The 138923-nt window shown below is 49.8% G+C and overlaps 7 protein-coding genes across 13 annotated transcripts; 5 read left to right on the forward strand and 2 right to left on the reverse strand.

Annotated features, from left to right (window-relative positions):
• Window positions 1-847: 847 nt before the first annotated feature.
• Window positions 848-14430, forward strand: RSPO1 (R-spondin 1). Of its 2 annotated transcripts, XM_079325601.1 has the most exons (8): window positions 848-900; window positions 1027-1102; window positions 1233-1350; window positions 8176-8564; window positions 10224-10415; window positions 11151-11300; window positions 12539-12727; window positions 13239-14430. In XM_079325601.1, the coding sequence occupies exons 4-8, from the start codon at window positions 8471-8473 to the stop codon at window positions 13388-13390; spliced, it is 777 nt and encodes a 258-aa protein (XP_079181727.1). In that variant the 5' UTR covers window positions 848-900; window positions 1027-1102; window positions 1233-1350; window positions 8176-8470; the 3' UTR covers window positions 13391-14430. The 2 variants fall into 2 exon arrangements, with proteins under 2 accessions (XP_079181727.1, XP_079181728.1); XM_079325602.1 differs by lacking the exons at window positions 848-900; window positions 1027-1102; window positions 1233-1350 and adding an exon at window positions 2255-2299 and having other exon boundaries at window positions 8176-8274.
• A 5563-nt stretch (window positions 14431-19993) lies between these two features.
• On the forward strand, window positions 19994-30195 carry GNL2 (G protein nucleolar 2). The gene is made up of 16 exons (XM_079325594.1): window positions 19994-20136; window positions 20213-20297; window positions 21757-21851; window positions 22762-22901; window positions 23768-23952; window positions 24214-24280; window positions 25358-25516; window positions 26046-26159; window positions 26305-26433; window positions 26771-26875; window positions 26972-27130; window positions 27276-27383; window positions 27692-28131; window positions 28757-28836; window positions 29508-29611; window positions 30015-30195. The coding sequence occupies exons 1-16, from the start codon at window positions 20073-20075 to the stop codon at window positions 30162-30164; spliced, it is 2184 nt and encodes a 727-aa protein (XP_079181720.1). The 5' UTR covers window positions 19994-20072; the 3' UTR covers window positions 30165-30195.
• A 644-nt stretch (window positions 30196-30839) lies between these two features.
• Window positions 30840-35558, reverse strand: DNALI1 (dynein axonemal light intermediate chain 1). Its single transcript, XM_079325605.1, has 6 exons — window positions 35410-35558; window positions 35232-35326; window positions 34983-35152; window positions 33544-33722; window positions 32097-32261; window positions 30840-31182 (listed from the first exon to the last, which is right to left on the reverse strand). Exons 1-6 carry the CDS (start codon window positions 35488-35490, stop codon window positions 31147-31149), a joined length of 726 nt encoding a protein of 241 aa, XP_079181731.1. The 5' UTR covers window positions 35491-35558; the 3' UTR covers window positions 30840-31146.
• A 20-nt stretch (window positions 35559-35578) lies between these two features.
• Window positions 35579-38181, forward strand: SNIP1 (Smad nuclear interacting protein 1). The gene is made up of 4 exons (XM_079325613.1): window positions 35579-35773; window positions 35846-35948; window positions 36374-36972; window positions 37575-38181. The coding sequence occupies exons 1-4, from the start codon at window positions 35628-35630 to the stop codon at window positions 37837-37839; spliced, it is 1113 nt and encodes a 370-aa protein (XP_079181739.1). The 5' UTR covers window positions 35579-35627; the 3' UTR covers window positions 37840-38181.
• Window positions 38182-41308: 3127 nt separating this feature from the next.
• Window positions 41309-47888, forward strand: MEAF6 (MYST/Esa1 associated factor 6). Of its 6 annotated transcripts, XR_013776711.1 has the most exons (9): window positions 41309-41428; window positions 41542-41657; window positions 41742-41829; window positions 42419-42464; window positions 42980-43172; window positions 45848-45877; window positions 45981-46038; window positions 46635-46668; window positions 47129-47888. XR_013776711.1 is itself a non-coding variant. In XM_079325607.1 (8 exons), exons 1-8 carry the CDS (start codon window positions 41333-41335, stop codon window positions 47135-47137), a joined length of 612 nt encoding a protein of 203 aa, XP_079181733.1. In that variant the 5' UTR covers window positions 41309-41332; the 3' UTR covers window positions 47138-47888. The 6 variants fall into 6 exon arrangements, 3 of the variants coding, with proteins under 3 accessions (XP_079181733.1, XP_079181734.1, XP_079181735.1); XR_013776710.1 differs by lacking the exon at window positions 45981-46038 and having other exon boundaries at window positions 44179-45877; XR_013776712.1 differs by lacking the exon at window positions 45848-45877.
• A 909-nt stretch (window positions 47889-48797) lies between these two features.
• LOC306811681 (uncharacterized protein) lies at window positions 48798-51409 on the forward strand. The gene is made up of 7 exons (XM_079325611.1): window positions 48798-49514; window positions 50057-50187; window positions 50369-50425; window positions 50566-50653; window positions 50730-50887; window positions 50951-51050; window positions 51259-51409. Exons 2-7 carry the CDS (start codon window positions 50062-50064, stop codon window positions 51327-51329), a joined length of 600 nt encoding a protein of 199 aa, XP_079181737.1. The 5' UTR covers window positions 48798-49514; window positions 50057-50061; the 3' UTR covers window positions 51330-51409.
• A 3600-nt stretch (window positions 51410-55009) lies between these two features.
• On the reverse strand, window positions 55010-63501 carry ZC3H12A (zinc finger CCCH-type containing 12A). Its single transcript, XM_079325595.1, has 6 exons — window positions 63432-63501; window positions 62890-63324; window positions 59973-60112; window positions 59276-59510; window positions 57879-57985; window positions 55010-57774 (listed from the first exon to the last, which is right to left on the reverse strand). Exons 2-6 carry the CDS (start codon window positions 63279-63281, stop codon window positions 56801-56803), a joined length of 1848 nt encoding a protein of 615 aa, XP_079181721.1. The 5' UTR covers window positions 63282-63324; window positions 63432-63501; the 3' UTR covers window positions 55010-56800.
• Window positions 63502-138923: the final 75422 nt, after the last annotated feature.

Here is a 138923-nt window from a genome sequence, read left to right on the forward strand (position 1 = left end):
ACTGCTAGGGTCATGCTGGCAGCTTGTCACACACCTCTGGGACAGCTCAGCAGAGCACCAGGGCTCTGGGCAGAGCCCCATGGCCCTGAGCATCACATCAGCCCTGCAAGAACCAGAGATGAGGGTCACTCATGGCAGGGCCATGCTCGGGAGGCTGGTGGCCACCAACTCCTCTGTGTGGCTTGTACAGGAGCACTGGGCCAGGGTCCAGCGTGGCTCCTGGGAGCACCTGGCTGCCACCTGAGCCCTGGTGCAGCATCTGCTCCTCCCACCAGGCATGGTGGGCTCAGGGAAGGTGCTGAACACTGATGTTCACCAGGGTCTGTCATGTGCCAACCCTGGAGTGCAGGTGGAGGAGGGAAAGGGAGCTGCCAGCACAGGGAGGAGAGCTCCCATGCTGCTCAGATGGGCTGGAGGGCAGGTGTCCCAGGCAGTGCCACCACAGCCACGCTGTTCTCCTGAGCAGGAGTGTTTCCTCCTGCTGCACAGCCAGCAATGGAAAAACAACCAGGCTCTGAGCTCCTCGCCTTCATGCCTTCCCCCCTCCAGAGGATAATAAGCTGCTTTTAATATCTGACATGTTTATTAACAGATGCAGTTGTGACAGCTGATGACTTCATATGCCACTTACCACTAAAATGTTAGTAATAACTCGGAATTAACTGTCATAAATAAAAAAGACTACAAAGACAACTCGATGGTGTGTCACTCTGCAGTAATTTACTGAGACCCTGCTGGCTCTGGATGCGAGGCTGGAAGGTCCTTTGTGGAGCTCCAGTCCGGGTTTTGCAACCGTCACAATATTTTGGCTGGATATTGTCTTAGGAGGTGGTACTAGTGGGGTGGAATTCCCTCATGCAGGAGTTTGCACTGGATGCCTTTACAAAGCTGGATACTCTGGTAATAATAATAATAAAAAGCCCCTACAGCCGGTGGATGGGGACGGAGCCTACGGATCCAGAGCAGGATTTATTAATGTGCAAATAGCTCTGATATGATCACATACTTTCTGCTTTGCATACGCAGGGAGCAGCGTGGGCTGATGGAGTAGGAATTAGCCCGGGCGATCTTTACGAGCTGAGATCCTGCACATCGCAGAAGGGTTTGTCTCTCTGTGCAAATCCTGGGACCCCGTTAGAAACCTGCTTTAAAAAACGAGCCACCAAACTATCCAAATGCACCAGACTTCTCCATGAACTCGCCATGAATATATTTTTCATTTTTTTTGACAGAAACCTGTGTGTACCTTTCTCTGGAGCAACTGAGGAATTTTGTAGTTGTTCTTATAGTATTTTAAATCTGAGAACCCACTAGTCTTTTCTGCAGTGATGAGGGAGTGACAAGTTGAAGGTAAGGGCTTCAGCATGCTTGTTTTGTGTCAATGGAGCTTTTGCAATGCGGGCTGGTAATGAAGAACGCGAGCCGTGTCAGCATCTGACTGCGGGTTCGCCTTGTGCAACGTGGATAATGAGTTCAGACAATGAGAGCCGGGCGAAATCACAGCACCATCTGTGGGATCCCCTTTCTCCCCCCCTCCCCAAGGTGCGTGGGGCTTGCAGGGAAGCTGGGCTGCTGCGTGTGTCCCCTGCCACCGTGTTTACCTTTCTTTTTTGGGAAGGGGACACAGGGAGCTGGTGGGGATATTGATCAGCTCGTAACTGATTCTGCACTAGCTGCGGGGTCCCGCCGTGCCCTACTGCCCTCCCCTGATCCCAGGGACAGGAGCAAAGGGAGGACAGCACAGTAAACTTGCTGCTGGCTCAGTTCTGCTGCGCCCAAGCCAAGCTCCTGCCCGTGGGGACACGGCAGGCGCTGGGAGAGCGCGGGGTGAGTACGGGCTCCGTGCAGTTCTGAGTGGGGGATCAGCGGAGAAATGGTTAATTGGGATTATGGCAGTAATTAGACGTGGTGTGAGCAGCTGGTGGGGATGTGCAGGAGAAGTGCTGCTGGATCCAGCGCTGGTTGGGTCAGCGAGGCTCCCGCAGCCAGGCTGGGACACGGATCCAGCGAGGGCACAGGTCAAGGTGATTTCAGCCTCGGTGCCCTGTGCTGATGAAGCCAAGTGCTGCGAGACGTGTGTGGGGGTGACCGGGGCTTGGTCACCTCTGGGCTGCTGGAGTGTTCTGTAGGCTCAGGTGTGTGTGTCCCTGGGTACAGAGGAGGGGTGTTCAGGTGTTGCTGTTTGGTTTAAAGAGGCACCTTACAGTAAAAGGCATTAAAATAGGGTGATGCCGGCAGAAGAAAATGCTGCACGGCAAGGCACGCGTGGAGCCTCCACCCTGTGCACAGGGGTCAGCAGGTATCCACCCAAAAAAATCCTGTCACCTGAAGGTCTGTGAACTTGGGGCAGAGCTTACAGCGCTGATTGGGGTGGCCAGGTCTGCGCTGAGATCCCACAGGGACTGGGCACTTGCAGTGAGACATCTGCCCGGAGGGTTCTCCCTTTGCAGTGGTTTTGTCTGAAGCCCATGGGTGACCCTGGAGCGGGTGAATGAACTCCTGATCCATCCCCTCTCCCCGCTGTGGGGCCGGGGCTGTGGGGCTGGCAGGGGGGATGGCAGCAGCACCGCGGGCCTGGCAATGCCAGCGCTGCAGCACGCCTGGAAACCACGCTGGAAAAAAAAGGCTGAATTGAGCTGGATCCGCTCCCCGTCCCTGCGCGGCCGCTGCGAGAGCAGCAGCACTACCCTGAGGGACGCGGCGGGGAGGAGCCGGGGCGCCCGATCCGGGGAGCCCGGGATCCCCCGGGCACGGCCAGGACACCGTGTGCGGGCAAAACCCCCGCATCTCCATCGGCCCAGCCAGATGTGAGCTGGATTGTGAGGCTGGGACTGCCTCCTGTCCTCTGGGGATAGCCCTGGAGTGGGACAGAGGGGACCGTGCAGCTGAGAGGTGGCACCGGCAGCAGAGACCCTTCCCCTGCCCTTCCTCTGTAATCCTGGCAAGGATGGGAGTGCATGTTTGCCTAAGACCCGGCAAATACAGGCAGGTTTCCTGTCAATCCCACCACCAATGTGCCCCCAGGATGCCCCTGTGGGACTGCAGCTGCCTCAGCTCTCGGGCAGTGGGGCAGTGTGGGCTGGCTGCAGGATGTCCTGCACTGCAAACCACCCTGAGCACTGAGCCTGCAGGGCTCAGAACTTGCCCTCCCTGTCCTAGAGGTACAGGGGGCTGCCATCCCACAGAAAGGCAGAGTTTGGATGGGCTCAGCCCAGGCTGGCAGCAGCAGCTGGTCTGGAGGACACCCTGGCTGCCTGCTCACTCCCTCCTGCTGTCCTGCCAGCCCAGAGCTGAGGCTGTGCGTTATTTTTCCCAGTTTGTTTTCCTCTGCTGCTGGAGTTGGTGCTACTCCTGGCTCTGCAGGGCTCAGGTTTCCCAGGCAGTGATGTCTGGGAGAGCCAGAGCACCAGGAATCCCTTCAGGAAGCTCTGCTTGGCAGATGGTTCCTATGCACATGGCCAAGCAGAAAGCCCCAGGTGCTGCTCAGGGCTTTGCCCTGTGCTTGAGGCTTTGGCTCTGCCTTTGCAGCTCATGGCTCACCAGGCCCCTGTGAGCCTGGAAATTTGTGTTTACCAAGCTGGCAGGCAGGGTCTGTGGTGGAAGGAGCTGTAAGCCCTTGTTTGCAGGCATTTCCACAGAAATAAGAAGGGAGCTGTGTATTGAACTGAATGTGTGCACTTGTAGGATGAGCCTCAGCACCCCTGACTGTGCTATCCAGTGTGGGTCAGACCCCTGCTCCCCACCCCCAGGGCTATACCCACTGTCTGTCCACCCACACATCCTGGGGCACCTGCTGACATGTCCCTGCTCAGCAATGGGCCTTTAGGGAGCCTTTTTGGGGGAAGAGTTAGATTTGCAGTGCCCTGATCTGTGCTACCCTGAACTGGTTGTTGTGTTTCCTGGTCTGAAATTTGGTTGTGCTGATCTGTAGGAGGCTCAAACCCACCCGAGTTGCCCTTAACAGACACAGGTCTGCTGCAGTCAGACCCCAGGCACAGAGCTGTGCCTGCCAGGAGGATTCCAGGGCAGCTCCAGATGCTGCTCTTGTTCTGTGGAGAAGCAGCAGGCATGGATCCTGCAGCCTGCCTCAGGGCTCTGCCTCCTCCTCCTTCTCCAGAGCAGTGTGCAGCCTCTGCGTTGGCATGAGGGCCATGGGAATCCCCCAGTAAAACATTTCCTGATGTTTTACAGTGCTGAAGCACAAGCACTCCTGGAGGGAGGCCTGTGGCACTGTGGATCAGCTGGAGCAGCTACTGTGGGACACTGTGCAGCAGCCAGGGCTGGAGCTGCAGGAGCTGAGGTGCTGCTGAACCCCAAAACAGCTCCCACTGCCAGGGCAGGGCAGAGGGGTGGCTGTGAGCAGCAGCCTCTCCTCAGAGCATCCCCATCACAGCACAGCTCTGCAGATCCAGGGAATGCAGTGCAGGAGCTGGTGGCAGAAGTCAGAGCTCAACAATGCTGTGGATGGCTCTGCTGCCAGATTGCGCTTTATTATTTTATTTTTTCAGTGAAGTTTATGGGTTGGGGATTTTGCAGAATTTGGCGCTGGGATTTAATATCAAATGAAGACCTTCTGGTTCGGAAATTGGACTTAATGCAGCCGTCTTTTATTGCTTCAAGGATTAAGCAGAACAAAGTGGCTCTGCCTGTGCATGTGCAGAAATGTTTGCCAGAGGCACGTGAGACACCCTGTGGCAGCTGTGATGGCCGAGCCAGGCGTGGTGGGACCTTCCACAGTGCTGCTCCACGTGCTGACAGGAAAACAGCCCTCGGGAGCACAGCAGAACAGAGGGACTTTCCCAAAGAGAACAAGGGCCCAAACCTGCTCCCTCAGCCCTTCTCTCCCATGGGAGAAGGCAGGGAGCTCTGCCATGGGGTCAGCAGCTCATGGAAGTGGGGCTCAGGCAGAGCAGGCAGTGGCTCAGGGACAGCAGCAGTGTGGGCACATCCCTGTGTGCAGTGGAACAGGGACAATGCACGACCAGGTGCCATCACTGGTGATGAGGGGCCTGTTGAAAGCTCCACCAAAGCTCTGGGGAATGAGCTGAGAGTGTGGAGCTGCTGCTGCCACCCACAACCTTCTGGAGCTGGACTCTGCCCTGGGGCTGGGAGTGGTGTCCTGGGTGCTGTGCCCTGGGGCAGGGCTGGGAGATGTGGGACCCTGAAACTATGACTCCTCCTGCAGGAAACCAGTTTGTGCATATTTACACCCCTCACTGACTACCAAGAGGAAATTCAAATTCTCTATCCAGCTCCAGGACCTGGAAACCCAAATTCTCCCCCCTCCCAGCTGGTGCCCAGCTGGCTGTTGGCAGTGACCTGGCAGCTCCCAGGGGTTCATTCTGCTGCTGCTATAACCAGGTTTGTCCTGCCTCTAGCATCTGGTCCTTCTCTCCAAGGCTCAGTAAACCTTTGGAGAGCCTGTTTACATTTCAGATCCCTGGTACATTCAGCAAGAGGCAATATATCAGCAATTTAGTTATTGTGGATTAGGTCTCAAATATCCTTGGGATATAATGTTGGTCTTTCTCACCTTGTGTGTAGGAGGACTAATGGCAAATTATCTGGATGGTTTACATTTTCTGGTTTGTATTGGAGCTCCCAAGGACCAATTTATCCTGATTGAATTGCAAACAAGGCTTAGTGCCATCTCAGATTCAGGGGCCAGGTCTCTCCATAAATGAATTCAGAGCAATTCAGGTTACCCCAAATTCTTCCTGTAGATGGGATAATGGCATAAATCCTGCTAATGTTTAGACTGGAAATTGTTTGTAGCAACCTGAGCTTGACTGATGGCTGCAGTAACAGAAAGAAGCATAACTCGTGTCCTGCAGTGAGGGTGGGAAGAGCTGGGAGTCCAGCCAGCCAGCTCACCACAGACCCCCAGGTGCTCCTGGGGGGGATTTGGAGACCTGTGGATGGTGTGTGACCTGACCCTTCAGCACCAAAATACCAGTGGCCTTTCTGTGCTGAGGCAGCAGCTGTGCCAAGCCCGGGCTCTCTTTTAGAAAGCAAGGAGGGAAAAGTGTGTGCTGGCTTGGTTTGTGCTGCTGTCTCAAGGTTTTCCACGGCACTTCCCTGCCCTCGGAAATGGGGTACGTGGGGTGGCACGGGCTTCACGCTGGCTCTTGGCACACGGGTGCTGTGTTTGCTCCCTCCGGACATCCATCCCTGCTGCTGTCCCCACGCCGGGGGACTGTGCCCAATCTGCGAGTATTGTGTAAACACGGCGGGTGCTTCCTGTGAACGCGTTTCACCCGCAAAGCCGCCGTAATTAAAAACCGGGGGCCGGCAGCGCGTCCCGCCGCCGCCGCTCGTTCGGGGACAGTTTGGGGTGTGCTGAGCCGCTGGCATCCCCAGGGCTCTGTGGCCGTGCTGGGCATGACCGGACTGTCCCCCAGCACCTGGAGGGACCCCCTGACCCGACCCGCTGCCCCCGGGAGCCGTGCCCGGCTCCCTGCACAAGTGCGGAGGAGCTGCGGGATCCCCGCTCCGCACAGCTCCGTAAACACTCCCGCTGCCCGGCTTAAGCACTTGACAGTGTTTATAAAGCAGCTCGCAGCAAACAGGCTTGGAAGTGCAGAACAAGTTGGTGTTTACACAAGTGACTAATTATTTATTTGAAAATCCTGTGGACGACCCGTGGGCTGTAACGACAAGCACATGGGGAGCGCTGGGCTCCTGCCCCGGCAGTCGCAGCAGGGACACGGTGAAAAGTTCAGAGCCACCAGGGCGGGGGGACAGCGGGTCAGGTCAGGGGGTCCCAGTTTGTGCACAGGGTACCAGCACAGCTCGGTGCTGGTGCCGTGGGCTGTGCAAGGCTCTGCGGTACCGGACACGTCTCCCTGCTGGGGCAGCCCCCTCCCTCCAGGTGTGGCTATAGCTGCCTCAGGTGGGCTGGGGCAGGGGGCTGCTTGGGCCAGTGGCCCTTCAGCAGGTCCCCACCCAGGGTGGGCCAGGGAGGGGTCTGGCCCATCCCAGGCTGAGGCCGGGCTCACTTCCAGCACTGTCGCCACCAGTTGTTTGGGGCATTGGTGATTGCGCAGTTATTATAAAGGGATTAAAACAATTTTCTGTTTCATTTGATTTCACAGAACAAATGTTGTCGCCTTTATTCCAGCACAATGTCCGCCGTTGGCAGGGCTTTGCTCTGCCAGCTGCAGAGAGGAGTGGGGCCTGGCTTGGCAGTGCCAGGTCTCTGGGTGCAGCGTGGAACTTGCCCTCCTTTCACACCGGGCACAGGGAAAAGCACTTGAAAACGACAGGGAAAATGCCCTGTCAGCACCAGCTGCAGCAAGGGCTTGGGCATCTCAGGAAAGGATGGTACATGTGGAGTCCTGGGTGCTGGCTGGCTGTCAGGCAACTGGGCTTTCCTTCTCTCTCCTGTAGTTCATGCAGAGTCATTGGTTTGCTGCCCAGCCTGTCTGGCTGGTGTTGCAATGTCATGGCTCTGTCCTGCCATGCACGTTGGGCCACTCTGTGCCACAGCTGGGCTCACTGACCCGGGCTCAGTGTCCCGCTCTGGGCTCGCTGCCCCAGTTCAGCCGGGCTCAGTGTCCCACCCTGGGCTCAGTGTCCCACCCTGGGCTCGCAGCCCCACCCTGGGCTGTCCCTGCCGGTGCGCCTGGGGCACAGACAGCCCGGCAGCTCCGCGCTCAGCCCTGTGCAGACAGCGCTGACCCTGCCCCGTGCTCCGGGGAACGGGAGATGGGAGGTTTGGAAATTCCCTCAGAGCAGCGTTTTGGGCAGCTCATGGAGGATCCCACCCGGTCCCCAGACAGCCCCAGCCCTGGCTGGGCACTGCAGGCTCGCTCTGCTACCAGCCCCAGAGGTGCCCACTCAATGGGAAACATCTTGTGTGCCTGGCACCCTCAGCAGCCATCTGCCACTTGGGGAGGGCGCCCCAGGGGTCTGGCTCTATTTTAAACAAATTCCAGCTATAACTACTGTTTGCAGCACTGGCAGATGGCAGAGATGCTCTGAGCATTTTGACGGGTGCTGAGTTTTTAGCAACAAGGACTTATGGATGAGGCTGGAACACAGTTGTCCCCACATTGCTCTGGATGCCACTATCTGCCAGCACCCCCAGTGCACCCCACACCCTCCATGCTCACCCCCAGCCATTGTGGGAGGGATGCCGTGTGTCAAGTTAACCCGTTCTCTTTTCCTTTGCAGTTCCTGCCAGCATATGTGGAAACTGCGAGCAGCTAACGCCCACAGCCGAGCCCCCGATGGGACTAGGGCCGAGCTCCTGCACTCCTGACAGGGATGAAGGTAGAGCCATGTTACCTGCTACCTAATCCCACTGGTGCTGATGTAGTTTGTGGATATGGTCCCAGACCTGGCTCTGTGCACAGACTCTCAGCTCTGATCCCACCCGAGACGATTTAGCAGCAGCAGAGACCCCAGCTGTGGAGCAGGCGCCCCCAACCACCCCAGGACGGAGGGGCTGCAGCGCTGGAGAGTTACTATGCAGCTTGGACTGCTTGTGGTGGTGGTTTTTCTAAGCTCGATGGATCTAACAGGCAGCAGCAAAGTGGTGAAGGGCAAGAGGCAAAGACGAAGTATGTATGAAATGCTTTTCTTCTCTCCTTCCTCTCGTGATGCCATGAAGGTCATGCTGGTGTGAATGTGTTTGCAACACAGGGAGTTGAGCCTGTGGTGCCCCAAAAACCCACAGAGATCCCCCAGTCCCACTCCCCATGCCCCCTGACCCGAGCTGCAGGTCACAGGGGGGGTCAGTTATGCCTCCAGCCCAGGGGGTCCCTGGTGGGGCTTGTGCAGGGCAGCCAGGCAGAATTGGCACAAGAGCAGCCACAGCTCGCCCTCCTTTATGTAAGCGCATGTTAGAACTGTTTTACATTAAAACTGTTTCAAATTAAATTATATAAAATTGATTTTATATTGAAACTGGGACTGCTGAGCCCTGGGAGAACAAGGAAAACCTGACGTCATGGCTAATGCTATAAAGGCAATTTCCAGTGAGGGCCCAGTTTATACCTTTGTCATGGATGCAGAGCTTGGCACCAGGGCCCAGTGCTGTGGGAGGGATGGGGCTGGATTCCTGGGGGTGTCTGTGCAGAGGGGCCAGGACCCACAGTGCCAGAGAGGTCCCAGTCCAAACCAGTGAACCCTCCTGGCAGCTGGGGGCTGAGGAACCCCCCTGCCTTCAGTGTCTCTTCCCAAGGCTGAGGCAGCATCTGTGCCCACAGACCTGGTGATGGCAATGGGGCTGGGCAGGCAGCAGGGGCTGCCAGGCTCTTGGGTCAAGGCAGGGGGACAGAGCAGCTCTTGGGTCACAGCAGGGGGACAGGGCAGATCTTGGGTCATGCTGGGTGGACAGGGAAGCTCTTGGGTCATGGCAGGGTGACAGAGCAGCTTTCTCACCTCTAGTCCTGACATGTGAGCACTATGCTGCTCTACACTTGCTTTTGAAGTGTAGTAAACACGGTATTTAAAAGAATGCATCTTTTAAATACACAGCTTTTCTATAAACAAGGACATGGCTTGCATAATAAACTAATAAAAATAACCTGCATTCTAGTCTGCAAAGAATGCTATTGGTTTCAAAACAAGCAGCATTTTATATGATAATTAAAAGCAGAAAACTCTCAAGACATGGGATTGAGTATTTTTCTTGGACTGAATGTAGGGGCTGAGAACACATCCCTATTTTGGGGGCAGTGACATCTCCTGACTGCCAGAGAGAATTTAACATAGGCAGAGTCAGAGTGAGATCCAGCCTGGCATGCAGCATGGATGGAATTAGTGGAACAGTTCCACTCCAGGGCCATGTGCTGTGGTCCTGGGCATGGAGGCACTGCCAGCTGCAAGCAGGGAGGCAGCAGGAGGTGCTGGGAACCTGCCCATTGTTAGTGCCTGCCCCACATGAGCACCAGGGCTGGCAGGCAGTGGGCTGGGGTGCACAGTGCACAGTGCTGGGGCTCTGGGCACACTTGGTGGCTGCTTCTGGGTGCTGCTCCTCAGCATGGCCATGTTGTGACTCTTGTGCCTGTGCTTGGCACAGCTCTGGCTCCTGTGGCCTTTGGGGACAGGGTCATGGTCTGGCCAGAGCTGTGCTGCGAGTGTGTCAGTGCTGCAGGACCCTGGCCCTTGCTCTGGTCCCAGTTCCTGTCCTTTTCCCAGTGGTGCCAGTGCTTTGGGGTCACAGCTGGTGCCTGCAGAGCCCAGCACTAACCAGTGCCTCTATCCTGCTCTTCCAGTCAGCACCGAGCTGAGTCAGGGCTGTGCCAGAGGCTGTGACCTGTGCTCTGAGTTCAATGGGTGCCTGAGGTGCTCCCCCAAACTCTTCATCCTTCTGGAGCGGAACGACATCCGACAGATTGGGATTTGCCTGCCTTCCTGCCCACTGGGATACTTTGGCCTTCGCAATACGGACATGAACAAGTGCATCAGTGAGTGTGGGGCTGGGAGGGAAGGGGCTGGGGCAGTGCCAGTGGCTGTATGGAAGAGGTGAGGCAGAGCTGAGCATGGCAAAGGAAAGAGCCCTGCTCTTTCTGCATGGTTGCTCAGCACTGAAGGATCTTGCAGGACCTCTGAGTTTTGTTATGTGGGTTGCCAGACTGGCAGCCTTTGGGTCAAGGGAAATCCTTTCAGGCATTTAATGTCTCTTTTCCTGCTCTACTGCTCTCCAGACTCAGGCAGCTCTGAGTGAAATTCTTGGCTTGCATTTGTAGCCAGAGCACCAGAGCTGGATGTGGAAACACACGATCACTCCCCTGGCAGGTCCGTGCACAGCACCCTCGTGGCCAGGTTTCCATCTCACTCCCTTTCCATGCAGTCCTGGAGCTGCAGCTGGAGCTGGGACTGTATCCTTTGCACTGTCCCCTCTGGCTGGCTGACCGATGCTCAGCTGAGCACCAGCCCAAAACTTTCCCACCCCACCTGATTCAGTCCTGGCAGTGGCTGTAGCTGGCTGTGAGAGCTGCAGCACAGGGAATGGTGCAAAGAAATGTCACTTGTGAGTGGCACAGCCAGGCCTGGCAGGATGCTCAGAGACATGTCCTGGCTGCTGCATGCCCTGGGAGCCAGGGCTGGGCTCTGGTTGGCAGTGTGGAGCTTCTTGAGTCTTTTGTTCATATCGGACTACATGATGGCTTTGGTGTTTGGTCTGTTTTTTTCCCTCCCAGAATGCAAAATTGAGAACTGTGAGTCCTGTTTCAGTCGAAACTTTTGCACAAAATGTAAGGAAGGTTTGTATTTGCACAAAGGGAGATGTTACGTCACATGCCCCGAAGGCTTCACTGCTGCCAACGGCACCATGGAGTGCAGCAGTCCTGGTAAGGGTGCACTGCATGTCTGCAGGGGTAGTGCTGCAGGGGGATGCCCTGGTTTGAAGGACAGGTGTCTGCCAATAAAGGCAGAAGATTCTCTTTGGAAGGGAGAATGTAAACCCCTCCCTCTAAATTATTATCATTTTGAAATTAAGGGGCTCTCAGGCAAAGATATGGGAATTAGGAATAACAGTTCTTTACTAGGAAAATTAAAATAGAAATGCAGTATTACAAAGAACAATCCCAAAACACTGCCAGAGTCAGAATCCAAGCTGACACCTATCAGTCAGTCAGGGTGGTGGCACAGTCCCATTCAATGGTGGCTGCATCCTCCTGCAGTGGCAGATGTGGTTCAGCTGGAGCAGTGCTCCTGGGGAAGGTGCAGTTTCCTCTGAAGGTGCAGGGATGATGTGGAAAGGTCTTGCTTTCCTCTGGAATCCAGTGGAAAGAAGGTCCCTTGGTGTTCAAAATCTCAGTTTTTATCTGGGTAGGAAAGGCTTGGCTCCTCCCCTGGGTGGAGCATCTCCCAGTGGGATGATGGAATTTTATCAGTCATGCACTGGGACTCAATGGCCATGAACAGGAGATATCTCCTGGAGGGAGGATGGGCTGTGGGAAAGATAAAGATGGTTGCCCCAGCTGGTTTAAAGATGGCCCATTAGCAGATAATGTGTGCCAGGAGATCAGGGTTACTGCCCCACCCAGTTTTAAACAATGGCCCATTAACAGGAGATAATTTACACAGAGATAAGAATCACTGCCACACCCAGTTTTAAACAATGGCCCACTAACAGGAGATATCTCCTGGAGGGAGGATGGGCTGTGGAAAGATAAGGATGATTGCCCCCAGCTGGTTTAAAGATGGCCCATTAGCTGATAATGTGTGCCAGGAGATAAAGGTCACTGCCACACCCAGCTGCAGCAGATGGTGACAGAATATACATTGCTGGTCACATCAACCCAACACAGTGGGTTAGGTGATGAACCCCTCATTGTACCCATGACGAGGGGGTGACAGCCCAGCCCTTCATGGGGCAGAGCCCTCTGGGAACCTCTGAATGGGGAGCAACCCCTGGTGTTTGTGAGCTGTGATCCAGAGTAGTGATGTGGCAAGGAAGGGGGTGCTTGGGGATTTAGGAACCTGCTGGGAAACACACCCTCCCTTGCAGCCTCAGGTGGGGGGAGATGCAGTGCTAGGCTCCCAGGAGCTGCAGTTACAGCTGGACTCTCTTTTTTTCTGGCAGCACAATGTGAAATGAGCGAGTGGGGGCCCTGGGGGCCCTGCTCCAAGAAAAGGAAGCTCTGTGGCTTCAAGAAGGGCAACGAGGACCGGACACGGCGGATTCTGCAGGCTCCCTCTGGGGACGTGTCTCTGTGCCCTCCCACCACAGAGGTGCGGCGCTGCACGGTGCAGAAGAGCCAGTGCCCCGAAGGTGAGCGAGGGGGGGTCCCACCATGGCTCCCCACACCCTGGAGAGGTCATCCAGCCAATTGTCCAGGGTCACAAATGTGCTGTGCAGCTCCTGCCTCCTCTGACTGCAGGGGATATGGATGTGATGGCACTTGGAAGAGTTGCAGGTGGAAGGGGCACAGCCTCCAGGGGAGTGAACCTTGGCACAGCTTGCCATGTGTGCCATGGATTTAGTTTATCCCCTGGCCAGGAAACAGCCAAGGGTGCATGCTTGTGTGCTGCTGTGATGGGAATCCTCTCCTCTCCTTGATCTGTTTTTCCCAGGAATTAGAGAGTGCCCTCAGGATGAAGGGTGGTTTGGTTATTTTGCTACAGAATGGACAAGGATTGCAGTTTTGCTGAGTGTTGTGAAGGGAAAGGGCTCTGAGCAGTGACTAAAGGCACAGGAATTGCCCAGCAGGGCAGTGGTTGACAGGGCCATCTGCTCCCCAATGCCTTCTTCCACCTCACGCTGCCCCTTTGCTTTACTGCAGGGAAAAGGAAGAAAAAGGAAGAGCAAGGAAAGCAAGATAATGGGAATAGAAATCGGAAAGACACCAAAGACACAAAGTCTGGCACCAAGAAGAGGAAGAACAAACAGAGAGGGGCCACCATGGCTGCGACGGCCGCCAGCCCTGCCCAGTAGCTGGCCCTGTGTGTCACCTGATGGCAAGACTCCATTGCTGCTATGTATATGAAAGCTTTATTGAACAGAGCACTGCTACACCATGTACACGTGTCCAGAGACAGACATATACTCCAGGCTGAACCATGAACTGACAGAGGCCACGCACACGATGCTTGTGGAGGCAAAGCCCACAGCCCCAGGGCTGGCTGGGGACACTGCAGGGAGGAGAGGTGGAGCATAAGCCAGTGAAGGACCCAAACATGGGATTGATTTCATGATCAGAGGCCTCAACTGGAGCCCAAGCACGTGGCCCCAGCACAGCCCCACTCTGCCAGGGGATGAGACTGAACCCACATGGCCACTCTCCCTGACCTGGCACCCAGACACACACAGCAGTGGCCTCTTTCTCTTCCCTCACCCCTTATTTTGTGTTTTAAGCTGTATGACTTTATCACTGCGAATACATGTTAAAAGTTTGTGGTAAGAGGTCAGTGGTATCAGCCCTGAATCTGCTTCAAAGAATTATTTCAAATTAAAAAAAAAACCAACCAAAATCAAAATGACAACCAGCTTCCTGAGTGTGTGGTTCATACCTTGGCCCCTATGGAGGCTGGTGTCCCACAGGGCAGAGACTCACTTGTGGAGGGGAAACTCACCAAAGCTTTAAGAAAATCCCAGAAAATGCTGCCAGCCCTCCTGTGTGAGGGACCCCACTGAGCCCCGAGGAATTCCCCACTGAAGGATCCATTTAACTCACAGCAAATTGAGGAAATCAGAGGTTAAAACAAACCACAGGTTGCTGAAATATTGTGACTCAGCTGTGGGACAATCCCGGGCTGGGGACAGCCAGTCCTGCTGCTGGCCACCACCCTGGAGAATGGCAGGAGGGAGGCAGGTGGGAGAGGGAAGGCACAGCTCAGGTCCTCCAGAAGAGAAAGAAATTTTTAAATTGGGTAGAAACTACTTGTCTACATCCCACTGGCTGGAATTTGCTGGATTCTCCTGCTCTGTGAGAGCTGACAGCTGAGCAGAGGAACTGTGACAAGGACTGTGCAGGATGGAGCTGCGTGGGATGTGCAGGTTTCTGACTGCTCTGCTCAGGGAGCTCTTCCTTCAGCAGTGTCACAGGGTGTCTCACCACTCACTGCCCTGGGATGGTCAAATGTGCTTTCTCTGTATAAATATGTTTAGAGACACATTGCATTTCTTGAGACCTCAGCAGAAGCTCTCTGGTCCCAAGGGATGGTGATGGTCACTCTGTGAATTCTGTGATATATCACAGAGATGTGCCCAGGGTGGATCAGGGATGTGCTGCTGGAGCTCCAACTCCCCTGGTGGGGCAAAGGGCAGGGGAAAGCTCACCCCAGACTAACCCTGGTGAATCCAATCTTTGCTGTACTCGCCTCCATGCCACCCTCTGCTCTGTGGTTTTGGGGGGCAGAGTGAGCCAACAGGTGTGGAGAGCTCCCTGTCCATCCCAGGGGTCACCTGCCCACACCCACAGCCCTGTTCTCTCCTGTCCCTTACGGTGCCCACTGAAGACTCAGCTCTGGCACAGGACACCCTGACTCCCTCCACCCTGCAGGACGTGGAGGCTGCACAGTTGTTTTGGCTCCTGAGCTGCACCAAACTCTCCATGACTGCTCTGCTGGCAGAAAAACCTTTCAGCCTATCGTCCACTTTGTGTTTAAGTAAACAAGAAGCTGTTCCATCTTTGAAAGGGGATTCCATTTCAGCACAATGATAAATGACCAGCATACCAAGCAGGGGGAGAAAGAGGTTCTTAAAAGTCACCCTTTAAGTTGTTTAGGGATCATGTTCATATGATTCCTGAAAGCTTCCCCACAGAATGATCCAATCTTGCTCTATTTTCTAGCCTGTGAGAGAAGCATTTTCTTTGTGCCATGGCATTGTACACAAGCAGAACCATTTTCCCTTCCACTTTTAGCAGCAGCCACCAGTGAGCCATTGGTGAAGCTCAGCTCTGTCACTGGCTGTGCCTCCCTCCTGGTGTTGTGTCCCCACCGAGTTCTCTGTGAAGATTAAGAGAATGCATTAGCAAACTTTGCTACATGAGGCTCTGGTAATGACTCGATTCCCTCCAGTAACTCCTGGCACTATTAGCACAACTATTTCAAAACTAAGCTGCATGTAATAAATCAAAAGAACCTATTTTAGAGAACTCTAGGGATTATTAGAAAAACTGACAAACTTCTTTCTGTTGTAGCCTTTCCCCTACTTTCTTCCTTTTTTCAGAGCAAAATGGGAAGAAAAAGGGACAAAGGCAACAGGAAGTTTAAGATGCATATTAAGAATATCCAAGATTTTTCAGTAGGGGTGATTTTAAAATTAAATTGTTTTAGAGCAATTAGGAGAAAAAGTATAAAAAAATAAATCCAATTTCTTTTCTTTTTTTTTTTTTTTTTTTGAGTCAGCTCAAGAATTGTGCTTACTTCCACTCCTAGAGAGCTGGTTCAGTTATGAATTTAGGAACATTTTGCCTTTGACCAACATAAACTGCACACTGAGCTCTCCAGTCCAAGCTGAGATGTCCTTAGCTGGGTGATGTCACCTCAACTCACATATGTGAATGCTCTCTTTCCATGCACTAAATAACCATGTTGTGGTGTTGTCTCCATGGCATCACTGTAAAATACATGTCTTTAAACAAATAAATCAATAAATGAGTTTGCTGAACCAGCTTCATTTGTTTATTCACCAAAACTGGAATCAAACCCAACTAATCAAAAATACCCACAGACATAGTGAGCCTCTCCTTAGAGCCTTCTGCCTCCCTCTGAGAGCCAAAGGAGCCAATGGACCATGGATGGGAACATCACTGCTCTGACTCCTGCTGAATTCCTATGCTGTGCTTTTATCAGCTTGATGCTGAACTGGAGAAGCAACTGCTGGATGCACAGACAGAGAGATCCTTTGTCAGAACTCCACTGCACAGGAAACAGCTTCATTTTCTCTGCTGAACAACCTGTGTTATTCACTGGATGGAGTTCTATTAACTCAGAATCTGCAGGATGGTTTCCAGTCTGTTTCCTCATTTTACAATACATCCCATGCCATGGGGAGAACAAAGGGCCAGGAACAAAGGACAGCTTGCAGTTGTGGGCTTGGAACTGTTTGATTTCTCTCTTATTTGCTGAGATTTGGAACTTAAAGCACATGAATGTCACCAAAACCACGTTGGTTCTGTCACATTCTCAACCCTCTCTCTATATATAAATCTGTATTTTTCATCATCTACAGCCAATGAACTGTGTGCACACACAGTCCTCAGACAGTAATTCACTGACTTCCCACCCCCAGAGAGGTGGAGGTAATGTATATACTCCCTAGCCCATGTTTATGTTTAAATGATTTCTCTCTCAGGAGAAATCTCAGCTTTGATTAAAGGAAACAAAGTAGGATAGTGAAACAGGTTATCTCCAAAACTGTTGTTTGGATTACATTGTGTGAGAACACTAAAAGGGATAATTCAGATATGTATTTACAGATTTTATATAGTCAGTAGACTTCACAGAGAGAGATGATAGGCATCACATTTAAAACACCTATATTAAAATTACAGAAATACCAGTGTATTTAATCAGTCACCATAAATAAATCACCCTGATGGCATTAATGCACACAGTAATACATCACACCCAACTGAATGCCAAACCATAGTTTGGATGGAGCTGCTTGCTGGAATTTCCAGATTTTTGAAGACCATGAAAAGAGGCAGCCAGGTAGGTTGTGTATTGTTATTTACAGCCTGAGGTAAAGCACTGCTTTAGAGGCACTGACAGGGCCTCAGCAGCCACAGCCCCTCCTGTGCCACAGAGGAGCCCAGCCCCTAAGAGCAGAAGTCACTTTCCATGACTGTTCCAATCAAACCACAGCAGAACATTCCTATTTAACTGCTTTAGCTTCCAGTGTGCTGCAGAGTGCCAGGTCCATGGAGCTGGCAGAGGCTCCCAGAGTGAAGCCCAGGGCTCTGCAGCCTGCACAGCCCCAAGGGCTCAATCCCACTGGCACAGCTCAGCCTCAAACTCCTCTCACACCTTTTTGCCTTTTTTCTTGACTTCAGTTTTCTCCTCCCTCCCAAATTCCTCTCTTGCTTTCAGTCACCATTTTGGGAGCTCCATATCCAAGGCAACAATCTAGGATCACTTTGTTTTTCCTATTCAAGAGCTGTCACACCTGGAGCCTTTTGCCAAGGAGCCCAAGCTCCTTCTCCTGCCAGCTGAATCCCTGGGAAGCCATGCCTGAGGAACTGGGAAAGCTGCTGTGGTGATAAACAGCCTACAATATCTTCTGTGATATTGAAGATGAGCTACAAAATCCATTTGCACCCTTGTGCTCTGCAGGGAACTGCTGCAATAGAGAGAGGTGGCTGATGCTGCTTTATCCTGTTAAATAAAACAGAGGAGCTCAAACACCACACTGAAAAAGAGCTCTGAGTGCAAGTCTGGTCTTGTTCTGAACTCTTGGAAATCTACTTTTCCTTCATTTAATTGACAAAATCTGTAGATCATACGAGGAAGACAGTCCCTGCCAAAAATCCAACATCACTAGTTTTTAATAATACAATGGGAATGACCCCTCAGAACATATGTAATTATGGGAATGAGTCATTCCAATGGCATCATGTAACCACATTCACTGGGATTTCACAAAGATGAGGCCACATAAAACTCAAAATTGTTTCATTTCTGCCCTGGTCGGGGCAGTGGTGCTGAGGAGCTGAGGCTACATAGCAGAGACAATGGACAATGATCTCTGCTCCTGTTGTCCTGGCTGCTTGTGGCACACCCAGTGTCCTGCTGCAGCCAATGGTAACAGCATGAGAAGAAGTCAAAAATTGAAATGGGGGGGATGCATTAATAGCAAAGGAAAGGCTGTGAGTCATAGAGCAAGAAAAACATCAGTTTAGTGGAGCAAAATGTCTGACTTGCACGTTATCAGATACACAATAAGCAGCTGCAGCCTCAGGGATGCTGCAAGTTCAACACCAACCTCTGGCCCCAGTGATGGAATTCGGGTCAGGGAATATGTGAGGGTGAGGAAAGTGCTGCAGGAAGGTGCCAGTCTGAATGCATGTCCCACATTATCAGTAGGATCTTTTCTTATGACAGAAAATCCCACCCCAAAGGGGGGTGAGACATGGCTGGGTAAAGGACCTGAGCCCTCCCACCAATGTTTCCAACTGGGAATTCAGCACCCAACTCTGGGGCATCCCCAAGACAAGTTCTCCCTGTCACAATCTCCTGCCCAAAGCTGCCTGGGGCTGTGACTTTCTGGCTGCACCCCAAGATCTCTTGCTAACAATAAAGAGGGAGTTTTCTTAAAGAAAAGGAAGAAAGACTTGGGGAGAGCAGAGCAAAAGTATTACTCAACTATTTAGTCTACAATTTTGAAAATCAAAAGGCTCTTCTGACAGATTGATATCGACTCTAATAGAAAACACACTTGTCCCGGGAAAACTCTTCTGCATGAGCCTCGAGTCTGATAGCTTAAACAATTATCTACAATTTGGAATTGATTTTTTTTTTCATGCCCACATCAATGTGTACTTTTTCAATGCCCAAGGCACAGATAATTCTATTAAGAGAAAAACCAGAACGTGTAGGCTTAAGCCAAACAGCCTCCAACTCCAGACTCAGTCTTACAAAACATGTCCCAAGGCCTGACTCATCATGGCTCCCTTTGTGCAGCAGGGGCTCTACACCTCACAGCAAAACGCTGAAAATCATTAAAAGAACAAAATTCCAGCAGCTCTGTTATTGTTCTGGGTTTAGAGGAGCATTAGCAGCAGCAGAAAGGCATCGCACTGGCTGGGAAGGCTCTGCTGCTAATGAGTGTTTAGAAGGATGGGCCAGAGCTGTGTTTTAGGCAAGTATTCCCCAAGGTGCTGCGCTTGGCCCGAGCCCAAGCTCTGCTATCAATTGACGCGGTTCCAGCTCAGCTTTGCTCATTTCCCCAAGGTGAGGAGTTTTCAAATCGCTGTTACAATCTGGCACTGAGTGAATGTGGGCTTGCGCTTTGGACACAGGGCTCGCACAGATTTGATTTGTTAGCGCGCCATCCGTGCAATTCTTTACACGCACATAAAAACACTCAGTGCTGTTATTGATAAGTTTTTAAAATTCTTTGCCAGTAAGGCAGAAAGAACAGCTCCGTACGGCTGTAAACACCCAGCACTGCCCTGTGCTCGAGTCTCTGCTGCCCCAGTGCCCCCATCCATCAGCGAGACGCTCTCCCGAACCATTTCCGTGATGTGTCTGCGAACAAACACCATTTCCCAAACAATGGGGGCACCCGTGCCAGCGCCCCCGCCGGGCTCCGAACCACCCCCGGCCCGGGGCCGGCCAGACCGCAGCGCTCCGGGGCGGGCAGCGCCAGCGCGGGACGGGCATTGAACGGGGCACGGGGCACACGGGGGGACACGGGGGGACACGGGGGACACGGGGCACACGGGGGGACACGGGGGGACACGGGGGGACACGGGGGGACACCGAGGGACTCCCGGGGCCGGGCCGGGCCGAGCCCACGCGTTGCCACGGCAACCGCGCCCGGAGATGCCGCCTGCGCCTGCGCCGCCGCGCGGTGGTTCCCGGAAGTGCGTCAGACCCCGCCGCGCGCCGGAAGTGCCGCACGCGTGTTCCGAGCGCTGCGGGCCTGTCCCGCCGCACGCACCGGCACCATGGTGAAACCGCGCTACAAGGGCCGCTGCTCCATCAACCCCTCCCGCGCCAGCACCAACCCCGGTACGGCGGCACCGCGGCCGCGGCGGATCACACCGGAGCCGAGCGGAGCGAGGCTGATGTTGTCTTGTCTCCGCAGATCGCATCGGGGGCGAGGGAGGGAACAACATGAGGGACCGAGCGACCATCCGGCGCCTCAACATGTACCGGCAAAAGGAGCGCAGGTGAGCGCGGCCCGGCCCGGGGGAGCTGGGGCATGGCCTGGCCGCGCCGGGGTCAGGCGGCAGAACGCCCCGGTGCTGGCACGGGGGAGCTCCGGCGTGTCTGCGACCCGTGAGATGGGGAGCCTGCGCCCGAGCCTGATCCTGAGCCTGGGCCCGAGCCTGATCCTGAGCCTGCGCCCGAGCCTGATCCTGAGCCTGCGCCCGAGCCTGATCCTGAGCCTGCGCCCGAGCCTGATCCTGAGCCTGCGCCCGAGCCTGATCCTGAGCCTGGGCCCGAGCCTGATTCCAAACCTGATCCCAAACCTGGTCCCAAACCTGGTCCCGGACCTGATCCCGAGCCTGGTCCCAAACCTGGTCCCAGACCTGGTCCCAGACCTGATCCCAAACCTGATCCCAAACCTGATCCCAGACCTGATCCCAAACCTGATTCCAAACCTGATCCCGAGCCTGGTCCCAAACCTGGTCCCGGACCTGATCCCGAGCCTGGTCCCAGACTTGATCCCAAACCTGATCCCAAACATGATCCTGATCCTGGGTCTGATCCCAAACCTATCCCGAGCCTGATTCCAAACCTGATCCCAAACCTGGTCCCAGACCTGATCCTGAGCCTGGTCCCAAACCTGGTCCCGAACCTGATCCCAAACCAGATCCCAAACCTGATCCCGAACCTGATCCCAGACCTGATCCCGAGCCTGGTCCCAGAACTGATCCCAAACCTGATCCCAAACGTATCCCGAGCCTGATCCCAAACCTGATCCCAACCCTCATCCCAAACCTATCCCGAGCTCTCAGCAGCCCAGCATGTACTGGGATACAGCTGGGAAACACCTGGTACATCTGCATGGAGTGCCATGAGAGCCAAGACACACAGAATTCCCGAGTTTCCCCAGCAGCACAGCTCAGAACTGCCCCCAAAGAGCCTCAGCCCCCCTCAGCATCCCGACAGATCCCTGTTCCCTCTGTGCCACAATCAGGGATTGCTGGCAGGGGAGCAGCACCCACCGTGTCTGGGCCATGGCAGTTATGAGAATCCTGTTTCACATCAGCATTTTTGGTTTCTTTTGCCAAATTTCCAACTGTTTGGAGAGCAGATGGGGAGGAGGGATTTTGAAATATTGCTGAGTTTGAACCAGGTCTCATCTTATGAATCCTGTGTGGGTGAGTCCTGCAGAACTGGTTAAAGGGCTTTATGAGAGAACACAGTGGGATGTGCTGGAAAATGGTGCTTGATGCCTTCTGCAGCCCCCTGGGCTGACACCAGCAGCTGCAGGGAGGGTCTGGCCAGGCTGGAGTGAGACCAAGGGCTGTGGCTGCTGCTCAGGGTTGGATTAACTCACCCTCATGGGATGTGCAGCAGCACCAGCTGCAGGTGAAGGGTCTCTCTGCATTTTCTGGCCTGGTACACAGCAAGGCTGGAGGGGTCAGTGCTGCCCCTGACACATCTTCATTTGTCCTTTAGGAACAAACATGGCAAAGTGATCAAACCTCTGCAGTATCAGTCAACTGTGGCACCAGGCACTGTTGCAAGAGTGGAACCAAATATTAAATGGTTTGGTGAGTTTTGCCCAACTTCCAGACTCAGCAAGCTTCAAAACTATTGAACTTTGTGTGTTGGAAGGTGTTTGTTTCACAATGGTGAGCAGAGCTGTGTGGGACAGGTGCTGAAAGGGAAGGTGTGGGGCTGCCTAAAAACAGAGACCAGACAAGACTCAGGGAATAAAAACTGAGGGAATAAAAACTAAGGGAATAAAAATGAAGTATATTTATTGAAAGGCCTTCAAGTACATTTTGGGCAGACAGAGCCCCCCCAGGGGCTACACCCAAAATGAACAGTGGGTCATGGGTTTTCTTATTTTTATAAGTTTGGGGCGTTTGCATATTGGGGGTTAATCTTTCAATTACAGCTTCAGGTAATGAAGTCATTTACCCCAAGTTTGCTCCCCCAACTCACTTTTGTTTCCATCTCTCAGGGCCTGAGGCAGTGAGGTGTCCTTGATTCCAGCCTGGAGAGGAATTGTTGTGTCTGCCCAAAATGGGAGAGCAGCAGCTCCCACTGGATATGGAGTTTAGAGTTATACACTAAAGAATTGCAGGATTAAAATATATATGAAAAATATAAAAGCTAAAATCCTAAGGCATCAGTGTCACCCCTTGCCTGTGCCAGTGTTTGGGGGGTTTGCTTTCCACACACTCCCCTAAGGATGTTTATTTTGGTTCCTGTGGCCTTTCCTCATGGTTTGCCCATGTGCAAGTTAAGTTTCCTAGAGATACTTTTAAAATTTCCTATAAATAGTGGGAAAGAAAGGGATTGGCTGCCTCTTTGGGCTTGGTCTCAAGTAAAACCCTTTGGATTTGTCACTGGTATTTTTATTCCTAGACAGGAAATTCATGTTTTATTAGTGTCCCCAGCTGAAGCAGTTAAGATAAGGAATGGGCAGGTGTGATGTTTGTTTTTTACACTCAGGAAATACTCGTGTGATCAAGCAATCATCTCTCCAGAAATTCCAGGAGGAGATGGAGACTGTGATGAAGGATCCTTACAGAGTGATCATGAAGCAGAAGAAGCTGCCCATGTCCCTTTTCCATGACAGGATCAAACCACATGTGGGTATCTCACTCTGTGCAGGTGTGTGCACACTGGGATTTACCTGTGAACAGTTGTGCTGTCTCTGCTCAGTCTGGGGAAATTATGGATTCTGGAAGCCTTGGGAGGGGCAGCTGTAGTGGATTCCTTGGGGAAGGATGATTCTGATTGACACTGTGGGTGTCAAGTGTGGAGACAAAGAAAGATACATTATTTAATAAAATTTTCCAAGAGGATATTATCCCAAAAATTCTTTTCTGTGAGGGTGGGGAGGCTCAGAGAAGTTTTAGTTATTGCCATTTTTTTTCCATGTGTTTAAATCATTGTTTTGGACTATTGGTAGCTATTTTGTCATATGGAAAGTTTCTAAGTTCATATCATAAGGACATTATTTAAATTAAGGAAAAAATTATGTTAAAACATGCATTACAAAAACAAATTGCTGCTCTCAGCAGTGGATTGTTTGCTGTTCCAAGACAAGCTGGCTTTCACTGCAAGCTTTAAAATCTACAGTTTTGATTTTAATTATCCCTGACAAAAATCTGAGAATTTGGCGAGATTTGTGTTCATGTTAGAAAAACAAGAAATGATCAAAGATAGCAGCTGAATTTTCATCACAGTGCTTATAATTGCATTTGACACCATTTATGGTGGAAGAACTGAAGCATGGTTTGTTGGTGAGTGCAGAATGTTTTGTTGCTTGTGAAGTATCCACTCTTGTGTTTCTCAAAAACTCAAACATCATTAGGGAAGTGCCTGTCACTTGTTACAGGCTGCCAGGGCTGTGTTGAGCTTGGGGCTCCTTTCTTATGTGTCAGGAGAAATGGGAAAAAAACCAACCCAGTGCTTGGGATTTGTTGTTTTAAACCAACCTGTTTTTCCTCAGACTTCCAGAGTTCACATTCTTGACACAGAAACATTTGAAACCACATTTGGCCCCAAATCACAAAGGAAAAGACCAACTCTGTCTGCAAGTGATGTGCAGTCTCTAGTGGAGAATGCTGAGGCCTCATCTGAGTCTTATGACCAGGGCAAGGACCGAGACCTGGTGACAGAGGACACTGGTGTAAGGTGACTGGAAAGCAAAAATGATTCATTGTTTACATGTATAAAAAGCCAGCCTTGTTTTTGAAGAAGTATCTGGTACCTCCATCAATGCTGTTGCTGTGTGAGGAGGAAGGAAATAGAGATTAGCTGAATTTGGGATTTTGTTTAAATACCAGTTGTAACTTGGGCTTTGTCCCCTCTTTTCTCTGTAAATGGCTTAAAAGAAGAGAAGAAGATCCTGACCCTGTATCTGTGGTTGCTGATGTTTCTGGTGATGTCTTCTAGGGATGAAGCACAAGAGGAAATCTTTAAGAAAGGACAGTCCAAAAGAATCTGGGGTGAGCTCTACAAGGTAAATTACACTTGGAATTTGCAGCAGTCACATCTGTCAGCCTTTACACAGTTAGGGGCCTCAGCACAGCATTGAAATCCTGTACAGCAACAATGAGAAAAACTCAAAAAGAGCAGATTTTAATTTCCAAATCTTTGCCTGACTGAGGTTGATTCTTGAGCTCTTGTCCTAGAAGAAAAAAAAAATTCTTAAAATACTTGATGTAGAAGAAGACTGGCAGAGTGAAGGTGTAAATTTCTCTTGGATTCCTGGATCTTCACCACAAGTAAAAGAGTCATGTTCCCTTAAGTTTCTTTAGGCTAAAAACATCTGGCATGTTGATGGGGTCATCTTGTGAGAGCTCTGCCTCTCAGTTCTCCATGAGTCACCATCACTGCCAGAGAAATGGAGACTTGAGTGGATTGGGGTGGCATGAACAGTATTTGTGCTCTCAGTGACTCTTAGGTGTGAAATTGCTTGACTTTTTCCTCTGAATTTCTGAATGTTTCTTAAAACCTTTTCATTTGGATCTAAAAGCATTGGGAATGGTTGAGCAAAACAGATTTCAGTAAGAGGCTGCCAAAGCTTTTGGAAAAAACTGAAACAAATTCACTTGGCTTGAAACAAGTCATAAAATGACAGCTCCCTGCTGTAGCTGCTTCATGGACTAACAGCAGGTTCCTGCTTGGTTGTGTGTTTCATATTGGTCCAGAAAACATCCTTTATGCCCTGATCCATTATGAAATGGTAGAAAGGAGCTGTTGCTGAATGGATGATGAACAGTGGGGGTTTGTGTGCTGCAGCACTTTATTTTCCCATTTGGATGTAGTGTTTTCTTTTTCTGGTGCATAAGAACAGGTAAAAGTTGTTCAGCTGTCCTGGCTGAATTTGGAGGGGATTTAGGAGAGGAGAGAGTAGAGCATCAATGAATGTTAGTCTGAACTTCACTAGTCTGTGGGGAAGCAGCACTTTGTGAAAGATACAAGGTTTTTAAATGAAAGGTGTAGTTTCAAATATGACTAGTTTTCATTTGAGAGGTACAGATACCTTGCTTTCTGCAAAATCTTTCACTTCTGTGTGGATTTTTTTCTTTTTCAGGTGATTGACTCATCAGATGTTGTTGTTCAAGTTCTCGATGCCCGGGATCCCATAGGCACTCGCTCCCCTCATGTGGAATCCTACCTTAAAAAGGAGAAACACTGGAAACATCTCATTTTTGTCCTGAACAAATGTGATCTCGTTCCTACCTGGGCCACTGTAAGCACAATCCTGCCTGTTACTCTTCTTTGTTCCTGTGCTGAAGCTCTGTGCCAGTCCCCATGCTGCTCTGGAAGGGTGTTCTGCAGCTGGGGCTCTGGGAGTTCTCTGCTTGCCTGCAGTAAAAGTAACAATTACCATGTAAATCTGTCCAAGTTGAGCAACACACGCCAGCCACAAATTCCCTACTTCCTCTGTCTGGATTTAACAGTTCAGCTGTTGTCTCCAGAGTGTGCTAAATGTTAGTCTGCCTAGGATCCATATCCACCCCAGCTGGTTTGCTTTATGTCATTAAACTAATGAGTTTTAGCTAGCAGTGAAGGCGTTTTTGGGAAATTGTTTGTCTTTTATACAAACAATACTCAGAGCTTTTAGCTGTTGGGTTGGGGAAGTGCATCAAAGGTTCTTCTCTAGCAGTGTTCATGGCTGGTTGCAGTTGTGAGCCCAGTGCAGATGTTGTGTCCTCCTCTCTGAGCACAGTGTCACTGTCCACCCTGGCTCTCTAACCCAGTCCCTTTTGCCTCTCCAGAAGCGCTGGGTTGCTGTCCTGTCCCAGGAGTATCCAACACTGGCTTTCCATGCCAGCCTCACAAATCCATTTGGCAAAGGTGCATTCATACAGCTCCTAAGGCAGTTTGGAAAGGTACAAAACAATTTTGGGGTTCTGTGGTTGGTTTGGGGGGTTACTGTGTTTAGTCTTGTGCTCTGTTAGCATTTGGGGTTCAGGACTGCAGTGGTAATTCTGTCCCTCACTGCAAGATGTAAAAGGATGTGTTATTTCTCACCAGCTGCACTCTGACAAGAAGCAGATCAGTGTGGGGTTCATTGGTTACCCCAATGTTGGCAAGAGCTCAGTGATCAATACCCTACGGTCCAAGAAGGTCTGCAGCGTGGCCCCCATTGCAGGGGAAACAAAGGTAGGAACATCCCTGTTAAAGATACAAGTGAGTTCATGGGAAATCAGCCTAATGACCTAGTCAGGTTCTGCACTGACCTGCACAGGTTGGGTGACACTCAGGAGGGGCTCATGGCCAGCCCTGCTCTGAGGCACTGCTCTGGCAGCATTCCCAAATTCCCACTCTGCCGTACTGCAGGGCTGGGCTGGGAATGCTCAGCTGTCCTCACTCCCTTTCTGTGCTCTCCTCACCCAAATGCTGGGTCAGGCTCTATTTCCCTGACTCTGGTCTTCAAATATTCAGCAAGGGCTGTGTGGAAGGTGCTGATGGGGCACTACATCACCTTGATCTCTTCCAGGTGTGGCAGTACATCACCTTGATGCGGCGCATTTTCCTCATCGACTGCCCTGGGGTGGTTTATCCATCAGGAGACTCAGAGACAGACATTGTGCTGAAGGGAGTGGTATGTGTCTGCACTGGATGCTGGAAAGCTTTGCTTGTTGTCACTGATGGTCTCAGAGGGTTGATCCTCTACTGATCCTCTGCTGTGCTTTTTCAGGTTCAGGTTGAAAAGATTAAGAGCCCCCAAGACCATATTGGTGCTGTGCTGGAGAGAGCCAAGGCAGAGTACATCAGGAAGACATACAAAATTGATTCCTGGACAGATGCAGAAGACTTCCTGGAGAAACTTGCTGCTAGGACTGGAAAACTGCTAAAGGTGCAACAGCCTCCTGCATTTGTGGGCTGCAGAAGCATGTGGCCTGTTGTGAACATGGGAAATGGCAATGTTTCTGTTGCTCACAGGGCATAGGAGGGCTGTGTGCCCTGCAAACATGGACATAAACTGTTCCTGTTTTTCTCAGGGTGGTGAACCTGACTTGCAGACTGTGAGCAAGATGGTTCTCAATGACTGGCAGAGGGGCAGAATCCCTTTCTTTGTGAAGCCACCAAATGCAGAACCTGGTCCCCAGGTAAGAATGTGATGCTTGTGCCTCCTCTTCCCACATACTTGATTTTCTTTATGCTATTCACTGCTGCTTTTCCCAGAGTGCCATGAGACTTGGGCAGTGCATGTCCTGGGCTCTGCCCAAGCATGGTCCTTCAGGTGACACCGGAATTTGGTAAGAACTAAGTAGAGATGTCTGAGTCATTACTGACTACCAGAAATGTCAGCAATCATATTGTCATCTTAGGCTTTTTCCAATGAGAGAAAATGGAAGTTGTTGCTGGAGATGGTGGAACAGACTGTGGGATTAATATATCCTGCTCTTCCTTGCAGCCTCCTGTGTTGGAAGAATCTGTGACATCCAGCCAGAATAATACTGAGGAGAAAGTCTCTGAGTTGGTGGCATCAGGTGTGGAGCCAGCAGAAGAGGGGAACAGCACAAACACTGAAATCAGGCAGCTCATGTCCCACGTTCGGCAGAACTTTGGCAGGATTAATGTGGCACCTCAGTTCTCAGAAGAAGACCTGGTTCCTGTGGATGTGCCAGGTTTTGATGACACAGACAATGATTCCTCTGGAGAGGAGGAGCAGGAGGAGGAGGAGGAAAAAGAAGAGAATGAGCAACATCAGGATCCGGGAGAGGAGGAATTGCAGGTGGCTGCACCAGGTGCCCAGGAGAGCTCTAAAGCAGTTCTTAAGGCTTTGGAGGACAAGATTGCAAAATACAAAAAATTTTTGGATAAAGCCAAGGCCAAGAGATTCTCAGCAATAAGGTGCCTGAATCTGTCCAATACATTGCAGGGGGGAGAGGGTTGATGAGGCTCTGCTGTAGTTTGACTCCATTTCTGACTTGATTGACAAGTTCCCCCATGCTCCCACACAAAAGTTACCACAACTTATCTGGCTTAGCTATAAGGATTGGAAATTGGGTGAAGTTTTTGAAAGATTATTTCAAGAACTGCTATTTACCAAATTAAAAATGTTCTCACTTTTGGAAAGCTGCCTCTTAAACTATGGATTAGAGTTCCCATTATCTTGGTTTTCTGGGCAGCAATACTGCATCCTTGGATCACTCCTTGATGTTGGGTAATGCCAAGGCTGGATGTGCCTGGGTTTTTGTGCATGTGCAGAATCCTGGCCCACACAGCAGGCCCAGTTTTAGCAAAGCTCACCCACCAGCCTTGGGAGGACTGAGATTTCAAGGTTTAAGTGCTACATTTTCTCTCATATAGCACACAAGCACAGTAACTCCAGCAGAAAGGGTATTGCAATATTCTGGTGCAAAGACTGGCTTTGATGCTGACAGGGGATTGGGATCTGCTGGAGTCTGATGACTTCTCAGAGGTGGTCACTGTTTGTGTAACAACAGTATTTTATTGTTGGTTTTATCTTCTGTAGAATCCCCAAGGGACTGAGTGACAAAGTGTTTGCAAAATCCATGCAGAAGGCTGAAGAACCCAAAGAAACTGAAGACAGAGGTAAAACAAGATTAGTAGATGTTCTCAATCTACATTTGGAAATCCTATGAGCCAGAGGAAAAAATAGTGTTAAGGGGAGAAGCATCCACCTGATCCTGTGTGCAAGTTCTTTTCCCCTAAAACTACTTAAATCTCCCTTTAGCTGACCCAAGGGCTGCTGCTCACCTGGTGTAGCCTTGCTGTAGAACAGCTGTGTGATGGGAGATGTCCCTCTTATGTGTGAGAAAAGATACTTTGAAGGCAAATTTTGAGTTCCAACAGGCTGGGCTCTGGGCAGGCTGCAGCCAGAGCAGCTCCCTTCCCTGGGGTGTTACAGGAAGGAGTGGATGGGTTTGGGATGTTATAAAAGCAGAGATGCTTCAGGCTGTTGTTTTTTACTGCAGCTTCAGTTGTTGTAGTCAGTTTGAGTAAAGGCACAATCAGGTAGGAGAGCCCTGTCCTGACAGGACTGTGGAATTCTCCTGGAGTGAAGCAACCTGCTTCTTGAGAGCAGTTTTCACAGTAATAGCTGTGATTCTCTTGTGAGCAACATTCATGTTGTTTTGGTAGAAGCTCTTAAATACAGCCAAGGGAATGTGTTGCTCAAGGAGTTGAGATGGTAACAGCCTGAAGTTCTTCAAACAAATGAGTGTTCTGGAAGATACCAAGTGCATGATTTCTGCTGTTCACAGGCAGCACAGAGAAGAAAAGGAAGAGGAAAGACGAGGAAGGTGATGATGATGATGATGATGACCAGTTGGATAAACAGCCTTGTAAGAAACTCACATCCAAAGAAGTAAGTGTGCTTTCCTGTAGTACAACTGAACAGGAAAATAAGCTGGCTTTTTTATCCTTGGTGATATCACTAAAGAGCCTGTTGTCACTAAAGAGCTTTGAGACTTTGGGCATGGACAGAAGGGGAATGAAAATTCAGAATTCTGTTATGAATGTTCTGTGACAACTTCTGTCATCCCCCTTTTACCTCACTATGCACACCAGATTGCATCTTGAACCTTTCTGTAAAGTGAAGCTTACTCTCATAAGAGCAGGGGGGTGGGTTCTGTATAGAGTCAGTAGATTTTGTTTGAAATGATTTCTTTTACTTAAGGCCTGTGGAATGCAGAGTGAAGCCCATTGGAGAGTTGCAGACACTGAGGCTCTGGATGCTGGGGCTTTGCTAATGTGTTTTGTGTTTGCAGAGGAGACGAGCCGAGAGGCAGCAGCGCTCCAAGAAAGTCGGAGTCCGGTATTATGAAACTCACAACGTGAAAAATAAGAATAAGAACAAGAAAAAAACTGGCTTGGAGGGACAAAGATCAAAGCACAAAAAATACAAACATAAGCAATAGCTGCTTATTCTATTAAATTTTACATAAAACAGCTCTAGTATGTGGCGGCTTGTTTTACTATAAAACTTGCGGTTCCTGATCAAAGGCCAGTGTGACCGGTCTGTCCTGGCCCCAGGAGCAGCATCTCTCCCTTTGTTTCTGCATCATCTGAAAGTTCTTTGTGCAGTTGGAGCTGATGGTATTTCCACATCACTGTCCCAGGCCAGCAAACACTGCAGTAGCCAAACAGCTATTCCAGAGTGGCTCAGTGGTGGGGTTTGGGTGGGTTTTTTTCTCAAAACTGGCTTTATGGGGTTTTTCACATGACTACAGGGAATTCTCTTTCCCATGTTCACTTGCTGTGTAACCAGCTGCTCACAGAGGTGCCTCAAGCAGGGATTTATTTCCTTGGCTTCCATTGAGAAGTGAATCTGTCTGCCATTGTGCCCTCATTTCACTAGAAACAATCACACCCAGAGTTTGGTGTGAGTGCTCAGTCACAGCTGATGGTTCTGACAAGGGATTTGTGTGTACAGCTGACACCAGCTTGCAGGTACTCAAGGAAATATCCCCAAGACACCTGTCCAAGAGTGCATGTCCATTTCTTGGTGCATGTGACTTACTTTTCTTGTAGGCACTTTTATATTGTTTCTGAATCTTCTGCAACATTTTCATATTAATAATGTCAGAGAGATGTTTGCATTTAAAAATGTTTATTAGTGACTGCTTTGAAGGTCATTAGCACATTACCAACAGACAAGTCCCAGACAAGTTCACTGTTCAAAGAGCTGACTGCTGAGATGGCTTTGAAGGAGGGAGCAGTAATTAATTAAGCTCTTGAATTTCAACTCTTCAAGAGAGAAAGAAAGAACACAGTTACACTGCCTGCTGTTACTGGTAAGTGAAAACTCAAGATTGTTTTAGGAAGACAAATCTTTGTCACTAATTGCAAGCTTCTTGCTCTGACAGCTCTTCTGAGCTTGCCTTGAGGACAACAAAACAATTAATTCTTTGCTGCAATGAGGCATTCAAGTTGGGCCTGAAAAACAAATGAGACAGTGAGACAAATTAGATTCCCTAACCTAAAACATAAACCTTCAATGTTGGGAAGGGCTAAATTTTCTGTTGGATGTTCACAGCAAGGAGCTGAGGGACACTGTGCTGCTGCCAGGAGAGCCAGGCCAGGTTTGTTCCCCAGCAATTGCATTTCTACATATTTTATAAATTAGTTTGTCATTCCTGGCATGCACACTTGTTGCATTCTGAGGAGAACAGAGCTGGCCTTGGCTCTGTACGATGAGACTCGGTTCAGAATCTGAAGCATTGAGGGGGAAATTAAATAAAAGCTGTTGAAACAGTGGCCTGAATTCTCTTATTTCAGGCTGGACTGTGTGAGCTAAATTAAGTATTTGGCTCTCCAGCATTTGGAACATGAACTGACTCTGGGAGAAAAGTACCTGGGAACAGCAAGTTTTGTCATTACTGAGAAAACTTGATGCCAGTTATTGGATAGATGGGAGCAGCTACTACAGTAACCCACAGCAGGGCACACAGCTGGTCAAGTACAGGTACTTCAAGGATTCAGGGGCAACACACATATCTGATAAAAGATTTGGTGTCCTAAAACATTCCAGGGCCTGAAAATGTGAGTTAGAAAGTAGGATCTGCAGGAAAATCATCTTGATCTAAGAGAAGTGGTTTTAGCTGTAGCCAGAAATATTTGATGTTGTTCTGGGTGACATTCTTTCCTTACTCAAAAGATCTGAGATTTTTTTCCTTTTAAAAACAAAGTACAGAACAGAAGTTCTGTTCTCCCCAAAGCCACATGCACAAAGAATTATCCAGTTGTTCTTGGGTAATATTTAATGTTAAATGGTGTGTTGTGTTACTAAGGCTTTAATGAGAATTTTACCACTGGATTGAGAATTTTACCATTTCTGGGTTTTTACTGACCTTCAGCTGCTGGTTGGTCCTTTTGAGGAACAGAACCTCTTCACTGTGTTTCCTCTCTTCTATTTCTCTCCGTTCAGTTTCTTGCTTTTCAATGGCCTCACATTTTGCTTTCTCTTCTCTCACTTGTTTTTCCAGTTCCTTCTTTTCTTTTTCCAGCTCTGCAATCTTGGAAAACAGTACAGATGTCTCGTTTTGTTGGCAAATAGTCAATTTTAAGTTAAGATGGGACTGATGAATTGAGAGGCCACCTAGAACAGAGGCTAGACAGAGTGAAAGGAATAGAGTAGGTATTTATTAAAAAAGCTGCACCTTGGGCAGTACAAATGCCTGGCTGAGGCTGCACCCAATATTCACTACAGGTGATGAGTTTTTAACACTTTTATAAATTGGTCCATTTACATATTGGGATTAATTAACACCTTCAGGTGATGCAGTCCCATCCTCCCAGATTGGTCTCCTCAATTCACTGCTGTTTACACTTTTTGGGCCTGAAGCTGCAACAGTGTCCTTGTTTCTTAGGCTGGAAAAGGATTGTTTTGTCTGACTAACCTGTGAAGAGAAATTGTTAGCACTTTATATGAAGTTCAGAGTTATGTACTAATGCAGTACAGAATCTGAAAAATATGAAAGCTAAAACTTTAAGGCATCAGGACCAATTAATGTGTGGTTAAAGCTGTAGAAGAAGCTTCAGAAGTGCAGCTAAGCCCGAGGACAGTGAGCTGAGTATTTAATGGTCTCTGCTGCCATCCTGTGGAAATGGAAACAATGGATTTAAGGATATAAAAATTGCTATTCTCACATGCAGAAAGCTCCAGCACAGGTTGTGGGAGTCCAGGGTGTTCCCCTGGCTTCCCTGGATGCCTCTAGCCCCCCCTGGCAGGGGTCTCAGAGGCCCTGGCATGGTGCCCAGGACCCCTGGGGACTGGATTTAAACCCCTGGGAAAAATTACCATCATTGCAGGAAGAATTAAAAGTCACAAAAAATAAGTAGAATATAAATTAGACTGTTAGAAGATAGAAAAGTGAATTTTTAGAAATGTTTATATTAGGGGGTTTGAAGCTAATATGGAGGATTTTGGGCGTGGTTTGTCTTTTCTTTCTGCTTCTTCATGCCATCCATGTTAAGTGCCAGGCTGGCACTTAACAGAGTTGGACAGTGTAATACAATTGTCATTTATTGGAAAGTAATTGTAAATATTAGGTACATAATTTATAGTATAAAAGATAAGTCCTGCCCCAAGGACAGGCAGCGTGCCTCGGATCTCAAGCTGAACAGACCACTGTTAGCTAGAGAAAGAACTTACATAAGAAACAATAAACAATCTTGAAAACGTCAGAAAACAGCCTGCTGAATCTTCTTCAGCGACCAGCTGGGAAAACCTGAACTGTAAACCACGTGTATGTCCTGCAGTGAGGATGTGTGTGACCCCAGGTGACAGTGACTCACCCTGCTCTCCAGCTGAGCCTTGCCCCGCTCCGCCTGCAGCGCTTTGCGCACGCCGAAGGCAACGCTGCTCTCGTAGAGCGCCTGGTAGGCGGAGAGGGTGAGCTGCAGCTCGTCCCGAACGCGCAGCAGCAGCAGCCCCCGCTCCGCACAGCTCACCGTGCTCTGCCTGATCAGCTCGTCTGCAAGGGAACGGGACAGAGACTGCACAGCCTGGGGACAGGCACAGAGACTGCCTGGGAACGGGACAGAGACTGCCTGGGGACAGGACAGAGGCTGCCTGGGGACAGGTACAGAGACTGCACTGCCTGGGGACAGGCACAGTGACAGCCTGGGGACAGGCACAGAGACTGCACAGCCTGGGGACAGGACAGAGGCTGCCTGGGGACAGGCACAGTGACAGCCTGGGGACAGGCACAGAGACTGCACTGCCTGGGGACAGGCACAGAGACTGCACTGCCTGGGGACAGGCACAGAGACTGCACAGCCTGGGGACGGGCACAGAGACTGCACTGCCTGGGGACAGGCACAGAGACAGCCTGGGGACAGGCACAGAGACTGCACTGCCTGGGGACAGGACAGAGGCTGCCTGGGGACAGGCACAGAGACAGCCTGGGGACAGGCACAGAGACTGCACTGCCTGGGGACAGGCACAGAGACTGCATTGCCTGGGGACGGGCACAGAGACTGCACTGCCTGGGGACAGGAACAGTGACAGCCTGGGGACGGGCACAGAGACTGCACTGCCTGGGGACAGGCACAGAGACTGCACAGCCTGGGGACAGGCACAGAGACTGCAGTGACTGCCTGGGGACAGGTACAGAGTCTGCACAGCCTGGGGACAGGCACAGAGACTGCAGTGCCTGCATGTGGGACAGGCACAGAGCCATGGCTGCTCCTCACCCATCCCCTGCACCACACGGCCAAAACCAGATAATCATTCTGTCCTATGACATGGTATAAAATAGGGTCCTGGAAAGGTAAATGTGGCCATAAAGGGTCAGTGGAGTCCTGAGGTGTAAATAGAGTCCTGGAAGAGTAAAGAGGGTCATTAGAGAATAAATGGGGTCCTGGAAGGGTAAATGGGGCCCTGAGGGGAAAATGAAGTTCTGGAAGTGATGCTTTAGCTTTTATGTAGAAGAATAAAGAGGGTTCTGAGGGAATAAAGAGGGTCCTAGAAAGGTGTATGGGCCCACATTTAGGACATGACATGTACTAGAAATAGTAATGATTGATATGTTTTGTTACAGTTAGGGGGAGCTTTCAGAGGATCCTGTTCTCCAACCCAGGGCCACCCTCACCTTTGGGAGACCTGCACTGTGTCATTAGAGCGTGTAAGGCATACACGGCTCTAAGTTCCTTTAAATAAACGTGGTTTAAGTGCAGCTAAGGGGATTTAGAGCTGTTTTTGGTGCGCCAGCCTGTCCCGGGGCGGCACTGACCGAAGCACTGCGTGTAGAGCTCCCTGCGCACGGGGCACAGCCCGGTCTCCCGCGCCTGCCGCTGCTGCAGCTGCCGGTCCAGCTGCTCCTGCAGCATCAGCACATCGCGGCGGGTGCTGGGCGCGGTGGACACCTCCTGCACCCACAGCTTGTGCGCCTCCTCCCACTCCCTGCCGGACAAGCACCGGCCGTTACCGGCGGCCCCGGGCGCCCCCCGGGCGCTGCCGGCCCCGGCCCGGCCCCGCTCACCGCGGCGGCAGGATGGCGTTCAGGAGCTCCTGCGGCTGCTGCGTGGCGGAGAAGCTGCCGGGGGTTCCCGGGGGGATTCCCTTCAGCGGGCGACTCTGCGGGAACAGGAGAGCACAGCGCCGTAGGAGGGGGCGGGGAACCGCGGTACCCCGCTGCGTTCCCCCCGTTCTCCGCTCACCCCCGGGGAGGCCCTGTCTCCTCGCCGGGACACCAGCACGGGCGGGCAGTACCGCAGCAGCGACTCCGGCGGCGCCGCCATGGCGGCCGCGGTCCCGGCGCCCCCGTCACCATGGCGATGGCGGCCCCGCGCAGGCGCAGCAACGCCCGGGCGGAAGAGCAGCGGGCGGAAGTGCTCGCGGGCCGGAAGTGGCGGAACTTCCTGTCGGGACGGGCGCCATGGAGGCGGCGGCGGAGGAGCGGCGACGTGAGCGGCGGCGGCGGCGGGAGGCGGCGGTGAAAACCGAGCGGCGAAGCCCCCGGCGCAGCGCGTCGCCTCCAGGCGAGGAGCGGCGGGGACCGCGCGCGGGCAGCCGCGGCAGCAGGTAGGGAGGCCCAGCCGCTCGGCCCCACGCTCGGCCGGGCCCCGCCGCTCAACCCCTCCCGTTGTTTCCCAGGTCGCCGCGGCGGAGGAGCCGGTCCGGGCGGAGGAGCCGCTCCCCGCGAGGCAGGAGGAGCCGCAGCCACAGCCCGCACCACGGCGCCGTGAGGGTAAAGCAGGTGAGTGGCGCTGGCGGTGCAGCGGACGCGGTTCCCCGAGACTCGGCTGTGCCGCATACAGAAGGCGCCTCTTCACTTGTCAGTTCAGACTGGGCTCTGCATCGTGTCCCAAGAGCAGAGGGAGAATCTGGGCGAGTCAGGAGCTCCCGCTGCCTCGCTCAGGCTGTGACTGGAGCTCCTAGTCGAGCCCAGCCTGTGCCACAGCACAGGCGCCCTTGGGAGCTGTGTCCTTTGCCCAGAACAGGTTTCTGGTGCTTTATTCAATGCAAATTGTGGGAACCCAAGCAGTTTGGCAAGGAAATCTATTCCATGTCGTGTCAGAGCGGCACAGATGTCCTGCTATGTGTTTTCTCAGCGCGTAGCATTGGAATTTTCTGAAATGCCGAGGTAATGTGCTGCTGTCTGATCCTGATTGTCCCTCCCAGGAGCGAGACGATCACTGCCGCAGGGAGGAGCGGAAGCAGAGGCACCCGCCAGAGCAGGAGCAGCGCCGGGACAGGAGCGGGGACAGGGACAGGAGCGGGGACAGGGACAGGAGCGGGGACAGGGACAGGCACAAGGAGCACTCAGACAGAAGGAAGAACCCCAGCGAGAGGCCGGGAGCTCGGGGGCACGAGCGGGACGCGCAGAACCTGCGGGAGCAGCAGGCGGAGAGGGAGCTGTACAACGAGAGGCGGCGGGAGCAGCGGCAGGGCGGCGGCCAGCAGAACGCAGAGCCCTGGCAGCCGGAGAGCAAAGCCAAAGACAAAGCTGGCAGCAAGGAGAAACCCAGCTTTGAGCTGTCGGGGGCGCTGCTGGAGGACACCAACACCTTCCGGGGGGTGGTGATCAAGTACAGCGAGCCCCCCGAGGCGCGCATCCCCAAGACGCGCTGGCGCCTCTACCCCTTCAAGAACGACGAGTTCCTGCCCGTCATGTACATCCACAGGCAGAGCGCCTACCTGCTGGGCCGGCACCGCCGCATCGCCGACATCCCCATCGACCACCCCTCCTGCTCCAAGCAGCACGCCGTGTTCCAGTACCGGTGAGCACCGGGGAGGGGCAGGGGGCTGGCAGCACGGGGGGAGTGGGATGAATGTGTGGCTGCTGCACATCATCCCAGTGTGGATAAATGTATCTGAGATTGCTGTGACTGAGCCATAGAGAAATCACATAGCGGGGTTAGACACAGAGTGGAGTGTGAATTCAGGCTGGAATGGCCCACCATGCTGGAATGGCCCACCATGCTGGAATGGCCCACCAGGCTGGAATAGCCCACCAGGCTGGAAAAACCCACCAGGTGTGATTGACAGTAAAAGCATTTCAAAGAGAGGTTTGTTGGTTTGGTCTCTTGCAGTGAGGGTAGCTGTGCTCTGCTGCTGCCAGCAGTGCTCTCTTGGAGAACATCTGTCCCAATGCAGGAGTTGCTGTGTTGTATCACCAGAAGTTTAGGGAATGATGCAGCCTGTCTCAGAGTCTGCTCTGTCTCAGAGTTTCTTGTTGCTATCATTGGGCTGTTCCGATCTTGGGACAGATAAAAGTTCACTGCACAAACCCACCTGCTCGTGGAGCACAGTTTCTGTCTCACCTGCTCTCGGAGCACGTTTGCTGTCGCTCTGATGGTTCAGTGGTGCTGTTGTCTTGCAGGCTGGTGGAGTACACCCGAGCTGATGGCAGCGTGGGCCGCAGGGTGAGGCCCTACATCATCGACCTGGGCTCGGGGAACGGCACCTTCCTCAACAACCAGCGCATCGAGCCCCAGCGCTACTACGAACTCAAGGAGAAGGACGTGCTCAAGTTTGGCTTCAGCAGCAGGGAGTATGTCCTGCTCCACGAATCCTCAGATAAATCTGAGGCCAATGCAAAGGATGATGATGAGGATGAGGAGAAGGAGGAAGAGTCTGACAGTTAACGGATGAGGAAGAAGCTGGGGAGAGGCAGAGGAGAGAAACTCCTTGCAGTTGAATTGGACTGGGATGTGAACACAGAGCATTGCAGCACTGATGCCTCTTGTTGCCTTAAAGTCCTTTCTCTGTTGCTGGTCTGTTCCCATGGTTTGTTTTGGGGGGCTTTGCTCGTTATTCATTTTTGATAGTTTTGCATATCAGGAAATACAGCTTTACTTTTATTTTATTTTATTTTTCTCCCAAGAAGCTGAAGAGCACCTGGACGTGAAAGCTCTGATGCTGGAAACCCTGCACAGATGTTGCCAGACTCTTCCAGCAAACCATGTCAAACACAGCATCTGGAAAATGATTTTTATGACTTGTTTTGTTTGTCCTTTGAAAATGCTACAGACTGAAAGGTTAGTTAGAGAATACCTGATGCACGTCCTGTTCTGTAGTTTGCCAAATTCCTCTGCCTGGGAGTTCTGACAGAACAGAATTTATGTGGATCACTGCTAAAATGGCAGAAATGTGGCAAAGACCCTCATGTGTTTGTGTGTTCTGGGTGTTTCACTTGCCTCATGCTGACTGAGGGACAGGCATTTCACTGGAATTCCCCCTCGAAATCACAAGAGAATGTGAAACAGAAGTTGAACAGTTCCTGGAATTTCAGATGGTGAGACTGTGACCTAAGTTTCCTATTCCCACACATGATGCTGAAACTGTCCTGGATGTGGAGTGTCTGCTATGAAAGCTGGAGCCATTATTCCTGACTCCACCCCAGGATTTGTTTGTGTCACACAGAAACACCTTTGACAGGGTGACATGTTTTAACCAGTTTGCACTATTTAAGTTCTCTTTTTATAAAAAACTTACCCAAGTCCCTTGTTTAACAGTAAAGAAAGTGCTTAGGGAGAGAGGCACTGGGAGCTGCAGAGTCTTTGGTGTCTCCTCCACGTTGCTTTATGTTCAATGTGTGTGTCCCACACTTCAGCTGGGTGTTTGTGGTCTCACCTGTTTGTCCCTGCTGTGTATGGACTGTACACAAAGGTGCTTGTTGTACACATTGACAGTGTAAATATGGGGCATTACTGTGGGGTTTCAGATGGGTAGGATGGGGTTTGAGGAGGAGGAGCTCCTTTATATCTACTCCAAGGGTTTTTAAATATACAATTTGTGAATTTAGCCATGATTGCTTTCAGTTGTAATATTTTCCTAGTGTCCTTTTTTTTTTCCCTCGAAAGAAATGAAGTTTCAGTACTTGTTTCTGTAGTAAAGGAACCAAATGAGTTTAAAAATGCACAATTTGTATCCTGGAGAGGTTGTGAGCACAGCAGGTTTGTATTGCCCCCCTTGGCCGTGCCTTTCTCACCTGGGTGTGGCCAGGGTGGCTCATTCTGTGTCCCCTGTCACAGTTCACACAGGAATGTGAAATGACACAATTGCTGTACTGCAAAAGTGCAAACTGGCCCCCCAGTGTCACTGCAGAGAATTGGAGTGACAGTTTAATATATTGGACTGTAGAAAGGTTTGGGTTGGAGTTGTCAGGAAAGTTATTCCACAAACACCAGAGGTTTATGTCACAGAGGAGCCCTGCAATTTTATTGGAATAAGGGAGAGGCCATGGGGTCTCTCCAGCTGCTGGAGAGCACAGACTCCTTTTTATCCCAATTTCCCTCTCTGTCCCCATTGGCTGAGGTGCTTTAGAGGTACAGACTTGCAAACACCTGATACAGACTCCCTTTGAATTTATACTCCTCAACCCCCTTTATCTTTTCCTTGTGTCAATCAGTGGAATTTCTATGGAATTTATAGTTTTTCCCATTGTTTCTTTCATCTCTCAGTATCCAATTTTATTTATCAGCAGACAATACAGTAGATCTGTAAAGATTCTGTTTTTCAATCAGTGGAATCCTTCCCATTGTTTTTTTATTTCTCAGTTCTTGTTTTATCTACTGGCAGACTCACTGTTTCTAAAGACAAATCCCTCATTCATTTCAAAGGGAAATTTCAAAGACCACAGAATCATGGAATATCACAGTTATTAAGGCCAGTAAAATCACAGAATATTTGAATTATTGAGGCTGGTAAAATCACGGAATATTTAAATTATTAAAGCCGGTAAAATCTCGGAATATTTAAATTCCTGAGGCCGGTAAAATCTTGGAATATTTAAATTATTTAAGACGGTAAAGTCACGGAATATTTATATTATTTATGCTGGTAAAATCTCGGAATATTTAATTAAAACCATTAAAATCACGGAATATTTAATTAAAACTGTTAACATCTTGGAATATTTACATTATTTATGCTGGTAAAATCACAGAATATTTAAATAAAGCCGGTAAAATCACAGAATATTTCGATTCCTGAGGCCGGTAAAATCACGGAATATTTAAATTATTAAAGCCGGTAAAGTCACGGAATATTTCAATTCCTGAGGCCGTTAAAATCACGGAATATGTAATTAAAGCCGATAGAATCACGGAATATTTACATTATTTTTGCTGGTAAAATCTCGGAATATTTAATTAAAGCCGTTAAAATCACGGAATATTTAATTAAAGCCGTTAAAATATCGGAATATTTAATTAAAGCCGTTAAAATCTCGGAATATTTAATTAAAACCGGTAAAATCTCGGAATATTTACATTATTTATGCCGGTAAAATCTCGGAATATTTCATTAAAGCCGTTAAAATATCGGAATATTTAATTAAAGCCGTTAAAATCTCGGAATATTTAATTAAAACCGGTAAAATCTCGGAATATTTACATTATTAAAGCCGGTAAAATCTCGGAATATTTCATTAAAGCCGTTAAAATCACGGAATATTCAATTAAAGCCGTTAAAATCTCAGAATATTTCATTAAAGCCGTTAAAATCACGGAATATTTAATTAAAGCCGTTAAAATCACGGAATATTCAATTAAAGCCGTTAAAATCTCGGAATATTTAATTAAAACCGGTAAAATCTTGGAATATTTACATTATTAAAGCCGGTAAAATCTCGGAATATTTCATTAAAGCCGTTAAAATCACGGAATATTCAATTAAAGCCGTTAAAATCTCGGAATATTTCATTAAAGCCGTTAAAATCACGGAATATTTAATTAAAGCCGTTAAAATCACGGAATATTCAATTAAAGCCGTTAAAATCTCGGAATATTTAATTAAAACCGGTAAAATCTCGGAATATTTACATTATTAAAGCCGGTAAAATCTCGGAATATTTCATTAAAGCCGTTAAAATCACGGAATATTCAATTAAAGCCGTTAAAATCTCGGAATATTTCATTAAAGCCGTTAAAATTTTGGAATATTTAATTAAAGCCATAAAATCTGGGAATATTTAATTACAACCATTAAAATGTGTGAATATTTCCGGCCCCGCCCGGTCCCGCCCGCCGCTCTGCAGCGCCCCCAGCGGCCGCTCCCGCCCGGTCCCGCCCGCCGCTCTGCAGCGCCCCCAGCGGCCGCTCCCGCCCGGTCCCGCCCCGCGCAGGCCGCGCCGCCATGGCCGCGCTGCACGCCAAGGCCGGCGGGCCCCCGCAGATCCCCGACACCCGCCGCGAGCTGGCCGAGCTGGTGAAACGCAAACAGGAGCTGGCGGTGAGCGCCGGGGACGGGCCGGGTGCGGGGCGGGGGGCGGCGGAGCGGCTGAGGCAGCGGCTGAGGCGGCGGCGCGGCCCGGCCTGCTCCATGCGCCGCGGTGTTCCCGGCAGGAGACGCTGGCTAACCTGGAGCGGCAGATCTACGCCTTCGAGGGCAGCTACCTGGAGGACACGCAGATGTACGGGAACATCATCCGCGGCTGGGATCGCTATCTCACCAACCAGAAGTGAGTGCTGCGGGCGCTGCCCCCCTGCCCGCGCCCCTCACCCCCGCCCGCCCGGCCCCGCCATCGCGCCTCTCTCTATTTCAGGAACTCCAACAGCAAAAACGACCGCAGGAACCGCAAGTTCAAGGAGGCCGAGAGGCTCTTCAGCAAGTCCTCGGTCACCTCAGCAGCGGTGAGTGCCATGGCACGGCTGGGATGAGCCCTGTCCTCATCCCTGTCTCCATTCCTCTTCCTGTTTTATCCCCATCCCATCCCTGTCTCCATTCCTGTTCCTGTTTTATCCCTATCCCATCCCTGTCTCCATTCCTATTCCTGTTTTATCCCCATTCCATCCCTTCCCTGTCTCCATTCCTGTTCCTGTTTTATCCCCATCCCATCCCTGTCCCTTGCTGCCTCAGTCCTGTTGTGGTCACTTGCAGAATGACTTCCCTATTTGATGCCCTGCCCTGGTTCTCTGTTCTAAGCATCCCCATCCCACCCTGCATCCTCTTCCAGAGCCTCTTTCCCCGGTGCCTGGGGGTGGGTGGATGCCTGTCCCTGCTGTCCCTGCTGTCCCTCCTGTCACTGCTGTCCCTGCTGTCCCTGCTGTCCCTCCTGTCACTGCTGTCCCTGCTGTCCCCTGGCTTTGCCTCTCCCCCAGACCCCCAGTGCCACATGCAGCCACAGACACTTCAGAGTGAGATGTGTGTGTGACCTGCTCCATGCTTTGAGCATTGGGGATTGAATCCCTGCCTCCTGTGACATCCTGTTTGGTTTTCCAGGCTGTCAGTGCATTAGCTGGAGTCCAGGACCAGCTCATTGAGAAGCGTAAGTCTCTTTGTCATTTTTCTCTGAATTTGGGAAGAATTTCACCCTCCCCACCATTCAGCCCTGTCTCAGCCTCTCAGATCTGGGCTGAGAGCTCCCAGTCCCTGTGTCTGCTGCCCTTGGGCTGCTCCTGGCTGTTGGCTTCCCAAGTTCCTTCCACACTCAGCAGGAGTATGTTGTTTGTGGAAGGGATGGAAATTGGTTTGGTGCTCTTTGGAGGAAGAGGCTGGATGAGCTGAAGCACTGCATCACTGTAGATGTGTCACAGGAGATGTGAGGAGGCACCACTCACCTCTAGAATATTGAATATTTTTGTGTTCAGCACCAAATAGGAAGTGGTTCCTCAGTGCTGAGCAGCAGCTTCTTGTCCATCCTGCAGAGTTGTTTCCCAGGTTCTGTGATTCAGCTGCTGGTGCTGCAGGGCTCAGGTGTCTCTGCTGCTGCTCTGGGGTTTTTCTCCCACTCAGGGCTGTGCCAGGGCAGCCAGGAGCTCACCTGGGTTTGTCCTGCTCTAGGGGAGCCAGGCAGTGGCACAGAGAGTGACACTTCTCCAGACTTCCACAACCAGGAGAATGAGCCCAACCAGGAGGATGCTGAAGAGCTGGATGGCTCCATGCAGGGTGTGAAGCCCCAGAAAGCTGCTTCCTCCACCTCCTCTGGGAGCCACCACAGCAGCCACAAAAAGAGAAAGAACAAAAACAGACACAGGTCAGTGGGACCAGCAGCCTGCTCTCCACACCTGGACAGCTGGCTGGGGATGGATTGAATTTACTGCCTGAGGGGAGCCAGTAACACGTTGGAATAATGTAGCTGGGGTCAATTGGGTGGTTTTCCTGGTTTTGGAAGAGGAGGGGAAAGTGGTGAGGAAGTTAAACAAGCAGCACAGGGTGCTCAGTCCAGCTGTGGCACAGCTGTGCTTCTGGGCAGCTTCTCCAGCTCTCCCATCTCTGCAGGATAAAGCTTATTCCTTCCAGCACCTCCTGAGCTTGCTGCTTGGTTTCTGCAGAGCCCAGTAGGACAGGAATGTTAGTGCTTTCTTTGAAGGAGGGTGGAAAACAAATGGGAATGTTTTTGGGGCTTTGGACACTCCCAGTATCTGGATTTCCATTCCAGCCCCTTCCAGCTCTCACATCCCAGCCAAGTCTCAGTGCTGGCATAGGGGAGTTTCTGTGTCACCTTCACCTCAGAGTGTTTGTTATTAAACTGACCTGAAATTCAAGTGAAACAGATTCCTTGAACTCTTTTCTGGTTGGATTTAGCTGTCCAGCTCTGCCCCTAAGGCATAATGAGGGTGATGAGCTGGTCCCTGTGCCCCTCTGGAGCTGGAGCCTAAGGATTTCACAGAAATAATGCAGCTTTTAAAACTCCCCAGTGTCTGCTGGCTCTGAGCTGTTGGCTGTGCCTAGGGACAGGCTCTTCTCTTTAAGGGACCTGCCATGCAATTAGAAAAAGGGTTTAAAGTGTAAAAGTTTACAAGGGGGGGCTGGGGACAGTTGGGGTGGGGACATGAGGTAGGTACAATGGTTGAAAAATGCTTAACTCCTTTTTTTGCCTTTATTAAGTGTTAAGTCATTAGCATGTCTTTAATTCTTGGGTCAGAATTTCCTTCCTACAGCAACCTGAATTGGGCAAATGTCAGAAAGGACTGGATATCCCTTTGGTTCCTCATGAGCTGGGAATCCAAAGAAGTTCAAATCTCTTTTTTTGCCTGTAGATATTTGGAAGAAGTTCAGGAATAACACAAGAAACTACATCCGTGAACAAGTCCAGAGAAACTACCTGTAAAACTGAAGTACAGCTTAAGAAAACTGCCATTTCAAACAAATTATAAAATATCCTCCCTGGACAAACCATGGCCAACAACATGGTGGGGTGCAGGGCAGGTGCTGGAATTGACATAAATCCCTTTGGTCCAGTCCATGACCTGGACTTTAGGGACAGGGCTGGGGGGAAGCTGCCCCCCAACAATTTCTGTGGCTCTGGGTTCCTTCACATCCCCCTCTGCAGCTTTGGCTGCTGCTGCCAGGCTGGGCTGTTGGACAGAGGAGCCCTGCCCTGCTCAGCTGTGGCAGCTTCTGTTCCCAGGGTCAGACACTCCCAGGGGCTCAGTGAGGCAGGAACTGACTGTTTGTAATGCTTAGCAGAGCTGGATAGATCATTAAAAAAAGATCAAAAAATAATTCAATTTGTCTGTAATAAAAGCTCTTTTAAAATTGTGATTGCTGTTACTGACTATCCCCTAAATTTTGACAGACAAGACCAAACAATTCTCAAGTATATTTAGGCTAAAAAACCCCAGCAACAACCCAGTCCCTGATCATGCATGGAGGGTGTTCCAGGCCCCCCAACCCCACAGGTGCTGGGGTCTGTCCCCTGAGGGGTCTGGCATGAAAAAGAGACAAATAAAAAGGAATGTTGGCTTTTCTCTTTCTTCAGCAGCTCCTCCATCTGCCAGCACGACTCTGGGTTTCACTCCCCAGTTCCTGGGGGACTGGGAGGTGCTGGGGAAGGGCCTTGCAGGGGCACTCAGGGGTTCCTGGGGAGCTGGGTCAGCATGGGGAGCTCTGGCTGCAGTGCACACAGAGCCCCAGAGTGGCTGCAGAGCTGAGTGTCCCTCTGCTCCCTCCCTGCCACACCACAGCAAGGCCAGAGTGGGGGTTTTCTGTGTGCTTGCCTGTTGTCACAGCTGACAAGTGTTTGAGGGAGCCCAGTGCTGTTTCCTCTTGGCAGTGCAGTCCTGGATTGGGATTCCATGGTCAGTTATTCCCCACTGGTGTCAGTGTGGGCAGAGCTGTGTCTGGAGGCTGTGCTGGGGGCTTCTAAGAGGGGCTGGGGCAGTCACCAAACTGGTCATCTCTGGCCAGATGTCCCTGGGCCACCACTGCTGGGGACAGCAGTGCTGGGGGTGTGGGGGCACAGCCCAGTGCAGGGTTGGGCACCAAGTTCTGCCTGAACCTGCTTTGCCTTGCCCTGGCAGCCCAGCCCCCTCCCCAGCTCCCTAATCCCACCCTGCTTCCCTACCCCTCACTTGGATTTTCCAACCCTTGGGTTCTCCTCTGCCCCTGAGTGAGCTCTGCCCTCTCTGGGTCTGGGAGCTGCCCCTCTTCCAGCTCCTAAACCATAAACCAAACCCACCTCTGCTGACACCCCCTGTTCCCAAAATCCAGTGGGGAGGGGGACTCTGCATTGCCAACCCACAGTGCTTTTTGTGTCCAGTCCTGGTTAAGATATCTGAAAAACTTGATGGTGTTTGAACACTGGCTTTATTATTTATTTATTTTTACTTTTTAGCAATCTCTGTAGGGTGGCTAATCAATTAATTGATTTAATTCATTAGTATATTAATTTCTATTGCTTTCTTCCTTTCAAATGCTGCCCCTCAGCCCGTCTGGCATGTTTGATTATGACTTTGAGTAAGTTTGACTTGAATTAGTACTTGTGCTGTGTTGTTAGTGTGTAGACACCAATGTGCCTTTTGAGACCTTGCTAACCCCTAGTTTATCTGTTTAATTGTAGGTATGTATATTAGGTTAGGCTGGGAAGTTTTTTTTAAAAACAGAAAAGCGTGATGGAGGTAACATTTTATTTAATAACTTCAGCAAATTGTAAATTAACTTCACTCTTCTTTACCTTTCTGTTTCATATTTAAATAGATAAAACTTTTTAACTTTAAAACTTAGTTTAAAAACTGATTCTTTTGGCTTTGCTGCTTAAGGAGATAAGTATAGACTTGGATATTTCCTTTTGGAAAAATGTACTAAACTCAGTAACTTTGCTCATATAATCCCTGTCATCCTAACTCTTCTCTCTATCCAAGTAAATAACTGTCACACTGTTTGGCTAATTACCTGTGGCATAGTTACACCTCTGGCAGATTAAATTAACATAGAGCATGCCTAGTTCCCCTTGTTCACCTGCCTAAGTGCTCTGTGATTGATTGTGCTCCTTGATTAACTCTGTCTGGGAGTGGATGGAATCTGCTTTTTTGGCAAATAATAACTCCACTCTCCTCTGCTGCTCTCATGCCCAGTAACCCTGGGAGCAGCCCTGGCTCAGCCAGTTGGGAGTGGATGGATTAACCATAGTCTCTGTGTAGCTGTGCCCTGTGCAGTAACTCTGGTGTTGGGTCAGGTATTGACATGGACATTTCTCTTGTCTTTCCAACCACAGGATTGATCTCAAGTTAAACAAAAAGCCAAGAGCTGTAAGTATCCATGCTCTGTGTGTGTTTTCATTGCTCACTGGAGGGGCTGGCTGACTCCCAAGCTTTATAACCCTCCTGCTGCTGCTGTCATTTAAGTTCTTATTGTCCTGGTTGAGGAGTCATGGTGTGAGATCAGCACTGTCCCCTAGCTGTGACAGCAGCTGAGCCCAGGTGGGCTGTTCTGAGCCTGGATCACAGATAACTCCCTGTGCTTCTCATGGAAAAAGCTGCTTTACATCCTGTTACCTTGTCATAACCTGGAGCATCAAAAGCATCTGGTTTGAGTTGATACTCAAGGTTGGAAGGGTCCAGCCTTTTCAGTGTTTAGCTACAAGAAAAAGATCCGTTTTGCCTGCAGCTAGTGGTGTGTGAGATGAGAGAGGACTGAGACTGCCCAGCTCCAGAGATGAATCAGAGGTGGGAAGGTGTTAACCTTGCATGTGCTGTCCTTTCTCTGCAGGACTACTAGAGCCATCAGTGCTGATGCTCCTGGGATTTAGGTCTGTGCCTCCCCACTGAGAAGCCCTGAAGCAGGATGGCAGCTGCAGCAGGAGTGACTCACTCTAAGGGACTTGGATGGGGGGAGGAAATCCTGGACCATGTACTTTGCATCATTTTTAAATCACCTGGGTTGCAGGAAGACAAAGGTGGTGTAGTAGTTGTAGTAGTTCTGAGTTCCTGACTGTTCTGTGCTTCCACCTTGGTCGGGAACTTCCTGAAACAACTGATACTGCTGCCCCTGTCACCTGCAAACCCACAGAGAGGCATTTCCTTTTCCACTGGAACTGGGCTAGGATTCAGTGTGTCCCATCCATGTTGTGAGACTTAGATTACTTTTGTTGCTGGTATTTAGCTTTGCAGGTTTGTTTTTTTCTGTTTTTGTTTTTATTTTGTTGGTTTTGTTGTGCGTTTTTTAAAGCTGAAGTGTATAGTTACAAGTTGACTTCGGGTTTCTTTGTTTAGTTCATGTAGTGAAAGGTTCTTCATTTTGTGGAGCAGCTCTTTTTATTCTTACTCAAGCAGGGAAGAAGGTAGTTTAACCCTTTTCTCTTACTTTCATTTTAAACAACCATCTCCCAATACTCCTCAGTGTGTTAGGTGCAGGAAGGGCAGAGCTCAGAGCCAGCTCTTTGCTGTTGCTGACTTTGGGTGGACTCTCTTTTTAATACAAACTTCTGTCATTTGTACATAAACAATAAAAGTTCCATGTTCGTCTCTTCTCATGGTTTATTCAGTCCAAACTTTGACTCCTGGTGCTTTTTAATGTCCACCTGCTTTATGGGGGCTTTGCTGGAATTCTTCTCCTTTGTCTCTGGAGCTGTTGCTTGTCCCCTGGCCCATGGGAGGTTCACTTGGTGCTTTCTCTCCTCAGGGTGGCTGTAACTATGTTCTGCAGAGTGCCAGGCTCTGATCCCCAGCTGTGTTTGGCTGATCCTGCTGCCAGGCAGGTTTGGGGTGTCCATGGTTCTGCTGCTGAGGGTGTATTGCTTGCAGATCAGGGATGAGCTGCCTGGATTGTCTCTGGAGCAGGACAGAGGAGTGAGGGCCAGTCAGAACCTTGGTGTTGCTGTTGAGCTGAGCTTTGCTTCACTCAGCATGGGGAGCTGCCTTCTTTATCAGTGCAGGGATGTGTTTGTGTAACCCCTGCTGCTGGAGGGAGATGTGGGAAGGGGGCTGTGGGTCAGGGTCCCACTGAGTCCCCAGAGTGTGCACAGCCCTTGGAACAGCACAGAGTTCACGTGTTCTGCTGCACCTCTGCTCCCTGGGCTTTGGGGTTTTCCTCAGCTCTCTGGGCACCAGGAGTGTGCAGGAGCAGAATTCTCCTTTGGGCTGAGCCTGATCTGAGTCTGAAGGGATCAAGGGGATCTGTGTTTGTTCCCGGGGGGAGCTGGCTTATCCTGCAGGGAGCTGTGTCTGCTCGGGGACTGGCGGCTGCTGCTCCACGGGGCTGGGTCAGGATAGAGCAGCTTAAAGGCCAAGCTGCAAAGCTGGCCTACTTCTGTGTTTTAAGTGACAGAGTTTAAGTACAGGGGAGTGGAAGGTCTAGGAAGCAGCATAAAGTACAGGGCCTTGATCCTCCACAGTTCTGGATTAAAGAATTGTCAGCTGATGGTTTTGATTCCCTGTTGCTTCTCCAAGCAGGGATGGCTGTGGATGGATTCCAGAGGCTGAAGTCTCTGCTGCAGTTTGACATCAAGGAAAACTGTCAGACTTTTTTGGGCAGAACATTTTGGAGAAGCAGCAAAGAGCTGCTGTTGCTCAGAGCTGTGTGCAGGCAGGTTGTGTGGCAGGGCTGGCTCTGTGTCCCCTGTGACACACAGGGTGCTGCAGGGACAGTGGGGAAATGCAGCCATTCCTGCCTCGGGCTGTGTCTGTCCCCGAAGGAGGGGACAGCCTGTCCTGCCCAGCTCGGTGTCTGATGGCAGCAGCCTGAGGGGGCACATTGATGGGGCAGAAAGAGAAATGGCAAACACTTGATGCAGTCAAAGGATCAGCTGCTCCCTGCTGACTCCAGCAGTTGTGCTTCTGTTTGAATTCTGAACACTTCTGTTTTACTTCCTAAAGAGCCTGAGTGACTAAAGACCCCCGGATGGCACAGGGGTCTGAGGGAGCTGCACGGGCTTTACCTGAATGCTAATTGAATTTAAAAGTAGTGGTTACAAATACATCCTGAGTCCTTGGCTTGTGAAAGATGAATCCTGAGCAAAGAAAAGTGTAGAAGAGCTTATGGACCCCAAAGGTGGAGCGTTAGGGAAACGCTAATCCCCGCACAGCCTCGTCACCAAGAGGATTAGGCAGGAGTTCATCTGGTCACCGAGGGGCAGGAGCGGCCGGTGCATGGCTGGGTAAGGGGGCGGCGGGGAGGGGCAGCGGGGGTCCCGCACACGCCGCGGTCCCTGCATGGCGAGGGACAGAGCCTGCAGGCTGGGCATCGCTCAGTGCGGAGCGAGGGCGGCCCCGGGCTCTGAGCCCCCTGTCCCCCCGATCCGCAGGTGCCGTGGGGCAGCCCCGGGCTCTGAGCCCCGTGTCCCCCCGATCCGCAGGTGCCATGGGGCAGCCCGGGCTCTCATTCCCGTGTCCCGTTCCGCAGGTGCCATGGGGCAGCCCGGGCTCTCATTCCCGTGTTCCCCGCTCCGCAGGTGCCATGGGGCAGCCCCGGGCTGTGAGCCCCGTGTCCCCCCGATCCGCAGGTGCCATGGGGCATCCCGGGCTCTCATTCCCGTGTTCCCCGCTCCGCAGGTGCCATGGGGCAGCCCGGGCTCTCATTCCCGTGTCCCCCCGATCCGCAGGTGCCATGGGGCAGCCCGGGCTCTCATTCCCGTGTTCCCCGCTCCGCAGGTGCCATGGGGCAGCCCGGGCTCTCATTCCCGTGTTCCCCGCTCCGCAGGTGCCATGGGCCGGCAGCGCGCACCGCCCGAGCGCTGCTGGCAGCGGCTCCTCCGCGCCGGGGGCTGCTGGCTGCTGTGGCTCTGCGGGACGGCGCTTCGGGGGCTGCGGGGGCTCTGGAGCCTGACGTGGGTCGGTACCACAGAACCCCTTCCCCAGGGACCCCCAAAGGCGGCAGAGGCGCTGCTGGGGTTCGTCGCTGTTCTCGGCTCAAGGCGCTGGGTGGTTGTGCCCACCCAGAGCCCCGGGGACGCGGGGACACCGCCGCAGGCTCTGCGCTCCGCGGGGCAGGTGTCACCGTGCCCTCCCGCAGGTGCTGCTGCTGTGCTACAAGAGCTGCTGGGATGGCGCCTTCCAGGCCACCGAGGAGGTAAAGCCTCGGTGGGGCAGACCGGGGACACGGCCGGCCGGGGGGCACGGAGGGCTCCCCACACAGGGCTGATGCCAGGGACCGTCCGGGCTCAGCTGCCCATGGACCTGCGAGTCCCCAGTGTCCGTGTTGGCTTCCAGCTCGGCACAGCCCTGCACCTTAGGCTGGAGAGGAGTGAGGAGGAGGAGGAAGCAGACTCAGATTCTGCATGGCAGCCTGGACAGACAGGTGGGTACCCGGCCCAGGGGTGGCCCCGCGGCGGCAGGTGCCGTGGGGGGTGGCAGGAGCTGAGCTGTGGTGCCAGGGCAGCGGCGTGGCGATGCCAGCGAGGCCGTGCTGGGGAGGCTGGAGGCTCTGGAGGCCGATGTTCGTTTCCTCTGCACCGAGCTGGGGGCTGAGAAGCTCCTGTGGAGCAGCCGGTTCCTGGAGCTGCTGCGGGAGCAGCAAAGCCTGCGCCAGAGGGTGAGTGCCCTGGGGGTGCCAGCCCCACAGCCCCCCACAGCCCCCCCTCACACCCTGCTCCAGCTGCAGGAGCTGCCCTGGCACTGGAGCGGTGACAGCCCCGAGCTGCTGGGGGAGGCAGAGGAGCAAAGTGCCAGTGGGAGTGAGGGAGACAGCCCAGAAGGTAAGGGCTGGGAATTGCTGGGGAGGGGGGACCTGCCGCCAGAGCTGGGGTCAGGGCAGTGTGCTGATCTCTGCTAATGGGTAATCCAGCAGCTCCCACCTGCCCTGGTGCTGGGAAAGGCTCCCAGTTCTCTGCATCTGTTCCCACCAGGAGCCTGGCTGGCTGCTCCCAATGGTGCCCCCCCCCTCTCTCCTTTGCTATTTTTAAGGACACCAGTGGATGGAGGCACCTCGGCAAACACGTGGCTCCATCCAGCCTGATGGCAGAAAAAGTAAGTGAAGGTGTGAGCAAGGCCTCAGCAGCTCAGGAAGGATCCACACATTCCTCCTGCCCAGGCCCTGCAGGACACAGCCAGGCTGCTGCAGTCCCAGCTGGATCCCTCCATCCCTTGGGGCTGCTGGGCCCAGCCCAATCCAGCAGAACTGCAGCCATTTCCCAGGAGCAGGGACAGCTGGAGGCAGGTCAGGACAAGCCACTGGCCCTGGGTCTGCCCCAGGACACGTCACAGCCCTCCCTGCCCCTGGGTTTCTGTGCCCCACAGAGGCTGGCTCTGATGAATCCCACAGAGCTGCATCCTCCTGCTCTGCTGCTTGTTGGGAGGTTCCAGGAACAAGGAGTCTGGTCAGTACTGGCTTATTCACCTTGCACTGGGGCGACAGATTGCAAAACTCACCCACTGACTTCCTGATTGACCACATCCATCCTCTAATGAGCTGCTCCTGCACATGTTGCAACCCTGGGCAGCTCCTTGAGACTGTGGCCAAGGGCAAGCAGCTCCTCAGGCCTGGCTGGCCAGAACAGCTGGGGCTGGGAGCAGCAGCCCCACAGGGAGCTGGGCTGAGGGGCTGCCCCGTGCCCAGCCCTGGCCCAGCACAGGGACTGCACCCTCTCTTAATACAGGCAGCTGCTCTCCATCTCCTGTGTCTGCCTGGTCTTTCCCAGCAGAGCTGGGACAGCTGCACCAGTGCCCTGCAGCAGCCCCCAGCTCCTTGGGGTGGGGGGACAGGATGAGCTCCTGCTGAAGCAGAGCAGGGACCAGGCTCCAGCAGCAGGCAGGATGGGCAGGGATCTGTCCTCCCAACGTGCCCATGCAGCTCCCACATGCAGGGAACTGATGCAACAGGAATAGCAGCAGCCTGACTCACCCTGCACCCACCTGGCCCCGGTGTGGTGGAGGTGGGACAGCCCCGTGCTGCTCAGAAAGAGCAAAGTAAACCAGGTCCTGCAAAGGAGCTGCTCTTACTGCAGGGGCCCTGCTGCAGTGAAACCCCAGCCCCATGCTGCACCCCCTTCCCTGCAGGAACCACAGCAGCATCCCTGCTGAGACCAAGGGAGCACCAGGCAATGATGTCACAAGGTCCTGCTCCTGCTGCAGCCACCATTCTCCTCTCTGTGGCAATCCTTCCTTGGGCTGGAAATCCCCAGCCAGCCCACAGGGAGGTGGAGGGTGACATCAAGCAGCTCTGCACCCCTACTGGAGCAGCCCCTGACCACAGCACCTGCAGCAAGGCAAGAGCCACCACACAGGCCACAGAAACATTTTTCCAGCCATCACCTCAGCCAAAACCTCCTGACCTATTGCTTAACCTGAGGCTGCATTTACTCCAACAAGCTTGTGCAACACTGCTCCCAGTCCTGGCCAGGAGCCCCAGTGGCTTTGTCAGAAGGGCTGAGCAAGTTGCTGCTGCCCCAGACAGGGGCACCCCCTGGCCTTGGGGAGCACTGGGGTATTCAGGGCCCTTAGGAAAGTGTGTGAGGGAACTGAAAAGCATCTGGCTGGAGGGCAAGTGCTGACAGCACCTGCACAGGTAGCACCACCATCACCACCCCATCCCATCCCAGCCTGCCCCTGCTGCTCTGGGGCAGCACCCAGCTCCTCCCTAGCTCCTTTCCCTTCCCTTGTATGGAACAGTGACTGCTTCCTGCAGCCCTGGCTCACAGGGAGGCTGTGCTGCAGCAGCAGTTTGGATACAGGGTGCAGAGCTGCTGCCATGCTCTGTACATCCATTCCTCTTCATGGGGAGAGCAGCAGCCCAGCAGCCTCAGCACTGGGGGAACATGGGGTTGATGCTGAATCTGCCCTACATCACCACACCCCATCCCCTTTCCCACAGCCCCCACAGGAAGCTTTCCCATTCCTGCCTCTGAAAATGCTTTAAAGTGTTAGAACTGAGCTAGCCATATCCTGGAAACCCCCAGTGGGAGGAACCAGCTGAGTTCAAATGAAAGTTCAGGGAGCAAGGGCAGCAGGACCAGGGAGAGCTGAGCAAGCCCTGGAGAGCAGCCTGGCCTGCTTGGAGGAACCAGCCTCTCCTCAAGCTCACCACGAGGCTGCAGTGGCACACAGCTGACAGGATGAGGGCTGGGAAGCCCCTGAGCACAGGAAACCTCCAACAGGCCCATGTGTGACCTCCTTCCCTCCAACAGCACAGTGAGCTGAGACACAGATCTGACCCAGTTTGGCTCAGCCAGGAACACAAAACAAACAGCCAGCAGTCAGAGCAGGCTCTACCCTCAAGCCCCAGGAAATTCTGAGTCAATTGATGCACCCCCAAAACCTCACCTTAACAGCCTCAGCAGGGTAGCCAAGGTGTGCAGGCAGGCAGCCCCACCACTCCTGGCCCTGAAGAGTGTGTAGGGGAGAAAAGTGCAGCAGCAACAGTTCCAACCAGCATTTCCATCTCCCAAACCTCTGGTACCACAGTGAGCTTGGGAAATGGGCACACAGAACTTGGTGTGAATGAAGGAGAACATTCAGAGCACAGCAGTGGGATTGTGGCTGGGCTTGCTGGCTGCCCCAGCAGTTTGGGGGAGTAACTTAACCAGATCTGTGCTAGGGCCTGACCCTCCCACACTGCTCCATGTGCCCCCAGGATTGTCACTGCAGCAGAAACATCACAACCAAAGTCAGGCTGCTCCAGCTCTTCCTCTCCTGGTTGTGGTAATGAACCTCTGCACTGGTTCCTTTAATTGTGTCCCAGTGCAGCTTTGAGAGATGCTAAACCCAACATTTACCCCTTCTACAACAACCTGTAAAACTAGAAATACCTATTGTCTTTTACAGCAACACCTGTAAAATCCTGCAGCGTTTTTCAGCTACAGATCCCATTACAGACAGCAGCAAAGAGCTCACGTGGCTAAAGGTGTGCTCAGATCCCTGACACACCACTCCATCCCCTCCCACCACACACACAGAGCCACATGAGCCCTGTCACTGCTGTGACGTCCTCAGAGGCTTCCTCTCCCACAGTCAATAAAGATTTCAGACTGGGAGGCTGCAGGTTTGTTTTGAAATGCAGCTGGTCTCTGGGAGCACTTGCTTGCCTGGTTTCTGATTAACTAGAGTCATTGCCCTGTGGTAAATGAAGAGCACAAGTTTCAATACAGACCATAAAGTTATTTAACCAGCGAGATAAGAACATGCTGTGCTCAGTGGAGCAGATGGGAGGGGAAGATCCTTACACCACAATGTGAGCAATATTCCTGCTGCAATTCCAGGTCATAACAAATCTTCAGAGCAAAACCTGGACATGTTACCATTCATATATTCCACACAGATGTACTGCAAGTGGGTAAAACTTGTCTTTATTTCCAGGCTGTACTGTGGAATTGCCCTTTAAAGCCAAACAGTCCACACTGATTGCAGAACTGCCAGGAGTGTGCTGTGCTTTAGCTCCTGTGACACCCACACTGCTGAGTGGGAGGCAGCACTGCTGCTCGTCCCACCTGCCCCAGGCACTGAGCAACCCCAGTGAAGCCAAATAAACAGCAGACACTGCCCTTATCTGCCAGGGCACATGGATGTTTTGGTCTCTGTTAACAGCCTGTCAATAACCAGCCCTGACTGCACACAGAGATCAAAGTCAGAGAACCCCAGGGAAGAAGGATAATTTCTCTGACTTCCCTGGAAAGCCAACCAAAATGTTGGCTGTTCCTCCACAAAGACACCAGAGACCAAATATGTTAACTCAGCAGTTTTTATTTATATAACACAGTTCTTCTTTGCCAGGGCTGTCACATGGCTATTCAGTACAAGACTATACTGCATAGTGATACAGAAACTTTAGCAAGTATCAGCTGGGGAGTAAAAAATGTTAATTTTCTCACTGCAAGAGAGGCAGCAGATACCAGCATTTTACCAAAAATCCAAACCCACCTTACCAAGTAACATATGGCTGAGGTGAGAACAGCATCGATTAAAACTGCAAGCAGCAAGGTGCTGAACAATAACATTAAAAACCTTTTTTTTCCCTGTAATTTACAAATATGCAAAGTATATTCAGGTTACTTAAAAGAAGCATTTTGCTTACTAACATGAAACATTACTAATTTGTAATGTATCATTATTAACCAGGTATACAGGTTTCTGTGTCCCTGTGGTCTCATGGCACATGGTGCCAGTCTGGACAGGTCATTCCTTGGACATCAGAGGGAAGAGCAGGAATAGACAACACTGCTCCCAGGAGGGTTTCAGGACCAGCTGCCTTCTACTCTCCCCTTCCCAATTTGCCACTCAATAACCTTGGTTTAACCACAGAAGGGCGTATTGTATTTAGAAAACAACAACACACACAGATACAATGTGTATCAACAAATCAACTGCTTCTGGCCTGCAAGTGCCAGGAACACTTCTGCATCCCTTGCACAGCAAAATTCCATGGCCAGAAGCAATTACTACAGCAATTGGGTTTGCATATTTAAAATCTCTTACAGTACCTAAAATAGAAGGTGTCTTACAGAGTAAGAGGAAGTAGAATAGGAACAGTCTTGCCAAATAAGTCTTATTCTACAATTCTGGATGCTGCTTTAGTTGGGCACAGCCAAAGGACAGGGGAATATTGGTGAGAAAGAAGATGAAGCAACAGCTTTACAGCACAAAATATTAAAGACTCGTCAAGAAGGCCCCTGGCAGCAGTCCAGATGTGACTGCAGCTGTTCTATTGCTGTTTGAAGGCAAAAGGCACAAAATAAACCCTTGTCAGTGCTGCACAGAGCCAGCCTGGGACAGGGACAGCTCCAGAGCAGCACTCACAGATGTTCAGCTCACCCACCTGCTGTGACACTGCAGTTGGCAGCACTTGCCCAACACACAACTCAGATCTGGAGCTGTGTCCAGCTACTCCTCCTGAGCAAGGACTGAGCTCCTGGCAGCTGAGCAGCTCACTGAGCACTTGTGGTCCATGTGGCACGATTACCTCACCTCAGGAAGATAAGCTGATGTGGGAGGGGTGTGGAAAACATCATTCAAGAAGTACACCAGTAAAACCAGTCAGCTAAATCCAGCTTCAGATTACATTAATAACCCAACATTTGCCACAGATCTCAATGGTGGGATTTAGTAAAGAGGCTTAGTCAGGACCTAACAACAGCATTGACAAGGCATTTGGGTCCTCAGAAACTAGCCTTAGGCCACTACAAAGGCAGGACAACTGCAGGAGCTCAGGGTGTGCCAGACTCCCATGAACCCTGAAGGAACAGTGCTCTAGAGCTGCAGCCTCCCTTCCTGCTTAGCAGCCCCTGGGGAAGGTGTGATGCTGGGGTGCTCTCACCTCTCCCACAGGCATGCAGTCATAGCTGGAGCAGAATCTGCTGTAAGCACAGCACATCTGTGCACATCTGGCATCCAGCCTCCAGCTGGAGCTCAGTACTTCCAAAGGAATCAGGAACACTAAGAAGGCATCTGTGGCAGCAGCAGAGGCAAAACCAGCCCCTCAAGCTCTCCCAATGCCTGGCTGCCCTTGGCAGCTGCCTCACATGCCTGGGTTCTGGGCCTTGTAGGTGAGGATCTCTGCTGCCAGCCTCTGGGGGTCCAGCAGCCGGGGGAAGCGGCTCATCACAGCATCCACCAGGTGAGGGTGGAAGATGCCACAGAGCTTGACATGCACGCTGGCCCTCTCCTCAGCAAACTGCTCTGAGCCAGCCCAGGGCCCCGAGTCCCCATAGGCTGGGCCTGGGGCTCTCTGCACACCCTGGGATCTCACCTGTGGCAGCGGGTACGGCTCAGACCAGAACTCCCTGGAGCGGGGCAGGGCAGCACTGAACTCACCAGGCAGGCTGTACTGCCCTGCTGCACCTGCATGCACAGGCACCCCATAGCCTGAGAAAGAGTGGGGTGCTCCTGAGTGAGACATCTCAGGGCTGTACTGCAAGAAGCTAGCACCAGAGGAGGAGGATTTATGGGATGCATGCTTGTAAGAGACCAGACCGTTCTGCTCCAAGCTGGGGGAATGTGGGTAGACAGATCTCTGCCTGCCACAGGTGCAGACAGCCACCTGCTCTGCATGGGCATGGTCACAGTGACTGGCACATCTGTGAGGCCACATGTCAGACAGCTGGTTCTCCAGAGAGCCAATGCCCGAGTCGAGATGCTCCTGAGAGATGTAGGACAGAGAGTCCATGGGAGGCTGCTGGTACCTGTCAGGGGAAACACTGCCTGGCACACAGCCCTTGGCCTGAAGCACATCACTGGCCTTGCCTTTGTGGGCCAAGCTCTTCCTCTCTGCAGAGACCTTCTGTAAAGAGCTTTTGTCACTCTCAGTGGGCACAGAGCACAAGAGCTCTGCCTGGGAGCCTCGTTTCCCCTTTTTCTCCTCCTTGGCACTGCTGCTTCTGGTTGGAGACAGCCTTGCATTGGCACGGAGCTCATCAGCTAACGAGCGCTGGGGCTGGTTGATCCTTTCAGGATGGTAGAACTTACACTTAATTCCATAAGTGCATTTTTTCCCTGTAAGAAAAGCCAGAGCATGGAATGAGCAGCTGGATTTGACTAGATTATGAATGACACTTGCACAGACACCTTGTTCTTCACATAAATAAGGCAGATCTTACCATAAGGGCACTGCTGTTTCTTGTGTTCTGGAACTACAGGTTTCTTCCTGAGGAAGTTATCCAGGCTGGGGCCATGACGCCCTAAGGGATCATCTGGAGGCATAAACCTACAGAAAAAGAAATCTCAGTCAGAAGGAGTTCACTTTGAGTTGAGGTTTGGTTTCCTCTCAAAGCCTCTTATTTCACTGAAGATGAAAGCTATGTGAGCTTTACAAAGCTCTCTCATTTCCTGAGGAGATAACCCTCCTGCTACCTAGTCCATAGCAGCACAAAATGCTTCCCTTCAGGCACAAAAGGGTTGTTGACCAGGATTAACACCTGCTGCTGAGCCTGCTAACAATTGTCCTGTGAGGAAATTGCATCCTGAAGCTCACCTTGGAGCTCCTAACTCCAAATTAGGAGCAACTACTGAGATGCCACCAACCTCTTTTGCCTTTGCATTCTACAGCTTTTCTTTATTTCTTCACTACCATTTTACTCATCTCATGCATCACTTGCTATGGCTTCATTAGAACAAGCCAGTGTGTTCACACACATCTTTCTTAAAAGCCCAGGAAGATATGACCATGATAGCTTGGAGGGGCTACCTAAAACAGAGGCCCAGAGTTAGGAGAATAAAGTGGGTACTGATTAAAGGCCTTCAATAGATACACCTTGGGCAGTCAAAAGCTGGCTTTCCAGAATAAAGTGGGTATTTATTAAAGTTCTTCAATAGATACACCTTGGGCAGTCAAAAGCTGACTTTCCAGAATAAAGTGGGTATTTATTAAAGTTCTTCAATAGATACACCTTGGGCAGTCAAAAGCTGACATTCCAGAATAAAGTGGGTATTTATTAAAGGCCTTCAATAGATACACCTTGGGCAGTCAAAAGCTGACATTCCAGAATAAAGTGGGTATTTATTAAAGGCCTTCAATAGATACACCTTGGGCAGTCAAAAGCTGACTTTCCAGAATAAAGTGGGTATTTATTAAAGGCCTTCAATAGATACACCTTGGGCAGTCAAAAGCTGACTTTCCAGAATAAAGTGGGTATTTATTAAAGTTCTTCAATAGATACACCTTGGGCAGTCAAAAGCTGACTTTCCAGAATAAAGTGGGTATTTATTAAAGTTCTATCTAGAGGCTACACCCAAGATGGGTGGTGGTCACAAGCTTTTCAAACAGATGTAAGTTTGGTCTGTTTGGGGTTAATTGTCCAATTACAACTTCAGGTAATGAAGTCATACTCCCCAGTCTGCTGCACTCCCCTTAATTCACTCTTGTTTATGTTTCTCAGGCTCTGAGGCAGAGGGTGCCCTTGTTTCTCAGGCCCAGAAGAACCACAACAGCTCACTAACATCCTCCACAAAACCCACCATCACACAAAAAAACCTAAAAACTCCCGCAGCGCCATACTTGTCATTAACAAAGGAATACATCAGCAGGCGCTCCTCGATGAACTTCTTCCACTCAGGCCTCTCACTCTGCAGGTCCCTGTAGGTGTCATTGGACACCACCACGCCGTCCGACTCGTGCGCCAGTTTGACGATGAAGCGATCGTCGTAGCACACCACGCGCTTGCCGCCCACGCGCCGCGACGGCGTGAACACCACGATCTTCTTCTTCTCCAGTTCCCTCAGGATGTGCTGGTCTGCAGAAAACACAATGGCAGGGTTACCTGCACAGAAGCCTCAGTGATAACCACAACCTCAGTGTTGGGGTCATTTTGGTTTTCTGTGGGTCACTGCTGCTGATTGCGCTGCTCTGATCTGTAAGCGCCCCGAAGTTTGGATAATTCTGGCTAAATATGCTCCACTTAAATACAAAGTCCCTACAAGAGGAAAAAATTCAAGAAATAAAATTCTACTCTGCTCTCTAACTTTTTGTATTTTATTCCCTTGTTTTCTGAATTATTCCAACTGATCCAGGCAAAAGCTGGCTTAGGGGAGAAGTTAATGACTAATTCTTCCTGGTCAGTTCTGCTCATTGCAGCTCCTACTACTCAGACTTTCCATTCTGAAGTTAATTACTGACTTAGGCAGAACTCTGCAAGCTCACTAAGTGACAGAGCAGTCAGCCTGACAAGCTACTTTCAGTTTTCATATTTTCATACCTGTTATGAGCACATCTGGTCTGGGCTGCTCCTTCCTCCAGGATGGCACAAAGACTGTGATATCCTTGTGTCCTCTGTCCCAGAACCACTGGACAGCCAGAAGGATACCTCTGCAGGAGAACACTTCTTTATTTCCATGGCTGCAAAGGAGAAAATTAAGACTTTAATTCCTTCATGATTCAGTTCATGCCAGTCAGGCAATGCACAGAGCAAAGGGAGCTGGCAACCAGGACAAACTTCAGTGAAGTGTTGAGGAGCACAGGCAGCAAACACAGATGCTTGTCTTGTGTAACAACACCCTCACTCAGACCTGCCCAACACCCCTGTTCATTGCAGCACCTCAAGATACCAGTAAACACCCAAATACTCACTGGGAGGGAGACAGCAGCTGGAACTGTTGCAGCTGCTCTGAAACCACCTCTGCTTCAACCCTGGAACTTCTGATGGTTATTTTTAGCCCAGAGCACAATGTGACCTGAAACCCCTTTGTGCTACTCTGACAGCTAATGCTAAGGCTGTTTCCTGCCAGGGTGCACTGTACCCCCACTGGGGGTTTGCTTGTAAACCTGTTCTGATCAGTTCAGGAAAACAAGATATTTTATATGCACTCTCACCTCAAGGAAAGGTGATTCATTCCATGATGGATCAAAACCTCATCCACTATTTGCACAAAATGGTAACACTTCCTGTGACCAGTGCTGGATGAGGGAACAGCTCATGGCAGTTGGAGAACCAAGTTTGACAACATTGTCAGAAGCCATGTACTGATGAAAAAAGCTTCTTAATTATTCATTAGGTCAAATCGATAACTTTCCAGAACTTCTAGGAGGAAACTACCCCTCCTGTTTTACAAGCACTAGTATTTACAGTGCAATCAGCTCTTCTGATAGTGGTTTTGGCAAGCTTTCAACACTCCTATTCCAGCTCAATATGTCACTGTGGGGATCCAACTGCCCAGGCTCTGTGGCAGCACTCTGGGAAGATGCACTACACCAAAATTCAGGAAGATTTTTTCCCCCTGGGCACCACCTGTCCCAGTCTTACTCCTTCCACCTGCACCTGAATGACATTTCAGCTCCCACCACCCCCCAGCAGCCCCTCACCAGAGCCACTCCTGCAGCACCACTACAGACAAGTTTCACTTCCCCTCCTGGCCTCACCCTTTCTTTGAAACTCCAAACAAAGTTGAAGAGCTATACAAAAGTATTTATTCTAGAAGAACTAAACACCTGGCAATGGAAATAACACCTAAAGAGACCCCTAACATACCTCCAATAAGAATCCTAAATTACAGAAGGCTGGCAATCACCATTAGAAGATGCTTTAAAAGTTTTCTGCAGTATCAGATGGATTTAGTTATAAGTAACCAGGCAGAGGTTACAACAAATTTTTAGAGATAAATGTGAAAACCAAATCCTTTTCTGGTGTTTGTTTTGAGTTGTTGGTTGATCTTTATTTTTTGAGTCCTGCTACCAACCTCAAACCTCCAGAGGGCAACTAATTGGGCTGATCTGATCTGGCAGCAGCCAAAGAAAAATTCCCTTAGAAGGAAGTAAAAGCTAATTTCCACTATGATTTGCATAAGTTTGTCAAGTGCTGTTGAGGGAGGCCGCTGTGCACACGGCAAATGAATCAACAGGGAACATCACACCATCAATACAGGAAGTTTCAGAATGGAATTCCCCTTCTAGCAAATTGCTTAAAAAAAACAGACTGCTTCTCTTGTGTCAGACCCTGTGCTCTGGCCTGCCCTGACTCACAGCTGCTGTGCTTTCCCCTCTGCATTTTGGGGTGGCTTTCACCATAAGAGGCTCCTCATTAACAAACAGCTAGTCCTGCTGTTAGAGTCCAAGCACTGACCAAGGCAAACTTTGCTGCCAGAGTCACTTATCAGCCAGGGCTCACAACAGCCAACAGTGCTCCAGAGAGGGTAGGAACTGGAACAGGCTCTCTTCAGGGACACCAGGCACAGATTTCACTCTCCAGCCCTGTGCCACTGCCACCACCATTCCTCATTTGCCTGTGCCTCATCTTTTTCAGTTCTGTTCTCAGAACTGTCAGCCAGGGCTTGGCAAAAACCACACCTGCAAACAAACCTCCACGCAGCACTTTCACCTCAGACAAACCTACTGCAACTCACAGCAGCTCCACCTGCACCCAGGGTTATTTTTTATAAAATCTGCATAAACAAACATAAACAACAAAGGAGACAGCTTCTGAGCTGCAACATAAAAAAAGCTTTCAAAACTCAGTTCAGAAACTGGCGTGTTAAATTTCAAGAGCCCAGAATCCTTGCTGTGCAGAGGAGGGGAACACATATTGCTGGGGTGAGGGTAAGTAATGCTCACCATCGTGGGAGCAAAAGCCAGGGTGAAAACTGGCACCACACCAATAAATATTCAGCCCTGAGATTCTGGAAGCTTCATGGATATTGGGGGCTCTGGCCACAGTGTCCAACAGGATCTGCTCCAGCAGCACTGGGACACATGAAATGCTGAGGATGAGCCACAGCCCTGCCTTGATGACACCTGTGACATCTCATTGTTCTCTACCTTGTACCGAAATTCACCAAAACACAAGAGGCACAATTTGGAGACAAGTCACCAATATTGCAAAGCCTCCTCTAATTAACCCTATAATTATTTATTGAGCAACTTCCTGCCACGGAAACTTACACAAAGCCACTAGCTGAGAGGACAACGTCTCTCCAGTTATCCCCTCAGCTCTAAAGCACAGGAGGAAATTCCTGTTTGAAAGGAAACACTGCTGCCCTCATCATCGCCCCGTGACCGGTGCCAAGACAGACCCGCACAGGTTGTTGGGGAAAACAACAATTCGAGCAGCCAGCAGCGCTGCTTTCAGCGCTTTTTCCGTGCCGGACTCGCACGGCCACAGCCCCGCGCCCACCCGCACACACCTCATGGCCACGTTGCTGCCATCGATGACGATGGGCTTCAGGTTGTCGCTCTCCGTCTCCTCGGGGCCGGGCGCGGGGGGTTTGTTGGCGGCGCCGCCCCGAGGGACCAGCGGGGCCTCGCCGGGCTCGGGCGGCGCCTCGGGCCCGTCCCGCTCGGCCGGGCCGTGCTTCACCAGCTCCCCCAGCACCGTGTTGGTGTCGGCGCCCAGGCCCAGCTTCTGCAGCACCACGAGGATCTCCTCCGAGGAGTAGCCGAGCTTGCGGAAAAAATCCACCTTGAGCTGCAGCTCGGGGCCGTCGCCGGGCCGCTCGGGGCTCTCGGTGCCGCTCATCCCCGCTGCGGGCCGGGCCAGCGCCTCAGGCCGGCCCGGGGCGACGCTGCCCGCGCTCATGGCTCCCGACGGGGCACCCGCGGCCTCCGCTCGCCGCCGGGACCTGCGGGCGACAGCGGGGTTAGCAGCGCTCCCGCGGCCCGGCCGAGCCCCCCGCGCTCAGCGGGCCGAGCCGAGCCCCCCGCTCCGGGCAGAGCCCCCCGCGCTCACCGGGCCGCTGCCGCCGCCGGGCCGCCGCTGCCTCTCCATGGGGCCGGAGCAGGGCGGGCGGCGGCCGCCCATTTATAGCGAGAGCGGCGCCGGGCGGAAGGGCAGAGCGAGGGGTGGAGCGGCATGTTGGGGTGGAGCGCTGCACGGCCCTAGGTGACACGGGACTGTCCTCCATCGGTGTACGGGCAGGAATGACGCGGGGACAGGCTGACTGACACGCGTCCCTTGTGCCGCCTGGATCCCGGTGCTCCTGTGCTATCCCTGCCACACAGACAGGGCAGGCTGACTGACACGCGTCCCTTGTGCCGCCTGGATCCCGGTGCTCCTATGCTGTCCCCTCCACACGGACAGGGACAGACTGACTGACACCTGTCCCCTGTGCCACCTGGATTCACCTGGATCCTGTCCCGATGTTCCTGTGCTGTCCCTGCCACACAGACAGGGACAGACTGACTGACACGCGTCCCTTGTGCCATTTGGATTCGCCTGGATTCTGCTTCTCCTGTGCTGTCCCTGTCACACAGACAGGGACAGACTGACTGACGCCTGTCCCTTGTTCCACCTGGATTCACCTGGATCCTGGTGCTCCTTTGCTGTCCCCTCCACACAGACAGGGACAGACTGACACCTGTCCCCTGTGCCGCCTGGATCCCGGTGATGCAGGCAGCCGTGGTTCAGCCAGTGGTGGATTATCAACAGTTCAGAGGAGATAGAGGCTGGCAGGGAACAGCTGTCACCCACCCATAACTATGAATCACCTAAACAGCACCTGCGGACTGTGTGGAGCTGCAGGGGTTAAAATCTGCATTGTGAAACGTTCAAAAACTTCACATCTCTGACTTCTGATTAATCATGCCTAAACAATTTAATGAAGGTGGTTGCAAATTTGCTTCCCCGAGGCCATGTACCAGAGCCCAACTCAGGAGCAAGGAACTCTCCCAGTTACAGGAATACATTTGCATTCATCTTCCTTGTGGTTACCCCGAAACAATCATTTTTCCTTGTCTCTGGCCGTGTCTGTAACCACACTGTGTGCTCAACAGTAACACACACACAGTGAGATTCAGATCAGAGATAATCCTTACTCAGTTCTTAAGTAGGTGCTTTCCCAACACTTCTTTCCCTTGGAATCTACTCCAGTCAGCATGAATTTAGCATTGTTTGTGTGCTTTTGCTTCCAGGCTAGAGTCTATTGCACCAGAAAGTATGGCCACATATGTACTTCCTATGGGACATACCCCAAGGAAGAGGCACAAATCTGAATCTCCTGGTTTATGCAAAGCAGTGACAGCAGCCTCATGGCTCTAATTTGGTGAAAGAGAAGCCAGCAGAGAGGGAGGCTGTTGGCTTCTCCACCCGAAAAGTCAGAGGGAGTCACATGTCAACCACACCTCAGAGCTCCTCATGGGTGATTTTGAATTTTTTTTTCTTTTTCACATTTGCAAACTGCTTTGAAGAGTACTTACATAATTTTTTTGATGCTGCAAGGGCTATGGTGGAGGCTGCAGCTTCTGAGGATGTGAAGATTCACAGAACAAAGCCTTTGCTGGGATCATGGATTCTCTGAGAATCTTCACCTCAAGGCAAGAGACTCTGCTTCTTCTGGCCAGTGCCCTGGCTAGGGTAGGGCAGCTGCATCCTCCCCTTTCTGCAGTGGATGGGATGTCAGGGCTGTCAGCTGCCACTGCTGAGCAGGGCCCATTCCTCTGTCCCTCTGTGACACATCTGTGGCCACAGAAAAGAGGTGGAAGTCCCCATCATAGCACAAGAGAGCACTGGGCTGTTCCAAAGAGGAATTTGTGAGACTGAAGGGAGGACAGGGGCTGGCAAGGTCAGATATCACCAGGGTGGTCATCAAGAGCAGCCAGCAGCATCTCACCATGCTGAGTTGGGAATTGTGGTATGCAAAAAAGGAACTAAAGCATCCAGGGGCAGCAGGGACCCCAAAGAGCTCTGTGACAGCAGGAGCCCTGTCCCATGGATGGGCTCAGTCCTTCCCAGTCCTCACCCTCCATCCCTTTCTCTGCTGACTCAGTGGAAGATTTCCTTCAGCCTAGTTACAAGCAAGTCTCATGAAATCCTGATGTCACATTTTTCTAGGCATTCCCACCCCCATGTCCCAGATTTTAAAGGAAGAGCTCATCCCCTGGCATCTCCCACTCATGCATTTAACACAGTCAAAACAGGTGATATTCAAGGCTCCCATTATCTGCTGCTGGGGAAGAAGCTGGCCTTGTGCCATTTCCTTGGGAAGTGATGCCAGCACTTTGCAACTCCTGAAACCAGCCACAACCTGGAGCCCTGTCAGCAAAGTGTCCCTGGACCTGGCTGCCTCCCTGTGGAAGCTCAAGGCAGCTAACTCACTTCTAAAAAAGGCCTAATTAAATCTCATTTATAAAAGCCTATGTGGGACCATTATGTTAATTAAAGACAATTTAAATGGCCTTATTTAGTAGCATTTAGGAGTAAATTAAACTAGATTAAGGCCACTTTAATTCTGAATGAGAATTTTATGCAGAATTTTAATGTTCTACTTTAGACTTAGTTAATTCAATTTAATTTTCTTAAGAGTCCTGTATAGACAAACCCTGAGCAATGAGGTACCTACTAAGGCACCTGCTCCAATCTGACCTCATTCCTGAGCTTCTGTGGGAAGTGACAGGGCTGGGACAGGCTGCCTTGGGATCTAAGTGTTTCCAACAGCTTTGGTGTCCTAAGTGCCTTGCTCATGTGTGGAGTGATGATGGCTCATCTCACTGCACTCACCTCCATGTGCTTCTGATGATGAACTGAATTCTCCCATCACCTGCAACTCAGAGAGTCAAGAGGCTCCCAGAGCTGCCTCTGGATTTCCTTTCACAGCAAGCAGTATAATTTATAACAAAGGACTTAGCACATTCTGGAATTAAAGTAAAAACAAATGATGATTTATGCTCTTTCTTTGGAAGAGGGTCAGCATGCCTCACAAGGAAAGCTGAGCAGTAATGCTGAAAGCAAAGCTAAACATCTCTTTATGGCTGTTTTTACAGTGCAACCACTCAGGTTCATGGAGATGCTACTTGAGAGACTAGATGATGCTCTGATTTGTCTTGATAAAGAGGTTTCAGATGGCAGCACCTCATGGGTTGCTGTAGTGCAAGCCCACCAGCTGAGCAAAGCCCTGTCTGGACACACACCCAGCAAGGGAAGGTTGCTCCCACTTGTATGTTGAGCAAGAGCTCCTGGCCTCCAGACCCCAGTGCTGTGTGCTGTAGTGATTCCAGAGGAGAAAAGAAGCTCAGGTCTTCTCAGAAAAAAAGGAAAATGTAGCAAGGGAGGACTAGAGGAGAAGCTTATCAAGAATGTGCAGAATTCATGTTTGGAGCCTGTACACCTGCAGTCCTTGTCACACTGCTTGTGGTCCTCCCAGTGCTGCCTTCACCCACAAGTATGGGATTCCTATGCAGCTGCAAACAAACAGATGGATTTTCTCTGAAACATTCAATTTTGAGCTTATTCCATGGGCTTTAAGGATATCCTCATAAGCACTCTGCAGAGTAATTACTGTCTGAGTAGCCTGAGGGCTCCTTGCAGAGCAGGCATGTTTCTGAGCACTGGAGGAGAGTGCATGCTCCCAAGGGACCACACCAAAGAAATTTATTTGGCTGTCACTTTGTGCCTGACCAGACATGGCCTTGGGTACTCCTCCAAGTAAGCAGCCTTGATCTCTGCCTTTGGTCTTAGTGATTGATGGCATGAAGTTATAGGATGAGCCTATCTCCTCAATGACAGATGAACTGGGCACACCCTGACAATTCTTTCCTCATGCAGTGTTGTCAAGGAAAAGAGAATCCTTCAAGGGGCTTTTGGGCTGTAAGTCTGTCATTGTGGAGGGCTGAAGTGGCAGAGGCAGCAGAAGCTTCACCATCACCAGGGCTTTTAGCTGGACCTGGGAAAGCAGTCCCTCCACCCCCTGTGCCAAAGCCAGGGGAGAACAGTCCCACTGTCCCTGCCCAGGATGCATCAGGGATCCAATATCTGGTGATACTCCTGTTTTTGATCTCCTCATCCCAGCATTGTGTCTAGCAGCAGCACCAGAGCATCTGCACTCAGCAGCACCAGAACATCTGCACTCCAGAAACACCCAGAACATCTGCACTCAGCAGCACCAGAGCATCTGCACTCCAGAAACACCCAGAACATCTGCACTCAGCAGCACCAGAACATCTGCACTGCAGCAACACCAGAACATCTGCACTCAGCAGCACCAGAGCATCTGCACTGCAGCAACACCAGAACATCTGCACTCCAGCAGCACCAGAGCATCTGCACTCCAGAAACACCCAGAACATCTGCATTGCAGCAGCACCAGAACATCTGCACTCCAGCAGCAGCAGAGCATCTGCACTCCAGCAGCACCCTCTCCATTCGGAAGCAGCACTCCGGCTCAGCAGGCAACCTCGGGTTTCTAGCAGCTGGGTCAAGAGCAGAGAGAAGCAAGAGATTCAAGTAACAAGTAATGCTGGGGAAAACCGAGCAGTTGCGCAAGTGGCTGTGACAGCAGCATTTACTGTTTTGCTCAGCTCTTCCCAGCTGTGGCCTCTCTGCCAGAAAATGGCACTGGTCACCTTATCCTGGAATATCCCTGCCTGCTCAGCCCCAGTTTGGATGCAGTGTCTGCAGCTCTGGATTTGCTGTACACTGACGTGCCTGGGAGCATTTCCTGCTTCAGAACTAAAAGAATAATAAAAGTTGAACAAACACTTTGTGGTATTAACATAAGATGTTTAAATAGACAGTCACAGAACATTTTATCCCGCCCAGACTGATGTGAAGAGCAGAAGATTTATGCCTATTGCTAAGCAAATACCTCCTAAGAAGTCACATCCACCTGGGAAGTGGTTTGTGTTCCAAGGAGCTGCAAGCAGAGCAGCAGTGCCTCCTCTGGGCACCCAGAAGTCAGGGAAGGATGTGGCAGCCCCTCTAAAGTCCCAAGGATTAACTCTTGGACAACTTCGGGACCTTCTCTGCAAAGTGGGCTTGTGAATCTCTGGGGACACAGGCTGGCTTTCCCCAATTTTGTTAGGAATGAGAGGTCCTGGATCTGATCACACATTGCCTGTCAGGAAATTCATTTCCTCCTCTCTGCGGGCCGGGGCAGTGGGGTCAGCGTGGACCCAGGCCATGGGTTTGTGGTCATGAGGATCATGGGGTCACTGGGGCTGTGTGACCATGGGGGCTGTGTGACTATGGGGGCTCTGTGGCTATGGGGCTGTGTGGCCATGGGGCTGTGTGCCCATGGGGGCTGTGTGACTATGGGGGCTGTGTGATCAATGGGGCTGTGTGGTCATGGGGTCTGTGTGGCCATGGGTCTGTGTGGTTAGACACACACAGACACACACTCATACAAAAGCACACACTCACACACACACACACACACACACACACACTCACACTCACACACACACTGACACACTGACACACACACTCACACACACACTCACACACACTCACACTCACACACACACTGACACACTCACACACACACAGACACACACACACTCACACACACACACTCACACACACACACTCACACACACTGACACACACACACACACTCACACACACACTCACACACACTGACACACACACTCACACTCACACACACACACTCACACACACACTCACACACACTGACACACACACTCACACTCACACACACACACTCACACACACACTCACACACACTGACACACACACTCACACTCACACACACACACTCACACACACTCACACACACACTCACACACACACACTCACACACACTCACACACACACTCACACACACTCACACACACACTCACACACACACACACACACACACACTCACACACACACACTCACACACACACTCACACACACACTCACACACACACACACACACACACTCACACACACTCACACACACACACACACACACACACTCACACACACACAGCCGCAGCTCCGCTAGCCGCTCCCGTGATGTCAGCGCCAGCGGCCGCCCCGATGTGACTCAGGAGGTGCCAGCGCGGTGGCAGGCAGGGGCCGGGAGGTGGCTCCCCCCTGCCCAGGCTGCACCTGGAGATGATGCTGGCTGGCCCACGAAGCAGGGGAGAGATCGTTCGCAGTGCCTGGCACGGGCAGACCGCCGGCCAGGGCTGAGCTGCGCGGTCCCGCAGCCCTGGTTGTGCAAGGAGCTCAGAGCGGCGTTCCCCCTGCGCTCTGCTCCGGGAAGAGCGCAGCCGAGTGAGGCAAGACCGTGCTTTCGCTGCCTTGGGCTGGGGATTTCCCGAGCGAGGCGTGCCGGGCTGGGCGCCGGCAGCGGAGCCGGGCGCTGGGGAGCAGCGGGTTTGTGGTGTCCGCAGCTCCCCTGGCACAGCAGGACACTCAGGATGCTGTGCCTGGCACCTTGGGCCACTGCTGCCCCCAGCCCGAGTCCTGGTCCTGCTGCCGTGCCACAGCGGGACAGCCCGGCTCAGCCCCAGCCTGTCTTTCCACTTTTACACAACCCGGTGCAGGAGTGATGCATTTATTGCAAAACAGCTTCTGGAGTGGAGACTCAAGAGACACAATACCCGGTGTGTGGGATCTGAGGTCTGTTTGTCAGACAGTTTCAGTCAAGACGTTGCCAGTCTTAACATCCTCCCAAGCCCACACACCTGATTCACAGCTGACATCAAGGAAAGGGGCAAAGAAGTGATTGCACATTTGTTTTCCTCTTTGGGACAGCTACCCCTTTTCCTAAGGATCAGATTTGCTTTCTCAGCCTCCCACCTAGAGGCCTAAGGGAGGCTTTACAGTTTAGTCTAAATGTTCTGATTTACTGTCCCAGCTTTGTGGAACGAGCATTTGGGATGAGAAGGATGATGAGATACAGAAAGCAGGTTAATAATTGGCCAAGACTTGTTAATGCCACTTCCAGTCCTGCTGATAAATGTGTTCTTTGCTGGACTTGTCTGTTCAATTTGATGTGCAGAAATTGAAGCTTATCCTTTGGTTTACAATTTAAAATTCCTGCAGTAACTACCAGCAAATTCCAATTGCTCAGTGCAGGAGATGGATCTGGTGTACCTCATCCCTGTCCGTTTCCAACCCCGTCTCTTTGCAAACCTGGAAGAGCAGCACATCCTTCTGTTCCTCCTTGTTCCATGCAGGGTTTCTGTGATGGTGTAAAGTTGCCCATTTATCAGCAATAATTGCATTTTAGTAGAAAACATGTTTTCATGAAAATGAGAGGCTGGCTTTTGGTTCTCATTTTGGTTTGCTTTAACAGATACATTAATGTGCTGATGAAATTGAGGGAAAAACCTGTGCATGCAACAGCTCCCTAAGAACCATGAGCAGCAGTGACCCTGCAGTCTGTTCCCACCCCTCAGGAGGTTCTGCCTCACCTGCAGCCTCAGTGTCTGGATTTTGCTTCAGGCTTCTCCTGCACAGCCATGATCCCCACAGTCCTGCAAAGAGAGGAATGCTGTGGGGATTGGGGGTCTGAAATTTCCAACTAAATGTCTTTGGCTGTTCCTGAAGGGAGTAATTGAGCACTTCCCATTGCAGGGCTGGTGGGCTGGCTCAGTGCTCTGAGCATCACCAGGTGACAGTGCAGTGAAAGACTCCTGAGCAGTAAATACTGATCCATTTAACATGACTATAAAAGTTCCATGCCAATAACCTGTTGCAGCTTAAAGCACTTTAAAAATTGTCTATCTTTTTGTAATTCTCTGTAATAATAATTAAATGACCTTTAAAATTGCAGTGGGTGGAAAAATTGTGCAAAGCTGAATAGCAATTCAGCAACTGCTGAAGAACATTGAAAATCAAGTAGAAAAAAACCCTCACTTTGATGTAAAGGGAAGTGAAGCAATCAAGTCTGAAGCTGGAAGTTTGTTCTTCATTTGTGCTGCTTTGGGGCAGAACAAATACGGGATCACTGAGCACCCGTGGGATCCAAGAGGAGCTTCCACTGGCCTCAATGGTTAAATCTGCTCCAGAGCAAGGGACAGCAGAGTGGTGACAAGAAGTTTGTTTTTCCAGCAGCTGTTGGAGAGTGGTTGAAGCTGCTGAGGCTCCTCCACAAGGAGCTGGTTAAATCCCTTGTGTGTGCTCACACAGCAGCTCTAAAAGATGAGGCTGAGGAGGAAGGAGCTGCTTCCTCTGTCCTGTACCCACCTGCCAGGCAGCAAAGAGCCCCTCTGCCCTTGTTGCTTTGTGTGCTGTTAGTTCCACAGTGCAGCCATCAGCAGGGCTGGGGGCACACAGGGCTGGGGGTGCACACAGCTGGAGGGCTGGAGAGCCTCACCACAACACCAGAGCAAGCAGTGGTGTGTGACAGAGGGACAGGAGCACTGGCAGGTGACAGAGGGGACAGAAGCACTAATGGGGACAGAGCCAGGCCAGGCAGAGCCTGCAGCATCCTGGCAGAGGCGCTATTGCTGCGCTGCTGCTGGCGCAGCTCCTTCCCGGTATCGCCGCTTCGCAGCCTCGCACTGCATTTGATCCCCACAATACATGGGATTTATCTCACTCACTTTCATGTGCCTTTAAGGAAACACCACTTTTTTATCTCGTTTCTGCTGCTTTTTATCATCACAAAGAGTTTTTAATGAAATGAGAAAGCGTCTGTTTCTGCGGGCCGACGTGGCGTGGGTAATTTCAATATAAAACAAACAAGGCGGCTTTCAAAATTAAAATTTTATGTGTGGCGTTTTCTCATTTAATGGAATGCACAAAGACGGGCAAAACCAATTAACGGGAGGTTGAGACTCAGCAATTGGCAAAATTAAACAACAGGACTCTGCAAATGGAATGATTTGTTCAAAGAGAGCTGGAGAAGGGGATGGAGAGGAGGGTGGAAGCAAGGCTGTGATCAAAAATCCACCACCTCTTAAAAATAAATGCAGACAACTTGCTTCTTAACTCATGTTGCTCAGACTGGCTCCAGAGCCCCACAGGCCAGGTGAAAACACTGGGGAATGGCATAGTCTGGGAAAGTCAGTTTTTGGGAGAGCTGGGGATGTCCCAAGTCAGGGCTTGGATGCTGTGAGTAGCAGAAGTTGGTCCCAAAATGTACCTGCCCCAGAGCAGCAGGTGCAGGGCTGCTCTAAGGACCCTTCAGGAGAGAGCTGCTCTCATCCCCAGATTTCTCTCTGTTCCCAAATCCTCTCCCATCAAGAAAAAAATCAGTTCCAGGAGGAGTTAAGCTGGAGACAAGAAGGAAACCACGAAGTGGAGGCTGGAGTGTCTGAGCAGCAGCAGAGGCAGCCTCTGCCCCCTGGGCAGGGCTGTGATCAGAGGAACACCATGGGGGCTCCAGATGAACCATCTTAAAAGAGAGGAAGAGTGGAATTAAGGCTAATCACTTGGTATCAACCATCAACTGGGGCTGTGCCGGCAGAGTTCAAAATTTCCAGTCCCTGGGAGCCAACCTGAGCTGGGCTCTGATTGCTGCAATCACTGCAAAACGGGGCTGGGGCTTGTTTGCCTATTTAGCTTGTAATTTGTGGTGTGAAGTGCTGTATTCTTTAAGGTGAGAAGGTGTTAGGATCGTATTTAACTGGGAGTTTAGGCCTGCTGGACCAGAGCAAGGCTGAGTCCTGCCTCATCACACAAGTAAGTCAAGATTTCTCTTCGGTGTGCTGCCCTTTGCTGGAGCCCCAGAGATCACAGTGGGAGAGTCCATCTCCCTGGTGAGTGAAATGTGGGGCAGCATTATTCCCTGTGCTTCCAGCTCTGATTTCCACAGCGTGGCTGATGGAGAAGGCAAAAATCAGTTTGCAATGAGGGGCAGCAGCCATCCAGCCCTTGCAGGTGTCTGCTCAGCATCAAGTCATAAATGACATGTAAAGACATACAATTAAACAATACGAAGATACAATTAAAAACCACAAAGATACAATTAAAACATACAATTCTTGGGGGTAAAAGGTCGGAATGGGATGTGCTGAACTCCTGTAGTAGCCTGGGCAGAAGGAGATCGTGTGCTTTGCACCCACTTATGTAGGAGACAGAGCTGATGTGGCACTATTTCAGCTCTATACTGTTTGTGGCTGACAGTCTGGAGGTGCCAGGTGAAAGGAGAGGGCCCTAGGTCTGTGTCTGGAGGGGACACGAGCCTCCAACCAGGAATCACCCCGTGGCTCTGGCCATGGGAGCACCTGGAGAGTGACACAGAGCTCCCCGCGGCATGGGCATGGAGCAGGAAACTTCTGCGAAATGAAACCTCACCGAGAGGAGACAAGCATGTCTGTGGAAAGAGAGCAGCAAGCTGCCAAACCAGGTAATCCATCTCCGGAGCCTCTGCGTCAAGATGATTCATGCTTTCCAATTTACTCGCGGCTCAAATCTGAAGTAAATCAGCGCGGGCTGCTCCCGCCCCGCGCCGGGACACGGTGTCAGCCAACATCCCAACATCCCAACATCCCATCCCGCCCATCCATCTCGCTTCCAGCTCTAAAGAGTGTCCTTGGCAATTAGAGCCAAACTCTTTGTTTGCTGATAGGTGACAGGAGGAGAGGAGGCGCCCTGGGAAGCAAGATGGGATGTGGAAAGGGATGATGAGAGTGGGTTTTTTTAAAATGTGTTGCTCAGTTGTTTTTCTGCAGCAAATCCTTTCACAGGAGAGTAGCTGAGGAAGAAGGTTATCAGTATTAGTTCCCACCTGTAATAAGAAAGTTGTCCAAAGTCTTAATTACCTTTTGAAACTATTCACAATTCTCCTGCCTACATCTGTGGCCTTTCTGACAGCCCTGATATCACACTGCCTTTGCCAGAGCCACAGAGGGATGTGACCCTGAGGGGAGCTCAGAGCAGCCTCTGCAGAGCCACTGGAGTGGAGTGGGGTGGCCTTGGACAGCCTGTGCTGCAGGAGGAGCTGCAGCAGTGCAGGTTTCCTGTGCAGGGACATGGATTCTGGCTGTGGGAGCAGGCTGTGTCCCCCCAAAACTGCTCCTGCTGCCCATGGATCCTCTGTTGGAGGGACTGGACAAAGCAGATTGTGTCACCATGTAGTGGGTTGAACACTGACCAAACGCCAGTGCACTCACAAAAATAATTTCCTCATCTTCCTCTGCTGTAATTGGAGGAGAGAAGGAGAAAAACTGGTTAAAATAAAGTTCATGGGGTTGAGATAAGGATTAGGAGAAAATGCTTTAGGGGCAAAACAGGCTCAAAACTTTAAAGGGTATAAAGAAAACTTCATTAGCAGAATAAAAAGAATGATAAGAAGTAAAACTTCTGGAACATCTTTCTCCCTCCAGCCCTTCTTTGCTTCCCACTGACAGTGTAAAGAGACAAAACCTGGGATTATCAGTCAGTTTACCCCTCCTGAAAAAGAATCTTCAGTTCACTTCATGTTCTGCAGCCTGGGGGGCTCAGCCATGGGGTCTGGGGGGATGCAGGTCATGAGCAGCTCTGGGAACTGACCTGGGAGCAGTGACACAGCTCTGAGTCTGCTAACGAGCCAGACACATTTTAGGCACTAATTCACTTTATGATGAGAGTGCTGCTGCTGCTACTCACATTAAGTATTTATCTACTTGTTTAATGCAAATCAATAACTGAATAACTGTTTGATGGGGAGGTGGCATTTGTGGAACTCCACAGTCATTTGTAAGAGTGTTTTAATGCCTTTCTAATGAGCAATACCAGCTGCTCACCACTCAGGCCGTGCACTGTGAGCAATGAACCCAAGCACACCATTCTCAGGAGCTTTCCTTGGTGTTCAATACACTCCTGCCTTCCAGTCTGCTCCTTTCCCTCTGTCAGAGCAGCTGAGGGGCTGGGAAGAGCTGGCAGCAAAGCCAAGACCTAGTGGGGTCTCAGCCCAGTGTTGACATGGGCTGGGAACTGCTTTGGCTTGTCCTCCACCAGTTCTGCTCTTTGCAGGGGCTGTAAAAGTTGTCCCTTAGAATCTAATTTTCAATTTGCTTAAATTATTTTGTGCCAATGAGTTTGGAAATTCTTGAACAATGGGACCTGCCTGTCTGGGTAAGGCAGGACTTTGCAGAGCTCAGCTGTGTGTTGCAAGAACAGCAAGGGAAGGACCTCAGGGTGCCATCTCATCCCTCTTCCTGCTCCAGGCCCTGCCCAGCCAGCTCTGATGAGCATTTTTTGGGTAGTTCCTAAAAGGATTGGTGTAGGAGATGTTTTAGCAGCACATCCTACAGACAGTGCTGCCTGAGAGGTTCTGGAGCTGTGCCTCAAAAGTGTCCTAGAAAGGGTCCCCAGAAGAACTAATTTCCAGCTGGGCTGGACTTTGTGTACTCCAGCCATGTTTAATTTGCTGAATATTTCATGTTGCTGTTTTTGGTAGCTCTTCAGACTCCTCAAAAGTGAGAAGAAAAACTTTTGCATCTATTATCTTGGGCCACTTTGCATCTGTTACCCCATGGCTGCAGTCCCAGTGCTGGAGGCACCATATGGCTCACATTGTTATTAGACACAGCACACACAAGGAGCAGCAGGACTGAAAAAATGGTCTGGAATTAAAATTCACCTTGTTGCTAACTGCAGAGTAAATGACTAAGCCAGAGGGACCAGGTATCACTGCAGTGGGCAGAGGGTGTTTGTTTCTTGCTGAAGGAGCCCTGAAGTATTTTGATTTTGTGTCTGATTTAAAATCACAGGAGTTGGTCCACTCGTGGTGCAGCAAAGCACTGCCTCATACAGCTACTGAGAGTGCCACAAATACCAGAGTGGGAAAAAAGGCCCTAAATACTACTTACAATTCCCATGATATGGGAAATAGGAGTGTCCCTGAAGGGAGCTCCTTCTGGCTAGTGCCAACACAGTGAAAATAATCTGCTCTTGCAGCAAACCTGCAATTAGAGAGGTACCTGGGTGAGTTGCCTGTCATCCCCAGCAGAACATGCCAGGTTGAGCTGCTCCTCATCCTCAATGTTCTGTGGTGAGCTGCTCCTCATCCTCAGCAGAACAAACCTCATCCTGGTAGTGGAAATGAAACAGGAGCCTCCCACCTTCCACCTCCGATTCCAGATGCTCTGCAGTGGAGATGGATGGGTGTTTCTCTGTCTCTGCAGTGAGAAGATGGGCAGTGGGCTGTGACACAGCTCAGGAGCAACCTCCAGCCCTCTATGGTCAGAGTTAACAGCTTCAGCCCAGCCCAGCCTGCCCATGCTCCCTTCTGTGCCCAGGACATGTTTTTTTGGGCTGTGGTTAAACCCTGAGCAGGCTGTTTGAAAACCATATGGCAGCAGTTGGAGGATGCTTCCCACTAATGAGATCTCAGAGGGTTTCTGCCTTCACCCTTCTCCTCTCTCCTCCACATTTGCAGTAGCAGCAGGGCTGGCACTGCCACAGCATCTCCTGCTACCAGGCAGCTCCCAGCTGCTCCTGGGGGGAATGTGCTGTGGAACTTGCTCTGGAAACCAAAATTCAGCATTAAAGGGTCTGCCTCCTTGTTTGAAGTTAAGAGCAGGTTTAAAACGTGGCAGTTTGGGTAGAAGCACAGCCAAGGTGTGCTGTCACTCTCTGCACTGGCCAAGTGGATCCCAGGATCACATGGATCCCTTCCTTCTGGTACCAAGTCCCAGAAGTTCCCTATGGAACTGAGGCACCTTCTGTGTCCTTCTCTCTGCACAGGATGGGGCTTCACTTGGATTTCAGCTGTGCTTTTTGCACTCCATTTTATTCTTCCGCATGGAGGTTTTTTGAAGACTCACAGCCTTCTTTGATCTCAGAATATTGATGTAAATATTGCATGATCCTGCCTCAGCCTCCAGGAAACCCAGATGTTCAATTGATCAGATCTTAACATCATGTTCAGGAACCCTGAAAAGCACATGAAATAATAAACTTGTTCCAGCATGACATTTCTCTGTTCAGGATCAGATTCAAGGTTTATTCATTACTCCTGACAGCCATTGCAGGAGGCAGAGCAGATAAATAAAGAAGTTGTGGACTGGATCTGCATGAGCAGAGAGCAACAGGTCACACACAATTAATATTCAAATCAGCCTGAAACAGAGGTGTAAAACCCCCAGCCAGAGGCTCACTGGGTGCAGAGCTGAGTAAGGCTGAGCCCAAGTTTTCCTAGAGTTCCTCATGCTGTTGTTTAGATAAGTTTAAATGAGCTGTGATTAAGCTAATTTCAAGCTAATTAACTCAGAAAGATATTCTCCACTTTTTAAAATTCTAAGTGGTTGTTCATTAGGAGTGAGCCAACGGGTGGAAGCTGCGTCACTGCAGCACAAGGAGCTAACTGCAGCACGAGCAGAGTCACAACTGAAATGTGAATATTTGTCATCTAATTAAATGGTGTAATTAACAGCCTGTTACAGTGCTGATGCCGTGGGGATTGGTGCAGGCAGGTGTGGGGCATTCCTGCCTCCCTGGCACAGGGTCAGTGCTCCAGGCACAGCTGGGCTTGGCCCTGCTGCTGGAGGAACAAGTTTTGGGGGTGAGGTGCCCTTGGAACCCCTGGTCCTGTCCCCAGGACACAGCCCAGGAGCTGCTAGCTTGTGCCCAGGGCTCCTGGTCATGCACTCCCCACACCAATCTGCTCCAAAACCATGATGGAAAACCCACCCCAGCCCTGCTCCTGGGACACCACAGTGCATTGCAGCCCAGCACTGCCAGGGTGATGAAAAATGAATGAAAACAAGCCTGGGAGGAGAAGTGGGTTGGTTCAGGGACACAGCTGAGTGTGGCTGTGAGCATGAGCCTGGCTGTGCTGTTGCTGGATCTAATGGTTTTGCAGTTCAGTTTCTGGCTCACTGGAGCATCACCTGAGTGATGCACAGAGGAAGGGCTGGGCCATCCCCACGCTGCCTCAGCCTTTGGTTCAGGCTGAGTGAGCATTCAGAGTGAGCAGTGGTGAGGCTGCCTGGGGGTCTGCAGCAGCTGCCAGGCTGGCTGCCTGGGAAAACCTTCCAGGGACTGTGGGCTGCAGGCACCAGGGTCCCTCCCCAACCCCCCTGCACCCTCATGGTGCCACTCTGCTGTGGAAGGCTCGTGGGGAACCTAATCTGGTTTTTCCCAGGTTGTTAATTTCTCTCAGGTCCAGCTTGGTCTTTCCCAGGCTGGGGGAATCTTTCTCAGAGACAAAACAAGTGAAGGTAGAAAGAAAACACAGACAGACACCTGGTGTTGACCCCCGAGCTGTGTGAATGTCCTGTAATATTTTGCATAGAGCATGTTTTCAAAGAGGTGTTGCCTTCTTGGACCAATGAGTCTTTTCTACTTTGTTTTTTGTGTTCTCCCTTATATAAATGCCATGGCTTTTCAATAAATCACTCCTTCTTGCTGCTTGGAAGGAGTGGTGTTGCTGTATTCTTTTTCCACTTCCTAGCCCCACAGTGACACTCTGCCACTGCCAAAACTCCTTTGGGTTGGCAAAGGTGCTCTGGCTGTGCCTGGCCAGCCCAGCTCCCTGTGCCATGAGCTGGCAGGAACTTCTCATGAGCAGCAGAAGATGCTCAAGTAGGTGGTGAGCCCTGTTTTAAAACTCCACAGAGCCATAATACAGAGCATCACAAGTGCTGCACAGACATGAGCAGTGTGTCATCATAGCTCATGAGTTTTCCTTTCCTGCCCAGGTCATTCTACATTGAATGGAAACCAGAGAGCTCTTTATCCTTACGTCCTTCTCTCCACAGCTCTTCTTCTGTCAAGTGAAAAGCTGAAAATCCTTGAGCAGGTCATGAAATACAGTTACAATGGAGTGAGAGGCATTAGATTGAAGGATTGATCCCAGCAGCAAAGCCATTTCCCTCCATTGTGCACATAGAAATGAGCCTGGATTGGTGTTGAGCAATGAGCTGCCTCCACAGGTGGCTCAGGGCACAGGGAGGGGACAGGTGCACTCTGCAGCCAGACCTGTCCCCTGCATGCTCCTCTCTCACCCTTGAGAGGGGCCAGGGGGACCATGCTGCTCCTGGCTCAGCTTTGGCTTTCTCACTGCCCAGGTCCTCCCAGTACCCCTCAGTGATTTATTGACATTTCACACTCATCAGTTTCAAAAACTGTTTCAGAAATTTTCACTGCTCTTGGAGCTGCAATAATTTATCCCTAATTTTCCTCCAGGAGCAGAGGAGCAGAGCCACCATCCCCAGCAGCAGCTCCCTCATCTTCTGTCTTCAGATTTTCTTTTTTTGATAGGTTCAAATATCACTAACACCCCCCCAGAACCTGCTGCCCCTTTTCTGTTCCTGCCAGGGATATAGGAGCTCATCCAGCTGGGATTCTTAGGGCAGGATTCTTCATCCCTCACCTCTCACTGCTGCAAGGCACAGCTCCCATGGCCAGGCTCAGATTAAACTCAGACTAAACAGCTCAGATTAAACAGAGCAGTGTAGCAAAGGTGTCTCCAAAGGGGATGATAAATCAATGCTAAAATCTATTGTGCACTAATAATGCAATAATCTTTTCTAGCAGGAGCAAACCCTGTTTGGAGCTCACAGCAGCATGAACTGCTCCTCTCAGCCTTGCTCTCTCTGCTCTGCCTCACCCCCCTGGAGCTGCAGGGTTTGTGCAGCTCAGCTCAGGGCAGGGACTGTGCCATGAGCTCTGCTAACAGGCCTGTGGAGTTTGATGCTAATTTGAGGTAATGAATTAAACTTAAAAGTCATAATTTCCAGTTCTGCAATCTCTCATCTGTGCCTTCGAAGATTTACAGAAGGTTTAGTGCAAACTAATTCCTTGTGAGAGCTTGTTCTTGTGATTAGCAGCAAGGAAGGGAAATGCCACCTGATTATTTCATAACTCTCAGAAATTAAAAGAGGTTTTTTTTTTTTTCCCCCATTTTTATCCCTGCCTGCTTTAAAGGGAAGCTGCAGCAAAATTGGGGGGAGAAGAGCAGGAAAACCATCCCAGTTTTGGCATTGAGCTCCAGCATCCCTTGCCTGAGCTGAGAGTGCTGCCTTGGGCTGAGCTGATGTCTCTGCTGGCACCATCCAGACCCCTGGTGCCACTGGGGACACTCAGTCCCTGCTGAGCCCTGCAAGCCCAGGGCCTCAATTCAAAGGCAATCAACTCAAAAACTTAAAATTAAGCAAATGCCTGGTTGGGCAGAGATGAAGTTTGTTTGTCACTGGCATTTCATGAGGGGCTCTTTGGCATCCTGTGAAGTGCAAAGGTCTGGCTCTACAGACCCAGGAGAAGCTGCTCTTCATCTGAACATAATTCATAATAATCATGGCAACATATGGCAAGTGACATTTCAAAGCATCTAAATCTCACCAAGGCACAGGTAGGCTTCCTAATGTAAATTATTCAGCCTGGTGCCGTAGAAAATGTGAGGGAGACAGAAAACCCAGCACTGACAATGCTGGGAGTTAGAAGAGAGTCACTGGAAAATGACTCAGTTGATGATATCAAAGTTCACAAATTTAAGTGTCTGAGAGTGCACTTCCCTGACAGCTGAACATTTCCTCCAAGTCTCATCATCTTGTAACAAATTAAAGGCAAACAGGAATTCATCAAAGGGAACAGTCTCAATTGTTATAGCAAATTGACTTTAGATTATTGCAGGAGATGGAGTGAGGACAGGGCAGCAGCTCCCTGAGCTGGATGTGAGCAAGGGGACATTCACCTGGCAGGAGGGATGTCTGCAGACACTGATGGCCAAATCAGAGCCACTGCTGTGACACCTCTGGGTGACTTAACAGCTTCCCTCATACCCCTGAGAGAGCTGTGACCCTTCTCTGGTCCCTGGGAGAGCTGTGACCCTTCCATATTCCCTGGGAGAACTGTGACCCTTCCCTATTCCCTGGGAGAGCTGTCACCCTTCCCTGGTCCCTGGGAGAGCTGTCACCTTTCCCTATTCCCTGGGAGAGCTGTCACCCTTCCCTGGTCCCAGGGAGAGCTGTCACCTTTCCCTGGTCCCTGGGAGAACTCTGGGAGAGCTGTGACCCTTTCCTATTCCCTGGGAGAGCTGTCCTTGTCCCAGGACACGTGCCTGGGGCACAGACCTGTGCCAGCACACTCCTCCTCACTGAGGTGTCCCCAGAAAGCATCACCTGTGTGATGTGCCAGCATCTCCAGGGTGGCAGAACTTCTGTGAGCTGTCTGTCTGTCTGTCTGTCTGCCTGTGCAGTTCTCCTCATCTCCACTCCAGCCTCTGTTTGTTAACGTGGCTCAGCAAATAAACAGTGAGTTGTGGGTTTTCACCATTATAAACCAGCCAAGATAAGAGTGGGTGAAAAATGACAGATGAGCGGAAACAAATCCTCCAGAATCATGAAAAGATACCAGAGGCTGGGGAGGGGGGGAAAAAGGCTTTTTACTGTGATTGTGCAGAAAATCAATAAAGCCCCACTACAAGGCAGTGCTGCATATAACAAGCAGATTATATCAGTTTCCATGGAACATATTGTTCAGCAGGCAGAATGCTCTCCCAGGCTGTAATGGTGCATCATAAAGTTTAACTTAGTGTTGGTGAGGAGATTTAAATAAAACCTAAATGCTGACATTTTGATGGTTATTATTTATTCAATAGCCTGAGATGTCAAACCCTGTTGTCTTCAGTTTTCCAAGGAAGAGGAGCTCCAGACAGAGCAGTGATGGATAGCTATTACATCCCACACCTCAGCAGAATCCCAGGTGGATATTCTCTCAGAAACAGGCTTGAGGGCAGCCACAGACACTCTGCCTTTGACAGAGAGAATTCCTGGAGCAGAAATATCTGGGTGTGCCCTCAGACATGCAGCCTGCCTGCTCTGTGCTCCCCTGGAGCATCCCTGGGGTGGGCAGGGGTCCAGCAGTGGGTGCTCCATGCCTGGCCACCAGCCCAGGTTTCCCCAAAAATCCATCCTGTGCCCACCTTGGGAGGCCATGGGCACTGCAGGACAGGCTGATGGCTGCAGGTCTCTGAGGGTCACCCTGCAAAATAAGTGATCAATGCCACTCCAGTGACAGGGGAGAAGAGAAATGAGATGATCCTAAGCAGCCAGCCTGCACCCAACAGCTTGGTCATTGGCTTAATAGGAGAAATATTGGGGTTTAAAGGCAGAAATACTGAGGTTTAAAGTCAGAAATATTGGGGTTTAAAGTCAGAAATATTGGGGTTTAAAGTAAAAAATATTGGGGTTTAAAGTCATAAATATTGGGGTTTAAAGTCAGAAATACTGGGGTTTAAAGTCAGAAATATTGGGGTTTAAAGTCATAAATATTGGGGTTTAAAGGCAGAAATACTGAGGTTTAAAGTCAGAAATATTGGGGTTTAAAGTCAGAAATATTAGGGTTTAAAGTAAAAAATATTGGGGTTTAAAGTCATAAATATTGGGGTTTAAAGTCAGAAATACTGGGGTTTAAAGTCAGAAATATTGGGGTTCAAAGTCAGAAATATTGAGGTTTAAAGTCAGAAATACTGGGGTTCAAAGTCAGAAATATTGGGGTTTAAGGTCAAGAGCAAGTTTGGCTCTGCCCATGGAAATGCTGTTTGCTCTCCATGGATGTTCCTGCCAAGTGCAGCCCGTTGCAGAGTGCTCACTCTTCTGCTAATTGCAAAGCTAATTGTTCTTACTGCAGAACCCATTATAGTGTATCGTTACACTGCAGTTAACGAGATGTTTGGATTAAATGGCTCACTAAAAGTCAATAAAAAGAAATTTGCTTGACTATTCCTTTAATTTTTCAGATGCAGTGTTAATTCACTGTTAATTCTCCCCAAAGGCCTGGATTCATTAAACTGCTTAACACAGGACTAATAAATGCATATACATTGTGCAAAGGCATTAAGGCAGAACCCCAGAGCTGTGTGCATGGGGATCAGAACCCCAAAACAGGGATCAGAACCCCAGAGCAGGGATCAGAACCCCAGAGCTGTGTGCATGGGGATCAGAACCCCAAAACAGGGATCAGAACCCCCAGAGCTGTGTGCATGGGGATCAGAACCCCAAAACAGGGATCAGAACCCCCAGAGCTGTGTGCATCGGGATCAGAACCCCAAAACAGGGATCAGAACCCCAGAGCAGGGATCAGAACCCCAGAGCTGTGTGCATGGGGATCAGAACCCCAAAACAGGGATCAGAACCCCAGAGCAGGGATCAGAACCCCAGAGCTGTGTGCATGGGGATCAGAACCCCAGAAGAGAAAGCAGAGGGGATCAGAACCCCAAAACAGGGATCAGAACCTCAGAACAGGGATCAGAACCCCAAAACAGGGATCAGAACCCCAGAACAGGGAGCACAAGGGATCAGACCCCCAGAACAAGAATCAGAACCCCAGAACAGGGATCAGAACCCCATAATAAGGATCAGAACCCCAGAATAGGGAGTACAGGGGATCAGAACCCCAAAACAGGGATCAGAACCCCATAACAGGGAGCACAGGGGATGAGGAGGATGCTGCACAGTGCAGATGTCAGATGGACACACAGCCACACCCCAGAATGTCCCCAGTGACAGCATCAGGCAACTCCTGTCCCAGGGCAGGGCAGGGCAGGGCAGGGCAGGATCACTCTGCCCTACAGCTGGGGGAAAGCATGTCCTGTGTGAAAACATCCCTGAATAGTGGAGGAGGGATTGCAGGGGGAGAGGGTGCACCAGCCTTGCCAGGAGTCACTGTGAAGGGCACCTGGGGACACCCAGGAGCTCACAGAGCAGTGGGGACATTCTGCAGGGGGAATCTCCATCCCTGGGCTGATCTGGCTCTCAGCATGTGCCAGCACAGCTGGGAGCCACAGGACAGGTTAGTGACTGCTCACCTGGTCACTGAAATCACCATTTATCTGGGTTTATCTGCATTTTCCTGCAATTCCTGCCAGCAGCTTGTCAGCCTTTTGGGACACAACAAAGAGCATCAGGAGCAATATGAATGCATCTCTTCCAAAATTAGAAGGAAGAGCTCACAGCACTTTTAGAAAGGATCCCAAGCACCTGAATTCTGAGCAGAAAAATCTTGTTTCAGCTGTAATGAACTATAAAAAGGGAAAAAAATGCCTTTTATACTGGCTTGTCTTGCAAAAAATCATCCTCCTTCATTTGTCTCATTGTTGTGTGTGCTCCATGGGGTGCTGCCCTCAGGTTTCCACTGTTCCACTGGAGCCATTCAGGGAACAGCCAGACATTGTCCAGCCTCAAGGAGACCCAGGCCAGGTGGACAGGGGTGGGTGAGAGTTTTCTGCACAAGAGGCATTTTGAAGGGCAAACACAAAACAATCTGGTGAATACCAAGAAAATTTTCCATTCAGTGAGTGTGTAAAGGAAATCCTTTAGTCTCACTCCCAGCTTTGCCTGGCACTGGCTCCTGACAGGCTGCCAAGCAAGATATGACAGAAAATTATGCCTTTAACTATGAACAGAGGAGGGAGAAGCTGAAAAGCAGAATAAAGAGGCAGCCACAGTCCCATTGCCTGACACTGGGCTGTTCCCTCTGACTCAGTCACAGAGCACAGACAGAGATGGGAGGACCTCTGGTGTCACTGGTTCTGTTTCCAGAAAGGTGTTGTTGCTGTTTTTAGGTGACTTGCCCCACTCACAGCTCAGTCACCATGCACAGAGTGCCACATGCTGAGTGTCCCAGACTGGCACTGTCACTGTCACAGTGGGGCTGCCCCAGCACTGAGGCTCTGCTGATCCCCCCCAGCTCCCACCACTGCCCTGACACTCCTCGGGGTGTTTTGGGCTCCTTTGTTCTAGGACAGAGCTGCTGTCACTCTGCAAATGTGCTGCTAGGAAATAATGGCCCCGCAGCTGAGAGCCAGCCAGGGCCACTGCAGAGAGGTGGCTTCTTCAAAGTGAGCAGGGGAATAAAGAAGATGACAGGAATAATGAAAGGCACAACACAAAATGGGATTTAATGGGAGTTCAGAGTCATTACCTAGATCACAGTGGGACAGGACACAGCATCTCCAGCAATCAGCTGCACACACAGGGTGACTCCTCTCTACAGAGCTGGGTCCAGGAATTTCTCTTCACTGGCCAGGAATTCCCTTATGGAGAGCCCCAAACAATGCTGGCAGGTGAGGAAGCTCCAAAGCCCCTGCCAGAGGGACTCTGCCATGCCACTCACATTCCCCACAGCCACATCATCCCTCCTGATCACACTGCCAAGAAAAAGGTTCCTGTTCCCTGCAACTAATCCTCAGTCTCATTAAGAGCAGGGCTGGATTACTAAATTTTTAACCAGGGGAAGTTCCCATGTCCATTACTGCCTTCCTCCCATGTTTATTAAAGCAATAACTTTGTTTTTAAAAGGGACATGGCTCCCCTGAGCTCTCTCAGGCTTTGGTGTCCTAATTAAAAAATATAAATTAGAGATTGAGCAGGTCTCCTGCTTCAAAGGAACGTAAATTGGGTGTTTTGAAATGCTGGGGAAAGTCTGAGCACAAAACACTCTGAGGTGGCTCTGCTGGTGATGATGCCTGAGATGGGAGGAGGAGGAAGAGGGAGGTGGAGCAGCACATGGAGGCCTTCATTCACAGCTCAGGGCACTTTTGGGGGAGTTCTGATTAAAATATCATCATCTCTTCCTTCCTCAGAGCAGAGGCTGGCACTGCCCTGCCTCCAGAGCCCTGGAGGAGCAGCTGCTCCTGTGTCACTGCCCCACATCCCTGCCTTGGAGTTTTCCACCCCAAATCTGAGGGACAAGGAGGAATCTGGGGTGCAGAAGGGGCAGGGGCTGACAAGGTGACCTTCCCTTGTGCTGTGCTGACTTTTGCCTGGATCAGTCTTACACTCCAGAAAAAAATGGAATTCAGAGTTTGGCCACAAAAGGAGAATTCTGGAGGTTTGATACAAATATTTCCTTAGGTTCCCAGGTCCATTTTTATACATGCACTCACACAGATGTGCACAGGAACCCCCATCTCCTGGTCCCTGGCAGTCCCCCCAGGCCAGCAGCTCATCCATAAACATCACACACATCCACCTTCAGCTGGGAGACCTGGCTGGACCCTGCTCTCTTTCAGTTTCCATGGCAATAAAAGTAGCTTCTGATAATGGCTATTTCCTAAGTGCTGTGAGGTTTGGTAATTTTAGCAGCATTATAGCACAGACTTCAAATGGTCACAGTCACTCAGGGTCACTCTGGCTTGTGCTTTGAGTTGTGAGTGATGTGAGCAGGTCCTGTAGCTCAGGGAAGGTTTTCCTGCTTATCCTGAGCTTATTCCTTGTACTCCTGTTCCCAAGGGATCCACAGGACTCTGTTCACACCCAGGCAGGTTTTGGGACTGGTGCTGTTTGTGAGCTGTCAGCTCACCCATCACCTGCACCCACCTCACAAACAGCAGCTGAGATAATTATTGGCACAAAAAAGAAACAATGCCCCACATTCCCCAAAGCCTGTGATGCAGGTGGGCACAAGCAATGCCCAGTTAATGAACCAGAGGATGAATTCCAGCTCTGCCTGGATCATCCAAATGTCCACTGGTTCTGTGCCCACTCTCCCCTCTGGAGCCACACCTTGTCTGGAAGCTCCTGGAGGCTCCTGTGCAGATGCAGACACTGACCTGGATTTTGGCTGTGCTGCCACAGGAGCCCTTTGCCAGCCCTGGGATTCTCAGGAGAAACACAGGAGCAGCTCCGGCTCCTTCCCTGAGCTCCTCATCCACCCTCTGCTGGGGCTTCACTGCACAAACCCCAGTCCCTGAGGAAATGTTGCTGGCAGGAAGAAACATTCAATTTCCCCACATTTTCAGTGCCTTGTTGTAAGATTCAGAGGCAGCTCTGTTCCTGGAGAGGGTGGGTGCTCTGGCACTGATGCCTCAGGATTTTAGTTTTTATATTTTTCATCTTCTTGTAACCCTGCAGTTCTTTAGTGGATAACTCTAAACTCCATATCTAGTGTGAGCTGCTGCTCTCCCATTTTGGGCAGACACAACAATTCCTCTCCAGGCTGGGAATCAAGGACACCTCACTGCCTCAGATCCCAGAGACGGAAACAAAAGTGAGTTGGGGGAGCAAACTTGGGGTGAATGACTTCATTACCTGAAGCTGTAATTGGAAGATTAACCCCCAATATACAAATGCACAAAATTTATAAAAATATGAAAACCTGTGACCCATTGTCCATTTTGGGTGCAGCCCCTGGGGGATTTTGCCTGAAATGTCCCTGGAGGCCCTTCAATAAATATTACTGCTTTTTATTCCTTTAATTTTGTCTGTCCTCTGTTTTTAGGTGGCCAGAAAAGGCACCAGCACAGCCTTGCTCTTCCCTGGGGACATCTCAGGGACCTCACCCTGGTGGCACCTTCCTGACCCACATGGCAGTAATTTAATATCCAAATCTGCTGAGCATCACCCTGACCTGCAGAATCACATTCCCCCTGCTCTCAATAAACCAGCCTTTAATATGAACTGTGAAACTTCTAATTTAGTGACATATCAAATAACTGTCATGTTTAAACTGTTGCTTGTATTAGCCAAACAATCACAGATCAGAGGCTCCTGGTCTCTCTCATTACCACTGACTTGCAATTAATATTTATAAAGCAGGAGGGATTTTTCTTAAAAAGGGGATTTTTAGCTGTCCTTCAGATTCTGCAAATTTTATAGGATTTCCTTCACCTTCACTCTAAGAGAACAATGCTTTTCATCTGGCATTTTTATAATTTCAGTGTGTAGGGACAGAAAGGAAGCTGGGGTGGGGAATCCTGTGACAGGCACTGGCAGCAATGGGCAGATGGTGAATACCATGGGCTCAGTTTCACAAAGCACACTGGAAATGCCCCTGGATTTGAAGAGGGGAAAACCAACTTTTGGAGCTTTTTGTTTTAAAAAGACAACCAAAGATTTCCCCCTTTGGTGAAAATATTAGTAATTTCTCATTGTAAAATCATTCCAATTTATTCACAACATTCCTGAATATCTCATAGTGAAACTGAAATTAAAATATCCCAATAGACTCTGGCAGAAACCTTTGCATAAACATGATAAGATTTTCCCACTGTAATAAATCCCTAAGGTAAAATACATCAGAGAAGAAAATGTTTCAAAATAACTGTTCCAAATTAAAACTTCACTAGGGTTTATACTCCCCAACTTTTCTTTTTTTCCAGCATGATAAGCATAAAAGTGACACATGCTCAGTCCAGCACCAATTGCTCCCAAAAATGACAGAGCAGGAGCCACACACACACTCTTGTATAAAACACTGAGCTGGAATGACCAATCTCCCTCCTGCCATCCCTCACTTCATTATTTCCTTGCATTTTGAAATTAATATCAACAAAACATACATTAGAGTTGCAGAAATCATGGAAATGTCAAACATCTCTCACTTGCTTTGGTGAGAACTTTGTTAAGTACCAAATGCAAATGTGCAGCTGGTGCCTCTGACATTTTGGTTCCTTTGCTGGCACAGGCTAATCAATTCAGTTTCTAATTTTAATTTTATCAGCAGCAAATCTGTTGGATTTTTCAGGCTGTGATGTAGGCCAATTCATTTCTAATCACATTACCTGGGTGCTGGTGAGCTTTGTCTGCACTCTTGGCAGCAGCAGCAGTCACAGCCCCAGGGCTGCACCCACAACCTCCCCATGGCAATTGGGGTGAGTCAGGTGCTGATTGCAGCCTGGCCCTGCTGCTCTTGATGAGGATGCAGTAATTAACCCTTTAATCATACAGAATCCCTGGGTTGGGAGAGACCTTCAAGAGCAGAGTCCAGCCCAGCCCTAACACCTCAACTAGACCACGGCACCACATCCAGTCTTTTTGTAAACACATCCAAAGATGGTGACTCCACCATCTCCCTGGGCAGAACATTCCAGTACTTTATCACTCTTAACATGAAATACTTTTTCCTACTATCCAACCTGTATGTCCTTTGGTGCAGCTTTAGGCTGTGTCCTCTCATTCTGTCAGTGCTGTCTGGAGAAGGAGACCAACCCCACCTGAGCACAGCCACCCTTCAGGGAGTTAAAGAGAGTGACCAGGTCACCCCGAGTCCCCTTTTCTCCAGGCTTTAGGGGTGGAGAGGGGGCAGAGGAGTTCCCTCCTCACCTCCTGCACACACCCAGCCCCTAAAACCCCAAAAAGTGCCCAGCCCTCACTGTCATCCATGCCCTGACCTCAGTCCTCCCTGAGATGTTCCACTGCCCCCCCTGGGGAGAGCCCCCTGTTCCCCTCTGCCCCAGGAATGGACCCTGCTCCCCTTTCCCTGCTCCCACCCCTCCCATGACCCACAGCAGTGAAAATGAAACCCCATTCTCTGCTGAAAAGGGTCTCCTGAGCCACTGAGGGTGGGAGCACAGGAGTGTCAGGCAGCTGCTGCTGGGAAGGTTTTTTCATGACACAAAATTACTGAGTTTTCAGACCTGCTCAAATACAAAACAGAACTGGAAATGATGTTCCAACTGGAAATTAAGTTCCTTTTGGTGCCTCCTCGTCTGTAATTCAGCTGATGTTTTAAAAACCAACCTGCAATGTCAAGAGTTTGCATTTATTGTCATTTTAATTTGTTAAGCTTTTAGAAAATTTTCTCCTGCCTTTCTCCAACACGAGGTGTCATTAGTGCAGCAATTAACCAACCTGGTGACCAAACACGTGTGATGAGCAGTTGTTACATCCCAGCATTGACTGATTTGTACTCACACACACCTCTGTGCCTGATTGGCAAGCTGGGTTGAACCACAGGTAAAGCTTGATTTTGCTTAAAAATAAATACACCTAGATATCAATATTAGCCTTTAAGAATTTCCTTGGGAAAAAAAAATATTGCATTTTCAGAGCAGGGATGGCAGCCAGGACAGACAGACAGGGTCAGGGCTCTGCCAATGTTGTTCCAGCCACAATGGAAGCAGCTCAGAGCCCATCCTTCCACTGCTCCAAGGCTGTAGCTGCTCCTGCATTACCTGCAGCCTGTAGCAATCTCCAACCTTTATACTTTAATCTGTAAAACAGACAAAGAGCTTTTCCAGCCTTTCATGTGCTGAATGACAGGCCCTGCTCTCTCCCCAGCATTTCCTCTGACTCACTCATTATAAGCTATTTTAGAACGTGCTAATGACAAAAAATATGTTTTGATCTTTACTCTTGTGAGTAAATAGAGAAACTCCCCTTCTGGGTATTTGAAAAGGATTTCTTTTCTTCCCACCCCATGTCCAAGGAGTCCCTATGCTCTGCTCTGCAAAAGTTTTTACACAGAAACAAGCAGGACTCACCCAAGCTGTTCCTACAGTAAAGTTTTCACTCCAGCTAGGTCAGGAACACAAGCAAGAAAACCAAATCACTGATTTTATCACCATGTAAGGAATTTTTTGCCCTTTTTGTGTGCTGTCCTGTTCACAGACTTTGCTCTCCTCCCTCCACAGATGAGGTGGAATGCCAGGGAAACCATCTCCATTCTCCCAGCTCACAGGATAAGTGGAGGCATGGGAGTAGAGATGCTGAAATCCTGCATCCAAATGTGATGTTGCTGTGCAACCAGAGCAGAGCAGGAGCTGCTGGGAGAGGTGCCTATGGGAGCAAAACCTGCACAGCACCAGTTTCTCCTCCCCAGTGCTCCCTCCAAGCCCTGGGCTTGTTTTGCTTCATCCATCCATCCTGGTAGGCCTCCCATACATTCTTGATTATTCTGCCCAACATCTGTTCACAATTTGTTTCTAATTCCTCTCTCTGCTCCTCCTTGCCTGGCTCTGGATGTAGAGTTAAATTCTTGTGCAGACTTGGGGATGAGGAGATGGAGAAGGCACCCACTCCATCCCCTGTAAGGGGCCAGTGGATTTTTTTGGAAGGTGGATCTGGGATCACAGGTCCCTCTGAATTCCTACCCCAGCCCACCAAGGTGGCAGCTGCTGTGTGGCTGCCCAGGCTTGGCTCATACCAGTGAGCATTAAATAACCTTAATATCAACTTCTGAGATGACAAAGCCAGTTGTTCTGCTCGTACACAGGTGCAAGTGAGAGCCAAACACTGCCCCAAGTTTGCAGAATGCTTCGTATCCTCAGGAGCAAAAGGCAGATACAAACTCCTGGGTGGGTGCCAGGTGGTAATGGTAAGCAGATGGCAGAAGACTGCTGAGAGAGGATGGGTTTATTTACTTGCTTATTCATTTATAGACCATATTTTGGAGAAAGAAAATGAGCGTGGCTTTGTACATCTGCACTCAAAAGGAGAGGTCTGGGCATGGGCCAGGGCTGCCTGTGCCTCCCCTGCCTCCCCCCTGCTCTCCATGTTTTTCTGCAGGTGGATGGGGAATGGTTTCATCTCCAGCACAGTCCTGCAAAGCTGGGCTTGATCTGAGTGCAGAGCTGGGATATGAAAACTAAAAATGAGCACATCAGAACTACAGCAACATGCAGAGAGAGGGGCTGGTGCCTGCCTCTGTGTCAGCAGTCCCAGAGATGTTCCTTGCCCCTGTGGGGAATCAGGGATCCCACACCCTCTCCAGCAGCCTGTTCTCCACCCACTGTCCCTGGCTGACAATCTCAACACAAGTGCTCAGAGTGAGGATCCTGCTCTCTCCCATCTTCACATCCCTCTCTGTTTGTGCCCTCATGAGAGACCCTTCTATCTCATCCCACAACTCCTCTCTGCCTCAAAAACATCCCCAGTGATAGGGAATGCTGTCCCACTCCCAAGTACTTTAAACCTCATCTCCAATACTGGAGTATTCCTAAAAGAGCAGGAGCTCCTGTACCAAGCCCAGAGCAACCCAGGGGCTCCCAGGGCAATTTTCCCTCACAGTGACCCCAAACAGTGCTGGGTGTCAAAAGGACCTGCTCACATGAGACCACAGGGGTCTTGTTGGGATAAACCTCCACAGCATACAGAGCTGATGTGGGGGAAAAACTCTCCAAGTACCTGCCCTTGCTCCATCTCTCTCCCCCAGAGCTGCTGGCTGAGGCACGAGCACTTCTGCCTTTCAACTTGAGTTGAATTACAAAATAATTAATTCAACAAAAGCTCAGGAGTTCCTTGGCACATGTGCCTGTCTCATGCACTGCTGCCAGTGTCCTTTTGTCCCTCCACTGGCTTTTGCTGGCTGTGCTGAGATGTCACAGAGTTTCACATCCCTTCCCTTCTCCTTCCATGGCATTTCTCAGATCACTGGGTGAAACCACCTCAAGCCTGACCTCAGGCTCAGCCACACTCAGCCTGGGTGACCTGGCACCTTTATTCTCAGGGTTAGCAGAGGGAGATGGCAGAAGGGATGGATCCAGCACTCTGGGTTTCCCCTGCCCCTCCCAGTGGGGTTTTCTCTGAGCACTCTGGGGGAAGGTGCTGGTGATGCCCTGGCCAGCCCTGGCACCTTGTCCCCACCTCAGCTGGGAAAATCTGGGAGTGCCATTGCTTAGCAGCACCAGTCCAGCTGCTAATGGAGCTTTTCCTCCTCTCTGGTGTTTTTGCTGTTAGGAATTAGCATTAATTATGTCTGTCCCCTCCAGGGGGAACACAAACAAAACCTCCCTCCAGCACAGGCCACCTCCAGTGCACTTAGCCCTGCTCCAGTCCCACAGAGGAACCTCTGATCCCTGCACCCCCTCCTGCAGCTGCAGTTTTGGGGTGCAGAGAGGAGAGATGGATGGTAACCAGCCCTGCCTCACCTCCCTGCAGGTGGGCAGGGAACTGGGGCTGCAGAGCCTTTGGGAAGGAGCTCACCCAGAAAAGGATTTTGGGAGCCAGGAGAGGAGGAACTGGGTGGGGAAAGACAAACCCTCAGCATCCAGGGAATCCAAGCTCTGCCATGCCAGGCCAGGCACTGCTGCAGTGGGTGAGCCACTGTCTCATCCCAGAGCCATACCTGGCTCCCACTCTGCTCTCACTGTACGTTCTTCCCCTTCTTGATGAAAAGAAGATCTTTTCTGATTGAACTAATTACGCTGATTGAATTTCCTCCCTCTCTGTGTCTCTGAGTGTGAAAGGTTTCCTTAATTTGATGGGGGTAATTGTTATGCACACACTGTCAGATGTTAATGCAATTCTGTGATTGACAGGTAATCAGCACATCAGCTGTACAAAAAGAGTGAATAAGTCTGTAATTTTATTTCCCCTGATTCCACCGTGTGGGATGGCAGGAAAATCTAAATTAGCAATCAGGGAAGGCAACCCTGCTCCAGTGCGAGCTGCTCCAGCCCGGTGGACGGCTGGGGCTGGGATTGCAAGGGCTCCCCTGGCTCGGAGGGACCCAGCTGCAAACACCTGGCTCGCTGCTGAGCCTCGGGGCGCTTTTGTCCTTTTGGGGTCTGAATCTGCTCCCGGGGCAGCATCAGCGCACAGCGTGCACGGCAGGAACGCTCTGCCTACAGAGAGAGGCAGAATTCCCTCAGGAACTCAGTGCTGGGAAATCCGTGAGCCGCGCAGGGTCCCTGGGCTTTGCTGTGGCTGTGGGACCATCCCGAGGCAAGAGCTCACATCGCCAGCAGCTGCCCCGGGCAGAGCGAGGCAGAGGAAATAATTGGTGTCCAGGTGCTCCCCTGGGCTCACCTGCAGCGGAGGGGAGGGGAGGCAGCAGCTTGGAGATTGTCACTTCGCAGCTTTTATCGGGCTGGCAGAGCTGAGTGACAGAGGGAGAAGGAGCCCAGCGCTCCCGCCAGCATCTGACAGCGGTGCCCGATCCATTTACTGCTCGTCAGCTCCTGACGAGCCCCAGACAGGCACGAGGGAGCAATGCCAAGAAATCCCTCCAGAACATTTTCAGAAGCTTTCTTACATTCCTTCCTTTCTTTCTTTAGTAAGAGCCTGGTGTAATTTTTTGCTCATCTCTGGATCCCAGATCGCTGCTCAGCAGTGGTATCAGGCAGGTGTGCACACAGCGATTTGCTCTGGCTGGGGGGCTGAGGAGTGTGAGCGTCTGACACACACCCCGGGCATGGCTGGGGGAGTGAAACACGCACTGACAAAACCATCCCAAAGCAGCTGCATCCTCCTGCTCTCTCCGTGAGCTGGAATTGATGCTCGATGGGTGTGGACACTGCTGGAGGTTCGTGGGGAACCTAATCTGGTTTTTCCCAGATTTATGACTTTTCTCAGATCCAGCTTGATCTTTCCCAGGCTGGGAATCTTTCTCAGAGACAAAACAAGGGAAGGTAGAAAGAAAACACAGACAGACACCTGGTGTTGACCACTGAGCCTTGTGAGTGTCTCGTGATATTTTGCACAGAGCATGTTTTCAAAGAGGTGTTGCCTTCTTGGACCAATGAGTCTTTTCTACTTTGTTTTTCGTGTTCTCCTTTATATAAATGCCATGGCTTTTCAATAAATCGCTCCTTCTTGCTGTATCCTTTTGCATCTTCCCAGCCCCACAGCGACAGATGGGTGAAACAAAACCTGTGCCCCTGGAGCGGCTGCTGCAGGTACCTCCTGCCCTGGTCTGCTCGTCACTCAAAACCTCCCGAGATCCCGGAGGAAAAGGCAAAGGGGTCGCCCCTCCCCAGTACAAGGCAGGGGTGGGGGTTTGGGAACCTCCAGCTCAGGATGGCTGATGGCAGACAGCAGGGAAAGGGAGAGGCAGCGGGACCGTGAGCAGCTTCCACGCAGCGCGGTATTAACATAAAAAAGGGTCAAATCCCTCGTATGAAGAGCTGGGAGTGAATAGCTACATTTACCATTAGTAAGATTTATCTGAAATACTTAAATCCCTTTTGGAAGGATTTTAGTCTTTAGGAGGCTGGTTCTCTCCCCCAGAGCGTGTATAAACCAGGCTATTCAAGGCAAAAAAAAAAAAAAAAAAAAAAAAAATCCGTGCTGATTGGGATGCGGAGCGCTGCCCTGCACTTCAATGGGATTGAGCAGGGGATGAGCCAGCGAGGAGCTGTGCCCATCACAGAGATGATACGGGAGACTCAAGGAGCTTAGGGGTACTTAGGGAAAGAAACAGGGTGTGAGAGGAGAAGATTAGAGCAGGACCTCTCTGTAGTCAATAAATCCCAAGGAAAAGCAGAGACTGCTACACTGGCAGAGTTCCCCTCGCACTGTAGAACATACAAAGCACCGTCTCCAGCCAAAAGGATGTTTTACATCGCAGAAAATTAGGCAGATATTCTTTATCCAGCGCAAGTCACGTGCAAAATAAATTGCAAAAGGGCGGCAGCAGGACCAGCTGGTAAAGACAGATTAAAAATCAGATTCAGACAAGCTCTCCAGGCAAAAAAACGATATTTAGGATTAGGCTGCTAATTTGTAATCACAGACGGGGATGGGGCTGCGCTGTCAGGCAGTGTACACGGGCTGGAGGAGGAGCGTGCGGAGCCGGGAGCGGGGGATTGATTGCGCCAGGAGGAAAATTCCCATGCCCGGGGGAAGGAAAATTCCCATGCCCGGGGGAAGGAAAATTCCAAAGCCCGGGGGAAGGAAAATTCCAAAGCCCGGGCGAAGCGGGTTCTTTTGGGAGGAGCCGAAATACTGCCCGAAGTGCTGCATAGAGCATCAGTGCGCGGCTCCCAGGCCGACGGGAGAGCAGCGGAGCTGCCGGTGCTGCCGGTGCCGGTGCCGGTGCTGCCGGTGCCGGTGCCGGTGCCGGTGCCGGTGCTGCCGGTGCTGCCGGTGCCGGTGCCGGTGCTGCCGGTGCTGCCGGTGCTGCCGGTGCCGGTGCCGGTGCCGGTGCCGGTGCCCGCAGAACTGTAGGTGGCAATCGCACCTTGCGATGGGGGGAGGCGAGAGCTCTGCCTCAGTCTCTGCCCGAGGACTGCCAGCTGAGGAAGGGGCTGCACAGCCCCCAGAGCCCCCCATTCACCTGGGGAAGGGTCTCATATCGTTTCACGCTTGCTGCGCTCGAACAAAGAGCCGATGTTACTTTCTGAGCAGGGCATAATTTCCAGACTGTAAAACCTTTCCCTCCGGCTGCTGAGCCCTTGCAGATTCCATTTTCCGGAGGCAGATGGGTCTCGGGGCCGTGCACACACAACCCACACGCTCTGGGGACACGGAAGAGGTGACAAATGGTTCGTCAGTTCTGTCACCAGGCGCTGCTGGAGGCATCACTCGCTGCCACCTCCCGGCAGGTGCCACCTCAATGTCCTGCCTGGGCAGGGCTGGGGACAGCCAGGACACTCAGGACTGGGGACAGCCAGGATACTCAGGGCTGGGGACAACCACTTTAGTGACACAGTCACTTTAGTGACACTTCCCTCCGAGCCTGCATGCGCGGGGCTGCCGTGGCCCTGGGTGCCCCTAGCGTGATCCCCTTCCCCCAGCAGCCACACATTGGTCCAGCAGGGCTCAGAGAGCCCCTGGGGATGATTTCTGTCTGCTCTCACACCTCTGCTTTCTCTCCATGTGGCATCTGTGCTGTTCTGCCCTGGCACAGATCCGTGTGCTGCTCCTGACAGACACTGTGAGGCAACCCCCAGGTTTTGACATCTTTCCCTCCCCTTCGACCTCCTGCTCCCACCCCTCACCTCACAGTTCATCAGCCACACCTTTAATTTAAGGAAGGAAACCCCAGATGTTTCCGAGCATGGCTTACACTGAGTCATCCCACCGCTGGAGCAGCACACACTGCCCTGGGCAGGGATGAAAACCAGCCACAAGAGCTATAAATCACTCCTGTTTGCCAGGCTGCCCAAGCATGAAATAGCCTCTCAGCTGCTCCAAGGGCTGCCAGGCTCGGCGCTGTGGGATGTGGCTCTGCTGTGCCGGCAGCCAAGGCACCTCCTGCCACAGCCAGACCTGGCTCTGCTGTGCTCAGGCCGGGTTTGCCTCTAGGGAAGCAGCTTTGGTTCCCATCCCATTCTCATGCCTAAAGGGAGAAAGGATTTCCTGCAGAATTTCCTGAATTTTTCATTCCCCTTCCCTTATCCTGAAGAAGACCTGACATCAAACCCGAGGGAAAAGCAAACACTCGAGCCTGTGTCTCTGAGATGAGGGAGCTGTGAAGGAAAACATTGGCTTGAAAAGGTTTCAAGGGAAAACGTTCCATGAGCACTCAGGTATTCAGGAAGGGACAGGAATGCTGGAAGGGGCAGAGCAGGAGCGACAGCAACTGCAGAAGGGATGAGCTGGAGCAACCCCAAACTGCAGAGGCATTTGGGCGCTAAAATCTGTCCTGGAGTGGCTTCTTAATTCCCTGGAGAGGAGCTGAGGCAGCCCCAGGGGCACCATGAATCGGTGACAGCTCCTGCCAGGGGCTGCAGCACTGCCCGGGCTGTGTGACACCTACACATTTTATGGGGGCTGTGTGACACCTGCACCCCTCTGTGTGACACCTACACCCCTCTGTGTGACACCCACACCCTTCTGTGGGGCTGTGCCATGGCATGGGGCTGGTCTGTGCTGGAATTGGGGATCTCACTCCCAGGCTGCCACAGCTTGACAAGCCCAGTGTGAAGCAGCCAAGGCAGGAGGCAGCATTAAGTCCTTTTCTGGGCTGTTAATAACATCACAGCACTCCAGCACATGGATAAGAGCCTCGGCTGAGAGTCAAGTGTCATCCAGATGGTTTTCTCTGCCCTGTAGCACCTCGTGCCCTTTCCCTGCCTCGCCCCCAGCCCTCTCTGAGCTGAGTGCCTCAGGCTAATGCTATCACTGCAGGCAGCAGCTCTCTGCTTCCCATTTCCACCACAGGAATTCCTTTGCCTCCCCAGACCTCTCCTCCTTGCTCAGGAGCGAGGGGCTGGTACAGCTCTGAGCATCCTTGCCAGGCAGGGCATTGTCATACCCATCAAAATCCAGGAATAGAAGCAGGACTGAAGGCACTTTCTCTTTCCCAGCTCCCCACCTGACCTGTTCCTTCTGAAGGAGGGTCTTGGGGCAATGAGGAGCCACCAAACCCCATTGGAACTGTGATCATCTCCCCCATGACCTCTGAGGGTCAGTGCTGTGGCAGTCTGGGGACACCAGTGTGCCTCCCACTGTTGTTGGATGCTGCTGGGACCCAGGGGAAAAGCAGCCTTGAATTTCTCAGGCTGCACAAAGACAAGAAATTATCACAATGATTATGCATCTCAGGGTGTGTGAGAGCTGTGAGAGTGTCTGGTGATATTTTGCACAAAGCATGTTTTCAATGAGGTGTTGCCCTCTTGGACCAATGAGTCTTTTCTATTCTGTTCTGCATGTACTACCCTATATAATTGTAGTGTTTCTTTAAATAAAGTTGTCTCTCTTACTTCTTCATTACAAAAGGAACTATGTTGCATTATCCTTTTTGTGCTCTCCTATAGCCAAAATGCAACATCCCATTGGGGAATTCTGGGTCAGAACCTACAGAACATAGAGATTCTGAAAACAGAAATCCCTGGGAGCTGCCCCTTTCTTCAAAATATTTAGAATTTTTGTCAAAAAAAGGCTGACAACACCCAAACTGACTCTTTTGGACTGGCTTCTCATGCACTGCAGTTTTCAGCCAACATTTTTCAGTGGGTTTTGGCAGAAAATCTTTGGGTTTTGACAGTTGTTCTTTTCTCAATGATAAGCTGACATCTTCCACTACCATTTTTTAAAAAAAAAGAAAATCTGAGTTTTGATTGTTAGAAAAAAAGACACTGATTTTCAAAACCTCTCCAGAACAGAAATGATCAGTGGTCAGGACAAGCCAATGTGTTGGGCTACTGGGAGTTGCTGGGAGAGCTCAGGCAGGGGAAGGGGAATGGGGGACAGAGCACGACCTTCCCATTCTCCACAGTCAGGAGCAGCAGATTTACTCATGGCATTTCAAACACTTGTGCCACCATTGCCTTCTGCCTCCAAGGCTGCAAATTCATTGACTTTGCCAAGGCCTGGGAAGAAGAAAGCAGCTCACACAGAGTTCAGTTTCTGCCTCAGCTTTGGGGTCTCCTCTGGTCCAGACAAAGCATCACTGAGCTCCCTCCATAAATGGAGAAGGTATCACACATCTCCACCTGATAAAAACAGATTCATTCCCCCAGAGCTCTCCTGGGAAAAGCCCTGAATGCCCCTTCTCTGGCTCAGCTGCCCAAAGTGTCCAGCTTGTCCCTGTCACCTCATGGACTCCACATTCCCTGAGCTCCAGCTCCTGCCTGACCTCCCATTCTCAGCAGAGGGAAGAGGATGAGCCCATCTCAGAGGGACTCGACTGTCACCCATGTGAATCATCAGCATTAATGTTGCCCTGACATGGTTCTTTACAATTTACTGCGTGTGATGGACTCGGGGAACGTCGCTGTTTTAATTACAGCGAGACGCCAGGCAAGATTGGTTATGTAAGTCAATAAATCACTTGGCTGCACTGATTAAACAGGAGTAATATTTTGAATAAGTGACTGTCTCAGGAACGATCATTACAGTATTACATTATCATTCTCCTCTGCATGTATATTGCAAACAAAATTAAATGGAGATGTCAAGTTGCACAGAGACTAGACACTAATTAAGGCAAAAGCTGTGAGGCCTTTTTCCCCTTTCTCCAAAGGTGAGACTCTGGAGCAGTGACCACTATGAGCACCTGCTACTCAGTGGCTTTTTCTACCTGTTCTCTGGGTTTAACACTCACCTGCAAATGAGGCCAGGGGCTCCTGGGCAGCACCTGCAAAACAAACGGACAGATGGAAGGAGGATTAGAGGAAATGTTCATATCAGGCAGAAAAGAGACAGACATCCTTATGGCAGATGAATGTTCTGCCAGGGAAGGGGTGTGCCCTCCATGGCTGGGAGAGGAGCCCAACCCAATTCAGCCCAGCCAAGCCCAGCCCAGCCCAGCCCAACCCATCCCAACCCTACCCAACCCAACCCAACCCAGCTCACCCCAACCCAGCTCACGCCAACCCAGCCCCACCCAGCCCAAATCCAGCCCCAATCCAGCCCCACCCAGCCCCAATTCAACCCAACCCAGCCCAGCCCAGCCCAACATTGCCCAGCTCAACCCCACTTGGCTTTAGTCAAGCAGACAAGGGCCACATCCTCACAGACACACTGTGTGATGGTTCACATTATAAATGAGGTGAGAGACATAATCCAGTGATCCTCCCCAGTCTTAAGCTCTGAAATGATGAATTGTATCAGACATTTCAGGTGAACATTATTTATTTGATTTGATTTTTACAGAGAATTAATTTTTTCTGAAAGTACCTACAGGTACCTTGAGGAAACATTGGCATGTTTATTAGATTTATGGCTTCTCCCTGGGTAATGACTAATACATGAAGAGTCTGAGGCTGGTCCCTGCGAGCCAGGCAGTGTCTCGTGGGAGGAATACACCAAGTGAGAGAAAAGCCTGTGTTAAACTGACTTCTCAAAATAACCATAATGGTGTGTCTTAGCTGGTTGCCAGAAGAGAGACAAGAGAATATCATCAAGGTGAAATACTTTCTGATGAGCATCTTTCATGCTACAGAGTCTCAGCCAGGTACAGGAAAGCTTCCAGCTGACCCTGGGTTAAGTCTCACATCAAACAATGAGTTTTGTTCCAGAGCTCATCAGCCTGCTCCTGCTCCTCCAAAGTAGCTGGAACAAGCTGTGGGGCTGGCCTGATTCCAGCAGCTTGGCAGCTCAGACCTGCCCCCTTGGCAGCCCTGCTGTGCCCCCCTGACCGTGGTGTCCTGACAGGGCTGAGCCACAAGTGGCTCCTCCAGCCTCACCTCCTGTCACCACCTGCACGAAATTGATTTTTTAGCACCTGGCAGATGGGTGTTAAAAGTCAGGGATGCAATCTGGGGGGTTTGCAGCAGCCTGGAATGGCTCCTTTATCTATTTTTTATTGCTCCAGCTTTTAGAGTCCCAGCTGACACACGCAGTAGTCAGGGCTGTTATTGGTTCCTGCTGCCTGCTCCTGGCTCCTTATGCTTCCCATACTCCAAACTTTTACCCATGACTGGGTCTGCTCTGCCTTGCTTCACCTTTGCTATCATCTTCAGTGTCATCCACACCCAAAATCTCCCAGCCTCTCCCTCAGCAAACAGGGATGTCCCTCCTGCCCCAGCCTGGCTCACTCTCATCTCTTTCACCAGAGCCAGACCCTGGACAGTGCACATTCCTCATGCCCATGCTGCAAGAATGGGGTTTGTTTTGCACTGAGGGAGCTCTGGTCGAGCTGGAGCAGACCAATTCTTGGCAATTCTTGGCATCAAATGGCATCATAAATGAAAAGAGAATTTTCATTAATAATCTGCCCAGAAATTGCTCGCTGGAATTAATGGTGCCCCATGCATCAGCAACAGAACCCCACTGTCAGAACAGAACTGAGCTTCTCCTGTAGAACAGGGCAGCAGTGCCAAACTGCAGGTGAAAAACACTTCTCCTGCATCACAGTCATTAAAATATGAGGAATTTTTAAGGTAATTCCAGTGTCATTCATGCTGACTTCAGACCATGTCTCATTTTCCTTGCAGCAGTATTCAGACAGATCTCCAGTGTGCTACATGCTGGGATTTTAGCATTCATTTCCATCCATTTCTCTTTCTTTTCTTCTGCCTTGTGAGGCTTAGAAAGAGCCAGGAATGTCTATTCTGTGTCACAGGCTGCAGTGCACATCCCCCCAGCAGCTCCACCAGCACAGACACTTGGATCCCAGCCCTGGGAAACACCTACACGGGTCAGGCTGCTGCTGCTGCAGCACCAAAGGAGGCAACATGACAATTCTTGCACCCAATCTGTCCCCAGATTTAGTCCCTGCCTACATGGTACTAGCACAGGATGACTACAGCGAGGGACATTCTGAGTGAGAAGCCTGACAGGCTCCACTGAAGGGAGGTTAAGAATGCCCAGGTGTTCTGGTTTGGAGGACAGGTGTCTGCCAATAAAGGCAGAAACTTCTCTTTGAAATGGAGAATGTAAAACCCCTCCTTCCAAATTATTATCATTTTGAAATTAAGGGGCTCTCAGGCAAAGATATGGGAATCAAGAATTAGTTCTTTACTAGGAAAATTAAAATAGAAATGCAGTATTACAAAGAACAATCCCAAACCCTGCCAGAGTCAGAATCCAAGCTGACACCAGTCAGTCAGTCAGGGTGGTGGCACAGTCCCATTCAATGGTGGCTGCATCCTCCTGCAGTGGCAGATGTGGTTCAGCTGGAGCAGTGCTCCTGGAGAAGGTGCAGTTTCCTCTGAAGGCCCAGGGATGATGTGGAAAGGTCTGGCTTTCCTCTGGAATCCAGTGGAAAGAAGGTACCTTGGTGTCCAAAATCTCAGTTTTTATCTGGGTAGGAAAGGCTTGTCTCCTCCCCTGGCTGGAGCATCTCCCAGTGGGATGATGGAATTTTACCAGTCATGCACTGGGACTCAATGGCCATGAACAGGAGATATCTCCTGGAGGGAGGATGGGCTATGGGAAAGATAAAGATGATTGCCCAGCTGGTTTAAAGATGGCCCATTAGCAGATAATGTGTGCCAGGAGATCAAGATCACTGCCACACCCAGTTTTAAACAATGGCCCATTAACAGGAGATAATTTACACAGAGATAAGAATCACTGCCACACCCAGTTTTAAACAATGGCCCATTAACAGGAGATAAGTCCCACAGAGATAAGAATCACTGCCACACCCAGTTTTAAACAATGGCCCATTAACAGGAGATATGTCCTGGAGGGAGGATGGGCTGTGGAAAGATAAGGATGATTGCCCCCAGCTGGTTTAAAGATGGCCCATTAACAGGAGATAATATGTGCCAGGAGATCAGGGTCACTGCCCCACCCGGCTGCAGCAGATGGTGACAGAATACACATTGCTGGCCACATCAACCCAATGCACCAGGGACCATCCCTGACACACCTGGAATAGAGGATGGTTCCATTGAAGTGGGAGCACAGTCCCTGTGGGGCAGGGAGAAGGGACAGGCTCATGGCTGTGTCTCAGGTCACAGGTCTCAAAACATGAATTCACTGTGCTGGGAGGGAGATCAGATTTGTGTACCTCCCCCCTTCCCCTCTTTTGTCTCCATCTTCAGCCTCAGGACTGCAAGGGTTAAAACACAGATATTGCCTTTCTGCTCAGTGAACCAAGTGATAGGATTGCAGTTAATGGTAATTTGAACATGTTTGGTCAACTAGAAATACATAACTAGATTGAAACATGAAAATGCCCTACGAATTTATACAACTGATGCATTTGAATGCACTCAGCTGTTAACTTCATTGCAAGAAGGATGGGAGAAATAATTTGCAACAACCCACACATTTTTTTTATTGAACCTTTGCAAATAGGAATAATGTATCAAACATATCTCTGTGTCTGCCTCACACCTACAGACAGCAGCACTGCTCACGTATGAGTCAGCTGCAGTGTTCAGGATCTGATAGCAGAGGTTTCCAGATACAAAAGGCTCCTCTCTCATCTGACCTTGTTCCTTTGATAGCCAGAGCTCTCCCAGCAGCTGTGGGCACACAGATACATCTGCTTCCCCTCCTTCCCACCTAAGCCAGGCACCCCACTCTCAAGTTTAACTTTGAGCTGCACAATGACCATCAGGCCACCCTGCTCAGCCATTCTGCTGCTTAGAGAAGGCTCTGCCAGTGTCACGACCACCTGGAGAACAAAGGATCTCAAACCTCCTCCCCACTTGTACCTGCCAGCAATCCCAGCTGGATACAGCCCCTTTCTTCTAAGAAATGCATCAAAGAAATGTAAGCCAGGGCTGCCTATTCCTCAGCCTCCAAAGAAGGAGGTGGGAGTAGCTCTAGCTGGGATTTCACATGGTAATTCATTCCTAGAGGCACTGGCTGGATGTTTCCTGGTATGGTTTTTTCAAGCCTCCCATCCCATCTATGCTAGGTTGCAATGCAGGATGTGGCCACAAATGTACATTCTGTCTGCTGAAGCTGGGTGTGGCAGTGATCTTGATCTCCTGGCACACATTATCTGCTAATGGGCCATCTTTAAACCAGCTGGGCAATCATCTTTATCTTTCCCACAGCTCATCGTCCCTCCAGGAGATATCTCCTGTTCATGGCCAGTGAGTCCTAGTGCATGACTGATAAAATTCCATCATCCCACTGGGAGATGCTCCATCCAGGGGAGGAGCCAAGCCTTTCCTACCCAGATAAAAACTGAGATTTTGGACACCAAGGGACCTTCTTTCCACTGGATTCCAGAGGAAAGCCAGGCCTTTCCACATCATCCCTGGGCCTTCAGAGGAAACTGCACCTTCTCCAGGAGCACTGCTCCAGCTGAACCACATCTGCCCCTGCAGGAGGATGCAGCCACCATGGAATGGGACTGCTGCCACCACCCTGACTGACTGACGGGTGTCAGCTTGGATTCTGACTCTGTCAGTGTTTTGGGATTGTTCTTTGTAATACTGCATTTCTATTTTAATTTTCCTAGTAAAGAACTGTTATTCCTAATTCCCCTATCTTTACCTGAGAGCCCCTTAATTTCAAAATGATAATAATTTGGAGGGAGGGGGGTTTACATTCTCAATTCAAAGAGAACCTTCTGCCTTTATTGGCAGACACCTGTCTTTCAAACCAGGATCCCATCCCATCCATCAGGTATCTCCCTGCTGAGTCTTTTCCCCTGTATTTGTCACATGCCCTGGGAGGAGGATGGAGCTCTTGGATGGTCCATCAGAACTGTCCTCACCAGTGGGTCCAAGCAGGAAAGAGAGAGGATGAAGCTGGGGCATGTGGTGGGGTTGGGGCTCAGCATCCACCTCACTCATCAGATTGAGAGTCAGCAACTCAATGAGTTGACAATAAATGCTCCAGCTTTCTGTATTTCAACTTCCTTATTTTCTCCTCTCATCTTGTTAGAGGGTGTAATTTATGTTGTGTGTGTCCATTTACCAGCCATTATATCCTAAATGAAAGAAGAGATGAAACATATTCTCTATTTAAAGCTTCCAAAATAGGCCTGATTAATATGTCCAATTGATTGTTCAGCTGTTCTAGTTGCTAATCTGCAAAAACTAATTAGACAAGTGGGAAACCAAAATACTGGGTCGTTTCCATTGTGTGCTAATGAATGTTCTTTGGTTTAGCAAATGTTTTGTTTCTACCATGGAAATGGAATAACACTGGAGATGGATCTGGCTGCCACAGAGGAAAGCTGCACCACCAGTCAGATCCATAATTGATACGTCTGAGAAGACTGGCCTACAAAAAATAGATATTGCCTCTCTAGGAAGCCTGTGTTTGGGGCCAGACTGCAAACAAGCTTTCTGGGTTGAAGATATTAAAAAAAACATGGCACTTTAATCAGATTGCCAAGCTCACATCCCTTCTTGCCCTCTCACACCCTCACCCCGGCTAATAAACCCTTTTTGTCCCAGAGATGCCTTTCTGAAAGAGTCTTAGAGGGACTTCAGGTATTCTGAAAGATCTTTTTTTTCCTCTAGAATTCTCTCAAAGTTGCTGCCTTCAATTCCCCATTTGCAATTTGCTGCTGAGTAAGTGAATTTGCTCTTGGTGTTGCAATTTGGAGTGTCTGCACATTGCATCCTTAATTGTTCCAATTACTAACGAGGCTGCTGGGAGCCATGTGAGCTCAGGCTTCTGCTACCTTAAAATGGGCACCTAAAAGCAGGGACGCTAAAAATGGATAATTCAGGTCAGAATGAGAAGCAGAGAAACCTGCACAGGATGTGGGGAGGAATTTGTCTGCAGCCAGGAGAAGCCAAGAGCTCATCTCCAACTTCCATTAAGTCGAGGGGAGGTAGTTGAGATGCAAATGTATGCACTTTGTAAACAGCCCTTTTACTGCAGGTTAAAAGCCAGTTTTTGGAATTACATCCAGAGGAGACAATTAGAGCAACTCCCAGTCTGTGACTCACCTCAGATCAGCACGTGGGGCTCAGAGTAAAGAGCCCTGATCAGCTTGATCCTCTCCTGTTTGATCTGGAACTTACACAATGAATATCTAATGCCTGCATGCTCAGTACAGGACTCCTTAAACTGAATAACTGATTCCATTAAGAGGGCATTAGCTCTGCACGCTCATAATTAATCTCCTCGAGAGAACGAAGAGTTCAAAAGACTCGCACGGAGCAAGGACGTTTCACATCACACAGCTCGTTTTCCCCTAATTGATTAATTTAAAGCGATCTCTAGAGCCACAGTTCTGTGGCACAGAACCTCTTCACCCCACACACGGGGAAAAATAAATAGCCAGCAGCTATTCCACATTCCTCAGGTCCTGGCAAAGCAGAGCAGGAGCACAGCTGTGTGGAGTTGAGGAAAGATGTTCAGGAGCCTGAGCCTGCAGTGCCCAAGGACAGCTCAGAGCAGCAGCCCTTCCTTTCATCCTGGAGCTTTCCTGCAGTATTTCAAAACCAAGAGAGTGCTTTTAATATCCTCCCTGCTGACCTCTGCCCTTTCCCAGCACCTCTGGAGAGGAAGGAGTCTCAGCTTCAGACACAGCACAGCTGAGGCTGTGCCAAGGAGGAGGCAAAGGTGACAGCTCTCACCTGTGTCAGCTCTGCAGCACCTCCTTGCAAGGTTTGCTCCTCCATATCCATGACCTCCTCAGTGAACAGCTTGTTCTTTCCTCACTGCCAGGTCAGGGAGGGTCCTGGCACACCTGGCAGCCCTGGGATCCCATCTCCCTAGGGCTGGGATTTGCCAGGGCTCTGGGCACTGCAGGGATGCTGGATGCTGCTGGGATTCAGGCTCTCATGTTCTGCTTTGATTCGTGTCAGGGATCCCAGCACTGCCTCAGTTTATAATTTGCCAGCTGTGTGAGGAGTGAAGCACATCCAGAGTGAAATTTTCCCAGAGTATGCCAGCAGATGGATGAGCCACCCTGTTGCCCCACGCTGTCCCTGAGCATTTGCCAGGACAGTTCTGCAGCCACAGCCTGTGCAGCCACAGCCTGTGCAGGGCTGACAGAGCTGCATGTCCATGCCAAGGCACAGGGGATTTGTGCCCATGCCCCAGGGGCTGGGGGCAGGGCAGGGGCTGCATGTCCATGGCTTGGGATGGTGCCCTGGCTCTGCCAAGCCCAGGGCTGGAGCTCAGGGATGTAGGAAACCCAAAGAGCTGTCTCCTTCACAAGAGGGGATGATTTCCTTCATCAGTCCAACAGGCTGGAGGGCACTGATGTCACCTGGAGATGCCAGAGGAAAAATCATCCACAGGACAAGGCAGTGGAGAGGAAATTCCTCCCATTCGGGGCTAAACTCCCGTTCACTGAACACCACTCCATGCTCCTCAGCAGAGCACACTCCTATCACAAACACAGAGCTCTGTGCAGCTGATTATATCAATTACTTCTCAGAACATGGTTTTGATCCCAATATGGTTCACTGGATCAGTAAATAGAAAGCACACTCAGAGAAAAATGGTCTTTTCTTAGAACTGGCAAAATGCTGCGAGAGGAACTGCCCAGTGCGTGCAGCAGACACCAATACACAGCTAACCACAAGTAGCATCAGCTAAATTGAAAACCAGAGTGTTTACTGCTGGAACCAAATATTCCTGTGGCCTTCAGCCACAGCTGAACCTAGGAGGGCTCATAGCACTGGCTGTTTTTAACATGCCCAACTTATTTGATTAGCTTCTTATATTCTGAATTAAGCAAGGAGTTTCTTTTCTAAATAGTGAAGTCACTGAAAAGACAAAAACAACAAACCCAGGCTTGGAAACAAGTCTTTGCTGCTCAGGAGATGCTGACAAGGTGTTGTAGCAGGATCTGCTGTGGGGCATTTCCTGGTGGGAGCTGGGGTTGCTTAACTGGGAAGGACTCAGATATTACAAAACAGCCCCAAACCAGGCTGGCTAAAAAGCATCAGCTGCCCTGGCTCTTGGATCAAGTGTGAATAGTGATGGAGTGCCCTTCACAAGACCCTGTGGACTTGCAGCATGGCACAGCTCCTGCTGCACCTGTCTAACCCCCTGCACCTGCCCAACCTCCTGTTTCACCTGTCTAACACACCTGCCCACCTCCTGCCATCTCTACCAAGGTTTTATATACAGGTTTTCCAAGTTTTTACACATAGGGCATTTGAAGAAGAGTTTGAGCATGGTGTAAAAGAGGATTTTGCCCTGAGAGCCACAGTGTCTGCCTGGCTGCAGTGCTGGTGCTATTTCTGCCTTGCTGGCTGTTGCATTTTGGCAGAGCTCCTGGTGCTGCTCTCAGAAGCAGGGTTCAGTTCCAAGCTGAAGCTGTTTGCACTGTGCCCATGCAATCTCTAATGAGGCTGTTCCCAGCCCAGAGCAGGGCTGAGCATTGGCATTGCCATCAGCCCTGTCTGTGTGCCAAGCCCTGCAGGAAAATCTCCATCACACCTGAAATGGTCCCACAGGGACAGGAGCCCCCTGGCACCAACATCACAGAGAGGCAGACAGGTACAGGAAACCCCCTTTTCACAGATTAGAAGTGTTTCAGTTGAAACCAAATCATGAATTCTGCTCAGAACCAGGTAGCAGCCAACCATGGTTACAAACACCCCAAATTTCCAATGGCACCCAAAGAAGACAGTCCCCAATAGCTGCTGCAAATGCTACATAATGATTTCCTGTTATTTAATTCTCTGAGAGGTTTGATAGCTTTCCATAAGTCAAGGTTTATTTGCCTTCCCTTGAATGTCACACAATTCTTGTGGAAATGTTTATTTGCCTAATGCAACTTTTAGTGTCCAGGTTATTTATTCCTTCCATTTTTCAGCTAAAAGAAAGCTCCCCTTAGCCTCCAGCCTGATTACTTACAGTAATGCTGTGGCTCAGGCTCTTTCATCTTCTTGGTGTGACTGAAATGCATTTACAGCTGAATGGATTATCACCAAAAAAATCTAATTTTAAAAAGTGTACTACATTTTAATACACTTTGCATTGCACATAAGTAATCTGGGAGCTAAAAGCTAATCAGCAACTTCTATTTTGTTAACTGTGAGGATTAACCAATAAAAGATGTGTGTATGGGGAATTTCAGAATGAGGAAAATACTGAGTTTTCACCTCTGTTATTCATGTGACAGTCCCCACGAGGTCTCACTCCTCTGTGGATGTACAGGTGCACAGACTTGAGCTCCCAAGCTAATCCAGGAGCTGAAAGCTGCTCCAGAGCCCAACATCTTCCCCAACATCCCAACCAGGCTGCCAGTACCACCCCTGCCTCTCTCTGGAAATGGAGAAAAGCTCCCTGGGGCATCCCACCAAATGTGCAAAGGCTCTTTCCAGGTGGGAGCAGCTTGTCCTGTTCTCCTTCCCATCACAGCCCATGTTCTGCAATGTTTTCACATTCACAGAATTCCACAATCACTGAGGCTGGAAAAGTTCTCCAAGACCATCAAGTCCAAGCTTTGACCAAACCCCACCTTGCCAACCAGACCAGAGTATTTGAGTGCCAGTTGTTCCTTGGACACCTCCAGGGATGGGAACTCCAAACCTCCCTGGGCAGCCCCTTCCAATGCCTGACCACCCTTTCCATGAAAAAATTCCTGCTAATGTCTGACCTGGTGCAGCTTGAGGCTGTTTCCTCACTCCTCTTGCTGGTTGCCTGGGAAGAGACTGATCCCCCACCTGACTAAAACATTTTTTTAGAGCTGGAGAGTTAAATCCCCATGGGGGACCAGTGGGGCCCCTCATGCACTCCCTGTCCTGGGGAACACACAGCCCACCCTGCCCAGGAGCCCACTCACTCATGGGCCTCCAGAACACAGAGCTGGCAAGAAAAAAGTGAAAAATAATCCTGCTAGAAGAAATTACTGTATGTCAAAAATAATACTTTGCCCCCGGACTTTCTGCTCCCACTGAAAATGAATCATCTTTTGGCATTAAGCAGCCACAGCTTTGTTATTAACAATCACTACCATTACAATACACCTAAAACTTGACTAAATGCAATTATGGCACATCAAAGAATGTTACAGCTTAAGGGGCTTCAAAGACTTCTCAGCAAGAATCCTGAATTCTTGGCTTTGGCTCCCTGCACCCAGCTGGAGGGAGAGAGAAATCACAGGGACAGAAAAGTTTGGTGATGCTCAATGGCAGCATCCAAGGCCATGGGGTCACAGGAGCCAAAAAAACCATCCTGCTGGTGTCTCATGGCCTGGGGACATTCATTTAGAGCCCAACACCGTGAAATTAGCTCAGCACAAAACAACAATTAGCATGACAAGGCCCCCTGGGTCTCAGCAAAAAGGATCCTGGCACAAGAGGAATCACAGAGTGAGCCCCACAGTGCTGGGCTGGCACACACACCTGTCCTGCTACTGGACACAGGGAGGGTGATTTGGGATTGGGAATGATTTTTCTGGGGGATTGTTTTGATGTGCTATTTGTGATGCATTAAAAACTGCAACTTAGTGCTCAGTATGAAAATGAATTCCACTCTGCACGCAAGCTGTCACCTGTGTTGAGAGGTGTGAAAAAATTATGAGCTGCATTGTATGGAAACTACAACTAGTGCTTAGTGCCAGGAATAAACACAGACATTTAAGCTGGGAAAGTTGAAATTAAGTTGTATACAAAACGCAGATTTATTTGGTGTGTTTGCAAGGAATTGGCAGACTGTACAGTTTCACCCATGGAAATCAAGGCTCCTGCCCATCATCATTCATAAAAATAATCACATCTATTACTTGCCTTGCCTATGGCTCCAGGTATTTGTACACCCAACCCTGTCTGCCCCTTCCTGAGCTGGGTTTAGAAGCCCAGAGGGCAGAGGCAGCACGAGGGTCCAGCAGCCACTGAGCCCTTGGGGGCTGCCTTGGGATGATGCCCCTGAAACACTGCCAGGCTGGCAGGGGCATCCTCAGCACCTCATCCTCATCCTCATCCTCAGCATCTCATCCTCATCCTCAGCACCTCATCCTCATCCTCATCCTCATCCTCATCATCTCATCCTCAGCACCTCATCCTCATCCTCATCCTCATCCTCATCCTCATCCTCAGCACCTCATCCTCATCCTCATCCTCATCTTCATCCTCATCCTCAGCATCTCATCCTCATCCTCATTCTCATCACCTCATCCTCGTCCTCATCCTCATCCTCAGCACCTCATCCTCATCCTCAGCCCTCATCCTCATCCTCATCCTCATCCATCATCCTCATCCTCATCCTCATCCTCAGCCCTCATCCTCATCCTCATCCTCATCCTCAGCCCTCATCCTCATCCTCATCCTCAGCATCTCATCCTCATCCTCATCCTCATCCTCATCCTCATCCTCATCCTCATCCTCATCCTCATCTCATCCTCAGCACCTCATCCTCAGCCCTCATCCTCATCCTCAGCACCTCATCCTCATCCTCATCCTCATCCTCATCCCTCATCCTCATCCTCAGCACCTCATCCTCATCCTCATCCTCATCCTCATCCTCATCCTCATCCTCATCCTCATCCTCATCCTCATCCTCATCCTCATCCTCATCCTCATCCTCATCCTCATCAGTACTGCACCTCCTGCTGCACCTCAGCCTCTCAGTGAATTGTCAGGAAAATTAACCCACAAACACCTGAGGTTTATGTCCAAAAAGGAGACAGAGGAGTCCTTTTTGCTTTATTTGAATAAAGGGAGAGGCCATGGGGCATTAGCCTGGGATCTCTCAAATTTTTGGAGGGTGCAGCCTCCTTTTTATCCCAATTTCCGTCTCTCTTTCCCCATTGCTGAAGCTCCCGAGAGGCACAGACTGCCCAAACACCTGATACCTGAGATTCCCCTCTAATGTACAACCCTCCTTTTTAATTTTTAATTCTTATAGAATTCATAGTTTTTTCCCCATTGCTTCTTTCATCTTCCAATATGTAATTTCATTTATCAGCAAACCTACAGTTTGTTTGTAAAGGCAAATATCTTTTCCCATTCATCAGTCATTGGAATCCATCCCATTGTTTCTTTTATCTCTCAGTGCTGGTTTTATCTACCAGCAGATCCACAGCTTATTTGTAAAGACAAATCCAACATTCTTGTCACAAGGAGCAGCCTGGGCTCCTTCCTCTTCCTCCTGCTGCCCCATCACCTGCAGCCACAGCCACAACACTTCATGTCCTGCTTGCTGCCCATGCTCTTAATGCAACAGCACAGAGGGAGAGATGTTTCCTATTTTTAGCTTTCCACTGGATGGAGTGTTTTCTTCTGGATGAGTTGTCACAACACCTACTGCTCCTTGTGCCAGGTCTGCTCACACCTGGGCACACACAGAGCTCCTGCAGGGAGGTGAGGGGTTCTGCTGGGACAGCAAACCCTCTGGCAGGGAAGGGCCAGCTCACACCAGCTGCAGCTTTGTGTTTGTGCCATTCCTGCTGTTGGGAAGAGATATTTCTGCAGGGAGAGAAAAGACAGAAGCAGCACCTGAAACCTCTGAATGCTGGCTGGTCTGTCTGCAGAAACCTGCAGTTCTTCCTTCCAGCTGCCTGCTTTTCCACAGTAAGGGCAGGAACATTTTTCCCTGGACGCTGTTTTCAGCCTCAGGCTGCATTCCTCTGAGAGTCTGTCACCCTCAGCAGAGCTGTGCCTGTGCCACCAGGACACCTCTGTGCCTGCCCCTGCACCTCTGCACTTGTGACAACCATGGGGGGAGCAAACAGAGCCCCTGGCACCAGATCCCAGCCTGTTCCTGCTCCATGTCCCTGCTGTGTGTCCCTGCTGTGTGTCCCTGCTCTGTGTCCCTGCTCCATGTCCCTGCTCCATATCCCTGCTGTGTCCCTGCTGTGTCCCTGCTGTGTCCCTGCTCTGTGTCCCTGCTGTGTCCCTGCTGTGTCCCTGCTGTGTCCCTGCTCCCTGGCACTCTGGGGCAGGCAGAGAGCAGCCCACAGCAGCTGGGGAATGCAGAGGGGGCCATGGGCACTCCCCTCTCCCCTGCAGCCCCATGGGCTCCTCGAGGCTCTGCTTTGGCTCTGTCACCCACGTGCAGTGGATTTTTTTCGGATTTTTCCAGTCAGCTTCAGACCTGAGAGCAATTATCTGGTGTGACTCAGCAGCTCTCCTTCCCTCCATCCCAATGACTGTTATTATTACCAGGGAAATGGTCCTTCCAAAGGATCTGCCACTTCCAACAGACACTAATTGCTCTTGCAGCTGGAGGAGGAAGGTCACAGTGAGGGTTTCCAGGATCTGCTCCTTCTATTAATCCAACACTGTAACTGGGAGGGAATCTCAGTGTGCTCCAGAAAATCCCACTCGGGTCCCTGCACCAGCTGTGGCCCCCACAGTTACCCACACCCGAGGGGAATCTGCTGGAAATTCACTTCACATTTGCATTTCCTGAAATTCTGGGAGTGAATCCAGCGAGGATGAGACCCAGGAGCTACTGGGACAGAGCAGCATGAACATCTCTGCTGTGTCTCACTGAAAGCACAGGGAACGGAACCCACTTGTAGAAATCTCATTATTTTGATTTAAAATATTCCATTGCAGCTGGTTGGTCATAAAGGAATGCTTCGAATCATTTTTAAAATCAGAGTTGCTTTTTTCATGCCACAAACATGCAGGGAGTGCAATGTGAATGTCCTGGGTTTACTGTAATAGGGAAATTGCAGAAATCCATCAACCAGTGGGAAATAGGAGATCCAGGAGGGATCTGCAGGTTGTCTAATGGAAAGCATTAGTATTTTAAAAATAACTTTAAAAATGCACTGACTTAAGCATTAAAATTGCTTCTATTAACACACATTGTGCTGGCATGTTTTAACATGGATTATTTGCCTTGGGAAACCCTCTTGAGCCCTGATGGAGGTTTTGCTGTTCATTGGGGTCGGGGAAGAGCCAGGGAGGGAAGTTTTTGGCATCCAGACACTGAAAATTGTTGCCTTTTCTGGGATTAACTAAAAGAGACGCCAGACAGAATAAAGAGAATAAAAGGGTTTATATTTATTGAAGGGCCTTCAGGTACATTTAGGGCAAAGCCTCCCCAAGGGGCTACACCCAAAATGGACAACAGGAGTTTTTCAGATAGGTATAAGTTTGGTCCATTTGCATACTGGGGGTTAATCCTCCAATTACAGCTTCAGGTAATGAAGCAATTTACCCCCACTTTGCTCCCCTTCATCTCAATTTTGTTTATACTTTTTGGGGTCTGAGACTGTAGGGTGTCCTTGGGTCTCAGGCTTTGTTTTTTCTCACCTAAATGTGAAGACAGTAACTCACACTCATTATGTAATTTAGAGTTATACACTAAAGCAGTGCAGGATTTGAAAAATATAAAAGCTAAAATCCTAAGGCATCAAAACCACAATATAGAGCAGGGCTCTGGGAGCTGCCCAAAATAGAACCTGGCCAGAAACATTGTCCCCTGCTGTCCCCAGGCCACTCAGGTGGGACAGCACTGGTGGCAGGGGAGGGACCAGCCAGCTCACCCCCACCTCAGCTATTTTAAAGAACTGACCTGCAAACAAGGGAAAAGGAGGATTTGCAGAGTGTAATTAAACTTTAAACATTCAAAACTAAAATTATATCTTCCTTTATTGAAAACAGGCATTTAAGAGCTCACAGTCCTGGAAGCATTGCAGGAGTAATGGCAGCCACTCATTAGAGCTGACAAAGGAAGCACGGGCTCTAATTTGTCTTTAGTCAACTGTCTTGGGCTTGAAGGCCGTGGGGCTGAGGAGGAATGCTTCTGAATTAATTAAAAAATTAAGGGGATTCTAAAATTAAACAAAATGTTACCTCTGATGCAGGAGGTTGATCTAAATATAAACAGAAAGAAAGAAAACTCTCTGCTACTTACATAAGCATTAGGAAAAAAAAAATCTCAAGAGCTGGTCTTTGCACTGTTTTCTGGGTTTTATTACATAATTCTATCAAAATGACCACATTGATCAAAATTTTCTTTCTCTTTTTCGTTTTTTTTTAAATTTGTTCTAAGTAATTTATTTCAAACCTGTATTCTTGACCTGTTACCAAAAGACCCAGTGAAATGGCATCACTTAACAGTACCTTTTAATAATTCAATATTCCTAAGAACTTCATGCTGTAGTTTTTGGTTGATTCTGAAGGTAAAACAGAAGTCACCATCCCATCCCATCCCATCCCATCCCATCCCATCCCATCCCATCCCATCCCATCCCATCCCATCCCATCCCATCCCATCCCATCCCATCCCAGTTATCATCTCAAAGCATTCACTTTCCAAGATTTAATGTTGGGCATCAAGAAAGGCCATTGAAACCTAAGGATCATTTCAGAGGATTTTGGACATCCAACACGTTCAGAGTGTGCAAAATGCTTTGAGGGAGGAGACCCCATCAGATGCTCCAAGAATATCTTTGAGCCCTCTCGCTGCCCAGAAGAGCAGATATTTGAAATAATTCTCCTGCTCGCTTCTGCCATTGACTGGCAGTGATCTTCCTCCTTCCCAAACCTCCTCCTCTCCCTCCCTGAGCATCCTCCTCGGCCTGGGGGACCCTCGTTTGCTGCTTGGGACGCAGCATTTACTCTTCCCCCCTGGGGGAACGAAGCAATCTACAGAGCTGGAATGGTCTTTATGGATTTTCCCTTTCCTCTGGTTGAAGATTACCCGCTCGGTGTTCAGGAGCTGCACACAAAAGCCTTAACAACGCCTATTGTTGGAGAGAAAAACATCCCCCATCCGGCTCCCATCGGCTTCATCCGAGCCCTTTGAAACCGTGATTGTGCTCCAGTACAATGAGAGAACATGATGATGTGAGACTTGAGGGAGGAATCGAGGTGAGCATTGCATTAGGATGGAAATAAAGGATTATTTGCCTGACAAAGCAGCGAGCTGCTCTCGCTCTGCGGGTAGTTCCAGGGTGCAAATACCCGGCTCCAGAAGCAATTTCTTCTCCAGCCAGTTCTCCTTCACTTGAGTTATGGGTCCAGTCAGGACAAAGAGAACCTATACAGGAATGTCTGAAATCACCTCTACAGGAACGTGTCTGAAATAACCTATACAGGACTGTGAAATCATTTATACAGAAATCTGTCTGAAATCACCTATACAGGAATGTGTCTGAAATCACCAAACGCTGGCTTTTGGGGCTCTGGGAAACACCTTTGTGAGAATTTCTCTCAATTGCTCTGAAGGATTTCCCTGTTCCAAATGCATCGATATCCAGCTGCTTCCTTTCAGTACAGCCTCTACACCCATCTCTCATTCTTTATTTAGTGACTTCTTACTTCTCCACCCGCAGTAATAGCACATTGCATTGCCATTAATGCAGAGTTATTTCCTCACTATCGGTATCCAGAGATTTAATGATCGGTTACTTGCTTTAAAATAATTATTTTTATTGTCAATCACGCAAATGGATAATGAGAGACTCAATGATTTTTTTTTTTTTGTGGCTCACAGGCTGGCAGTGAGATGATCACCTCTGCAGCACCTCCCTGTGAGCTCAGCTGTGCAGAAAGATTTGGAGCTGGGCAGGTTCAAGGGGAAACCCAAGCAGAGCCATCTCTGCCTCCTCTGCCTCAAAAAGTTTGTGGTTTCTTTTAAAAACACCCATGGTCTTGGTAAATGACCAGACAACATCAAATGCCCACAAAACCAAACCAGTCTGCAGATCCATGTGTTCCCAAATAACCACTCCAGTCCCTCTGGGTGCTCCAAGGCTGAAGGTTTCTGCAGTCAGAACACGGCAAGAACAAAGCAGCTCGGGCTGGAGCTTAATGAACACCCGAGTGCTGCGTGAGGATCGTTCACTGCCTGCTCAGCTCAACCCGCGCTCTGGGAAATTAGCCACAGATTTCATTTTCTCTGGGAATGTCGGCTCAAATCTTGTGCCTGTTTCTGAGAAACAGTTTAGTCTCCCACGGTGCCACTTAGTAGAAGCAAGAGAACATTATTCCTTGAAAGCAGATGACAGGGCTGTGTGTGGCTGATGTGAACAGCACCCACTGTAACCACGGGACAGAATTTCTTGGGGATCCATCCCAGCCTTGTGGGGAGCTGCTAAACCACTGCTGCCTCATCCTGCATCCCCATCCTGCCTCTCTTGCACCCCTCAGCATGGCCAGGCATCCTTTTGTGCCCTCTACTAATCTGTGCTCTCCACCTCTCCATGCCCTTCACCCCTCTGTGCCCTCCACCCTGAAAGAAATGAGGGATTTGTCTTTACAAACAAACTGTGTGCATGCTAGTATATACAACTAGAGCTGAGATAAAAGAAACAAGAAGGATTCCACTGACTGGTGAATGGAATGAGAGATTGTCTTTACAAACAAACTGTGGGTCTGATGATAAATAAAATTGGATATGGAGAGAAGAAAGAAATGATGGCAAGAACCATAAATTCCATAGGATTTCCATTGATTGACACAAGGAAAAAGGGGGGCACACATCAGAAGGGGGTCTGTATTAGGTGATTTGGGAAGTTTGTGCCTCTCAAGTATCTCAGTCAATGGGGAAAGAGAGAGGGAAATGCAGCTGGGAAATTAGGATAAAAGGAGGCTGCATCCTCCAAAAATTTGGAAGACCCCGTGGGCAATGCCCCACAGCCTCTCCCTTTATTCTAATAAAGTTACAGGGCTCCTCTGTCTCCTTTTTGGCCATAAATCTCTGGTGTTTGTGGGTTATTTTTCCTGACAATGCCACACCACCGTGCCCTTCACCCCTCCATGCCCCCAGCTCCATCCCACACATCCCCAGCCCCTCACTGCTGAACAGCTCCAACCTGCTCTGACCCTGACACCCTCCAAACCCCTCCTCAAAGAGAGAGAATTCACTGCAAGCAGCCTGACAGCCCCTTCACCCAGCCCAAAAAGGTGAGGAATCACTGACCCTGAGAGTGAAATGTTTAAATTCATTAGACACTGCTCTGGTGGCAGCCGATTACACGCAAATTTCTGCTTGGTGATTAATTTAATCCCAGTAAATGGTTCTGCTGTTCACTTTGGGGGAGCTGATGAAACAAGAGAATTCAGTTCTTTTCTGAGTTACATTCTTGAAAAGCAAATTTTTGGCTCAAAGTGAAGGTTTAATTTAATTACAAGATTAAATTCCCTTGTACTGGAAGAAGCAGGGCTTCCTTAAAAGTGTCAGGAGAGCAACCATGGCAGAGAAACAGCCCTGTGGCTCCCTGGCTGCCAGTCCCAGAACCCAGCCCAGAATGGCAAGCACTGAATAAAACAAAAACTCTGCAGTCTGCTCCTGCTCTTTACTCATCAGCTTAATGTGACTGAACAAAGGAGTAAATTACCCCTTCCTTCTTAGAAATCTCTGTGGAGGAAAACTTTAATTTGCTGGATGAACTATACCTTACGGATTGCTGTTCTTTTAAATACTGGTTTGGATGCTCCTCCAGCACTTCTGAGGGTGGAGAGCACACACAGAGCTCTGGCAGAAGCTGGGTGAGGACACCAGCATCAGCAGGTCATGCGTATTTTATGGAAACTTTGCCTGTGGTTCCTGTCCTCTGTGGTTGGTGAGAGATTTGATGTTCTTCAAGGAACCCATGCTCCTCCTATTCACAGTGATGGATTTCACTGCTCCACAGACCAAGAAAGCTGCGCTCCTTCCCAAAATGCCTCAGAGCTACATAAAACCATCATCAGAAAAGAGGGGAAAAAAGTCACAAATAATTATTTATTGACTTACAGTTTAAGAAAATGTTGTTTCCTCTCACTACCAGAATAGAACGAGATCCAGGCTCTAATGCTATTGCTCCCACTCTTCAATCAATAACTTCCACAATAACTCAGCCTCACTCACCCCAGCCCACGTTTCCAGCCTCATTTCTCAGTGCTTTTGATGAGCCCTGGAGAATAAAAGGATGCAGAATTACACCAACAGTATTATACACAAATGATGTGAAAAATGCCTCAGCCCCTGGCACCCAGCTGCTCACACAGTCAATAAATTCAGCAGTGGTTTCTGTGTCTTCTGAGGGCCATATAACACCTGGAAATCCTCATTTCCCTCCTCAGAGCAGTGTCCTCATCTTTAAATACCAACTGATTTCCTTCTTTTGTTTTCAAGTTCTTCACATCACAGCAGTCATTGACTCAAAGTGACATTTACAGTTCTGCAGTGTCCCATCCTATCACACCTTCATTTAATTTGTAGTCTGAGGTGATCAGTGTTGGGATTCACTAATTCCTCTGATAGCCAAGATGCTGGCAGGGAGAAATTCCCCTCCTGCCCCACTGCTCATTTTTGGAGTTCTGTCAGGGAGCTAACCAGGGCTAATGTAGAAGCCTATAATTAATAAGTTATTCCAATAATTTAGATTTTCTAAAACACTTAACTCTGATACTGAAAGGTCTCAACAATCTCCCAGGCTACGTCAGAGTCCATCATCACCTGAGCATCACTGCCCTGGATTTGCCTTACCAAAATATACATCCTCTCCTCTATGAATGTCATTAATAACTATGGAAAAAATGCACCTCAGTTTGGGATAAAATAAATATGTGAATAAAAGACAGATCTGATAAACCTGGACAGAATTTATGATTCTCTCAGCCATCTCTTTGCCAGAGATAATGCTGTGCAGTAAAGCTGATTTGCTGGATGAGAACCATATAATTTATCCTGTCAGGGAACATAAGAAATCTTGTCTATGAAGGGAATGACTGATGGGCTCATGGAAACTGGCAGGGAAGCAAATAAAATAATTTTGTCTGTAAAAAATATCTAATTATAATGTCCTTGTTTATGACAACGCACGCGGGTGAGGACTGTGTCAATACCTATAACAGAGATTTCTGCTTTATGCTGAAACTTTCTTTTCATTTCAAAGTTTGAGCATTTTTAAAGCTAATAATTACAGCTGTTAGCTCTGTGCTGATGTAAGAGCTCATCCCCAAGAAAAAGCTCTGGTACCTGAGCTGACACCACTTCTCTCTGCCAGGTCTGCTGGGAATTTACTGTGTGAAAAGCACAAGTTCAGGTCAGCTCAAACCAACCAAACCTAAATGAAACTGTGGCTCTGCTGGGTGCTGGGGTGGCTCTGTCACACAGGCAGACACGGGTGCTGGGCCATTCCCATCACACATAACAGCTCCCAAAAGGCTTTTTTGCCATTTTGGCTGCTTGTTTTGGCATATCTGCCTGCTTGTTCTGCTGTTCTGGTGGGAGCCACAGCACTGCCAGGAATCAAAGGTCCCTTGGGAAGGGGAGGATGTGACCTCTCCCAAGGACACACTGAATTTCAGGGTGTCTGTTCTCCCTGTTTCTCTCCCCAAGGCTCGGGATCCAGCTCACATGGTCCCCATGGTACCAGAAGAGCTGTGAGCAAGGAGAAGCAAACAGAAACAGTGAAGTGGAAAAATGATGAGAAGAGCTGCAAAAATCAGTTTTTTGGAATTCTGTGAAGAGAAATAAAAAATATGTTTTAAAAGCCTCTGCAGCTGAGAGCTGGAAAGGTCACAGGTGTGCATTTCCCTGTGCTGGGAGCTCTGCTAATCACAGTTTAACGGGGTACACTGCTGAGGAATGGTTTCAGTGGCAGGGCTCATCCCTCACTGGGAAGAGCAGACCTGGGTTAATAACACCTTAATCTGCACAAACTTCCACTTCACTGGAGCATGTGTGAGAGGAGCTTTGATTTGAATGAGGAGTGATGCCAGTCCTGCAAAGCAGGGCCCCTCACCAGCCACTCACTGAAGTATTTGTGCCCAAACTGTCTCCAGCTGTGTGCTAACAGCAGCATCTCACCAGGCTGATTATTCTGCAATAATCTGAGGGAAAGGGCTGGGATCCTCTGCCCAGCAGATTCACTGCCAGGTCTTAAAGCAGGAGCCTTGTGTAGGGGTTAATTGGCATAATGATGTCTGATAAACTCAGAGATAAACTCAGCTCAGAGCCACCCCTGGGCTCCAGGGGAGCATCCAGAACATTCTCCTGCTGGTAGAAGTGGGGGTGGATGGGTCCCCTGATCTCTCTGAGGCCAGAACTGGCTGGCCCAGCCTGGGGCTGCAGTGGGACACCCTGGACAGATTTTTACAGATCTTTGCATCCCCCCTCATTGCCCTGTGCCACTGGGGCTGTGGGACCACCCTGGGGGAAGAGAGGCCAGTCCCAGGCAGGGCTGGAGCAGATGCTGCTGGCACAGCTGATCCCTTGGAGTGCTGCCCAGAACAGAGGCTAGACAAGATTCAGAGGATAAAGTGGGTGTTTATTGAAGGGCTTCAAACAGGAGCATCTTGGTCAGCCAGGAGCCTCCCAGAAGCTACACCCAAAAGGGACAAGGGTCACGAGCTTTTCAGACAGATATAAATTTGGTTTATTTACTTATCAGGGGTTAATTTTCCAATTACAGCTTCAGGTAATGAAGAAATACACCCCCAGTTTGCTGCCCCTTCCTCAATTCACTTTTGTTTATACTTTTTGTGGCCTGAGGCTGTAGGGAGTCCTTGGATCTCAGGCTGGAGGAATTGTTTTACCTGACCAAAATGTGAAAACAGTTAACTACACTTTATATGGAGTTTAGAGCTGTGCACTGACACAGTACAGGGTTTGAAAAATATAAAATCTAAAATCCTAAGGCATCACAGCCCTGGGGCCATGAAGCCAGAGGCAGTGAAGGGGGTCCACACTGGCACTGCCCCAGTGTAGCTGCTCTGCTGGGCTGGGCAGGGCTGGTGCTGCCCCCAGAGCCCTCCCTGCCAGCTCTGTGAGGAGCTGTGGCACTATTTTTGGAACCTGCAGTTATTTTGGCACCTGTTTTCTCTGTGTTCCCTCTCTCACTCTCACATCCAAGCAGAGAATGACACAGGGTGCTGTGCTGCCCTCACCCAGATGTCCTGATGCAGGATAAAACACTGCAGGTGCTGTGAGACCAAATGCCAGAAGGGAAACTGAAAATCATAAACAGGTACAATGGTGCAATAAATAAAGGGGATTAAATCCAAGCAAAAACAGGTGGCATTTATGTAGAGCATCTTCTTTGCAGATTACTCATGTAGAAAATGTGTCCACATCAGCACAGACCTCAGTTTAGCTCTAAGATTAGATAATACTCAGGCAAACAACTCTCATAATTCTGTGTTATGGGCTCCAGAGTGAATTCTGTTGGCTTCCAGAGACATTCTGCACACAGCTGCATGTAAGGACAAATAACTGTGTCCCCCCAGGTGGAATCTGGTGGGGCAGAGCAGGCACAGCCCAGGTGTGGGCATGGCCCAGAGCCCCCTGCCCAGCCCCAGGAGGGGAGGGGATCTCACCCCAGGGTATTTTACTCTGCTGAACACTCATTAGGGTTGTGCTAATTACTGAAGCATCACCTTCTGGTTTGGTAGTATCACCTGCCATGGCATCAGCACCCATCCCACCAGTGCTGCCCTGGGCTTGGAGCCTGCTCAGCTCCAGGTCAGGGCCTGGACTTCCCCATGGACTTTTTTTCATTACATGTTGCAGAGTTTAACAAGTCTGGAGCCTCCTCAAGGTCTCCAAGCACCACCAGGATGCTGAAGATCTGGACACCCTCCTCATTGCTGTCTGGCTCACAGCAGCACAGCCCAGGCTGTTCTTCTTGGGAATCTCTTGGGGAAGTGCATTTTGTGGTGATAAGGGCCATAACTACTTTATTTCCCCCCTCTCCCTGCTGGTTTTGGCTCACACCCTGTGTGGTTCTTTGTGTCATTTTTATAGTGACTTCTAAGAGCCATAGTGGGGGGAGTGTGATTTACTGTGAGAGACAGGCTGGCTTTTGTCAGAGCTGAAGTGGAAATGTTCCCATTGTTGAGACTTGATGGCACTTTGCTAAATAAAATCATGTGGAAAACAAGGAAAACACAGATACTCGCTTTTGTATCCAACAATTATTTTTTTCCTCTTGCTGCTCAGCATTTATATCCTCCTGTGGTGGGGACTTCAAACAAACACTGCTGCACCTTCAGAGCCACTGCTGAGGACACACCACCCTTGCTGAATGACAAGCACACTCTGGCTGGGCATCCCTGTGTGCTGCCAAATTCTGGGATCAGCTCTCTCCTGCTGTGGGGGTCCCACCTGCCTGGAGCCCCCAGAGCTCAGCCTGCAGCAGGACCTGGCTCCAGCCTGGCCTTTGCCTCCACAGGGTCAGGGCAGGAACAGCTCTGTGGGTGCTCTGTTGATGCTTTAGGATTTTAGATTTTTTATTTTTCATCTATTTGTAACCCTGCAGTTCTTTAGTGTATAACTCCAAATCCATATCCAGTGTGAGCTGCTGCTCTCCCATTTTGGGCAGACACAACAATTCCTCTCCAGGCTGGGAATCAAGGACACCTCACTGCCTCAGGCCCTGAGAGATGGAAACAAAAGTGAGTTGGGGAAGCAAACTTGGGGTGAATGACTTCATTACCTGAAGCTGTAATTGGAAGATTATATGCAAATATAATATGCAAATAGACCAAACCTATTAAGTGTGAAAACCTGTGACCCATCATCCATTTTGGGTACAGCCACTGTGGGGATTTGTCTGCCCTAAATGTACCTGAAGGCCTTTCAGTAAGTATAACCCTTTTTTCCTGTTAATTCTGTTTGGCCTGTGTTTTTAGGTAGTCCCAAAAAGGCATCAGTGTCCCTCTTTTTGCCTGGGATGCTCCAGCTGAGCCAGGCACTCAACCAGGACCCACCAGCCCATCCCCTCTGGAACACAGCACTGGCTGGAGTCAGGGACCCAGGACAAGAAGAAAGAAAATCCAATTAAAAGGTCAGTTTGCAGATGGACACTGAATCAGATTTTCATAAAGAAAAGCTCCATTTCCTCCTCCTGACCTGGCTTAGCCATGACCCCTGAGGCAGAGCAAAGGCACATCTCCCTTTTACTGTGCTGGGCTGTCCATCTGCCCCTCATTAAGGCTGGAGCCTGTCAGAGGTGGCAGCTCCTGCCACCAAATTCCACCCCTTGGAGCACATGTTCCCCACTCTGGTGCTTCCTTAAGGTTCCTTTGCAGTCCCTGCTCCCAGCAAATGCAAATGCCAAGCTTTGCAAGAGATGAGGGGAAGATGGGGGAGACACCACCATGATACCCTCTTTAAAAATTGATAAAAATAAGATTAACAGATGCCTCTGGCTGTGAGATCCACGCTGGAGCATCGTGCCCGTGCTCAGCACATTTCCATGGCAACTCGTGTGTGTGGCCTGAAGAGATGCATCAGGAAATTTGGGGTGCTCCTGGACTTCCAGGGGGTTTGGGTTTGCTCAGACCTCACCCCACAGCTGTGGGGATAGGGAGGTGTGCAACAAAGAGCAGCCTGTGGATTTTGAGCAGCAGTGCTTCTGCTGGAATTACCCAAATAAATCAGATTTGCAGGCTTGGAAGAGGGAGGTGTGTCAGGGCTGTGGGTGCACCAAGGGCTCTCCTCCCTCCCACCTTCATCCTCCAGCACACCCAGCATTGCCTGGCTGCCTGCTGCTCTCCTCCTGCACAGCAAGGACCCACCTGGCTGGAAATATTCCATTTGATGCTCCACATCCCCTTTTTTAACATTTCATCTCCCTCCCTCCTGCTGCTCCCTGCAGCTGGAGCAGCCCCCTACCTTTACACCCCTCAACAGCCCCTTCCCTTGTCCTTGGCCCCACACAGCCCTTGTTTTGAGGTGCCTTTACCCCACAGCAGGAGCCAGGGCAGCACCACACGTGGGGTGTTCCTGCCATGAGCCCTCTGTCCCCAGGAAGGATTTTTCTCCACCTCCTTCTCCTGCTGTAGCTCTGAACCTATGGCACAAGTGCAACAGCTGCTCTTTGGAGAGATAGCTAGGGTCCAGAATACTGGAAATTAGAGGAGCCATTTAATCCTCATGAAATTTCAAGTGCAAATTTTTTGTCCCCAAGTGACAGAGTAATCTGTGGGAAAGCTGCCAGAATTACCCTCCCAGTTCAAAGCAAGATTATTTCCTTCATCCCAGCCTTGGCCAGCACTGTTTCCTTAGTTTAACACTCATGTCCACCCAAACTGCCCTTTCCTCTGGGGGTTTGACCTTCCTCCTGATGAAGACTCCTGCTAATGAGCTCAGATCCCTCCTTCAGCCCCTGACAGTGACCAAGGAGCAGAGCCAGAGCTGAGCAAGCCAAGGTAATTCTGTTACAGAGAACAACATTGATTTGTTGTCACAAAGCATTTGTTACCTGAGCAGCGTTTCCAGCTGAAGTGGGAGGCTGGAAAAACCCTGCTGAAGTTTGAAGTTTTTGCAAATGAGCCAAACTTTGGTTTACAACTGAGAACAAGCTCTCCAGCAGGGAGAGACAGAATCTGCTGATGTTGGTGCATATTCCCCTGGTAATGAGGCATCTTTTGGTGAGGATGAGCACAGCAAACACAGTGTTCTCACACCAGGTGGTGTTTTCTCTTCCTTCTTTGCAAAGCCCATCACCAGTGGCTGCCTGTCCTCTGTGCTGGTCATGCACTGGCCATCCCCTGGGAAGAGTCCCTGAATTTTTTCTCCCCTTCCCAGCAGTGTCCCAGCACAGCAAACTGCTCCTTTCAAGCTAAGGAGGCAGAGAGGGAAATGCTTCCCCATCCCTGTGCTCCCCTGTGTTCTGCAGAAAAGTTACTTTTGCTTTTAAGTTACATTTATTTGAATGTAAAATCCTCAGCTTAAATTGCAGCAGGTTTTGTGATATTTAATATCCAAAGCTGGGAAAGGTCACGTCTGTCTGAAAATAAAATGAGGTTTAATCTGGAGATTGTGTGTGGCAGGTTTTTTATGAAAATTTGGTTTAGAAATAGATCTTAAATCCATAAGGTCACTGAGAGGAAGGTTTTTCTTTCTCAAAGACTTATCACTCCCACATCTCAGGGGAGCAAAGGATAATTCAAAGAAGAAAACAAAATCCTGTGACTTCCCTTCTCTTTATTTCTGCACCTGCACCCAGAACATTTCCTTCTACATCCATTCATCATACTCCTCCTCTGCTGTTTATTTGAATATCTGTGTTTAGGGTGTGCCAAATATGATACTTTGGTTGCATTTATCCAGGATTTTCACACTATTTGCCAGTACCTCCATGTTGAGGTCACAACAGCACATGCCACAAAGCAACCTTAAGAGGACTTAAAGAGAATATTTTCTAAACCCCAAATGCTAAGCTGCATTTTTTATCTCAACAGCAGAACCAGAGGATCACAGAGAACATAAAGTTAAATCACAGGGCAGTGTGAGAGTTCATTGATACCTTAGGATTTCAGCATTCATATTTTTCAAATCCTGTACTGCATTAGTGCACAGCTCTAAACTTCATATAAAGTGTGAGTTATTGCCTTCACATTTTGGTCAGACAAAATAATCCTCCAGGCCTGAGATCCAAGGACACCTTACAGCCTCAGGCCCCAAAAATATAAACAAAAGTGAGATGGTGGGGAGCAAACTGGGGTTATCTGCCTTCATTACCTGAGGCTGTAATTGGAGAATCAATCCCTGATATGCAAATGAACCAAACTTAAAACTGTAAAACTTATGACCACCATCCACATTGGATGTAGCCCCTTGGGAAGGCTTTGTCTGCACCAAAATAAAAATATAAAATAAAAATTTTGTATTTTCTTTGAATTTTGTCTTTTAATTTTTATTCTTTTATTCTTTGTCTTTGTTTCTAGGTAAGCCCCAAAAAGGCATCCCAGGTCCCCAGAGCACAGCTGGATGGTGGCACCACTGTGACCAGCATCCACCACACCTCACCATCCCAACCTGGGGTCCCCAAAAGACAGACTGTCCCCAGCCCAGCCTGGATCACCTTTCTGGGCTCCCAAATTTCCTGTGCACATGCAGCCTCCTGCTGGAACCCTGAATCCTGGAAGGTTTGAGTTTTCTGTGCATTCAATCCTGGCTGAATGAGTGAAGGCAGAAGGAAAAATAAGCAAGCCATTAATTTGTGGAGCCACTAATAGTCTCTGACCCACCAAAATCACTTGGGGAAGAAATCCTGCTCTGCCCAAATTTGTGTTTGAGGCAATTCTGGGGCTGCAGCTTCTTCTTTTCCACAGAGCATCCCCCAGGTCCCTGAGCCCTTCACCTGCTCCCACAGCTGAGTTTATCAAACCTTACCCTGGTGTTTCTGTCATTCTGCTTGATCTTGTTAAGAATCAAAGAAAGCAATTACATCCTTAATCTTGTTCTATAAAACTGTAGCTACAGATAAAAACCACCGTGGGTAACACGTGCCAGAGCACGAACACAAACAAAGGAGTAAAAATGACAACTGATCTTTGATGCTTGACTCAAGACTCCTAGAAAGGAGCTTCAGAACTCCCAGGAACTTCAGATCCCTCTAAGACAGCTCGAGTGCAAGCTGCAAACTCACTGGCTTTTTTCTGGCAGTTGTATACCAAGAACAGAAAATATCAGCAAGGCCTGAGATAAGGTTTTCTTCTGATTCTGGATACACTTACTATGACAAGTAGAGATCTGTGAGATTTCAGGGCCCTAAGGGAAAGGAAAACAGAAGAAAAGCAAATCTAGGAGAGGAATTCCAGCTTCTTTAGTACAGGGAAGAGATGAACCTCAAGGAGTTATGTGCACAGCATTTGCTGGAAAAAGCATTGTTCTCACCTTGGGAGAAATCCAGCACACTGGAAGCCCTGCCTGGGACTTAAAAATCTCACTTTAGCATTACAAGGCTCATTCCAGTCCCACAGCAGAACTTGTTTGGCATCTCTGTTGTTTTTTGGGGCTTGTCTGAAGTTGCTCCTGACACAGCCCCAGTGGGAAGCCAGGTGAGCAGCACTGATTATATTTACATTTTACTGAGCACCTGAATCCTTGCAAAAAATCTGCTCTAAAACAGGAATTACTGAAAAATAATTCATTGTTCCAGGTGATTGCAGACACCCAGAGCTCTGAGGGGAAGGGGAGACACCAATCCAGCCCTGTGCAGCCTCTGGGTTACCTCAGCTGCCAGGTCCCTGTCCCTGCTGGGCTGACAGAGCAGGAGAAAGCCACAGTTTGATTGTTACAGTGGGAGGAAAGTGGGGACAGGTGTCCCCTCAAAAACAGCCAGTGCAGATAGCTTAAACCCATCCCTCTTCCCAAGAGATCACACATAATTCAGTGACACAGGCTATAGGAGACTTAAAACCAACAGTGCTCAGCCCTCAGATCTCAGAAATCACAGAGGGAATTCCAAGGGAGCCTTTGCCATGGGGAGCTGAGGCTGTTGGCACATGGACCAGGGAAACCCTTGGAACCCTGAGAGACTTCAGAGCCTCCCCTATCAGCTTCATGTCCCTGGGGCTGTGGGGACTCAAGTCTGGCAGCATCTCTCCAGTTCTGGAGCCTCTTGACCCATACAGCCCATTCATCCCCCAGATCCCTTCTCCTCCTGGTTCCTGCAGGGCAGAAGGGCAGCAGGAGGATCCTGTCCCATGGCTGAGCCAGGAAAGCATTAAAATCAGATTTGGAGAGGAAATGTGACACCTGGTTATTACAGGACGTAATGGAATCAGCCAAGTGGTAAATGTAGCTTTTAAATAGGTTTTGTTCTCCCCATTAGCTCGTCTGATGCTGATTAGTTCTGACAGGGACAGGGCTGGGCTGGAGCTCTCCCAGCCAGGCTGCTGCTGTGCCTGCTGCTGGGGAGGTGAGGGGGACCCACCTGCAGCATCCTGCACCATCCAGGGAGCCCCAAAGCTGCTGCTGAGCCTGGGGGCTGCTCCAGCACCCACATTTATCAGAGCTGTGGTGCTCTCAGCACAGCAGGCACTGAAAGGAAGCAGCAGCAAACAGCAGACACAATTCAGGGGGAACTTCTGGGGTTGTGTCACTTCACATGCCAGGGAACAGCAAGCACCAGCTCTGGAGGTTGCAGCCACCCACCACAAGTGATTAGTATCAAATCAGGAGTTTGTTTCATTTAAACAACTATATATTATTTCTTAGTGTTTACAAAACACGAGCAGGTAGGAAGGAGTGCATGGCAGCAGGGGCTGGGCAGCCTCAGAGAGCCTGTCTACCCCCAGCCCTGCTCCCCACTCCCATCATGGCAATGGTGCCTTTTTGGCTTTTTAATATTTTCATCTATTTGTAATCCTGCAGTTCTTTAGTGTATAACTCCAGACTCCATATCCAGTGTGAGCTGCTGCTCTCCCATTTTGGGCAGACACAACAATTCCTCTCCAGGCTGGGAATCAAGGACACCTCACTGCCTCAGGCCCTGAGAGATGGAAACAAAAGTGAGTTGGGGGAGCAAACTTGGGGTGAATGACTTCATTACCTGAAGCTGTAATTGGAAGATTAACCCCCAATTTGCAAATGGACCAAACTTAAAAAAGTGTAAAATCCTGTGACCCATCATCCATTTTGGGTGTGGCCCCTGGTGAGGGTTCATCTGCCAGGAATGTAGGACCTGAAAACCCTTCAATAAATATAAATTATTTTTTTACCCTTAATTTTGTCTGTCCTCTGTTTTTTAGGTACCCAACAAGGCATCAGACAGGGATGCTTTGCTGGACACAGCTCCTGACTCCAGCCCAGTGATCCCCAGGGATGCACAACCCGATGAGAAGGGGATGGGTGGGCTCAGCCCCCCCACAGCCACCTCTCTCTGCTCCCAGTGATTCCTGCCTTGCTCCCAGCAGACCAGAGCACAGACTGGAGACAAACCCATCTGCTGGGCACCCTGGGCACATCTACTCTCCTTAAAAGAGAACAGGAATGTAAATGATGCAATCTGGAAGCATCATCTCCATCACTGCTTTCTCCTTAAACATCTGGCTTTGGGAGGGATTTCTCCTCTGTGTGTTTCACACTGACTTGGGGCATCCTCCCCTCCTCCTCAGGGAGGGATCAGCCAGACCCATACCCAGAGCTCTGAGATTTTAGGGAGAGAAAAAGGACACTGAGGTTTCCTGTCATTGATTCTGCTATCTGCACACAGGTGAGCCCTGTCACAGATTTATCTACTGTTGTTACTCTGCATTTTTTTCTTTCAGCTAAACAGAATTTGTGAAAGGTTTTATCTCCATTCACAGTTTCTAATAAAACCAGAGCTCTGATTTCCTCCTTGCTTTACTTTGCCCTCCAATCTTCCCAGCACTCCTCAGATTTTTAGAGTGACCCAGCAACTGCTTTTATTCTTTTCACTTGCAGTCAGTGCTCTCATGTTTTCCCAGGATAAAGCTTATTAAAAATGCATAAAGAATAGAGGCTTATGGAGAAAAAAAGGCAAAGAAAAATAATCTGGTTAATTGGAATTTGGAAAATGTTGTACTATCACAAGTTTAAAGTCCAAACCAGAATTCCAAACCCAAGCTGGTTCCATTTGCTTTGGCCCAACCCTTGTTTTTAAGAAAAGTGTTTAATGAAAGTGTTGAAGGAAACATCAAGTTTGAGTTTCTTACAATTCTGCAGTAAAAATGTTCAAAATGAAAAAGCCATTTTGATTCAACTTGTCTGACTTCCAGACTCAATGGCCTCAGAATCAATTTTTACTTTCCATTTCTAATGCGGGGGAAAACATTTGTTCCTTCCCTGGAAAGGAGAATCCTCAAATTACAACAATGGCAAGTTTTTTATTTCCTTTATTCCATAAAATTCCTTTGTTTCCCAGAAAGATTACACAAAACCCAGTATTCTAATTGTGCTGTAAGACAGTTCAAAATAATAATAAAAATTCACAGATTTATTTCCTTTTAAAATGAGAACACTTATTCAGAGTAAGTAAAAACCCCCTTTGCCTAGCAGGGGGGCTGAGCACTGAAATTGCTTTTTTAGGAGAGTAACTCCTGCTCTTTATGCAAACACTGATGTATGGCTGAGGCACTGGGTATTTCCATTGTCTGTTTAGGAACTTACAACCCTAAAATCTTCCTCTTCAATCCAGAGCAAAGCACTGCCCTACAGGTGGGAGCAGGATTCTTAACTGGCTGCTCAACCAGCAGCTCAGGGGAGCAATTCCAGCACTGCCCAGAGAGAGGCCAGTCCTCAGTGCCAGATGTGCACACAGCCTTCACTGCCAGATGTACACACATAGTCCTCAGAGCCAGATGTGCACACAGCCCTCAGTGCCAGATGTGCACACACAGCCCTCAGTGCCAGATGTGCACACAGCCTTCACTGCCAGATGTACACACATAGTCCTCAGAGCCAGATGTGCACACACAGCCCTCACTGCCAGATGTGCACACTGTCCTCAGAGCCAGATGTGCACACAGCCCTCAGAGCCAGATGTGCACATAGCAGGCACCCCAGGCAGAAGCCCCAGGTTCCCTGGCACACCTCTGGCTGCAGTGGTTTAGCAGTGCCTGTAAGGCCTGGAAAGAACAGGAGATATTGAACAGCCCATCAGTTTTAGTTTCATTGTCTCTATAAACCATCTCTAGCAAAGCTCTGCAAGCAATAACCCCCAAACTTCACAGATGTGCTGCACTCCTTAACCCTTGCTTACACAAAACAGAAAAGAACACATGGTATTTATTACTCCCAAATTTATTCCTGAGTATCAAGACTCACTCTGTGCTGACACAGGATCCTCTTCACTTCTACTTGAAATGTCACTTAGCTTCTGTGCTGGAAGCAAGTGTTCCCTCTAATTTATCATATTTGTGCACAATAATCAGCACTCCTGCTGCACTTAGCAACACCCTTTGAGAATGAAGAAGCATAAGCCAGTGTGTACTCACCAGAATAAATTTTTACACAGGAATATTTGAGGTCTCCTGAAGTACCAGTTGCTAAAACTCAGCCTAAATGTGCCAACACAGCAAACCCTGAGCAGAACAGAGAAGCCAGAAATTCAAGGCTGCTGCAAGGAACACTGGGTGTAGCTGAATAGCTCTGTTCCTTCTAGCTACTTCTAGAAACAGGAATTTTAAAGTGATTATTCCATCAGCTTGTAGCACTGCACAAAAGAAATCAGAAGGACTATTCCAGGCAGTGTGGCAGCCAGGAAACAATGGCATCATGGGGAACAAACCCAAATCCTCCTTTGCAGGTGGAATTGCCTGAAGGGTTTTACAGAATCAATAAAATTTCACTGCAGATGGATCCAAGCTGGAGCCTCTTTTCCTTCACTCCGAATTCAGGTGATATTTGGTGTTGGGATTCTCACCAGAGCCTTGTTATTGGGGGTTCTAGCTGGGGCTCAGCCTCAACCCTCCCCTGCTCTGATCCTCCTGCCCTCACTCTGCCTTGGTGCAACTTTCAAACTGGAGTTTAAAGTGTCCCTAAAAATCCAAACACTGTCAAGTAGGTGTCACTGGAGGCAGAGGTGGATTTGTGGTGGTTCAGGGCTGTGTCCCCAGGGGTCAGGCAGGACTGTGGGGATCCTGGCTGTGCAGAGCCTCAGCAATCATCACACACATGGAAAACCATCGTGTCTCAAGCCTGAATTATTGAGCAGGGAGCCCTTTTATCCTAAGCCATAGTCGTGGGTTCAAGCCCCACGTTGGGCGCCAACTGCTATGAACTGTAACTTCTTCCTATGTATCCATTAGAAGGAGCTATGCTTAGCATGGAGATAAACACAAGGTTCAAAAGAGGCTCCTAGCCTTTCTTTATTTCATGGTGGTCCCAGGGCAAAAGAGGAAGGGGATCTCAGGTCTTGGCTTTTTCTAGGAAAAGGTCAGGGACAGGAATATTTGGCTCTCTGCCAATAGGATAGGGGCAGTAGGGAACAGGTAAGACCTTCCTTGTACCTCTGGTATCGGATTATAACACTGGTTATCCTTCTAGTAGAATAACAAATGAAATTCTTTCTGGTGCCATGTGTGCCTCAGAAGCCTGGAAGCATCACTGTGCCCTGGAGCCCTGAGTCTGAGCTGTACCAGGGGGCTTGAACACCCCAGAGGGGTCCAAGGGCTGGGCTGGGGGTTGTTCTCTTCTGGAGGGATCTGCTCCTCCACTGTGCAGGCCCTGGCTCCTCTCCCTCCTTCCAGGACAGAAAATTTGGGGTCAAAGAGCTTTGCTTTTGAACAAGGCTCCATCCAGCTGCCAAACCCCAGGATTCTCCAGATAAAAACACCAGCCAAGCCTCTACTCTGACAAAATCCTCCTTTCCCAATGTGGTTATGTTAACCACAAATTGCCTGATTTTCTTTAATTTGGCAGCAGTCACCCTGACATGGCACATTTGGCTGAGACTTCATGCTCTTAAAATCTGGAATCAGAAAGTTCTGGTTCCCACAGCAACCACAGGTAGCAATTATCCTGGTTCTGGAAATTTCTAGAATAGAAAGAATATTTGCTTTCTGCAGCCCTCTGTTAAATGCACAGCAAAGGATGTGTCTCTGTGCATCAAAATGAATTTATTTTCCTTTTGCTGTGTTTGTAGGTCTGTTTACATTTTAGAAATCTTTTCTATATCAACATTTTTAGACAGTTTTTTATACCTGCTACAGAACACAGAACCTCCTAAAACACATCATGTGTAATTATTTCCACTTAGCTCTAGTCATTGCAACAAATGCAATTCATTGCACTTTCTGCATCACGTTTTCCCTCTGTACATCACATATAATGAATATCACCACAATAAAATTCATAGTTTGTGACACTCCTGATTAATACCAGCTTTTCACAAAGGAGAAAGATTACTGCAGCCATTATGAATTTATACAGATCTTGCTTTTTCTATTAGAAGACAGGCAGTGATGCAGGCTGCTCCCAGAAAGGGAAAACCCTTTCCTGCCTGCTGATGGAACAAAGACAGAGCACAAGGCCCACACAGCTGGACGAGTGGCCATTGATATTTTCTGCAGATTAACACACTTTAAATGCCATGATCACAACAAAGAAGGAAAGGAAGATCAGTGTAGTGTTTCTGTTGGCATTTTTAAGGACTTGCACATCTCCCTGAATTCCCCCCAGAATATCATTATGATTAACAGACCACTGGCTTGCTAGGGGTTTAGTGGTTTTTTTTTAAATTTTAATTAGCTAACCCTTCCTGATCAGTCAGTCATTTTTTACCTCCAGCACCTGATCTCCTGAATGCAGAGCAGGAGGTGGTGAGCTGCTCCCTGGCTCCATTTGGCAGATGTTAACCACATCTTGGACCTGGAGAAGTTCAGTGATGCTGAAAGTGCCCAGAGAACTCCCTGTCACCTCCACTTCTCTCAGTTACACGCTCACTCTGGGCTGCAAATTGCTTTTGATTCTTTCCTCCCTGGCCTGCAGCACTGCTCAAATCACAAAGAAAATGACAAAGATTGAAGCCTGGTTTCTAATCTGCTTTTGCTTTCTGTTTGGTGCCAGGGCTGTGCACCAGCCCCTGCAGCTGCTGACTCCCTCTGGGTCTGGACAACACCTGAGCCCTGAGCTGGTTCTGCCTTCCCAACTGAGAGCTCAGCAGCTGCTCCTCCCTGAAGCCTGGAGGGAGAAAAGGGACAATTTCTGCCTCCCACACTGCAGGCAGCCTCCATCTAGTGAGCATCAGTGTTGAAACTGTCCTGATCACTTCAGTGTGCTCACAATGTGCTCAGCCCTCTCAGAGCCAAGATGCAGCACTTGGTTTAAATTTTTGCTGTCAGATCTGATTAAAAATTAAGTTGAACACAGTTGTAGGAAAACTAAATTAACATTCTTTTTGAGTAGCAGCATGTAATTTAATGCAACAACTCATACAATTGAGTCATGCAGCTACTAATATATGTCTAGAGGATCCAAAGGTTGGGAGCAGGTAGGGACACAGTGCTGGGTTTGCTCTCTGAAGGAGCTCAGGCAGAGATAGACATGACCAAAGGAGCATTTCACTACTCCAAACCGAGGAAAATAAACAGAATATTGAAATTCCACAAGGTGGAGTTTCAAGAAGGCAGTTCTAACTGGGCACTCCATCCTTGCAAGACAGATGGAAATATCCATCCTTACTTTTGATTGAGGATTTTGGAGAATGTTGCTGGAATCTGTGTTGAAAAGGAGCACTGGACTTTACTGTTTGTTTTTAGCACAGCCCCCAGCCCTGTGACCCCTGCCAGAGCCAGAACATGCTACACACAGCTCATTTATAACCCATTCCCGAGGTCCTGCTTGAATCTCAGCTCCCATATCCAAGAAATAGCCAAGAGGAGCCATGATCTGAGTGAAGAGAGGGGAGGAACAGCACATTTTCTGCTTAGGGCCATCCAGCTGCAGGGGCTGCTGTCACCCAGACACAGGCAGGTCCCCACCCTGCACCCAGGACCCTGCCAGGGCAGGGGACAGTGACCCCAGAGGTGTTACAGCTTACAGACAGTGCCCAAAGCCACACAGGACAGTGATGGAGCCACAGGAAAAGCTCAATACTCTTTGTCCCAACATCAGAAACATAAAATCATCACAGTTTCACAGAAAGACATAGTTACAGACATCCATTGAGAAACACATCCCCTCTCCAGAGGCTGAGCAGCTCGGGACAGTTTGCATTTCTTTGCAGCTTTCACACTGAATGGAGACAGCTCTGACACTGGGATTTCAATTCAAGGGCCATTTAGGATTGAAAAATAGAGACAGGTTTATACACAAAATGGGAGCATTTCACAAAAACTCTGTCTCCTGCTCACTCTCTGAGAATTATTGTCCCTTATTATCCAGCAACAAAGGGAGGATTCTCTGCCTTGCCAAGGTGAGCACAATCAGTCCTCCTGTCATTCTGCAAAATGGAAAAGGAAAATAACATTGACCTGAAACCTGAGCTGCAGGGCTGAGGATGCAATGAAACTCTGGAACCCTTTTGTGTGCTGCTCAGTGCCCCTGCTTTGGCAGATTTGTGCAGGGAGCAGGGAATGCACAGTGCCAGGGCCCAGCACCCAGCTCAGGGGGTGAGGCTCAGGCAGGCAGGACAGGATGAGTCACCCTGTGACAGGGACTCTGCTCAATGTGGCAGCAATTTCTTGCCATTAGCAGCGTTCTGAGAATGTCATTCAAACTGCCCATCACTGCTGCAGGTATTTTTGGCTCTGGGAGTGCTGAGGTTCATTGTGTAACCCACTCATCCCCTCAGCTCCATGGCTATTTATACCCAGGTCCTGGCAGGGAGGGCAGGGCTGGCTCTGCAGCCAGCTGAGGGCTCAGCAGCTGCTGGTCAGCAGGATGCCCCTTCTTGCTGCCTTCTACTCACCTTCACAGGCTTGCTATAAAGCAGCTCAACATCAGAAATTCAGAGCCATGGTCTGGGCCAGCAGCCTTGCTTTGATCCAGCTGATGAGACAGGGGTGCAGGAATGGATTTGGGAGTGATTGATCTGGCTGTCCTGTTCCCCCTGCAGGGCAGCCAGGCAGGAGCTCCTCTCCCCTGCCAGATGCAGAAGGGAAGGAGATGCTTCCCCTTGGAAAGTTTCAGGTTATGCCCTGCTGCCCCATCCATTTCTGCCCCCCAGAAAGAGCCAGGCCCTTCCTTAGCAGTCACAGCCTGGTGGGGACAGTGAGTCCAAAATGTTCCTGGGGAGGGACACAACTCATGGGAGGTGAGGACAAGAGTTACATCTGGAGACTGCTCTGAGCAATGGGGAGTGGCACTGATGCCTTAGGATTTCAGCCTTTACATTTTTCAAATCTTGTACTGTATTAGTGCATAGCTCTAAACTCCATATAAAGTGTAGTTAAATGTTTTCACATTGTGGTCAGACAAAATAATTCCTCCAGGCCTGAGGTCCAAGGACACCCTACAGCTTCACACCCCAAAAAGTATAAAAAAAAGTGGATTGGAGAGGGAGGAGCAAACTGAGGATATCTGACTTCATTACCTGAAGCTGTAATTGGAGAATTAACCCCTGATATGCAAATAGACCAAATTATATCTGTCTGAAAAACTCGTGACCATTGTCCATTTTAGGTGTTGCCTCTGGAAAAGTTTTATGTGTACCTTTGTTGTGTACCTGTTTGAATGCCTTTAATTGAAAGCCTTTAATAAATACTTACTTTATTCTCTTCATTTTATCTAGCCTCTCTTCTAGGTATCCACTCCAAGGCATCATCACCAGTTTCCTACAGCCAGGGAGCTGACTGAGGAACACTCTGATGGGACTGAGGGTTGAGCACAGCCCCTCTTCCTCCCTGTGCACTGAGCTCTGGGGAGGAAACCAAGCACAGGCAGCACCTGGGAGCAGCTCTGTGGTGCCCAGTACCTGTCTGACACATTAGGGATGGTGAGTTCTGTGCAGGTGAGTTATTACAGCAATGTATTCCTGCCTCTGCTGAAGGACACTGTGAGATCCTGTGCACTAATGCACCACAGACAAAGCAGAAATGAACCAGATTTGGAATCATGACCCAAAGCCTCAGCACAGCATTCAGCACCATCTCAGGACCACTCAACAGGAGAACAGGCAGAGACATGGTGAAATGCAAATCTCTCCCCATGCAGCAGCCCTACAGGGCTTTTAGGTCTATTTTCCATTGAATTGGCAACAGCTGTATTAACAAACACATCTGGAGCTCAGTGCTGTGGGCCAGCCAGAAGTGCCATGGGCAGAGGAGCATCTCAGGCTCAGGGCTGCACCTGGGAGGAGCAGACACTGCTGTACCAGCCCTTGAGCAGGCAGCCAGCAGAGCTGTGAGACTCTCTAAGTGCCTTATTAGGTTTTATTAATTCTTCTCTAGAAAGTGCTGCCAAGATAGGTGTTGGGCAATTATCTGCAGACAGAGCTGCCACCAGGAATCAGCATCTGCAGAGAGCCCTATTGAAGGAGCCCTCGTCCCTCTGGAAACGTTCAGTCAGGAGAGTTTATAGTGAGTGAAGGGAAACTGGGGAGGATTGCAGCATGAGGCAAAATCCTGTGCTCCCAGCAAACTGGGGGGAATACATGACCCCCACTCCACCAACAGCCCCCAGAAACTGCCCCCCTGTGCACTGGAGCTGAGCACAAGGTGGGAATTACAGTTTCACCCCTAAGCCTGGAAAAACGAAGAAATTCTGTCTCTTCATTGGGGTTTCAATTCATTTCTGCCAAACGAGGCTGAGGTGGGACACAGATCCCTTAGCTGGTCACCTGCTAGAGAAAACACCTCACTCTGAATGCCTTCTACCTGTCAGCTCCAATTCTGACCCAGCTTCTCCCCTAATCCACAGGCTGCAAGGTTTTAGGATGAGAGGTGGCAGATTCTGTCTCCAGAAGCCTGGAGGATAATTTGGCTGGACTGGCCCCTCAAGAGCTGTCACTATCTGGACCCAAAAAGCAGCACCTAAACAGGACTCCAGCCCTTAATGCTGCAGTCACAGCCAGCTGCTCCCTCCCAGCTTTCCCAGTACTGGAAATTGCTCTGGTGGCTCCAGGATGCTGTGAGAAGCTGGGATGCTCAGGATTCAGGAGCTGCAGAGCCCTGGACCAGCCCAGCCCAGCCTCACCTTACCCAGAGAATTCCCATTGTGTGAACTGAGTGGCAGAACAGCTCATCCCACTGTAACAGGCATTACTCATTCATTGCTTAGCAGAGATACTCAAATCCTCCAGCCCTAAAATTAAAGTCTGGCTCTTTGAATCTTGCTCAAGGTGTCTTAGCCTGTCTCCTCTCACTCCCTGTGGTTCTCAGCTCCAGAATTCACACACGCTGCAGAGTTTTGCCTTAGGTCTTTAACAAGAGGAGTTTTGCCACTGCTTATTATTGCTAAAATTATGTGTCACCTTGGGTTTTCCTCGCTCACTTCAGCGCATTCTGCTGCTGTCTCCTCCATCTATAAAAGGAAACTTTATGGCTCTTTGCTCTCTGCTTCTTAAAAATTGCATGCAAAAAGAAAAATATCTCTCTCTCTTATTTTTTTCCCCTTTTTTCTTTTTTTAAATTTATTAATATGCAGAAATAGTTTGTGTTGCACATTCACTGCACAGTGACCTTCTGGCAGAACTGCACAACTGTTCATGGCAATGTGAACAAGGTTTTACAGTGGCAAGATAAATATTGGAGAAAATGAAGATTGTGCATTGACTTCTCACACCTCTGGGGTTTTGCTCCGCTGCCTCATCAAGAAAGATTTTGACCTGTAACACTCTGCAACCCCAAAATTAAAGACACATTTGTCTGCAGTTGTTGTGGGAGGGGGATCCCAGAGGTCCCTGCTGAGCTCTATAAGGACACAGGAA

The sequence above is a fragment of the Erithacus rubecula genome (assembly GCF_903797595.1).
Source record: "Erithacus rubecula genome assembly, chromosome: 23".
In the NCBI taxonomy this organism is placed as follows: domain Eukaryota; kingdom Metazoa; phylum Chordata; class Aves; order Passeriformes; family Muscicapidae; genus Erithacus; species Erithacus rubecula.

Excerpts from the sequence above, each read along its gene's own strand:
- ZC3H12A (XM_079325595.1), bottom strand. The coding sequence starts at position 63,281 with ATGAGCGCGGGCAGCGTCGCCCCGGGCCGGCCTGAGGCGCTGGCCCGG. Across the intron at positions 60,113-62,889 it reads GGCAGCAACGTGGCCATGAG|CCATGGAAATAAAGAAGTGT; the intron begins GTGTGTGCGGGT and ends TCTCCTTTGCAG. Across the intron at positions 57,775-57,878 it reads GAAACAGCAGTGCCCTTATG|GGAAAAAATGCACTTATGGA; the intron begins GTAAGATCTGCC and ends CTTTTCTTACAG.
- GNL2 (XM_079325594.1), top strand. The coding sequence starts at position 20,073 with ATGGTGAAACCGCGCTACAAGGGCCGCTGCTCCATCAACCCCTCCCGC. Across the intron at positions 20,137-20,212 it reads CCGCGCCAGCACCAACCCCG|ATCGCATCGGGGGCGAGGGA; the intron begins GTACGGCGGCAC and ends TTGTCTCCGCAG. Across the intron at positions 25,517-26,045 it reads TCGTTCCTACCTGGGCCACT|AAGCGCTGGGTTGCTGTCCT; the intron begins GTAAGCACAATC and ends TTGCCTCTCCAG.
- LOC306811681 (XM_079325611.1), top strand. The coding sequence starts at position 50,062 with ATGGGCCGGCAGCGCGCACCGCCCGAGCGCTGCTGGCAGCGGCTCCTC. Across the intron at positions 50,188-50,368 it reads GGCTCTGGAGCCTGACGTGG|GTGCTGCTGCTGTGCTACAA; the intron begins GTCGGTACCACA and ends GCCCTCCCGCAG. Across the intron at positions 50,654-50,729 it reads ATGGCAGCCTGGACAGACAG|GGCAGCGGCGTGGCGATGCC; the intron begins GTGGGTACCCGG and ends CTGTGGTGCCAG.
- RSPO1 (XM_079325601.1), top strand. The coding sequence starts at position 8,471 with ATGCAGCTTGGACTGCTTGTGGTGGTGGTTTTTCTAAGCTCGATGGAT. Across the intron at positions 10,416-11,150 it reads GGACATGAACAAGTGCATCA|AATGCAAAATTGAGAACTGT; the intron begins GTGAGTGTGGGG and ends TTTCCCTCCCAG. Across the intron at positions 11,301-12,538 it reads CATGGAGTGCAGCAGTCCTG|CACAATGTGAAATGAGCGAG; the intron begins GTAAGGGTGCAC and ends TTTTTCTGGCAG.
- DNALI1 (XM_079325605.1), bottom strand. The coding sequence starts at position 35,490 with ATGGCGGCGCCGCCGGAGTCGCTGCTGCGGTACTGCCCGCCCGTGCTG. Across the intron at positions 33,723-34,982 it reads GCTCTACACGCAGTGCTTCG|ACGAGCTGATCAGGCAGAGC; the intron begins GTCAGTGCCGCC and ends GTTCCCTTGCAG. Across the intron at positions 31,183-32,096 it reads GGACCAACCAGCAGCTGAAG|GCCCAACTTGAATGCCTCAT; the intron begins GTCAGTAAAAAC and ends TTTGTTTTTCAG.
- SNIP1 (XM_079325613.1), top strand. The coding sequence starts at position 35,628 with ATGGAGGCGGCGGCGGAGGAGCGGCGACGTGAGCGGCGGCGGCGGCGG. Across the intron at positions 35,774-35,845 it reads GCGGGCAGCCGCGGCAGCAG|GTCGCCGCGGCGGAGGAGCC; the intron begins GTAGGGAGGCCC and ends GTTGTTTCCCAG. Across the intron at positions 35,949-36,373 it reads GCGCCGTGAGGGTAAAGCAG|GAGCGAGACGATCACTGCCG; the intron begins GTGAGTGGCGCT and ends TGTCCCTCCCAG.
- MEAF6 (XM_079325607.1), top strand. The coding sequence starts at position 41,333 with ATGGCCGCGCTGCACGCCAAGGCCGGCGGGCCCCCGCAGATCCCCGAC. Across the intron at positions 42,465-42,979 it reads GGACCAGCTCATTGAGAAGC|GGGAGCCAGGCAGTGGCACA; the intron begins GTAAGTCTCTTT and ends GTCCTGCTCTAG. Across the intron at positions 45,878-46,634 it reads ATGTTTGATTATGACTTTGA|GATTGATCTCAAGTTAAACA; the intron begins GTAAGTTTGACT and ends TTCCAACCACAG.